The 144,179-nt window shown below is 40.9% G+C and overlaps 5 protein-coding genes across 6 annotated transcripts; 2 read left to right on the forward strand and 3 right to left on the reverse strand.

Moving 5' to 3' along the window:
- The first annotated feature begins 19,511 nt into the window (after positions 1 to 19,511).
- myh7bb (myosin, heavy chain 7B, cardiac muscle, beta b) lies at positions 19,512 to 38,782 on the forward strand. Its single transcript, XM_072696833.1, has 42 exons — positions 19,512 to 19,611; positions 20,119 to 20,222; positions 21,692 to 21,835; positions 22,793 to 22,949; positions 23,040 to 23,067; positions 23,293 to 23,389; positions 23,876 to 23,968; positions 24,069 to 24,132; positions 25,135 to 25,233; positions 25,351 to 25,454; positions 25,595 to 25,733; positions 25,827 to 25,945; positions 26,956 to 27,105; positions 27,241 to 27,411; positions 27,973 to 28,152; positions 28,243 to 28,375; positions 28,537 to 28,613; positions 29,070 to 29,157; positions 29,290 to 29,407; positions 29,660 to 29,783; positions 29,886 to 30,022; positions 32,303 to 32,558; positions 32,691 to 32,933; positions 33,044 to 33,220; positions 33,391 to 33,536; positions 33,638 to 33,728; positions 33,835 to 34,224; positions 34,317 to 34,443; positions 34,533 to 34,651; positions 34,739 to 34,935; positions 35,114 to 35,297; positions 35,417 to 35,582; positions 35,683 to 35,807; positions 35,910 to 36,025; positions 36,158 to 36,350; positions 36,502 to 36,705; positions 36,805 to 36,930; positions 37,024 to 37,194; positions 37,644 to 37,748; positions 37,834 to 37,929; positions 38,094 to 38,231; positions 38,325 to 38,782. The coding sequence occupies exons 1-42, from the start codon at positions 19,512 to 19,514 to the stop codon at positions 38,334 to 38,336; spliced, it is 5,808 nt and encodes a 1,935-aa protein (XP_072552934.1). The 3' UTR covers positions 38,337 to 38,782.
- A 2,364-nt stretch (positions 38,783 to 41,146) lies between these two features.
- Positions 41,147 to 50,459, reverse strand: trpc4apb (transient receptor potential cation channel, subfamily C, member 4 associated protein b). The gene is made up of 19 exons (XM_072696834.1): positions 50,317 to 50,459; positions 48,937 to 49,065; positions 48,720 to 48,836; positions 46,541 to 46,598; positions 46,333 to 46,388; positions 46,105 to 46,233; positions 45,781 to 45,982; positions 45,232 to 45,420; positions 44,783 to 44,925; positions 44,491 to 44,619; positions 44,346 to 44,404; positions 44,106 to 44,207; positions 43,926 to 44,009; positions 43,747 to 43,837; positions 43,506 to 43,646; positions 42,643 to 42,754; positions 42,420 to 42,532; positions 42,100 to 42,306; positions 41,147 to 41,995 (listed from the first exon to the last, which is right to left on the reverse strand). Exons 1-19 carry the CDS (start codon positions 50,437 to 50,439, stop codon positions 41,858 to 41,860), a joined length of 2,322 nt encoding a protein of 773 aa, XP_072552935.1. The 5' UTR covers positions 50,440 to 50,459; the 3' UTR covers positions 41,147 to 41,857.
- A 10-nt stretch (positions 50,460 to 50,469) lies between these two features.
- emp3b (epithelial membrane protein 3b (MAM blood group)) lies at positions 50,470 to 63,661 on the forward strand. 2 transcript variants are annotated; one of them, XM_072696836.1, is made up of 6 exons: positions 50,470 to 50,566; positions 58,116 to 58,185; positions 60,566 to 60,681; positions 61,525 to 61,627; positions 62,115 to 62,255; positions 63,486 to 63,661. In XM_072696836.1, exons 3-6 carry the CDS (start codon positions 60,604 to 60,606, stop codon positions 63,659 to 63,661), a joined length of 498 nt encoding a protein of 165 aa, XP_072552937.1. In that variant the 5' UTR covers positions 50,470 to 50,566; positions 58,116 to 58,185; positions 60,566 to 60,603. The 2 variants fall into 2 exon arrangements, with proteins under 2 accessions (XP_072552937.1, XP_072552936.1); XM_072696835.1 differs by lacking the exons at positions 50,470 to 50,566; positions 58,116 to 58,185 and having other exon boundaries at positions 60,522 to 60,681.
- Positions 63,662 to 65,396: 1,735 nt separating this feature from the next.
- nsfl1c (NSFL1 (p97) cofactor (p47)) lies at positions 65,397 to 72,573 on the reverse strand. The gene is made up of 9 exons (XM_072696531.1): positions 72,444 to 72,573; positions 70,158 to 70,255; positions 69,935 to 70,006; positions 69,398 to 69,563; positions 68,598 to 68,693; positions 68,398 to 68,507; positions 67,356 to 67,493; positions 66,584 to 66,754; positions 65,397 to 66,390 (listed from the first exon to the last, which is right to left on the reverse strand). The coding sequence occupies exons 1-9, from the start codon at positions 72,543 to 72,545 to the stop codon at positions 66,228 to 66,230; spliced, it is 1,116 nt and encodes a 371-aa protein (XP_072552632.1). The 5' UTR covers positions 72,546 to 72,573; the 3' UTR covers positions 65,397 to 66,227.
- Positions 72,574 to 129,880: 57,307 nt separating this feature from the next.
- Positions 129,881 to 143,546, reverse strand: LOC140577053 (protein FAM110A). Its single transcript, XM_072696832.1, has 2 exons — positions 143,449 to 143,546; positions 129,881 to 133,707 (listed from the first exon to the last, which is right to left on the reverse strand). Exon 2 carries the CDS (start codon positions 133,190 to 133,192, stop codon positions 131,834 to 131,836), a length of 1,359 nt encoding a protein of 452 aa, XP_072552933.1. The 5' UTR covers positions 133,193 to 133,707; positions 143,449 to 143,546; the 3' UTR covers positions 129,881 to 131,833.
- Between the last annotated feature and the right edge of the window lie 633 nt (positions 143,547 to 144,179).

Genomic DNA, 144,179 nt, shown 5'->3' on the forward strand with positions numbered 1-144,179 from the left:
TGTTTCCTCACTACTAAATATTCCACAGTCAACTGTCAGTGGTATTATAACAAAGCGGAAGCGTTTGGGAACAACAGCAACGCGAGTCAATTGCTACAGACCTCCAAACTTCATGTAGCTTCATGGAATGGGTTTTCAAGGCTGAGAAGTTGCATCCAAGCCTTACATCACCAAGCGTAATGCAAAGCATCGAATCCAGTGGTGTAAAGCACGCTGCCACTGGACTCTAGAGCGATGGATGGCGCTTCTCTGTCTGGCAATCCAATGGACGAGTCTGGGTTTTGCAAGTGCCAGGAGAATGGTACTTGTCTGACTGCATTGTGTCAAGTGTAAAGTTTGGTGGAGGGGGGATTATCGTGTGGGGTTGTTTTTCAGAAGTTGGATTCAGCCCCTTAGTTCCAGTGAAAGGAACTCTTAATGCTTCAGCAAACCAAGAGATTTTGGTTAATTTTATGCTCTCAACTTGAACAGCTTGGGGATGGCCCCTTCCTGTTCCAACATGACTGTGCACCAGTGCACAAAGGAAGGTCCATAAAGAACTTGACTGGCATGACCTCAATACGATAGGCATCTAACACCTTTGGGATGAATTAAAGCGAAGACTGTGAGCCAGGCCTTCTCAAAGAAAAAAATGGATTAAAAATGAGATGTCACTCCAGTTCATATGCATGCGAAGGCAGGCGAGCGAATACTTTTGGCAATATAGTGTATTTATTGAGATGACAATCATGTGTTGGCTGATTGACTACATCTGTGCTGAGTGTTAAATTATGCTTTTAAATCAAGATTTTTAAACTAGTACTTTAACCTCTGGTACCCTGTAGAACATAAACAGACCCTTACTGCATCACTTAGGTAACGATGTGGCAGACATGCTTCTAGAATAGATTTACAACCTCCCCAAAATCCAGACCTGTGCCTAAATCCAGTCCAGTATTTAACCTTACATTAAAAACAGTCATTCATAGTCAAGAGTTATAATGCTTTTGAGAACTACATTGCAAAAAGCTACAACATAAACCAGTTACAATACAACAGAAGCAGGCCCCTACTGAACATCTAATGTAACTGTAGGGCAGACATAATTCTCCCCAAGTACCGCTAATCATTTGGGGTTAGCATGATCAGAAATTATGTAAAATTAGTTTATTAATAAAATTAGTTTCTCTTTTTAATAAGTGTTAAATGCAGGATGACTAATCATTCATCATTTTCACACTGGTATGTACTCACCACAGTCAGCCAAGCTTTTCCGAAGTCCTGCTTTCTCTTGTTGTAACTGGTCTCGCTGGCTTCTCATGTCATTGTAGCTGGTCTGTAAGTTTCCCTTTTCATCACTTACTTGCTTAATTTGGTTTTGTAACTGGTCTCTCTCTGTTGTCATGAGCTTGTAACTGGTCTGTAACTGGTCTCTCTCTGTTGTAACAAGGTTGTAACTGGTTTGTAACTGCTTTTTCTCTGCAGTGAACTTGACACACAGCACGGTGATGGTGGCCAACAGAAGAAGGCACAACAGCCCCAGACACAACGCAGCCGTTCTGTAGTATCTGCTCTCCGTCTCAGTTTTGAGTACTGAAAGCAGAAATTCATACGATTTAGCTTTTCTCTAAAGGTAAAAGATGTTGAAATGCTTAACTCTACCCCACAAAATCCATAACCCTACAGGAATGTGTTGTACAATAATGTTCACATGCACTGCAATGTTCACAGTCTCTTTATTTTCACAAAGTAATTGGACAGAGGATTTGTAGTTTTATGGCCAGGTGTCAGGTCTGCGTCACCACGCCCGCCCCGGTTCCGGTCCGTAGTCTACAGGCTCCTCGGGACTTTTAAGTTGATGTTCAGTTGATGTCTTTGTTCACAGACTTTAAGTTCATGGACTTTAAGTTCGTTAAGGTTCACGTTCACGTCACATGCTTGGGACTTTTATGTCATGTTTTAAGTTGTGTTCACGTGTGTCTTATTTGTGTTCATTGGTTCTTTGATTTGGTTCACCTGAGGCTGTGGTATTTAGGGAGCTGACGTGAACACCCCGTTGCCGAGAATTTGCCGTTCTGAGCCAACCTGGAGTGTTGGTGTCTGTCCAAGGAGTCAAGTATTTTGGTTAGTGTTTCACGAGGACGTCTGCGAGAGTCCTGCTGGGCTATCCATGTTCATAAGAGTACTACTGCTCTGGTTTGTTCTGAGTCGCCTCTGGGGTATGGCGGCTGATCCCTAGGCTTTGTGATCACGTCTCGTAAGTTTTGTTGTGCCTGACGAGCACTGTTTAAGGTTCTCCCTTGCTTTTTTACTGGCGCTGTCAGTATTCTTAGTTTCTGGTTATATCTCCCTGTTTTTGTTATCCCGTTCACGCCTAGCTTCCTGGCTATCCACCAGCCTCAGGTGGCTTTCTTGTTTTGGCCCAGTTTACTTTGTCACATGTTTGTTTTCTGTTTCTAGTTTAACTGTATTACCCTGTTTTATTTATTAAAGTTCTTGCATTGCACCGTCCCTGCGAGTGTTCACCAGTCATTGTCAGAGCTAGCCAGTCATGACACCAGGTTTGCCTGTTTGCTCATTATTTCTTGACAAGTTAAGAATATTAAAAGTTTCATTGATTCCAAATGTTACATTTGCATTTGGTAAATGTTCATAGGACTTCTCAATATGCTGTCCAAAGAGGTGTTGATGCAAGTCAAGGAAGCCATCATTAGTATAGGGACATAATTTAGGAATGGCTACATCAAACACCAAAAAGCTTGGAAAACCACGGAAGACAACTAAAGAAGATAATCATATAAACCCTTCGCAACAACTAACCTCCCTCTCCTCTTGCTCCCCCAACTCTGTAACCAAGAGACATCTTCATGAGAGTAACTATAACAAGCTGCGTATGTTTTACAATATGATTTTTTGGACAGATTAAGGCAAGATCAGCTTCAGTATGGAGAAGGAAAGAAAGCGTCCATGATCTGATGCAAAACCACATCATCTGTCAAACATAGAGGCATTGTTAAGTTATTGTCTTCCTAACTTTACCCCCCAGACGGTGCCCCTGGTTATGACATAAGAACGAATAGTTTCGGTACATAAAAGCACACAAAAATCCGATGTGGACTTGATACTGATGATTCTATAAAAAAGCAACCAGATTTGAAAAATGTGGAATAAGGATCATATCAGGTAAATGAGGTAAAGAACCCTTTAAATCTACAATCTGAACCTTTCTAAAGTTCGCAAAACCTCTGCATGTAATATAGAACATAAAGGTTCTATGCCATTTAAGGTTTTCTTCAGCAAACAGTTTAGTGTAAAGAGTGTCAGAATGCATGTCTATATACTGCACCTGGGTTCTTGGGTTGTTGGAGACCTTCGGCCCTGTGAGTCTTCAAGGTATCTTCGTTCGCGCACATGTCTTCATATGAGTTGTCACTGTCGCCTGAATCAGATCTGTGGTCTGCAGTATCTGCATATATATTTTCACTCATCTCCATCCTGCTCTTTTCTGCTAACTTTACTTTAAAAAGTCCTCTGAATGGATTTCAGATAATGTCCACACTACTTTCAGTAGCAGTGGACAGGGGCACAGAGTGACCGTGTGGTTGTTTTATTTTTACTTTGGGCACTTAACATCCTGTCCCATCAAGTGAAGACCTGAGGCCTGAGTTGTGTCGATGCATGAGGATTCTCTAATGAAAAAAGGCTAGGACTCTTTTGCTCACCTAGGCTGTAATCCTATAGCTGTTTTACCATCATTTATGGGCACGTGGACAGTTTAACATAAAAATGCATTTGTGCTTTGAACATTGCCTCTGCCAGGGATTTTGGGCCCCATGAAAATACATTTAAATACACTTAGGGTCACTGTCAGTCACAGGCATCTAGAATGGTCCTAACCCGCCTCCCACCCAAACGGCATCTCTGGCCTTCAGGGTCAAGGCAAGATTTGTTCAGTTATACCCTAAGGAACAGGAAGACTCTTACTGCAGTTTCATTTTTAACAATATGCTGAGGGTGATGTTCTCAGTTCCCTTACGGTAAAGCTGCTCCCTGGGCTATTAAATGTACTTTTTTAAACTGATAATAAACATGGCACTGTATGAAACATCTCTGTCAGGGTAGTCTTTTAAAGCTACCTCTCATTATTTAAACAATTTCTTGTTGATATTCACTTAAACAAAGATATATCAGAAATATATCAAATATTTATACATCATAAACTGTTTTAAAAGTCTAAAATTAAAGCACAATAATTACGCAATATTTTGACTGCCTACTCAATAGTCATCCTTGGCTCGGGGACAAAAGGTGTTCATTAAAGACGTTGCTGGTAACTGGTCCACAGCTGTGTGTCAATTGCTTGGTACCAGTCAGGCATCAATCAATCCATTCCAATCAAGTCCATTTTCTGTACACCTTCTTTACGGCGGCTCTAGAACATCCCACAGTTTCTGAGATGCTACCACCCTTTTCCTGGCACCCTTCATGCCCTTTTAGACATCCGTCAAATCACTTCATTTTCCCATGCCGATCATTTTTCACTTTACTACAACTGACTGGTGTGCTCGCCTATCTGTATGATGCAAAACCCTGTCATGCGGCTTCTGTGACGCCAAGGCAAGACAAGACAACAAGACAACTAAACACACTATTTGTGACATTTTGTGACCCATCTGTGCAGTGAACACACGTACACCAGTGAAACACACACAGTGACAGTGAGCCCAGAGTAGTGGGCAGCCATTGCTGCAGCACCAGAGAGGGTGAAGGACCTTGCTCAAGGGCCCAAAAGTGGCAGCTTGCCGAGCCCGGGTACCGAACCCACAGCCCTTTCATCAATAGCCTGGTGCTCTAACCACTGAGCCACCACTGCCCACAGCTGCCAAACAAATATATTAACAACTGATATTATCAAACAACTGCTGCAATAATAATATTCTGATATTATTAAATAACTGCTGAAACAATAACTAATAAACATTCTCTTGCTACTGTTTCTTGTAGCTTTGGGTCTGCCTGGTTCAGGTCATGAATTTCAATGGAAAACAAATTAAGGGGAAAAGGAGCAACTATGCAAACTTACCAAAATATAGTTACATTACAAATGTTGTGTGTTTTTCTATGTTTGTTCTGCTTTCTGTTATGTTTCCTTGTTGGTCTATTTGTCAATGTCAAAGTCTGATTTACATATCATTAGCACATTTGGCTAAATGTTTGCTGCTAAAGGAACACTGTCTGACAGACAAAGGACAACTTTCTCTGACTGATAAAAGACAACTTTGCCACTGATTAGCACTGACTAACACCTAAAAAAGCTAGTGTAAACACACCCAAGACGCATTCAAATCTGATATAAATCTGATAACCTGACCTTCTATGCCAGGGGTGTCCAATCTTATCCGCAAAGGGCTCACATGGCTGCGGGTATTCATTCTAAAACATCAGCAGGACACCTGATTACACTTGTTTAATCAATTGGTGACTCTTTAAACAACTGCTCACGTGCACTTCTGTTTGGCTGGAATGAAAACCTGAGGTCACACCGGCCTTTTGTGCATAAGATTGGATACCCTGTTCTATGGCCTGGCTCAAAGAACCTGTTGTAGCACTTTTACTGATATGTTACTTTGGACAAGGATATTGTTTTCCTTTCCCCTTTAATAATCATTTGAAATTGCCGTTTGGTGAATGCACATTTACTGCCTGCCATGGTAGGATGCACCAGTAAGCTTAAGCTTCTCCACAGGGAGGCACTGTTAGCACTCTGTGGCAACTCTGTGTGAGTCATTGAAAAGGAAGTAAGGTCACTATGAACCACTTCAAATGGGGAATTTCATAAATGCACACTTGATCACTCAATTATATCAACACATGGTAGACTAGTGCTTGTTGTTTTTTAGGCTGTAATATTATCCCCCTAGTAATCTCCCTAATTTTTTATGTACCTGTATACTTTATGTACTGCAACCGATTACAGATACTGTTTTTTTGTGATTAGGTAATACCGTCACATGTATTATGTTACTACCCAGCCCTGGTTGTAGGTGTGCATGTGGAGGAAGGTGACTAAAGGAGCATTTTAGTATAGAATTATACTATTAACTATTTTATGCCAGCTTCAAATGTGGCTCAGCCAATCTGACATAAAACTGATGAAAGATGTAATTTGTCATGATTAAAAAAAAAGAACTGAAAAAAGTCATCAAGTAATATTTTATGATATGATATATATAATGATCACACTGATTTCACAGTTGTTTACCAAATCTTATACAGATGAAGGTAAGTTGTATGAATATGTGCCAGTGTGTATTCATGAAATAGGATTTGAACTAATTAATTAATAATTTTATATAATATATAATTATATTAGATATTATATCTAAATATATACATACTTATTAACATAATTAAAATGAACCAATAGAACTGGTTTGTTCAGGTCTGGTTTACCAAGCATCTTTCGTGGTGAAACCATAAAGCAGTTGCTTGCAACTGTCGTATCTCCAAAGCAAGTGTCTGGCTAGGCAGTGTGTTTGTGAGCAGCATATAACACTCCAGTGTGTGCTGCCTGCTATCCATCTAAGGGGTGTAGGAGAGAGTGAAAGAGAGTGAGAGAGGGAGAGAGGGGGGGAAGCAGGAAACAGATGGAAGCTCAAGTGTTTGGCCATGTGCCCTCAAGCACTTGTCACGATTCTTGAGCAGCCTTACAGCGGGCTCGGAGGCTTGCAGCAGCACTAAGCTATGGGCTTTCCACCTTCTGGGAGGAAGAGAGCTAGGAGAGCGTTTCACAGCCACGCCCTGCTCTTTAAGAAAAATCGTTTATCTTCACGGCTCTTGCGCCAGCTGGACATAGCAGCACACGCGAGCTTGGCACTAAGGATCATGGAAACATTAACCTCATATCCAGCACAGGCCGTGTTTACTGTGAGCTCATGTATGTGCTTACATCATCACCTTTCCCTGAGCCCGGTGTATACAAATATCTGATGCTTTCCCTGAGGAGGCCATGGATAGCCATGGCTAGTCATGGAGTTGAAGCAGCGTAGCCCTTTTAACCCCATGACTTTTACTACATTGTAAGGATAATTTGCTATAATTAATTATACCCTACCAAACCAAACAGCATCCAAAATAGCAGCTGTGAAAGGTGCCTTGGACCGGACAGTCTAGGCCACAGGACAAAAATCTGATCAAACTAAACCATGGTTCGATTTATCTGCAGTGTGAAAACACTTTTTTGAATGGTTTGGACTTGCAGGCCAAATATAGGCAGGCTGTCAACACCCAATTAACAACAGAAGAAGAAAAGGAACCAGAAAAGAAGTAAAAATGAGCAGTGGGAGCACATGGGTGCGGTTATATCTACTGGCCAGCAATTGTCGACCAATGTGAACTAGTTTTGAGTACTGCGCTTTAAGTTGATGCTGCCAGTAATACCATAAAATCAGCAGTTTAATGGCAACCAAATAAATCTGTTTATTCCTTTTTTCCAGGAACGGCGACCTGCCATTGTGAATTGTGACTTGCTGCCTGTGCTGTCTTATAAGTCAGTCAAGGCACTGTTCAGTACCTGAAGGTACCTACAAGCAAACGGCACGGACGATCTCTCACCAGAATTAAAACATTCAGAGAAAATATTTGTAATTATCATTTGTACAGATTGCTGCTTGCTTCCGCCATGTTGCTTTTTCCATTGAGATGAGCCAGAGCTAATCCAGAGGTTCATGGGGTACGTGAAGGATACATCTACACTGTCTTCACAACGCGGCAAGTCAAGGGTACTGTTTGAAAGGTAGAATTGGAAAGTACCTTCCTGCCTTCCAATACTGCTTGAGTAGGCAGCATTTATTATGCATCTGCCAATGTCAAGTATAGGGAGAAACAGCACACATAGGATGTAAGTATATCAGGCAATGTTCTTTAGTGCACTCACCAAAACAAATGAATGAAAATAAAATGAAGAATAAAATAGTTACAAAAACATATCAAATAATCAAATAATAATCATATCAAATAATAAAAAGTGGTCCTAAGCTCTTATACTGCTAGCAGAAAGATAAGTTCAGATAATTACTTGAGCTGGTAAATCAGTTCTTCATATACAAGGAAAATCTGTTGTTGAGCGTCAAAGAACCCTTTTTTCTAAAAGTGTACATTAAAGTACGCTGGCTGATCCTCTTACTGAACATAAACAAACTGAGGAGCAAAAGGAATTGCTTCAGGAATAGTGCTGATTGTGAAACGTGTTGAACATATCAGCGAGAACATACCACAGATGGTGTCACATACTCTGAGACACAACAAGTCTATAGAAAGCAGCAGCAGCAGCCCTAAAACAGGCATTCAGTCTAAAATGCACTGGTGTTCAGAAGTTTGGGATCACCTGTCATATTGATACATTCTTTTGTTTTATATACAAAGCGTGTGCCGCAACGACTGAAATGTAATACACTTTACACTAAATAGTGATTCTAGATGTTTTCAATTAATGTTTGAAATATTTTAGATGTATCAACAATTCCTCAGATGATAAAGTGGCCCTGTCACCCAAAAGTAACTTGGAGTAAAATCATTTTACAGTGACTTCTATTGAGAAGTTAGGATTTTTTTTCCTTCTGTAAAAGTGTGAAGATGCATGTTTTTTTGTGCGACAAATACTTTTCTTTTTCATGTCTGATCATAAATCAAAGCTTTTGACCATATTTCTATGCCAACGCAATGACGGGTTTCAGCTAGGTTAAATTGTAACTATGTTTAGCATTAATTATTATTATTATTATCATCATCATCATCACAGTCATATCAGAACCTCATAGCTTTATTTCATTTTCATTTTTACATCATTTGAAAATGGAATTGTCTCAACATTTCATGATGAAAGAAGCAATAGATATAGCACTAAATATCAGTCTATATGTGACTGAAATGGTTGTATTATTTTTGTCCTATTAAATATTTCTATTTATTAATTATATATTTTATTTATTTTATACATTTAAGTCTCTTTTTAATTAGTGTGTCCTCCTTTATTGAGCCTTATTTGATTGAGATTATTTGAAAAAAATATGTGACAAAAATGTTTGTAGTGTGCTTAATTTTCCCTTTCTGAATAGTAATAAAAAATAATATTATTAATAATAATATTTGTATTTACTTTTCAGTACAGTCACAGTAACTACCCAATAGACCATTTATTAGGATTAGATCTGTTCTTGAAACAACAAAACACTTTATTAATGTGTACATAACTCAAATCATATCTGAGAACAGTTGAATAACTTTGTAAAAACTTTAACATACTGGAAAAGTCCTGAAATTCTCCAGACCTTCCTCCACAAAATGCCCTGCTGAACCACCTGTGCACATTTATCCTTCTACCAAGTTAAAGTATGTAATTAATACTTCTCAGTCCCAGTTAAAGTTACTACATTTCTGTGAAATATGAATGAACATGTTTTAAAATGTGGTTATTAGGGATTATTCATTTGAGTCCTGTAGTATTTCACATAATATGGACAAAGGTACTGGGACACCTGCTCATTCCTTATTTCTTCTGAATTCAATGGGATTAAAAAATAAAATATTGTCTGGCTTTTTTTGGAACAACTGTCTCGCTACACAGCAGGCTATTTTTGACAGGGTTTTGGGTTTGATACCTGGGCTTGGCAAGCAGCTGTCATTGGGCCCGTGGACAAGGCCCTTTACCTTCCCTGCTCCCTGGGCTGTCCACCGCTCCAGGCATGTGCGCTCTCGTACCCCGCCCCATCCCCAACTCCTCCCAAAAGTATTGGATGGAGCACCACCATTGCAGAGAACACAGTTCCACTGCTCCACAGCTCAATGCTAGGGGTCTTTATTCCTCTCTAGCCAATGCCTGGTATTAGGCCTGGTGCCAATAGGCTCATTTTTTCCGTCCAGAGAGTCGTATTCTATTGGCAGTAGGAACTTGACAAGCTGTGTGTGTGCATTTGCACATCTGTGTCAGCAATGGGTGCAACTAGCTGAATGCATTCATTAGAAGGGGTGTCCACAAACGTTTGGACACAGAGTGTGTATTGAGGTGCATATGTGTGAGTGTGTGTGGGCGGGGGGCAGCAGTTGTTGCGGGGGACAGGTGCTGGCTGTGTCTCCAGAGGCTTTCCGAATGAGCCGCTCTGAGGCCCTCTCTTTGTGGCAGCATTCCGGGCCTCTTTGAAGCGCTGCCTTCTCCTGGAGCGGCTCACTGCAAACACACACTTTACACTAAAATATTTGTGGCACACTCTCCACACATGCCACTGACCCACTTCACTCCTTGTATCTTTTGTCCTCCCAGCCATGATCAAGGTCCCCCCAGCGCCATACTTTCTGCGTGTGTATTGAGGGGGAGCCATACATTTGTACAAAGGCATGTGAACATTTGTGTGTTTGAAAGAAGGAGACTGTGTTACTGTGTCAGAATTTTAAGTGTATGTTGTGACTATGGATCGGTTTATATAGCGCTTAACTTAAAACAAATGATATCGCCAGATGACGAGGGACAGTTTTACAGAGATACAGTGGAGTGGATAAACATGATAATAGCATGGTAGTATAATAGTGTGACCCGTTTGAACCATAAATGTCAAAACGCCACAGAAACCAGGCTTAAGTTTTGCTCATTTAGCTGAACACCCCTAATTGTAATAATCAAGATTTTTTATTGGATAGTAGTGCTATCTAACACTAGCCAGTCTAGATAAATCATGGACATTTGAGGCTTTCCATAATTCAATTTTCAATTTACTTATTCATACACAGGCCAACAGAAAGTAACAGTGCAGAGCTTTTTTGATTAGAGTTCACTCAATTTAGTTCACTCAGTAAAACGATCTCCTAACTCACCAATACATGTTATATTATTACATATACATATTTATATTGTATATATATTAGTAATTTTCCCGCATTTTTGCATCATTTTGCGTCTTGCTATCCGTTTACTGCTGTGACACTGTGAATTTCCCCATTGTGGGACTAATAAAGGACTATCTTATCTTATGTTAAACCTCAAGACCATTAGTAAATGAACTGCCGCTGAAATCTATTAAATATTTTGTAAGATGTTTAGTCTGTGTCCCAGCCTCCTCCATTTATTTACTGTTTATTACCATCTACAGGTTAGAACGTCCCTAATACATGATGTCTTGACGATGGAGGGTTGTGGTGTTGATGGGATTCGAACACACAATCCCCTGTCTCTTCTTAAGCAGGCTGGTGCACCCCTCCAAAGCTATGACACCATAATAATAAATAATCAGAGAAGTAAATTTACTCAATTTACTGAAGACTGTGCTTATAGGTTGTTTAATTTTACAGCTCTGGAGAGGCACAATGGTCTAAAAGTGTGAAGAGCTCATAAGTTCCAATCCCAGCAGGGCTCAGCACGGTACACTCTGTAATCAGTGTAACGTTGGCCTGACTACATTACTGCTGGCCTGCGCACAGTGGGTGGTCTGCAGCTCAGCTGAGAAGTGACAAGGGGGCATTTTAAAATGTCAATGTTAATCTGTTCTCATATTTCAGTCAGAAAACAGGGTATGTAGTGCATATTATTTTGTGTAAATGTGAATTCTGTGTATTGAGGCAAGTTTTAATTTTGCGCTCTGTCTAAGTCTGTGTTCAAGACAGACTACTGAAGAGAGGCTACACTGCTGTTTCCAAATAGTTTACTGAAGAATTCTTTCATATTCTTCCTGATCTGTTAGCCTCTTGAATTCATCAGCCAAACATCTCTCATACGCTACAGATTAGACAGAGTCAATGAACCCAAGCAAGAAAAGGAAGATTCACAGCAGTGGGCTGTAGTGAGCTGTGACTTTCCGAATGTTGATGCTTTTATTGATAGCTGTTCTATCCTGCCCTCTGCTTACTAAACCCTGCCTTCATACACCCCTTATAACATGCATTGTACGAATGTGCTGACAGGGTGGCAGACTCGCTGATATTGAGGGTGGATATGGAAGTGCCTCTTTTGCTGGCACAGAGCTACCACTGTTAATTTCCCTTTATAAGAACTGACTGAATCCTTGTTAGACCATTTGTGGTATTCATAGTCAGACTGAAATAAAAATAAAGGCCTGAATTAAACATGTAACCACTGCAACAGCTGCAGTAAACATGATACTCACCTCCTACAGCGGTGTCACAGTAGTCTCTAGATTGAGCTTTTCCAGTTTAAAGACTAAAATCTTTTTTAATGGCTGCACCAAATGAAATGGCTTGGCTAAATCAGTGACAGAAAAGTCAGGATTGTAAAAAGAAAGGCCTATTAAGCATTCTATGGACATCAGAATTACTAAACAGTACCTTTGTCACTTGAGCCCAAGTGATGTGTGCTCAATAATCTGCAGTTGTACATAGTTCAGTTCAACATTCAACAAGAAGCTTTTAAAGTTTCACGTTGCTCTTCAGTAAACATTAGCGGGTGTAAATAAAAAAGAAGTCTCTCAAAGATTTATAAAATCCACCAAAAGCCCCTTGTTTTTGATACCTGTGCTTACAGATTACATTCAATTTCTGTTCTCCAATCAGGAGGTTCAAAGTTTTATTTGTCACATTGAGTTATACATGGAACAACTAGCAGTGAAACGCTTTGATAAGTGTCCGTTCACATGAAACAACAGGGTACAGTATAATGGAAGAATATATAAAATAAGATAAGCAAATAATTGACTTCGTACTATTTCAACTGCAATAAGAAAAATAACTGCAACAACGGCTTTCAGAACATTTTAATGGGTGCTAAATTTGGTACATTTAAATTAGATTATGAGCTTTGACTTTGTTAGTCAGGCATTCCATTAATGAACAAAAATAAAGGCATATCTATAGCTTCAGGGCTTCACAGCTGCATCTAGGAGAGAGCTGTGGTGTTCAGAATTACATGAAATGTTGACATTTCATCATTATTAATTGGTTAAGGTGTAAACAAAGACATTCAGAGAAGTTTAGTGTGAAATACAACTTACCAAGTAAAAATTATTTTTGACTTAATATTGTTTGTGATGGGAATCAAACTTTGGGAGAGTTTATTAATTTTAAAAGTCTACATCACAGAAGGGCACATGCAGTGTGTTGTAAAATAAAACATTATATATATATATATATATATATATATATATATATATATATATATATATATATATATATACACATAATCATTTTACCATCAACAATATTTCACATAAAAACAGTGGTCAAAACTAATGATTTTGGGTAGTAAATAAACTACTAAATATGACTGCATAAACATCACAATCATTGGTTCCTATCACCACTACTGTAAAGAAATTAGAGCTGATCTGTGTCCCTACAATGACATTAAACATCACAACCATGAACAACAGTCCACTCCCTGACTACACAAATTCTTACACTTTTAAGTTTATTCTCACTAGCTGATGTTTACTTCACCTTGAGTTCACATCTGTCTCCTTCACGTACTCTCCTGTGCCACATACACATACCATTCATAATACGTCCCATTTAAGTGAGTTTAGTTTTTGTACTTCTTTTCTCCAAGTCACAGGTTAAGGCTACTCTTCACATATGGTTGTCACACACAGCACTAACAGATAATAGTAGTTTTGATTAGCTTTGCTTATATATATATATATATATATATATATATATATATAAAAATGCAGGACATATGAAGCTGAACCTGAGCATGGAGGTCATGGGTTCAAGCCCAGCTGATCAGTCAGCTGATGCTTTTGCACTAGGGTTACTTCAGCTAAACGTAAGTCACTTATGAAAATACCTGCCTTGAGGAATCAGCCTTCTTGTGTTGACTCATGGTCTCGTTAACCCTGTCCATCTTCTCTGGGCTTACAGTGTGGCAGCACAGGGATTGTCGTGGCATGGTTGTGCTATTCTGGAGCCTGTCTACTTTCTAAGTTTACAGGCTTTTATGTGAGCTAGTGTCTATTGTTCTGCTTCAGGCGTCAGGGTTTGGGGGTCAGGGGGGGTGGGAGAGGTGGACATGTCGCTGTCAAAACGTTGACAAAAATAGACAAACAGCTGTAGGTGCTCATATCTGGGTTATGTGTTGGAGTGTGTGTATGTGTGTGCAGCGGGAAAAGACGTTGCAGGACAGGAGATCAGCGCTATCATAATGCAGACGGACCCAGGGCTGGAGCCGAGAGGTGGGGGCGATGGCACTGGCATGTCCCTTGTGTGAGACACTCGCTAAAAGACTGATTAGCTCACATTATTGCTAACCCTGGGGTGGGCTGGCCTGTAAGCTGCAGATTAGAGCTGCTAGTGATAGCCAAAGTTACACACACTCAGGCTCGCTCTCTTTCCCTCACTGACACACACTGTGCAGTGATTGATCGGGGTGCGTGTGGGGCTGCCATGGGCTTTAAACAGAGATCAGGGGGAGAAATTAAACTAAAACTTTAATTCAGATAAACAAACCGGGGAGGGGAATCAAAAGCCTGTGGGGCTGGGTGTTGCCCTGCAGGAGTCAAATGCTACTGGCAACTGCCAGGCGCATACATCACGTACGAGATCGACAGAAAAGCTTCTAGGTTCACAGTTCTTTTATTGGCTTCAGTAAAGGATTAGGTAGTGTGCATGCGTTTGGGGGTCTCTTTTTGAACATGCTTTGTTTGCATATATGAAGGAGCCATGCCGTAAGAAGGCTTGTGCCAGCTTTTCGGCCTCGGTGGCATTAGCTCAGTGTGTGATAATCTAAAGCAACTGCACAGCTCTGCCAACAGAGCTCCGAACCCAAGTTCCAGGAAGTCTTGGTGAGGTGGGTAATTCCAGCACCTCTTCCAATGGTTCCTGGGATTATATCTGGGCTGATTTAAAGACCCCTTCTGGTAAAAGACAAAAAACAAAACAACATCTCTAGCTTACTGTACACACCAAGCAGTGTGAGCTGCAATATTTTGACAAGGGAAATCATCTTAAATGTAGTCGACCGACAGTCGTATGCACGCTACAGTGAAATGACCTTTCTTTGAGTGAAAATAGCTCCACATCCTCTACAGTGTACACACTTCTGCACATTTTATTGCCTATTCACTTGCTTATCTTAACATAATGAAAAAATAAATAAAAAATGAACATGAGGCATGTCAAAAAATTTAATAAATAAATTTAAAAATATATTTAATAATAAATAAATATAGAAAACTGTGATGTTTAAATTTGTTTGGTTGTCTGTATGTAATATGTAATATGTCCTAAGATTATTTTAGACCACGCCCATCATATGGCTGAACAATAAGAAGAGACTGTATGACTTAAGGAGGAGAGTACTCTCAGACTTCTGTTTTGAGCTTGAAGGCACCCCTGGATCCCTGTTGATAGCTGGAGTCAGGACTGGGAGATAGCACTGAGTTATAAGGAGGAGATAGCGGGGTGTGACAATTTTGACAAGGAAGGTAGAAATGGAAACCTGTAGGATGTTAAAAGATTAGAACTGAAGTTAACCTTCAGTTATTTAAAAATGCATCCGTTAATCAATAATCTATTTTAGAAACAAGTTAAATCTTACATTTATTCTGCAAATAATCTAATAATGAGAATATCTGATATTTTGTCTAGATTGAAAAAGTTTTCACTCAAGATATACTTTTTACAGTGTTACAGTGTATTAATCATAAGAAGCTCACATGTTTGGCATGTTCATAAGCATTAAATCTACAATGCTCTATAAGGGAACATCTGTAGTGTGCTACAAACTACTAAAGACACTATTGGCAAAAAGGCACATTATTTACAATCCACAGGTAGCTCTGATAATACCCACGATCAACGAAAACGGTGAAAATCTAACCCATGCTGTCTCTCTGATGTTAAAACCTAAAGCCACCATTTTTGTGAGCAGCCTAAAAACAATTCCCCTTATCTAATCTAAAGTACCCAATTAACTACCCATTAAAATGCTTCTAGTCGTCCTTGTTGTTACTTCATTAAAAAACAATGTCAAAATCCAGCGCGATGAAGAGCATTATTGACAGTAGAGGAACTAGAGGAATGCATTTCTGTGAGCGTATCAAAAGCATTGTAAACTGTAAGTGATCTGAAACAGAAGCGCTGTCTGCCTCTTTAACCACAGAGCCATGCCAGACAGCATGTCTACCTCTAAACATGTCTATCTGTGCACGGAATGGCTGCCATTGGGAACGGGTGTTCTCTTCTATTTTGGGCCTCCATAGTGGGCTCTGGTCTTTGCTAGAGGACTCTTATCTCAGCTCCGGCTCTCAAGGTCGAGAGCCTCTGAAAACACCACCCCCCTCCACCCCAGCCCATAAGGAGGTTCGGGTTTTATTAGTGATTAAGTGTAAACACTGCTTGTCATATATCACTTTAGTGGGGTATTACTGTGGAATTGTCACAACGCGCTCTGAGCAGTAAACAAATTTCTGCCACAAAGAAAACGCAAAACAAAGTCCTGGGGCTTGCCCTCGCCCCTATATGCCAAGTATCCTTACATAGGATTTTTCAAAAGAATCTTTTAGTGCAGCTTGTTCTATGTTTTAGATTTGCTGTGTCATTTGATATTGTTTTTACTTACATTGTTTCTTTTGAAATATTGATTTTCTAAATTTAAAAAATGAAAACCCTTTAGATGTAATATTTTTATAATAATTGTAAATTTAAAAAATACATCTGCATTGTTTTTTTTCCTTTTCTTTTAAGCTACACAATTTAGTTTTTTCTTTTTATTACATTTTTGTATTTTTAAACATTATTGTAATTTTATTTTCTTACTAAAATGTATATTTTTTTATTTACTTGTTTTTTTAAATGTTTTATCTTTTAACCATTACTTTCTATTTTTTTTTGTATAAAACATTTTGAGCTGTTATGTATGACAAGTCATATATGAACAATTCGTCTTCTATTATTAATATTATTACTATATTATTATTGTTGGTTTTGTTATTTGTACTTATATTTACTTTTTTATAGTGTTTGAAAAACAAAAAGGTGCAGTAATAGTAACACTTAAAAATAAATCTAAATAAGTCCAGTCCTAGATGCCACAGATCTTTGTAGTCAAGATAATAAACCGATATAATCAGCAAATAGAACAATATGTACTCCAGAGGTCAACGTTGCAACCCTGATCAACCTCTCTTGATCCACTTAAATAACTGCTTTCAGCAGTCCCTAATTACAGCTAAATGGGGTGTGTTACATTTGGGTTGGAGTTGAAACCTGCAGGAAGGTAGCTCTGCAGGAGGAGTGTTGGAGACCACTGACATATACTGTATATGGTTTCATATATCCTGTACACAAACCATACACTGTATATCCAGGCCTGCCTATTAGCAAGTCGTAATCCATAAATATAAATAATGTGTGCTCTTCACCTTTAGAGATGAACATGTGCTGACACGGCATGCATTTCTCACCGCCCGCCTGCTTCACCACCCGTTTCAATCTCCATTTATATTCAGCACATTCACACGCCTCTAATGTCACGTTACCACCATTTACAGATGTTTCGAGCCACTTGTCTCCTAAAAAGACCCATGACAATTCCACTGTCGAGCACTGAGCTGCGTGTTGATGCAGAAAACACGTTCATTTATTCGATATATTATGAAACTCAACACTGCAATCAGAGAAACAGAAACTCACCTAAGTGGTTTTGCACTATGGTGCGTGAAAGTCAGGGGTGTGTGGAGGAGCCTAAACCCATACTCAAATAAAAATAGGGCAACATTACTAATATAAAAACTCTAGGAAATGTTAAAATAAAAAAGTATCACAGCAAAACAATACATAGTGAGTAACTTATAGAACTGCTGTGAAAAGTCTTAGAACATCAGGCATCCATTCATCAGCCTGGACACTGAAGCTTGTTCTATTCTTCTATTTGTGGTCAACAATCAATGTTAATGGATACAGTTCAGCAAGACAATGTGGAGAGCTAATATATACCTGAGTAGAGGCTAAAGAGTGTGAACATACTAACGTTTACAAACTACAGGCTGTATTAACCAACTCAGACGGGACTATACAGCATTAGGTGGAACACACTGTGACATGCACGACTGTCTGTTCACATTAAATAAAAAGAAACCTAAGTTTATGTAAGTTTGATAGGGTTTTGGTACTCATACCAAACCGTGACGTCCGAACTGTGGTACAAATTAAACCACATCGACTTTTGTTTATTGTTACACTGCTACAATATATAGACTTTAAATATATGACATACCTTATATAAGGATATTTGGAATTTCAACATATATTTGTCACATATTGTGATATATATTTATATGATAAATATGGCACATGTATACGAACATATACAGATACATATGTGTACGAAATTTGTAACAACATTTACAACTGTCACACAAAAAAAGTCTTAACAGAAGAAGGGACAAAAAAAATCAACTTTTAATAGAAGTAAATGTAAAAATATTTACAGTCATTTTGGAGCATTTGTATTAGATTAGTCATTTTAAATTTGGACAAAATGTAAGGAACAACTGCCAAACTTTCACAAGTGAAATGGGACAGCAATGACATATGTTATATATATAATATATATAATTTATATTTATGTATGTTTACTACATACATATATATTTACCTACCAATCTTATATATTGTATTATGCATATGTGTTCAATATGTGATACTTACATATTTGTACACAATAATATATATATATATATATAAGTTTATATAAATCCACTTAAAGAAAGCCAGTGTAGTGATCACAACACTAGTAAATCTAACAGAAAGCACACATACACAATTACAAACATAGTGTAAATGTTACAAGCAAGTTATATAAGTTATATATTTTTAAGGTCGGCAATCTTCAGCTAACTTCTACACTAACTATGAACTATTTCATATTAACTTCATCAACCTTCTCATTTGTAATTTGATGATAAACGATTGTTTTAAACATAACCAAAAGGCTTCTATACAGATGAAGTTTACAGTTATCCAAATGAAAACATGTCAGCTGCTAAATGTTCAGTGTGTGATGAGAGCAGTTCACCAAGTTCCACCTTGTAATTGTGCTCGGAGATCTTCACCAACAGCAGTGGAGTTTTAAAAATAACCCGCTTACAGAAGAGCCCCGCGGAGATAAAAATGCCGTTTGCCTTTTCTGACAGTGCAGAGCTGGTGCGAGCTTACGACCAATGAGCGAGTGCACACACAGGGACACACTGGGATTTCTGACATATCTCCCCAGCTCTGACCTTGAGCGAGACAATAAAAGGGGATCGGTCCCTGCTCCTTGGGCCAACCCGTTGAGAGCTTTCAGAGGTTAGTACCCCAGTGCATGTGTGCTCCACTGCTAATGTGTTTGTAACCCTTTTTGAAGATTTTCAGCTTGAGGAGTTTGATTCTTATGTCTGATGTTTCATATCTCAGCTGTTATTTTAAGTTATTTCAAGCTTTGTAACTTTTTTTAAGTTTGTTTTTGCTTTTGATGAAATGCGATTGGAATATTTGAACTTCTGTACCCTTGCAGGTGTTTGAGAGTTGGTCCGGGGCCCGGAGTGTTAACCATGTCCCGCTTTATGGAAATGAGGGAGTTTGGAGAAGCGGCCTCGTTTCTTCGCAAAACCAACCTGGAGCAACTGGCAGCTCAGGCCCATGCTTTTGACGGTACTTTCTGGCAACTGCATCTGAACGTGTGACACCATTCGGATTTCACCACAGTTTTAATGAAGAGAAACCCACTTACAGTGTTTCCTCTTAAGTGCTCGGACCAGGAATGAACGAGTACCAGAGCTGGCTTGCACTGTTTTTTAACGGGAGAAGGCCAAACCATTCTTTACTTCCATTGCAAGTTAATGTAGCAAGATTTATGTCCAAGTAATTCTGAAGAGCTTCTTTCAGTCCTTTTAGGCCATCTGGAATTGTTCACATATTATAAAGGGCAGCTGCTGAGTTCATACTAAACAGAAATTTAATTTTAAACAAAGGGATATATAACTGATTATAAATGATCTTTTTCTCTGCAAAATATCTGACGCATTATCTCTCCCCTTCAATGGCAAAGTCTCAGGCGATAGCAGAACATTTGTCAGAGAGCACCTGCCATTGTTAACTGAGACCACCATGCATGGTCAGTGTTATTTGACTGCTGTCCTTGTTCACAACTGTGTGCAGGCAAAAAACGAGTCTGGATCCCAGATGAGAAGGAGGCTTATGTCGATGTGGAGGTCAAAGAACTAGATGGGGACAAAGTAATTGTGGAAACCAGAGATGGACAGGTTAGTAAAAAAATCTATCAGTACCTTTGTAGCAATATAACCCTGAACGTAGCCTAATCAGTGGTGGCCTCAGACTTATTTTGAGCCCTATACAAAACTTGACTAGGGGGTCATCTCATCTAAACCTCACTGCAAACCTTTACTCCTTAATTCACCTTACAGTCAATCTTTATAGTTTACACTATATGGACCAATAGTATTGGGACACCTGCTTTTGTATGGTTTCTTTTGAAATCAAGAAGTCTGCACTTGTTATTGGAGTTACTGCCTCTGCTGTCCAGGGAAAGCTTGCTACTAGTTTGTGAAGCATTGCTGTGAGGATTTGATTGCATTTAGAGGCAAAAGCGTCAGTAAGAGCTCCACTGCTCCACAGCTTAATGCTGGGGGAGCGTTTTATCCCTCTAGCCCACGGCTGGCTTTAGGCCTGGTGCCAATAGGTTCAAGCTCTATTGACAATACTCTAGACAAGCTGTGTGTGTACACTTGCACATCTGTGTCGGCAATGGCTGCAACTTAAAGTAGCTAAATGCATTAATTAGAAGGGGTGTGCACAAACATTTGGATATGTAATGTATATTATATTATTTTTATGGACAAATCTTAGCTTCTGGCAAAGTCATGAGCAATTCTAAGTCTTTCACGACTCATGATTAAATGAAATGTAGCTATAGGTCGTAACATTAGCCATTTAGCTAGCGCTAGCTAGCTTGCTAACTAGCTAACTAACGTTAGCAAACCAATAACGGTTTTTGCATAGATGTACAATTGACTGATATCCCTCACATTATTTTTTTCTATAATTTAAATAATTGTTCCCCTTGGATGAAAAAAATGTTAGTATGTAATGTATTTAATTAAATAATTAATTGAATGTAATGTTAGTTTAACTGAAGCGTCCCCTTAAGGGAGCGAATTGAACCAGTCTCTAAACATTGTTTTAGCTAGCTACTTACTTTATGTGCTGCTTAGTCTCCTATATCTGAAAAAAACAAATAAACATGTATCTATACTTTATCTATACATTATTTGAGGTGTTTTTATTTTCATATTTTCAGTGCCTACGTTCACTACATAGGGAGTGTGGCGCCATTTCACACACCCCCTTGATGCTACATTAGCTATAGCTAGCTAGCGAGCAAAGGGGACAGCAACAAGTGAGCGAGTGTTTTTTAAACTGTTTATCACTCGCTCACACTAAAATAAAGCGACAGAACAAAATAATGACTTATATGAGTGATTTAGCTAACACGAAGTTGCCTGAGTCTTGTCGTTTTCCGGCCCTGTACCTGTAACGGAGAACGGCGCTTCGCAGCCATCCTAAACCGTGCGCCGCTGCGACGCTCCGTGTGAACAACTGTAGCGTGAAGTTCACACGCTGCTTAACCCAGTCTGATGCTTTGCGTTTTTCCAGAAATGTAAACCAAGCTGGTCTGTCAGTGCCACTTACAGTATCAGTGTTTTTCACCCAGATTCTAACAGTGAAGGAGAATGACATCCAGCCCATGAACCCTCCGAAATTTGACATGATCGAGGACATGGCCATGCTGACCCACCTCAACGAGGCCTCCGTTCTCTTCAACCTGAAACGACGATACAGCTTCTGGATGATCTATGTGAGTCAGACTGACACCAGGCTGTGTGGCACAATACAAGTAAAAATAAATAAATAAATAAATAATAATAATAATAAAAAAAAAAAAAAAAAAAAAAAAATATATATATATATATATATATATATATATATATATATATATATATATATATATATATATACATATATATAGCCAGAATAGCAAGTGTTTAGCCCAAAACACCACAAGTTCTCAATACCACAAATTCTCATTTTAGATATTAACTATAAAAATTGTACTAGTAATAACATCTGATCTACAGATCTATGAAGCCAAGCTGACTAGTCGTATTGCCAGGATCACATATTCATATTGTGTTTGACTTGGCATAACAGTTACATTATTACTGGTGTACATGGAAAATCAATCTCTTTCATTTAATTTTTAATAGTCTAAAGATATCTACAATTATTATTTATTCCTCAAATTTAATTTTGGCTAGTTTTAATGTACATCTAAGATTCGTGCAGTTTCAGATCTCCTAAATGTAATTTAAGATATCTGTAAAAAAAATAAATAAATCTAAAAATAATATATTGATAGTTACTAGTCATTTTACAGTGTAGATATTATGAAGTATAATTTTTGTAATAATAATATCAAAAATGAATAAATCATTGTATAGATTTCGATTCTTTTCTAGTAAAAAAAAGTAATAATAAGAGATGTAAATCAACAGCAACATATGACTAGTCAAAATTACATTAAGGTGTCATTAAGATGTCGTCCTGTCAAAATGTCTTTATAGATCTGTAGCGCTGTTATTATTACTACCGGTTTACAAATAATACACAATACAAAGCAGCCAATGAGAACAGAGCTCATTTACATGGAGTTTGAATCTCTTTTCGCAGACAATTCTTATTATTGTTAACGTTAATAACTGAACAACAAGCCTGAGGTTTGAGGGCTTTACAAGTCTGTGTTTTCTCTTTACAGACCTACTCAGGGCTGTTCTGTGTGACCATGAACCCTTACAAATGGCTCCCGGTCTATGCTGCTGAAGTGGTGGCCGCCTATAAGGGCAAGAGGCGCTCAGACGCGCCGCCTCACATCTACTCCATTGCTGACAATGCTTACAATGACATGCTTAAAAGTAAGCCCCTGTTCACCTGCTCACATTACAGTGAATTTCACAACTTTCAAATGTGTGAATATATGTTTGTTTTTGTTTTTTTTAATACAGATCGTGAAAATCAGTCCATGCTCATCACGTAAGTCAGCCCTTTCTTAAATCTGTGCCTGACACTCACTTATAGTGTATAGTTTCTCCACACATCTGGTCACTGTGTGATCATTATCTAATCATGGAGAGGTATAAAAATGGGTGTTGCTGGTTCTCTTTTGTAGTTTTCTCCCCCAGTGCTCTGTTTTGTTGTCAGTTTGAAATCATGGTCTTGGTGTGTGTATATTTTCTGATCCATTTTGTCCACTCCTAGCGGAGAGTCCGGTGCTGGCAAAACTGTCAACACGAAACGAGTAATTCAGTATTTTGCCATTGTAGCTGCTCTCGGAGAAGCAGGTGGCAAGAAAGGAGTAAGAGCTGAAAGCTTGCCCTCTGTGTTTTTGTTTTTGTCCTGTTTTCTTTTTTATCACTCATCTTTTCCTCTATTTTTCCCCCAATTTTTCCCTTATTTTTGATTAGTTTTTTTTTCTTTAATTAAACAATTCTTGAATGTTTATCAATCCCCTTCCAGGAAACATTTTAACAGCTAGAGTGTTTCAAAGTTCATATTTCCCCAATTGTTTTCGTCAACCCCTTTTTTATACCACTGTTTTACCATTTATTCCAGACATACATACATTTTTCTTCTCTCTCTTTTTTTTGCGACCAACTCCCGTCTTCATCCACCCCCTACCTTCCATTGTGATGAATAATATTTCATGTCCATCAGTTTCCATCATTTTGTGGCGTCTGCCCCAGGATTTCTCCTTTCCCTCCCTCAGTTTTTAAAAATGACTGTTGTTTTGAGCTTGGACACATGCCCGCTCTTCTCACTGTCCACCTTACAACACACACAGGGTACGCTAGAGGACCAGATCATAGAGGCCAACCCAGCCATGGAGGCCTTTGGCAATGCTAAGACCATAAGGAATGACAACTCGTCCCGCTTTGTGAGTCAACAGAATATGAGGCATGCAGTGTTTAATCGGTGTAGCTGTGTTTACTCATGTCCTCTGCTTCACATATCTCTCTGTATTTCTCTCTGCTCAGGGCAAGTTCATAAGAATCCATTTTGGACCCAGTGGGAAACTGGCATCTGCTGACATTGACATCTGTAAGATCACATATATCTGTGTGTTGTTGTGTGTTGTACACGTTTGTCAGAAGCCCTGGGAATATGTTTACTCTTTTGTATTATTTCTTTGTTTGCATTTGTAAAATTGTATTTAGTATCTTAATGACAGATAATAATGAAAGTGTTGCTGATTGGATCATAAACGGCCACAGTAACCTTAGCTGTTCGGTGTAGGGTTTTTTTTTCTTAGTTTTTTTTTCACTTCATGATAGGAAGTGTTGCTGATTGGAGGAAGGGGGTATTGCTGACCTGGTAGAGCTTAAGATGTAGTGGGTAATTGGATTCTGGAGAAGGGAATAGACTGGGGCCTATGTGTAACCCCCGTTTTTAGGTGTGGGTTTTGTCATAAAGCAAAGTTGCATGTGTCTATCATTGTACTATGTATGAAATGTTTCCTCCACATTTTACCCATCTATGGTAGTGAACACACACACACTCACACACACTAGTGAACTAGAGCAGAGAGGGTGAAAGGCCTTGTTCAAGGGCCCAATAGTGGCAGTTTGCCAAGCCCAGGTATCGAACCCACAACCCTGTCATCAATAGCCCGGAGCTCTAACTGCTGGGCCACCACTGCCCCTACAGAAGATACAGAATCTTCCTGTATTTTGTGTATATCTTTCAGAAATTGGATAATTAATACAATAATGTATTATATTTTTACATTTGTCATAAATCATTTATTTATTTTAATAACTGTAGTTATTTACTAAAGTTATTTTTCAATGTTTTAGGAAAATAAGACAATTATATTAGTCAAGTCATAATTACAAAACAAGTGAATATTATGAAAAATGACTTTATTATTGTATTATTGTCGTATGACTGTAAAAGTCAATATTCTGAGACCAGAAATCAGTATTTGGAGGAAATCGAATTGTTCAAAAGCTAGAAATCAGAAAAATAAGTGTTTTGAGATGCTAAATCAAATTGTTGACATATGGCTGATAGACACTGAGATTGGATGCTTCTAATTTTTAGATCTTCTTGAAAAGTCCAGAGTGATATTTCAGCAGCCTGGAGAGAGGAGCTACCACATCTACTACCAAATCTTATCTCACAGGAAACCAGAGCTTCAAGGTGTGAAATGGTGTCCAGACTGTCACCTGATAATCTTTTCCTTTTATTTTCTTCTTCAGTCTAAATGTACATTAGTGTACATGTTGGCTACATCTGACCTTTTTCATTCAAACACAGACATGCTGCTGGTGTCGTCCAATCCGTTCGACTACCACTTCTGTTCTCAGGGTGTGACCACAGTGGATAATATGGACGATGGGGAAGAACTACTTGCCACAGATGTAAGTAAATCCATGAAAACAAAATTTCCTTTCCAAGTGAAAATGATCCATTACCATTTATTTCCTAATGCCACAGTTGCTTTGCTCTGAACCCTTGTTCTGTCCCTTTTTCTCTTTCCTCTTTCTTTTTTCCAACGTAGCACGCTATGGACACTCTTGGCTTCACGCCTGAGGAGAAATATGGCTGTTATAAGATTGTGGGTGCCATTATGCATTTTGGGAACATGAGGTTCAAAGTGAAGCAGAGAGAGGAACAGGCAGAAGCTGTTGGCACTGAAAGTATGACCAGTACTTCCATACGCACATAGTTAACACCACATCCAACCTCAGAATCATTCTTATGTGATGTTAAACTGTGTGTGTGTTGTTTAGGTGCAGATAAAGCATCATATCTGATGGGGATCAACTCAGCTGAGCTTTTAAAAGGGCTGCTTAACCCCAGGGTGAAGGTGGGCAATGAGTACATTGTCAGAGGGCAGACCGTAGAACAGGTGAGTTCTAAACTATTGACCAAAATTATCATAGGAACACAAGTGGGGGTAAAATGTATATGTGAAATGTATTGTGGACTTTCTGTATCGTAGTAAACAGGTTTAAGTCAAACAATCTTTTGCTCATCTTCCTATATGTATTCCTGTAGAAGCATCATCTGTGAGTTTTGATCATATTATATTCAGACAGATATTTCTCTGGATTCACTGATGAAGATTTTAACATTTTTAAATATTGTTATATATTGTATATATATCATATCATAACTCACTACCCTAACTATCTTAATCACCAGTTAGGTGCCAGCAAGCTAGCCAGGCAGAAGTAAAGCCTCTATATGGCAGTGTTAACTAAACCTGTCCAGATAAACTATGGCAGAAGCTAAAATGCAGTTAGGCTTTGGAAATAATGGGTCAGAGAATGATGTCTTCACTTTGTAATCTTTAACCTGTGACAATTTTCTACATTAACATTTAAAAGCATGGGAATAGTCTCGGAAATACTTTGGCAGTTTGTTAAAAGCAGAGCAGCAGCGGAGAAGGAACTAGGTAGTAGTAAAAGCCCAGTACATTACAAAGTAGAACAGCAGCAGAGTAACAACTAGGGGACTAGTAAGAGCGACTAAAGAATGCCAGTATAAAGAACAACCTTTAGTCAATAATAAGTTAGGTGCATACAGCTATGGACAGCCTCGCTGGAGACAGTCCCCTTCATCTGTTCAAATGAACCCTGCCGATGGGGTTAGTTGTGATGTTTGCTCTCTGTTTTTGGCTGAAAATAGTTAAATAGTTAAAGCTAGGGAACTATTAATATATGTTTTAAAAATGTACCAGAATTATTACTATTACCAGAATTGAATTATTATTACCTTATTTACCAGAAACCACAATGTGTTAGGTCGTGCCCCGCTGTCCCATACAGTTGTCATAAATTGATCTAGAGTAGGTGTTGGACATGTCTCCACAAGAGAAAACATTTGACCTGAATACCTATTTCCTTGGATTCACAGGTGACCTATTCTGTTGGGGCTCTTGCCAAAGCTACCTATGACCGCATGTTCAAATGGCTCGTCAGCAGGATCAATAAGACACTCTACACAGCCATCCCCCGCCAGTTCTTCATTGGAGTTCTAGACATAGCTGGCTTTGAGATCTTTGAGGTGACTGCTTTTGCAAGTTCAGAACATCTCCTGAAGACATGCTGCAGGCTTGAAGATGGCTGCTAAATAAAGAAATCTATCATTTCTTGCCCATTTGCTCATCATGTTACTTTTTCATTTCTCTTGTGCCAACAGTTTAACAATTTCGAGCAGATGTGCATCAATTTTACTAACGAAAAACTGCAGCAGTTTTTTAATCACCACATGTTCATCCTGGAGCAAGAGGAATATAAGAAGGAGGGCATTGAGTGGACTTTCATTGACTTTGGCTTGGACCTGCAGGCCTGCATCGACCTCATTGAGAAGGTGGGGTACTTTGTATGTGCATTTGTCCATTTGACAACCATTTACCACTTTTTTATAGCAAATCTAACCAAAATGTCCCCCATTTACGTCCAAGGTTAGCATTGTTGGCGATACTAGTTGATAGCAAAGCATTATATGGTAGTTTGTGCATCCAAACATCATGGAAATACATCCACAAATAGATGTTGGACAGTACTGTATGTATATCCCATTGCTGATAAATTGTATAATACTACTGCTGTAACTACTGTTGCTGTATGGTGCGGCCATCTTGGATTTTGAAATCCATTGCTTGGTGAGGCTCTCCCGACTTCCTGAGTAGGAACTTCCACTTGTGTGGGGCGTTCCAGTTGAAATTTTTTACTTGGAACTCGAACAGCCAACATCTGAGTTCAAATGGAATGCAGCCAGTCTGAATATTTCCTTACATATTTGAGTAAAATACCCCAATAATGAAAAATGTAATGATAAGAAACCATCCACAAACATCAAGCAGTGCATAGTCATGAACTGATTCATTGTGTTTGACATGAGTTTGGTCTTCTGCTCTGTTGATGGCAGCCGATGGGGATAATGTCTATAATGGAGGAGGAGTGCATGTTCCCCAAAGCCACAGACAGCAGCTTTAAAGCAAAGCTCTACGACAACCACCTTGGCAAGTCTCCCAATTTCCAGAAGCCCAAACCTGACAAGAAGCGCAAGTACGAAACCCACTTTGAGCTGGTTCACTACGCTGGTGTGGTGAGTGTGTAACTACTCCCTATAAGCTCTTGAATAAGCCCATATAAAATAAATACTGAATAGATATTTACTCTCAAACTGTCGTCACAGGTGCCATACAACATCAGCGGATGGCTGGAGAAGAACAAAGACCCTCTGAATGAGACTGTCGTGGGCATCTTTCAGAAATCTTCCAACAAGTTAATGGCAAGCCTCTTTGAGCACTTCATCAGCCTAGATTCAGGTAAATATACACATCCTGTCCAGATCAGAACAACACACACTATCTTAAATCCATCACACAACTGTTTGCATTTATTTAAAAAAATGAATATGTATCCTATGAATTTTAGGTTTTAGGGGGACATAATTGGGGATTTATGTTTTTTTTTGGTATTCTGACAGGAGCAGAGCCAAAGCCTGGAGGCAAGGAGAAGAGGAAGAAGGGCGCATCATTCCAAACTGTGTCCCAGCTTCATAAGGTAGGTTGAAAAGGAGAGTTAAAATGAATAAGGGGTTTGCAAAATATATCTAAGCTATTACTGTGGTAGTACGCATTTGTTTTGAGCAGAATAAATACAAGTAAACGATTATGATTGCTGAGATCAACAGACAATGTAAGACATGAGTGGCAGTGTAAATATAATGAATCAAAATGATGGCGTCCAAATAAGAGCCTGACCTTTAGTTGTATGGGACCACAGACCCCACACCGACGTTGGAGAGCGAGGCAGTTAAGACTTGCAGTGATGTTTAGGTAACTTCACCCATAAACATCACTTTAAGTCTGTGCTGGCTCCACTCTCATCTGCAACACCAGGAAGGTTCTGCCTTCGGAACAGCAGAACTGCAGCTAAGGCCTAAGCTCTTCTTGAGGTCTTGAAGTGTTCATCTTGTGTTTCATTTAAACACGAAGATAACCTTCTGTCTTTTTGCAGGAGAATCTCAACAAGCTGATGACAAACCTGAGGAGCACTCAGCCTCACTTTGTGCGCTGTATCATCCCTAATGAGACCAAGACTCCAGGTAAGCAGAGGAATTAAAGCTCTGATGAATTAGAGTTCTGAAAACCGAAGGCCGACATCCAGGCCTGGTCACTTTTAGGCCCAGCACAGCCCAATATCTTTTTTTCCTATATCTCCCTGATGTTACTTGTAGGTATGATGGAGCCGTTCCTGGTCCTGCACCAGCTGCGTTGTAATGGAGTTCTGGAAGGCATCCGCATCTGCAGGAAGGGATTTCCCAATCGTATCCTGTATGCAGAGTTTAAACAGCGGTGAGGTTTCCACAATGCTTATACCTTTACACTCCATATTTAACGAGGGGTTGGCCATTTTAAAGGAAAGGGTTGAAATTTCTGTATAAATAATTCTTCTTACTCCCAGTGATGTATGGATATTGCATATTACAATAACAAAGCATAGCAGAGCACATCTTCCCATATCATTTCATGTCTTATCCGATGAGATCATTTACTTGGTTCTTTAAGTGAAAGATTGATTGGAACCTGGCTCTGTTGCTTCTCCAGGTACCGGATCTTGAATCCTTCTGCCATTCCAGAGGACACATATGTGGACAGCAAAAAGGCTGCAGAGAAGTTGTTAGGCTCACTGGACATCGACCATACCCAGTACAAATTTGGCCATACCAAGGTAAGATAAACTTCATCTCTATATGCGTCTTGTCGGTATTCTCTCAGCAGGCTCAGATTGCTGTTGTATCGTGCCTGAACTACCAATCTATGAAATTCCCAGGTTTTTTTCAAAGCGGGGCTACTTGGCCAGCTGGAAGACATGAGGGACGAGCGACTGGCAAAGATCATCACCATGTTGCAGGCCTTCTGTAGGGGCAAACTAATGAGGATGGTGCGGAGGAAAATGATGGAAGAGAAGTAAGACGTTTTAGCTTTTAAACTCACTAAACATATCCATCAAACACACACACACACACACAGACACTGTATATATAAAGTATTTTATATATAACGAAAAAAAATTAGAACATCATTTAAAAACCTTTGTCTTGTGCATTCTGGTGATTAATTTTAAAATTGTTGGAGACTTTCTTACGCATCTGTGTAATGTTTGTGAATGAAACGAAAATGAAATGAAAAAGGTTTTCATGGGCTGTTTTATTTTTAAATATATATCTATCACAAACTTAAAACAGCCCAAACATATTTGAACATAATTGAACAATATCAGTTGTATCTGATACATATATATAAATTGTATAAGATGTATCCTATTATTCTGCTATTCCTAGAATAAGCTATTTCTAGTGTTACACTACTGCATGTGTGGGTGTGGGACTGTGAGGTTATAGATCTATGTGGGGAATGCATGGAGTAAGTCTGGCCTGTGGTGTGGCGTGTGGCTGGCGTGTGTCTGCACACAAACAGACGGGCTTGTGTGTGTGTGTGGCCCCTGTGGAAAAAGCCTTTCCACTCCAAATAGCATTGACAAAAGCAGGTGTAGAGGTGGGTCATGTGTCCCTCAGTGAGCCTCCCTACCAGTTGTTCAGTATCCCCCCTCCATCCCCTATTATAAATAACCTCCCTCTACCCACCTGCTCCCTCTCTAGCCCCTTTGTTAGGAATGGTTGTGGTCTAGAGCAGACACATCACTGAAATGCCAGCCCAGGTGACCGAGGATTAACTCCTCTTGTTTCACCAGTGAAGTGGGTTGCAGATAATCAATGACCTCTGTCCAACCTCTGACTGTTCCACAGTGCGCTGCCATGCCAGCAATGCGGAATTGATTTACTTTCCGGGCATGTTCAGTGTCACCACAGGCTTACTGATATAGAACACAAGACACAATGGCGTGTGGCAGCCTGGCCCTATTTGGTGCTGGCCCTTGCTGAGCTAATTTAGAACAATGAGGCCAGAGAGTTTGGGTTACACCATCAAAATGGAGGCTGTTCCTCTCACCCGTAAGCTAGAAGGCAAAACAACAACATGTGCCATAAGATCTTCAATATGCTGTAAAAAATATAGTTTCAGTGAATAGAAATATTCCTGGCTATGTTCTTTGGAACTTTTTCAACACATTCCTAGTTCAGCCAACCAAAAGATTAATCCCCCAATTTAGAAAAATGGTCAGTAGTGGTAATGTATATGTGACTAAAATTTGTTATGCACAAAAACTAGATGAATACAGAACTTAAAAGTGTTGCAGCCATAAAACACATTTTATATTTTTCCCTTATTATTTTTTTAAACCACTTTAATTTGCAAATAAATCATTTGCCCTTGCTGTTTTGTGACAATATAAGGACAAAAAGAAATGACAGACAGAAATGGTCCAAAATTGCTTTGAAATAAAATGCTGGTACTTCAACTCACTTCAACATTATTCCTGAATTTAAATTGTTATACACTTTTAAAAGATAAATTAAACTTTATTGATTTATTTTTCCACTTTTGTAACATATCAAATTTTCAGTCTGGAAATAGTATCACCTTAGGCAGTAGCAGAAAGTTGCTCAGGTCTAACCATGAATACCCAGTACCTGTGATTTTAACTGATAACCACTTTAACCACAAGGATAACCACAAGCTGGCTGCCCAAAACTTCTCATTTGATATAAAAACAAGGTTCTAACAGTGACAATATTCAAATACTTTCATATTAAGATGTACTGATCTGATCTTTGTGTGTACAAATAATACAGCCACACAGTTTAGATAAGATGTGCTGCTAACAACTACTTCAAGTAAAATTCCTTTATGTTTAGTAACAGTTCCTATAATGCAACATTCTGCACTGATTTAATTAGTTTAGTAGAGACTTTTCATAAAATTACTATTTTATTACTATTTTATATTGTATATAAAATTACTATTTTATATTGTGTTTAATATCTTTTAATGCAGTCTGACTCACCTCCCTGACCATTCAGCTCCCAGTTCCGTAGCCTCCACTCAGTACTAAACGCGCTCCTCAACAAAAACTAAGAAAGGTATGCGGTTCTTCTGTTGTCTTTGAGTGGCGCTCTGAACACCCAGGTTAAAACAAAGACTCTGAACTGGATTGGGATTAAAACAGCCAATATCTATTACATTATGCCTGGATTGGGACATCCCTATTAGCAGCTAAACAGAGGGATCCAGGTCCATTGCATACAGAGCAGTGTTAGAAAACCCATTCTCCTCCTTCTCCTTTTACAGGGAGGCTATAATGGTGATTCAGTGGAATATCCGGTCATTTTATGCCGTGAAGAACTGGCCATGGATGTGCCTCTTCTTCAAGATCAAGCCTCTCCTGAAAAGTGCAGCCACAGAAAAGGAGCTGGCCACGCTCAAGGAGGAATTCCAGAAGCTGAAGGAGGCACTGGAGAGGTCAGAGGCCAAGCGAAAGGAGCTGGAGGAGAGACAGATTTCCCTGGCGCAGGAGAAAAATGACCTCTCGCTGCAACTTCAAGCTGTAGGTGTCCGGAATCCTAAAACTCAATATTAACATGTAATAAAAGTGTCACAGATAAAGGTTGAGGTTAAAAAAACATCTACTGAAAGCTAAATATGCTAGAAGAATATGACAGTCATATTTGACTTGCAGGAGCAAGACAATCTGGCAGATGCAGAGGACCGATGTAATCTGCTGATCAAGGCGAAGATCCAGATGGAGGCAAAAGTGAAGGAGCTTATGGAAAGACTGGAAGATGAAGAGGAGATGAGTTCCAGCCTGCTCACCAAAAAACGCAAGCTAGAGGATGAGTGCGTGGAGCTGAAGAAAGATCTTGATGACCTGGAGATGACTTTGGCCAAGGTGGAAAAGGAAAAACATGCCACCGAGAACAAGGTGAGAGCAGCAGAGATAGAAGGGTCTGAGCCTCCTTTAGCTCCTCTCACCTGTGCATTGTTCACATTATTTCATTATTATTATTATTATTGTTTCTGTCTGGTGTTCAGGTGAAGAACCTGGTAGAGGAGATGGCAGCTCTGGATGAGACCATCCTCAGGCTGACTAAAGAGAAGAAAGCTCTGCAGGACGCCCATCAGCAAGCTCTAGAGGACCTGCAGGCAGAGGAGGATAAGGTCAACATGCTGGCCAAGTGCAAGATCAAACTGGAGCAGCAGGTTGATGATGTAAGTGTGGAGTGAATTTAACAGAGACATTGGGATAAGCCAGGCTATTAGACCATCACACACTACATCTGTTGCATACAGCTTCACTCTGGGAAGAGCAAGAAGATAAGTTTGTAGATAATTGTATTGTGAGACCTGTATGAACCAGGAAATTTCATTCTCATCCACAGCTGGAGGGCACTGTGGAGCAGGAGAAGAAAGTGCGGATGGACCTTGAGCGAGTCAAGCGCAAGCTGGAAGGAGATTTGAAGCTTTCGATTGAGTCTGCCATGGACCTTGAGAATGACAAACAGCAGTTAGAAGACAGGCTAAAAAAGTAGGACATCAATGTCCAACACAGCCATACCATTTTCAGGAGGAACTGCATTAATGCCAGTGGTAGTTTTGCTCATGTTTGTTCTCATTTCCCCTGTACAGAAAAGATCTTGAAATGAGTCAGGCCACCTCCAAGATAGAAGATGAACAAGCATTGGTGCTTCAACTGCAGAAGAAAACAAAGGAATTGCAGGTCAATAGACTATACCAGTCACCTAAAATGCTGTCTCCTCACATTCCAAATACTAATACCAAATACATGCTCGGCATGACTGATGAGAGAGACGGTTTGATTACAGACTCGTATTGAGGAACTGGAGGAAGAGCTGGAAGCAGAGCGGGCCGCTCGAGCCAAGGCAGAGAGGCAACGTTCGGATGTGACCAAGGAGCTGGAAGAGCTGAGTGAGCGGCTGGAGGAGTCAGGGGGAGCCACTGCAGCTCAAATTGAAATGAACAAGAAGCGGGAGGCAGACTTTCTGAAGCTGCGGCGAGACTTAGAAGAAGCCTGCCTTCATCACGAGGCCACAGTAGCTATGCTAAGGAAGAAGCATGCAGACAGCATGACGGAACTGACCGAGCAGTTAGACAACCTGCAGAGGGTCAAACAGAAATTGGAGAAGGAGAAGGTGGAGGCTAGGATGGAGGTGGAGGATATAGCTTCTAATCTGGAACACCTCTCAAGGGCCAAGGTGAGAGCAGCATGAGATCACTGATATTTAATGATTCAGGATAGCACTTTTAATAATACCGTGGTAAATCACTGTAAACAAATGTACCATAGGTTACAACAGAGAAGATGTGTAGGATGTTTGAGGACCAGTTAAATGAGTCCAAGACCAAAGTGGAGGAACTTCAAAGGCAACTAATGGACGTCACCTCTCAAAAAGCCCGCGCCCAGACAGAGAGTGGTTAGTAGTATTTCATCTGAAGAGCCCTTCTTGCTGTTGATTCCAGTGCTTCACAGCCTTTTGACCACATGCATCCTGTCATTACACAGCGGAGATCAGTCGCCGACTGGAGGAGCGTGAGATCTTGGTTTTGCAGCTACAGCGCACCAAGACCTCCCTCGTGCAGAATGGGGAGGACCTGAAGAAACGGCTGGAGGAGGAGTGCAGGGTGAGAGAGATTTTCAGGCAGATGCTTTGAAAATGCATAAACTGAATTCAGAAGATTCACAGCTAACGTACACGTTGCTTCTCTTAGGCGAAGAATGCTTTAGCCCACGCGCTGCAGACTTCCAGGCATGACTGTGACTTACTAAGGGAGCAGTTTGAGGAGGAGCAGGAAGCAAAATCTGAGCTGCAGCGGGTGCTATCCAAAGCCAATGCCGAGATTGCTCAATGGAGGACGAAATATGAGACTGATGCCATTCAAAGGACAGAGGAGCTGGAGGAGGCCAAGTGGGTGTTCTTGTCAAATTAATTAATTAATTTAATTAAAGTTATACTGGGTGGAGGATAAGATAAAAATAGGCCAATGCATAGTGACAGAGTGCTTATTCCAGCAGTTGCTTATGCATGGCAGTTTTCCAAGGCTCTGCTGTTTGTTTACCCAACTCCTTGTTTACTCTCCACTCAGGAAGAAGCTAGTGACTCGGCTGCAGAGTTCAGAAGAGGCAATAGAAGCCTCAAATGCTAAATGTGCTTCACTGGAGAAGACTAAGCACCGTTTGCAGACTGAGATTGAGGACTTGATGATGGACCTAGAACGCTCCAATGCTGTTGCTTCTGCACTAGACAAAAAACAGCGCACTTTTGACAAGGTTCTTACGTTTCCATTTCAACATTTGGCTTAAAGATTTTATTGTTCTGGAGAGACATCAACTTCAACATACTCAGTGGCAATGAACATTATCCATTTTCATTTGTTTTCATTGTCTAGGTGTTGTCTGAATGGAAGCAGAAATTTGAGGAGACACAGACAGAGCTAGAGAGCTCTCAGAGAGAGTCTCGCAGTCTGAGCACTGAGCTCTTCAAGCTCAAGAACTCCTATGAGGAGGCACTTGAGCACCTGGAGACTGTGAACCGGGAGAACAAGAACCTGCAAGGTATGCCAAGCTCCATAACCAGTGCAAAATGAAGCTTAAGGAAACTGAGCTCATCCAGCCCAAAGACTTCCATGAACAATCAGACCTCTTGTGCTTGCAGAGGAAATCACTGACCTGACTGAGCAGATTAGTCACGGAGGCAAAACCATCCATGAGCTGGAGCAGATGAAAAAGGCCTTGGACCAAGAGAAGAGTAACATCCAGGCAGCTCTAGAAGAAGCTGAGGCAGGTTACATAGTCACACCAATTCCATCACTCAGTCAAATTTCATCATCTGTTCACAAAGCCATGTACGTGTTGACCGTGGTCTTCCTTCTCTGGCTTCAGGGCACTCTGGAACACGAGGAGAGTAAGACCCTACGTGTCCAAATGGAGCTTGGCCAGGTCAAGGCTGAGGTTGATAGAAAGCTAGCAGACAGGGATGAAGAGATAGACAATCTCAGGTAAGGCAGATCTTACTAGTAAATTGCACAAATATCGTCACTCAAAATCCAAATGATCAGCAACAGACTCGTGGTATTTCACCAGTACTGCTAGTCAAGTCAGAACCTTGTTTCTTTATTAAACTCATGCAGGCGGAACCATCAGCGGGTCCTGGAATCCATGCAGACCTCTCTGGATGCTGAGGCCAGAGCGAGAAATGAGGCTGTCAGGGTAAAGAAGAAGATGGAAGGAGACCTAAATGAGATGGAGATCCAGCTTAACCATGCTAACAAACAGGCAGCTGAATCCCAGAAAATGGTGCGCCACTTGCAGGTTCAGATAAAGGTGAGAGAAAGGAACGTGTAGGCTCTGACAGATCCAACATGGCAACAATTCAAAAGAGCAACATGAACACATGAGGTGCAGCTAAGACGAAGATGATCACAAGATCTCATGGTCAGTGGTTTGATCCTTGTTTGTTGTATGTGGTACCCAGGACTTGCAACTGGAACTCGATGAGTCAATACATCGGTGCGAGGATCTGAAGGAGCAAGTTGCAGTTACGGACCGCAGAAGCAGTCTTCTTGCAGCGGAGGTGCAGGAGCTCCGCACAGTCCTCGAACAAACTGACAGGATGCGAAAAGCTGCTGAGCATGAGCTGCTAGAGTCTACTGAGAGAGTGAACTTGTTGCATGCACAGGTGAGAAAGTCCTACATTGTTTAAGCAATGAAGTCGATAGTGGTCTGTTCTTGGCTCTTTGGTGGGGACCACCTCTAATGGGCTTGCTCTTCTTTCTAGAATACTGGTGTACTGAACCAGAAAAAGAAGCTGGAAGGTGATCTCTCCATGCTGGCCGGCGAAGTTGATGAGGCCCTGCAAGAGTGCCGAAATGCTGAGGAGAAAGCCAAGAAGGCCATCACTGATGTAAGTACCCATAGGAGTATCATCAAATCTTACTAACAACCCTAGGGGGAAGATTGATTTGAAGAAAATGATCTAAACCTGACTCTCAAACAGGCAGCCATGATGGCAGAGGAACTGAAGAAAGAGCAGGACACCAGCACCCACCTGGAGAGGATGAAGAACAACATGGAGCAGACCATCAAAGATCTGCAGATGCGTTTGGATGAAGCAGAGCAAATTGCTTTGAAGGGAGGCAAGAAGCAGATCCAGAAGTTAGAAACACGGGTGAGCATCATCCCAAGATCTGATCAAATTTTGGAGCTCTGAGTGGCTCAGTGGTCTAATGCACTTCCACTATGGCCTGAGGGTCACAAGTTCGAATCCCGAGCCACGCCACTTAGCCATTAGCAGCCGGAGTGCAAGAGAGAACAATTGCCCGTGGTCTCTCCCCTCATAACTCACAGAGTCTGTAAGCTGGTGCGGTGGAGCTGGGCTTTCCTCTGTGTTGGCTGCCTGGTGATGCCACATTGGCAGCAGTTCTATAAGAGGCAGTAGCTGGCATCACATGTATTGAAGTCCTTACCCTACTAGTGTCAGGAGCATTGCTAGTGCTAGGGGGGTTATTTGGCACCACCAAAATGGGAGAAAAAGGAAAGTAATTAAACAAGCAAAAACAAGCAAACAAACAAACAAAAACCTAACATACCAATGAAATGTCAAATGCCAAACCTCAGGTCAGAGAGCTGGAAGGAGAGCTGGACTGTGAGCAGAAGAAGAGCGGGGAATTCCAGAAAGGAATACGCAAATACGAGAGAAGGATCAAAGAGCTCACGTATCAGGTAGTACACACAAGTCTGCATGGATGACAGTAACCTTAGCAGTCTTCTATCCAGCCTTTCTGAGAGTGTTGTGTTCGCTCTGCAGACAGAAGAGGACAGGAAGAATCTGCTGAGGATGCAGGACCTGATAGATAAGCTACAAGCTAAAGTGAAGAGCTACAAGAGGCAATTTGAGGATGCAGTACGTATCTTTGTCTCAAAGTTCGAGATGCACCACAGCTAGATCTCATTATCACAGCCTTGTCACTGCTAATGTGTATTGCACCCCACGTTACCACTGCCCACTGAAAATGACTGCTAAGCTGCTGAGGCTGATAGTGTTGTCTGTACCACTGTGTGTGGCAGGAGGAGCAGGCTAACTCCAACATGACCCGCTTCAGAAAGATCCAGCACGAGCTGGACGATGCCGAGGAGAGAGTGGACATGGCCGAGTCACAGATCAACAAACTGCGTGTCCGCACGAGAGAGACACATATCGTCAAGGTAACACACGCACCTGCAGCGACGGCTGGCGTTTCTTAAGGGCGGATGATGAGAGCAGGTGGTACATTTTCATAAACTCATTTGTGTTTGCAGATCACGGAGTGACAAAAGAGCAACGAATGCTGCTGAACTTACAGAAGAGGACTTCACAGAGTGATGTAGCACGTGTGAATCTATTTCTGATGAGGTGTTGGTTTACACAATGCAATGGACAAAGATACTTAATGTAATGCATACTGATTATCACACTGTAGTGCAGTGTAGTGTACTGGTTTAGACCAGTGGTCTCCAACCCTCCTCCTGGAGGTCTGCATTCTTGCAGGTTTCACCTCCACCTCAACTCCTTTAGCTATTCAAGGACTTCTTAAGTTAGTTGGATCTAAAGGGAAGGCAGTTCTCCAGAAGCAGGGTTGCAGACCACTGAAATATAGAGTAGAGCATGCATACTCTGATATGATTATGATTTTTTTTTTAAAGGCTGTGGAACCTTTGCTTAAGTGTGACTGTGGAGGTTTGCAATAAAGTCTAATAAAATATGTGCGCTGTTGATGTGTGGAACAGCTTTAAAAAGAAAATGGGGATTTGTGGCTTTTTCCATTCATACTTGACATTTTACTGCAGTTATGTTTATAACCATCTGCTCACCCTTGCACATTAAATGAGCTGATAAAATTTACACACACAGTGATGTAGTGTGCCTGAAACACATTTTTCATATTTGGACAGGAAAAATGTATCACTTTGCCTCTGTACACCACCACCAAAGCATGAGACATGAAGCAATTAAGATATGATTCAAGTGTAGGCTTTTAGCTTTGATTCCAAAGGTTTAACAAAAAGATCCTATTAACTATTTGTGAATTACCTGTACATGTAATTTGTATTGATTTTATTTATTAACAGCCCTGCGTTAAAAAAATGGCACAGGCTCAAAAATAACTGAAGGTCTTTTGACAGAGACCTGTCAAAAGTCATTTGACAGCACCTGAGCAGAAAGCATAGCTTTATACACTTCCAAATACATCCTGCTGCAGTCACATCATCAATAAATACAGGTGATAAACACCACTTCTCCATTGGCAGTCATACATGCCTCTGCAATGAAACTGCCATCACCATGTTTGACAGATGATCATCTCCCAGCTAATAAATTCACAAAATAATGAGGGCACAGACCACATCGGGTCATGAAACTGCCAATTGTCCAACTACTGTTGAACCTGTGAAAACAGAAGGACAGCAAAAGCAAAATGCTGTCAGCTCATAACAGCTAACGCTACATGTGTTAAAATTTCTCTGAATTAAAGCTGAAAGTATACAATACACCTGACATCATGATTGCTTCATTCTTACTGGGTCAGAGCATCTCCAAAACATTAGGCAGGTCTGAAGCAGGTTTTCTGGTATGCAGTGGTCAGTACCTACAAAAAGTTGTCCAAGAAGATACAACCAGTGAATGGTCAGTCAGGTTATGGGCACCGAAGGCCTATTGATGCGATACACGGCGGCCTTACCTCACAACCTACAAGACTGCTAATGTCTTGCTGCCATATACCACAGAACACCTTCAGAGGTCTTGCGGAGACCACACCTGGAATGGTCAGATTGGTTGTGGCAGCACAAGAGCGCCCCACTCAATATTAGGCAGGTGGGGTTAGCGTTACAGCTGATCGATGTACCAACGGTTAAAGCAAGATTGGCTTTTCTTGCTCCTGGGCTCTTCCTACAGACTGGATGTGTAATCCGCCACTATCCACCACTAAAGGACATGCTTTAGACACACATTTCTTGACAAGTTCAGGGATACAGAACCGGCACTAAAAGAGAAAGAAGCAAGTGGACTGAGGCGGTAGGGTATTACAGGGTTTAACATAAACAAAACTATCTCAGTTTAGCACGCAGTCCTGGTTAACATGGATTCTCTCACAAAAATGTATGCAGCACATCAGTGTCCGTATATTAACTCAAGTTGTTAGCTGCATCCTCCACTTATCATGTATTGTCCTTTTCTCCACATTATTTAAAAGAAAACACAAACTAACACTTCCACTTTCTAGTTTCTGGATTTTTACTGTTCTAACTCTCTAACTCTTAACTCTCTTCTTTCCACCAGTTCAGATACTGAGTGCATTATAAACATCATAACATGTTGGATCATTGACTTTTGGTGACATTTGGTCAAATCTGGTGAAAACATCTCAGAAAAAAAGTTGCAATTGGTATCCCCAATATCATCTTCACTATGAAGGTGCCTTTGATTCAGGTCACAACCAGCCCTTCCTCTCCCTGGCATTAGAGGTCTTCAGATCTTGAACCTGGAAGCAGTCATCAGAACAGCTTTGTATCATCTTAACAACACAGTCAGAACTGGACTGAACTTCCAAAAAGAGCACTTAACTTCACCATGTGATTCAAAACAAACAAATAAAATTGCCTCCTCTTACTCGGTCAGACCTTTCTTGATTTTATCTCAAACTGAAAAGGCGTTATAAATGTGGTATAATGTTTAATATAGCTAGGCACTAAAACCGTAAACTTTAAATAAATTGCAAATAAATAAAATAATTATTTAATTTTGTTTTGGCAGGCTTGGTCCTGAGCCAAGCCTGGAGTAGCAGTGACAGAAAAGCTATACTTCCTATTACAAGTCAATGGAGCATGATTTCGAAGTCGTTCTAATTTGACCTTAAAGAGTCTATAGTAAGGCAGCACAATATTATGTTTAGTCATCTGTATTATAACATGCATATGCAATAGTCACTGAGTGCATTATGAACATCATGGCATGTTGGATCATTGACTTTTGGTAACATTTGGTCAAATCTGGTGAAAAAACATCTCAGAAAGAAAAACTGTTGCAATTGGTTTCCCCAATATCGTGCAGCGATACAAAAAAAATAAGACAAAACTCAAACTGCATTGTGAACGATATTGTTTATGTAATCATAAGACATAATTGTGATAAAACGTTACATCTTTATTTTCATTTACTGTCCTGTGCCACTGGGTTGTAAAGTTAGAATTTGAATTTAAGTGTGAGCTACACAATATTTTTTTAAATATAGAGGCAGTACTTAAACTAAGCGAACCACCAACATCAACAATTGCATTGGCCCAGAATTTGATAGCTTTTTTGTGCTGGAGGAGTGGGCTCTTTTCATGGGCATCTCCAGATTTGTGTGTTTTTTTTGTTGTTGTTTTTTTCTTTTATTTTAATCAGATCACAACACACTCGCATATCTAAAAAGTAGAGAGCCCTTAGACTACAGCCGAAAGAAGTGTGCCTATGTAGGCCTGGAACAAAAACATCCAGCGTCTACTGCAAACCACGCTCACGCACAGACACACACATGCTCACATACAGGGGTGAGCATGCACACTCACGCATACACCTAAGATTTAGAGGTACCGGTTCCCTATAACCAGCACACAGCACATTCAAACGCACTTGTAAAAACATAAGCGCACTCATACCACTTTCTCTTTCACTCACACACACACACACGCACACACACACACTATAGAGCAGTCCTGTGACGGGAGACCTGGATGTAAATCGGTGGACGTCTTGAGCCCTGCCAGTAGCTCAATTAGAACCTCCCTTCCACAGTCTCTCACAGTCTGAATCACACCTCCAGAAAGTCTCTGTCCAGGTCCCTGTAGGCCTCATCTATGTATGTGGCAATGGCACAAAGGGAGCTCCGATCTGAACTTAGCAACACCGTCACCGTTTCCTTCCAGTAGGTAAAAGGAATACAGGAACTCTATACAAGGTAACAGAAAGACAGAGACATTAACAAACCATTTTTGTCTTTAGTGAGAGCTTATGCATACATGCTTGTTAACGTTAGACCACTGGCGCTCTTACGTTCTCCAGACAGGTGCTGTCCTTGTCTTTGTTGAGGTAGTGGTGCTGCCAGAAGCGAAGAAGGTGGTGGAAGTTGTTAAGTAAGCAGCCAGGGTATTTCTCTACATATTCCTTTTCTTTAAGAGCGCCCAAGTAAAACGGCAGCTTGCCCCTCCACCGCGCCAGCATCAGCACCACCAAACTTGTGTTCAGGCAGCTCACATTCTCCTGGGATCATCAAAGACAAACGTCCAAATTAGAGGAATCCTTACAGAGTTAGTTTAATGATTTGGCTTCCGTAACTGAGAACATCAAAAATGGACAACAAAGTACTGTCTTGCCTGAGTTAGAGTCTGAACGTTGATGATGTTGATCAGCCTGAAGAGAAAAGAGAGTCGATTCTCTACTTGAGCCATGTAGGATAAAAGACGACACTCCGACAGCACCTCCACCACTGAAAAGGAAAAAAAACAAAAAGCAAAAAAAATAAAAAATACAAAATTTCACAAACCAGCTCAAAAGATGTTGATTTGCTTTTAACCATCTCACTTTTCTCACAAGTACCTTTAATGTCATCTGTTTGGCCCTCAAAGCGATCCAAGGACAGAACAATGCAGCGCACCAGCATGTTGGAATCTACGAGTGAGCTGTTGATTTGGCTCAGGAACATCTGAAACTGAAATCATGTACAAAGGACATAAGAAATCACACTGAGATCATTTGACTGAGCAAGCTTTAAAATGCCTTCATTCAGAGAATTTTAGAAGTGATTCATCTGTATTCATTTTTGGTCATTTTTGCCGTGCTGTGTACAGAGCCTTGTTGACTTTTTGATCTGCAACAAGAGTGCTTACTAATGGCAATCCCAAAAAAGTACCATTCACCCATCATGCCACCCCTTGCGACACTTTCTACATAAAACATTTTAATGAAGAAGAAGAAGAAAAAAAACAAACAAACAAACAAAAAAAACACCCAGCTAGTAGGGTAAAGATGTTTACTATTTTTGGCGAGCATGCCCGTTAGTCTGGCAAAACCTCAATGACTACTATTTTTTACAGTACAGTACATTTTTTAAGTACAGCAAGTTCTGTTTTTTGGGGAGAAAAAAAAACCCTAATTTGTGAGAATTACGATTGGGAGCAAATTTCAAATGTCAAAGTTATACATGTTTACAAGTTTGGATTGCTTAAGACATTAAATGAACTGTAAGACAAATAAATAGTATTGCTCATCTATGCAACCAGTGCAGCTTAACTTTTAACTTTTAGTTAAACCATAAAAACAAAGTCACCTCAGCTAACAAATAGTGCTAGAAATTCTGCGCTACATTTGGTCAGCTCTGATGTGTACAGTACCTGCAAGTGTATTTTTAAATGCGTGTCGCTAAAATACAAAGTAGTTTGACCTCTTTGACAAACACCAACCTTCTCATCCGTGTTTACATATTTGTTAAATCTCTTGAAGGCATCAATGTTGAACTTCATGAGCTCTCCCAACAGATCGAAATAGCTCTGAAGGACATCACGTGACTTACAGCCACTGTCAATGATGCAAAAGAGGATGTGCTGTAGGAAGACACACAGGCAAGTGCAGATTTAGAAAATGTGGCACTAATTACGACAAACATGCATAAAATATGGTAGAATAGATCAGGCCATCACATACTTCCAACAAGCCCCTCTTTAGTAGAAATATCTGGTCTGCATAGGATGTAGCTCCTCTGAGAAAACTTTCTACTGCTCTAGCTTGCCAGAACCTACAGGGCAGAGAAACTGTGGCATCAGGAAATATACAGAAAACTTCTCTTTTACTTCTGTTTACGGAAGAGCATGTTGCAGCCTTACCTGAACGATGAATCAACAGGTTCTTTCTTCATGACAGATATAAGCCTTGTCAGGAGACCCTTCTTACCATCACACACAAGATTCCTGCATAAGGTGAATGAGGCAGAACAGGGAGCGTGTAAAAAAAAGAACGCTCAAACAATCTGCATGTTGAGATTCTTTTCCACCCTTTCTTAGTACCTGTCTGTGTTGACCAGTGCCTCAACTTCAGGGATGTTTGCTTTCAGAGAAATGGCACTGAGCTCATTCAGCTCTTGTCCATTCAGGAGCAGATACTTGTTCCTGTCGTCAAAGAAAGTTACATTACACAAATACACTGAAGCTTCACAGAGAACAAGAATAATTAATTAGACAACAAAGCACAGGCAGCTGAGAAAGAACAGGCTAGCTTTCTTTGTTCCTATTCATAATTGTACTCACTCGTGATGGTCACTGAAGCTCTGAAGCAGCCTTAGAAACTGGATCTTGAATGAGATCTCCTGTACACAAAACAAAATGCATTATAGGTGCGGCCCCCATGTAAGGGTACAGACATAGCTTTAATGGTTGATAGGCTTGGTCTTACTGGGCTGCAGTCACAGTTCTGATTCTGTCTGTGCAAGGTGTGGCTGGATGGTTGTCTCCTCCATATCAGCTTGTCAAACAAGTTATTCAGGCCTGGAATTAAGCGGTACTCTGCCAGCATCCTGTGAACCTGTTTGACAAGAGAGTTACTTCTACTGCTACTGTACAACACAATCATGTTATATATTAAAGGCCTTAAGGCGATGCACATTTTCTGAAACAGTGCCACTATTATCGCCATAGACCTACTAATTGTTGTAGAAATAAAAACATGATCTCAGCACTGACTTTACCTGATTTCTCTGCCGGCCCATGAGCAGAACACAGAGCACATAGAGAACCTCCACTTTGTACATGATCTCGTGCACAATCTTCATGGACTGAGGCAATGTATGCCTAAGAGGACTTGAAGAAAGTGAGCCTTCATCAGATGACTCTGGAAAACAGGTGGTTCAGGAGAGAACCATGAGCTTTGTGCAAGTGCATGAGACATTAAAAACATAGCATATTTACACCAAGTTACAATTTAGAACAGGGATGCCCGACTTCTGCCCTGGTGGGCCACAGCACTGCATTTACCACATTTAATGCATCCCATTCAACTGGCAAGCCTTTGTTCACTGAATGTAATTTTAAAAAAAAAGAAAAAAGAAACAACGATGGCAGCAGTACTGCGGCCCTTCAATGCCTATATTTAACATGCCTGCTCTAGACGTTTTTACTTCTGGATGGCCTCACTCACCTGTGCTGCTCTGTTCCGCCTCCTCGATGGCCATTTGCATGAGAGCATCCAGCACCAACGCATTGTCCAGCCAGCTATGCCAGTCCTCCAGCTCCTGCAGCAGAGCCGAGGTGCCAGATGCCTCAGACACCTTCCGTGTGGCCAGCTTACACAGCCGCTCAATGAAGCCTGGGATATTCAGCAGAGCCACTACAGAGAGAGCAGAGGTGTAATTATTTACTTTGAGTAGTTTACTTTGCTTTTTTGTTTTCAAGTATTTATTTATTTATTAATCAATTCAAGTGTTGCTGAGGGTTGTGACGCAACCATAAGCAAATACATTTGTGTACTCATTGAGCAATTTACTAAAAAGACTAAAGTAATACTAGGTAGAGCCTCACATCTTTTTTTCCTCCATTCTGATGCCTGATGAACAACAGGAAGATGCTGGCCTAGATTTGCATGATTTTACACACTGAAATAACTGCATAAATAAATCTTTACTGCTACAAGCAGTGTAAAACATAGCTTTACAGATTAGTTATAAGTAAAACAGACATCCACTCTGACCTTGGTTACTCTCAGCACGCGAAGGAGAGGAGTTGATTTTCTGTTGTGCATTGCGGGCCAAGAGGGTGTGCTTGTCGTCCACTCCCATATCTGGTTCCGATATGGTGACAGACAGGATACGACAGAAGTTGGCCAGCTGCTGCTGATTGAAGCTTTGGACCAGACTGGCCAGGTTAGGAATGTCCTCTAGTCGGATCACCTCCTGAATTAAGATAAATAAATGAACACATTAACTATTGCAATTCCATGAACAACAGAATCAATGGATCACAAAGCAAAGCTTCTGAGAAAAGGGGGAAAAAAAACTACAAAAAAAGAAAGTACCTTCCTAACCCCCATGATGTCCTCAATAAGTGTGGCAGTCTGCAAGAAAGTCTTTTTGTTGGACATAAGAGTGAAAAGGAACATGACAAAGTCATCCCTTGCTGCAAGGCTTTTTGTAACGCCCTCTGTCTGCAAGATAGAGACAGAAGAACTATCATGAAACGCACTGAAATCCAAGGATAGATTAAGATCTTATTCTCTTTGACTAACTGATATAACGATACATACACATATACAGCAGTTGTAAAGGACACTTAAACAGTCCTTGATGAGGTCATCACTCACTATAAATGAAACAAACACAATGTTTAAAAACCAGCAACGTAAAAAAACAATGCATTTCAACTGGGGGAAAATTATACATATTTTAAAAAGCAGTCAGCCACACAAGCTTGTTTTAATGCACTCTAAAAACAGCGTTAAGTGCAATACTTACTTATAGGTACATTCCCCTGTATTGACAGAGTAGGACGCATCAGAATCTCTACAAACAACTGAAAAAAGGAGGGGAAAGTGATGTCATTTGTACTGGAAACAAAGTAAACAATTTCTATACAAAAATGTAGGCATAAATACAGACTATATAGACTTACGCGAGCAGTAAATCTTAAGCAAACTGTTATGCAATAAAAGTACAGCGGTATGCAAAGGTTGAGACTCCCTTGTTAAAATTTCTGTTAAGAAAATAACCCAATTTCCAAAATGTTCAAGATCAAGATTTCTTTAATCTTTTAAGTCCACTTTGTCTTATCTTTTATAGTTTCAATATAACAAAAAAAAGCCAGAAGCAAAGGTTTGGGTATCCTGCATAGTCAGTACTTAGTAACTCCCCATATGGCAAGTATCACAGCTTGTAGATGTGTGTGTTTTCATAATGTGCTGATGTTTAATTGGATTGATTTACCTACTACCAGTAATATGCTCCTCTGCCATTGGTTCAACCCAAAGCATGATCAATCCACCTGCTTAACAACTGAATTTATTTTTTTTATTTTTTTATTTTTTAAATGAAATCCTTTTTTCCTCCAAAAATAACCTTGTTCATTGCAGCGAATATACCAATTTAACTTCGGCCCACAGGACTCATTTCCAAAAAAGCATTAGGTTTATTTAGAAGTTATTTGAAATCTTATGACACTGAATTTTGTGATTAATAAAGAAAGGTTGTTTTCTTCTTTCATGAAGGTCATATTTGTGCAGGTGTCACTGCACAGTTGACCACCACCATCTGTACTTTTAAGAATACCTACCGAATTACATCTGCACTACCAAGGACTGATACTTGTTAAATGAATTCGTGCCAAATTTCGTTTCAAGTGAAACTGAAGCGCCGTAAGCATGTGGTTTAAATTTTTTTATTATTATTTATTTATTTTACACAATCATCTCTGCAAACTCAAAATGCAATGCTGGCCATAGCAACACTTCTAACGTTAGCAATTCTGGTCAAACACAAAACAGCTGACAGCAACAGTAGCAGCATGCCTGCAGCCAACGGCAAAAGAGTTAAATGTCCATAAACAGGAACATTTAATTGAGGAATTTTACCGACATCTTTAGGTAAGTTAAGTATCTTCCAGTAATCCAATTTGGGGAAAAAAAACACAAAAATATGCACTTATTCAAACAAATGAACTGTATTTACTTTGAGCTGGGACTTTTGCTTTGTCTCTCTGAATTTGTGTTGAGTGGTATGACGGTTCATTTGGTGAACTGCTTTAAAGTTGAGATTTAGATGCATCAAAAACAGCACAAATGCTTAGCACCATGTTGTTAGCGACAGGAGCCTGGCAGTCTGATTTAAAGTAAACACGTCCACTACCGCAAGATAACTCACAGAGGATCATGGAGGAGACCATGCATGCATGCGGAAAACACTTTATGATCACGCTACACTAATGGTACAAACATAAATGCTTTCTGAGGTAAAACCGCACAATAACTATTCTTGCTGCTACAACACCTAAAAGTTGAGAAGGATATCACTCATGCTTCCTCACAAAACAGCATGCTCATGGAGACAGACTGGAGGTTGTAGTGATTGTTTTGGTTTTTTATTACATTTTCTGTATCTCTCTGCGTATTAAAGCAAAAACAGTACCATCCAAATGTGAACTTGATTGCGACCATTTTGATTGCATTCTTGATTGCAACCTGTTACCTGTCATGTCTTAATTACATTACAAACGGAGGATATGACAACCTAAAAAAATCTTATATAATATTTTCCTGCTTTGTAGGAATTAAATATTTTCAATATTTCAAAATACTTACGTTCATAGTGCTAGGCAGCTGCTTATATCAGCCCATGCCTGCAGACTGAACCATCACCCAGTCTTTCCTAACGATGACTGAAGCCATTGCCCTAACAAAATAACTTGGGTCTGAGACTTTGAAAAAGTTACCTGAGAGCTCAAATTTGAATGTTGCTCCTCAAACATTGGCCAAAAAATAAAAATAAATAAATAAAAAAAACCCATAACGCACAAATTTTGCTTAGAGATCAGATCGTGGTCTTTTCACAGAAAAGATTCACAGAACCATTCACAGAAACAGTCATTCTGACCATGTGTCCACATTTTTGTATGCTCAAGTATACTATAGAAATCACTCACATCAACTCCACCAAAAAGGTCAAAGGTGTAGGTGTTGGGTGATACAGACTCTTGAGGCGTCTTACGGTCTTCTGTGACAAAGGACATCGCCTCCATGGACAGTAGCGACGACAGCTCCTGCATTGCAACACAAAACTTTACTTTCACATGTAAAGAGAAACAGCGGGAGCTAAATCGGCACAAAACCAACACCATGTCAAAAGTTTACACTGAATACCTTAACCACGCTGTGGGTCTTGGAAAGGTCGCTGTTTATGTGGCTGCTTTCATGCAGTCTCCTCAGCAGCAGTGGTATTCCCTGCCATCGGGCCTTCTTATCTCTCTCTTCAAGAAGGTCCACTGGAAACTAGCAATTGTCCACAGGGATAAAATTCAAATAAACGAGCAATTCAAAGAATGCTGCACACATATTTTCCAGACCCAGGGAAGCTAAATAACATGCCAAATACAGATCAGACAAAATGAGGGGTCGACTGGTGCTCCTAGAGCACTGACCATAATCACGGAGCGCAATTCGTCTGGTTAACTGGCTTTAGTACAAACATCTGTACTAGTATTTTTGTTAATGACAGCTACTGTTTATTACAGTGACCCTAAAGCACCAATGTAGCAAAATGACAGTGACAGAAGCTGTTCCCTCAATTTAATAAATCGTTCCATACGTTTGGTGCTCTTTAGTTATACCGAGGAAACCACTGACTAAATTAAGGGATTGTTTAAATGCAGGCTCTAAATATTATTATTTTGAACTCCGTAGTACCTACCTTATCAGATGATGTAGCTAGCAAACATGGTGTGACACATCGTGCACTGCAAAATCTGGCAATATTTATGCCATTTCGCTCGCCTTTAATATAGCTAGCTAGCTAACTAATTCATTTGTAATCGTTTCACTTAGCTAGCTATTTCATTTCTTAAAGGATCCTAAAGGATCTTATTGTTTATAATAAAAGGTTTAAATATAGCTAGCTAGTAGCCAGCTATAAGCTAGCTAGTGCTAGTTAGTCTCGGTAGTAATGGGACACCTAGCTTTACTTTCAAGGTGTGATGTTAGATAACCAAGCTATAGCTAAAAACAGTACCAAATGTTACCTAACGCTAGTCAGCCTATCTTTAGCAGCAAACTTGACTGTTTCTGTACTTAGAACATCCCAGACTAGCGACTTTAAACACAATTAGGACAACATATGCAGATACAATATCGTACTGGTGCACAAAATCTGATGTCAGTCCAGGCAGAGTCAGGAAAAACAGGGTAGCGAAAATACGCCAAGTTTGCTAATTAGCTAGCTAGCTGGTTTAGCTCAGCTCAGTTAGCTAGCTAGCTACCTGACAACGGAGCTCTAACCATACCTAACACGACAAGCTCCGCATATTTAAACCCATGCTTTATTTCCTTTAGTGTTATATAAGCGTTTGCAGAAACCTGTGCGAGTGTACACACCGGCTAAAATGCAGTTTGACGTGTGTAAAAACAAGCGCAGCTAGGCTAGGCTAACTACACTGCAGTTGTCGGGGCTCGTCGGGCCTACTGGACTGTAAACTGCAGCACAGAAGCAGCGCTGCAACAGCACGCAGTATTCAGAGGGGGGCTTACCTCGGTACCTCGGGTCATCCCCAAGCCTGTTATCTGGCCATATTTGATCTTACTTAATATGTTTTTGCTTCGGTTTCTTCGTCTTGTTTGAGTTCGATACAGACGCTGCCCATTAGCCGCCATTGTTTTTCCTCTGACGTCGATCTGCTTTTCTGTTTCTTCATAAGATCTGAACCGAATCGACCGAGACGGAGAAACACCGGCGCCTGCTGGACTGGAGCCCGACGAGCCTGTACTTACAGAAACGGAGGTAAATAAGAGAAGCTGCCCATTTCAACAGAGCCATTTTAAAACAGCCAACATACGTAAAATTGAAAAATTGTTAATGTATTACCTAATTTAACAATCCGTTCAATTTATTCAGTTGTTCACTCTTTTTTTAATTTAATAAATCGATTAGTTTTTTTTAAAGTCATTATCCATGTGCTAGGTACATGAATCATGTAGACCAGAACTAAAAGTAAAAGTAAAAATAGTGTTACTCTATTTTTCTGCCTGAGGTAATGTGCACTGTACACCTTATTTACATATGGGATGCTGTTTATAACACCAGACATGTCTACCTAAGCATGCACACCTGAAATTCCTGTACTCTTCCATTTACACACAAACAACACATCGTTGGACTACATTTTATTCCATTTTGTAAGTATAACAATCTACTCATGCTTTAGTAGAGCTCAGCAACACTGAGATAAATAACTGATCAGCACAGTGATTTATCAGTCTACTTAGGCTTTAGTAGGGCACAGTAACACTGAGATAAATAACTGATCAGCACAGTGATTTATCAGTCTACTTAGGCTTTAGTAGAGCTCAGTAACACTGAGATAAATAACTGATCAGCACAGTGATTTATCAGTCTACTTAGGCTTTAGTAGAGCTCAGTAACACTGAGATAAATAACCGATCAGCACAGTGATTTATCAGTCTACTTAGGCTTTAGTAGGGCACAGTAACACTGAGATAAATAACTGATCAGCACAGTGATTTATCAGTCTACTCAGGCTTTAGCAGAGCTCAGTAACACTGAGATAAATAACGGATCAGCACAGTGATTTATCAGTCTACTCATGCTTTAGTAGAGCTCAGTAACACTGAGATAAATAACTGATCAGCAGTGATTTATCAGTCTACTCATGCTTTAGTAGAGCTCAGTAACACTGAGATAAATAACTGATCAGCAGTGATTTATCAGTCTACTCAGGCTTTAGTAGAGCTCAGTAACACTGAGATAAATAACTGATCAGCACAGTGATTTATCAGTCTACTCATGCTTTAGTAGAGTTCAGTAACACTGAGATTAATAACTGATCAGCTCAGTGATTTATCAGTCTACTCATGCTTTAGTAGAGTTCAGTAACACTGAGATTAATAACTGATCAGCTCAGTGATTTATCAGTCTACTCAGGCTTTAGTAGAGCTCAGTAACACTGAGGTAAATAACTGATCAGCACAGTGATTTATCAGTCTACTCATGCTTTAGTAGAGTTCAGTAACACTGAGATTAATAACTGATCAGCTCAGTGATTTATCAGTCTACTCAGGCTTTAGTAGAGCTCAGTAACACTGAGGTAAATAACTGACCGGCACAGTGATTTATCAGTCTACTCAGGCTTTAGTAGAGCTCAGTAACACTGAGATAAATAACCGATCAGTACAGTGATTTATCAGTCTACTCATGCTTTAGTAAAGCTCAGTAATACTGATATAAATAACTAATCAGCACAGTGATTTATCAGTCTACTCATGCTTTAGTAAAGCTCAGTAACACTGAGATAAATAACCGATCAGCACAGTGATTTATCAGTCTACTCAGGCTTTAGCAGAGCTCAGTAACACTGAGATAAATAACGGATCAGCACAGTGATTTATCAGTCTACTCATGCTTTAGTAGAGCTCAGTAACACTGAGATAAATAACTGATCAGCAGTGATTTATCAGTCTACTCAGGCTTTAGTAGAGCTCAGTAACACTGAGATAAATAACTGATCAACACAGTGATTTATCAGTCTACTCAGGCTTTAGTAGAGCTCAGTAACACTGAGATAAATAACTGATCAGCAGTGATTTATCAGTCTACTCAGGCTTTAGTAGAGCTCAGTAACACTGAGATAAATAACTGATCAACACAGTGATTTATCAGTCTACTCATGCTTTAGTAGAGCTCAGTAACACTGAGATAAATAACTGATCAGCAGTGATTTATCAGTCTACTCAGGCTTTAGTAGAGCTCAGTAACACTGATATAAATAACTGATCAGCACAGTAATTTATCAGTCTACTCATGCTTTAGTAAAGCTCAGTAACACTGAGATAAATAACTGATCAGCAGTGATTTATCAGTCTACTCAGGCTTTAGTAGAGTTCAGTAACACAGATAAATAATTGATCAGCACAGTGATTTATCAGTCTGCTCATGCTTTAGTAGAGCTCAGTAACACTGAGATAAATAACTGATCAGCAGTGATTTATCAGTCTGCTCATGCTTTAGTACAGCTCAGTAACACTGAGATAAATAACTGATCAGTACAGTGATTTATCAGTCTACTTAGGCTTTAGTAGAGTTCAGTAACACTGAGATAAATAACTGATCAGCACAGTGATTTATCAGTCTGCTCATGCTTTAGTAGAGTTACATTTACATTTCATTTACATTTACGGCATTTAGCAGACGCTCTTATCCAGAGCGACTTACAAAGTGCTTTGCTATTTACCCAAGAAAACCTTCGCTAGTTAGAATAGGCTAATAATTCAAAAGATACCTCTAAGCTTAGACATTGCTAAACACAATACAATAAGGCGACCATAGAACTAATCATCCAAGTACTCTCTGAAGAGGTGGGTCTTCAGTCTGCGTTTGAAGACAGCGAGCGACTCGGCCGTTCGGACACCCAGGGGCAGCTCGTTCCACCACTTTGGTGCCAGGACAGAAAAAAGCCTGGACGCTTGTCTTCCACGGATTTTGAGGGATGGCGGGTCGAGCCGAGCCGTACTTGAAGCTCGAAGGGCTCTTGGTGCGGATCGGCTTTTGACCATTGCCATCAGGTACGGAGGGGCTGGTCCGTTCTTGGCTTTGTAGGCCAGCGTCAGGGTTTTAAATCTGATGCGGGCAGCTACAGGAAGCCAGTGGAGAGAACGCAGCAGCGGAGTGACATGGCTGAATTTTGGGACATTGAAGACGACCCGTGCCGTTGCATTCTGGATGAGTTGCAGGGGCCTGATGGTGCGCAGAGGGAGACCAGCCAGAAGAGAGTTGCAGTAGTCAAGTCTGGAAGTGACGAGAGACTGAACAAGGACCTGGGTGGCCTCTCTAGAGAGGAAGGGTCGAATTCTTCGGATGTTGTACAGGAGGAATTGGCAGGACCGAGTTACGTTTGCAACATGAATTGAGAACGATAACTGATCATCCATCACTACACCAAGGCTTCGGGCTTCAGTAGAAGGAGTGACCAGTGAGTTCTCAAAGGTGATGGCAAGATCGTTTCTTGGTCCAGCAGTTCCCGGGATGTACAGCAGCTCCGTCTTGCAGGGGTTGAGTTTGAGATGGTGAGCCGCCATCCAAGAAGAGACGTCGGCGAGGCATGCTGAGATACGGGCAGAAACCTGTGTGCCAGACGGTGGGAAAGAGAGCATGAGTTGAGTGTCATCGGCGTAGCAGTGGTAAGAGAATCCATGAGAGGATATCACTTTACCAAGAGAGTGAGTGTACAGTGAGAAAAGAAGAGGACCAAGAACTGAGCCTTGTGGAACGCCAGTGGAGAGACTACAAGGAGCGGACATGTCGCCCTGCCACGTTACCTGGTATGAGCGTCCCTGCAGGTATGATGCAAACCATTGCCATGCAGAGTCGGTAATTCCAAGACCAGCAAGAATAGACAGGAGGATCTTGTGGTCCACTGTGTCAAAAGCTGCGGAGAGGTCAAGAAGGATCAGAACCGAGGACAGTCTGGCAGCTTTAGCTGCATGGAGCTTCTCTGTAACTGCAATGAGAGCAGTTTCAGTAGAGTGTGCAGCTTTGAAGCCAGACTGGTTAGGGTCCTGAAGATTGTTCAGAGTGAGAAAGAGAGACAGTTGGTTGTAGACAGAACGTTCGAGAATCTTTGAGAGAAAAGAGAGAAGAGAGATAGGTCTGTAGTTGCCGATGTCCAAGCTGTCTAGAGTTGGTTTCTTTAGGATGGGCACGACTCTGGCAGACTTGAAGGCCGATGGTACCTGACCTGATGACAAAGAGCTGTTTATGATAGAGGAGATAAAGGGAAGGAGGTTTGGAGCGATTGTTTGGAACAGAGGAGAAGGAACAGGGTCTAGTGGACAGGTGGTAGGATTATTGGAGGTGAGAAGATGTAGGAGGTCATCTGTGGAAAGAGGAGAGAAGCAGGTCAGAGAAGAGGGAGGAGGAGGGCAGTGCCTAGGGAGCAGGGTAGAGGCGGGGGGGAAAGATCGGCAGATCTTGTCAACCTTTTCTTCAAAGAAGGAGACAAAATCATCTGCAGACAGGGTAGTGGGAGGTGGGGGAGTAGGAGGGTTGAGGAGAGAGGAGAAGATGGTGAATAGTTTGCGTGGGTCAGATGTAGAGGATTCCAATTTTCCCCTGTAGTAGGATGCTTTAGCGGCAGCAACTTCCGTTCTAAACCTGGAGAGAAGAGACTGATAGGAGTGGAGGTCGGAGTCGTGTTGTGACTTCCGCCACTTCCTTTCAGCCAGTCTTAGCTCTCTACGGTTGTTGCGGAGAACATCTGACAGCCACGGGGAAGGTGGAGAAGAATTTGCTGACCTAGGGGAGAAAGGGCAGAGAAGGTCAACAGAGGTGGAGATAGAAGAGAGGAGAGTGTCTGTAGCAGTTTCAAGTGGGAGAGAGGAGAAAGATTCAAGATGGGGAAGAGTGGTCAGGACAGTAGAGGCAAGAGCTGAGGGGGAAACAGAGAGAAGATTGCGGTGAAGAGTGGAAGAGCTTGCAGAGGTGCTGGTTGAAGGAGCAGAGAGGGGGAGTGAGAAGGAGAGAAAGTGGTGATCAGAGAAGTCCAAAGGAGTCACAGCCACGTCCAGAGCAGGGACAGGTCTGCTGAAGATCAGGTCCAGAGTGTTTCCTGCTCTGTGTGTTGGTGCAGACTGGTTGAACGCGAGATCAAAAGAGGATAGGATTGGGAGAAGGCATGAAGACTGGAGTTTCTCTGATGGAAGGTTGAAGTCGCCGAGTAGAATAAGTGGGGTGTCAACAGGGAGTCCACTCAAGAGAACATCCAGTTCATCAACGAAGCTGCCCAAAGGACCAGGAGGACGGTAGAGAACAATGATGTGAAGTCTAGTGGGAGAAGAGACAGTAACAGCATGGAATTCAAAAGAGGAAATGTCAAGATTAGAGAAAGAGAGCGGGGTGAAGCGCCACAGAGGAGAGAGAAGTAAACCGGTGCCGCCGCCCCTGCCAGTCCTTCGTGGAGAGTGGGAAAAGGCAAAGGCAGACGACAAGGCAGCTGGAGTTGCAGAGTTGTCTGGGGTGATCCACGTCTCAGTCAGTGCCAGGAAGTTTAGAGACCGAGCAGAAGCAAAAGCTGAAATGAAATCTGCCTTCTGCACTGCAGACTGGCAATTCCATAGTCCCCCAGTTACCATCACATTGGTATTAGAACAAGGTGGGTAAATGAGGTTACCAGAATTGCGGCGTCTGCACCGGTATCTGCACCTCCGGCTGCGGTCAGAGGTGAGGACAGGAATTGCAAAGCACATCTTCAAGTATAACAGAATAGAGTTGAGTAAAAAAGGTTTTGCAGCAGATATTCTAGCTAGGAGTCATGACGTCTAACAAACCGCTACAGACGTGCACGTCTGTAGCGGCTCCACACCTAATTTATCAAGATTGGAGGCACTTGGCTCCTCCTCTGCAATTCACACTTCTAGCTGGCCTGAAACTACACCTCAATCAGCACCTCAATCAACTAGTGAGCACCAAGCTTCTATGTTAACCTTAAGACAAGAGTGTTAGCTGAATCTAGTTAGAAGTATATTTAAAACCAGCCTACCTTACAAGCTAAAGATGACCCCAAGTAAAAAGCAAGCACACACAGAGTTCAGTAACACTGAGATAAATAACTGATCAGCACAGTGATTTATCAGTCTACTCAGGCTTTAGTAGAGCTCAGTAACACTGAGATAAATAACCGATCAGCACAGTGATTTATCAGTCTACTCATGCTTTAGTAAAGCTCAGTAATACTGATATAAATAACTGATCAGCACAGTGATTTATCAGTCTACTCATGCTTTAGTAAAGCTCAGTAATACTGAGATAAATAACTGATCAGCACAGTGATTTATCAGTCTACTCATGCTTTAGTAAAGCTCAGTAATACTGAGATAAATAACTGATCAGCACAGTGATTTATCAGTCTACTCAGGCTTTAGCAGAGCTCAGTAACACTGAGATAAATAACTGATCAGCACAGTGATTTATCAGTCTACTCATGCTTTAGTAGAGCTCAGTAACACTGAGATAAATAACCGATCAGCACAGTGATTTATCAGTCTACTTAGGCTTTAGTAGAGCTCAGTAACACTGAGGTAAATAACTGATCAGCACAGTGATTTATTAGTCTACTCATGCTTTAGTAAAGCTCAGTAATACTAATATAAATAACTAATCAGCACAGTGATTTATCAGTCTACTCATTCTTTAGTAGAGCTCAGTAACACTGAGGTAAATAACTGATCAGCACAGTGATTTATCAGTCTGCTCATGCTTTAGTAAAGCTCAGTAACACTGATATAAATAACTGATCAGCACAGTGATTTATCAGTCTACTCATGCTTTAGTAAAGCTCAGTAATACTGATATAAATAACCGATCAGCACAGTGATTTATCAGTCTACTCATGCTTTAGTAGAGCTCAGTAACACTGAGATAAATAACTGATCAGCACAGTGATTTATCAGTCTACTCAGGCTTTAGTAGAGCTCAGTAACACTGAGATAAATAACCGATCAGCACAGTGATTTATCAGTCTACTTAGGCTTTAGTAGAGCTCAGTAACACTGAGGTAAATAACCGATCAGCACAGTGATTTATTAGTCTACTCATGCTTTAGTAAAGCTCAGTAATACTGATATAAATAACTAATCAGCACAGTGATTTATCAGTCTACTTAGGCTTTAGTAGAGTTCAGTAACACTGAGATAAATAACTGATCAGCACAGTGATTTATCAGTCTACTCATTCTTTAGTAGAGCTCAGTAACACTGAGATAAATAACTAATCAGCACAGTGATTTATCAGTCTACTTAGGCTTTAGTAGAGTTCAGTAACACTGAGATAAATAACTGATCAGCACAGTGATTTATCAGTCTACTCATTCTTTAGTAGAGTTCAGTAACACTGAGATAAATAACTGATCAGCACAGTGATTTATCAGTCTACTTAGGCTTTAGTAGAGTTCAGTAACACTGAGATAAATAACTGATCAGCACAGTGATTTATCAGTCTGCTCATGCTTTAGTAGAGCTCAGTAACACTAAAGCAGCAGGTTTTATGTACAGAAGCTACACAGTGTGCTCTGATTTTAAAATAATTAAAAATGGTTAAAGAAGACTACTAAGACTACGTTTTACCCAGCGGGTATTCTAAAATACTACCAAAAACTACAGTCTGAATATTGTTTTTTAAATTCCATGTATTTTCAAACTTCCCTAAATTTCTGCACACTGTACTGGATGCAATGTAAGTAAATGTATGGTGGCTTTATGTGAAAATACTTCTAGAGAGTTTTAGAGAATTTTACTATTTTATTTTATTTTATTTTTTACAGTACTGGTCAAGGAAACCATTTGTCCAAATGGCACGAAAAGCTACATCACAGAAGACAAATACACAAAATGGTAAGGATACACTGCCTGATGCCAGAGACATTGATTATGATAGATTTGCAATAGGATTTTGGCCTATGATGCATTTATGAAAATATATACATGGCAGTGAGATCAATTCAGGGTGTTGTAAGATGCTCTTTTCAGATTTATCACAAAACAAACATATACATTTCACAAGACACCTGTAGTCTGGTAGTTTTGCTTTGTAAATTAAATGACTGTATTTGTGTTATAGACATCACAAGCCAGTTTCACTACAGTACACTCCTTAATCACTCTGAATGACTTGCATCCCAACTGTTAAATTACGCATAAGTATGGTCAAAATCAGCAGAATTCCCCTTTAGGTTTTAAATACTTGTTTTCATTCCCCAAACCCTGCTCACAGATGAATGCAATTCTGAACAGAAATTCTGGGCCCTTCAGTAATTACTCTGAATTTTAGAGTAAAGCACACACAACTTTCCAGTGCCTGCCAGTACAAATAAACAATCAGTGTAGTTAATGTAATTTTCCTCATTAAGGTGTTTACTCCCTCCCTATTCAATTATAACAATTTTATACAGTAAAACCCACCCCTTTGGCTATGGGCTTCATTCACAAGGCAAAGATCCCAGAGCGATATCACGGGTCAAGGAGATCTGGTGGGGTCAAAAGCGACGTGTTTGTAGATGCTCTCATGTGTTTTCATCGAGATGGGTGGGCCTAGTGCAGACGTGGGGGGAGGTGGAGCGCAGAAGAGAGCAAAGGGAGTGTTGTTCACGCAAAAGGAAACAGCCATTTAGAAGGTCAAGAAAAAAAAACAAGCCTTCCTCAAGAAGACAGCCCTTCCACCTACTGGAAACCTAGAAATAAAAGGGAAAAGGAGGAGTGAAGTATGAGTGGAGAAGACTGAGGGATTCACAGGGCAGAGGAGTACAGCTGAAGCACCCGATATTCAATTGTTTATTGATTAGAATAATTTAAGGTGAGTTTCTTTTCATCCATATGTTATAGATTCATATCTTATGAATTCTCATGAATCTGTCAGAGCTTCGGAGACCTGGATGTATCATAATGCTGTACTAATACTATTGTGAAAGAATACTAAACAAGACTTTTAGCCTAATGAAAAGTTCTGTGACATTATGGGTGGGTAATATGCTGATACGTTACAGTAACCACCCCTGTAGACAAAGTTTGGATGTTGATGTTTGATTCATGAACTTATCAAAACTAATCTAATCATTGTGCTTAACATTTTCATAGAATGTTGATGTTTTTGCCTTATCACCGACCCCTTGTAATATGTTTACTGGGATGAATATGAATAAAGTTTTTGCATTAGGAAAATCACATTTGATATATTTATATATTAATATATTAATTTCATCATCATTACCTCTGCTTTTACTGACCTATTTGTGATCTTTAAAACTGTCGTCATAAGCTTGGTTAAACTTGTGGAGGATTTCTGGCTAAAGCCTCCTTATTGGTATCTGATGTACCAGCTGAAGCGGTCGTGTGCGCAATAATGTGATTTTGATTAACTGTGCTGATTAAATCCCACCCTCTGATTATAATGGGAGGCAGCACACCCCAGAATCTCCAGAGACTGCAAGGCATTTAGAGGAGTGCCTTCAGTGCCCGCCGCCGGATTGGAGCCAGCTGCAGTTTCCCAGCTTTGCAGGAGGTCTGTTAGTGGCCCACTTTCTGCTCCTGGTTGTGGAACAGCTCAGTTGAAGATGACAAATTGTTAGGGGTTGGGGTACACTGACAAAAATGCTATATTGACATTGAAACCTCATGTTAAATTTTAAATGGATGCATTGAATTCAACAATGTCTAAACATTTTACTTATTTTAAGTGGCTTATTTTTTTATTAAGTGAAATTAACTTCCTGTACTGGCAGACAGTTTAGCTTCTATCAAGAAGTAATCCAAGATCCTTTAGTCACATTTTATTTTGAGAGATTTTGAGAGTCCCTTATAGATGATCTACAAATGCCTTCATTGTTAACTCAGTTGATTAGTGTTAGGAGTAGGAATTTAAAATTTGAGATTTTTTGGGGTTGAAGTTAGAGTTTATTTTAAATTCATCTTAAAGTAGGTTGAATTTAAGGCTTGATTTATTCGAATACAAGTTAAAAACAAACTCACTGCCAACTATTGTGGACTTTTAAAAGAAGGTTTTAGAGGTAATTTCACTTGAAGGTCACTTTATAGAATCATATGATTCTTAATAAACAATAGTAGACATATTGTCTATGCTATTTTGCAGTGTACATGTGAAAACAGCACTTACAACCTGTAAACATAAGCATTACACCTGCTTTTGGCAGCAGAATGACATGTCGTAGGGCTTTTCTAGTAGACGTACAGCTGTAAATACATACATGTTCTGCTGCAGGTTTGTTTTCCAGGGAGTCCAAGTGACTGTCCAGCACTATGGCCTACCTGCTGATGTTTGTGACCCTGCTTCATCTCGTCACACTGGCTGTCCTTTTCATTGCCACTATGGAGAAGGTTCTCTTAACATATCTTAAAGCACCTCATATATAAACCTCTTATAGATGGTTTATGATAGCAAAACAGTTTCACTCTTGCTATTCTTTGAGTCACTTAGCACTTTTTGAGCACCATAGAGTACCTTTTTTATTTCTATAGTGTATAAAAACATTGGACAACAATGGCAGAAATGTATGGGACAGAGACATGTTGCATTTCGTATGGGCTTAAGACAGTGGTCTCCAACCCTTCTCCTCGATTCTAGAAGAGCTTCCTTCCTCTAGGATCCAACCCTGAACCACTGCACCTGATCTATCACTGGCTGCACATGTCTGTGATTGTCTGAATAGGGAGTGTTGGATTTGGCTTGGAGGTGAAATCTGCAGGAAAGTAAATTATCAGAAGGAGGGTTGGGGAACGCTGGACTAAGGCCTGAACTTCTACTCAAGTAAACGTATTGTTACTTTATGGAAATTATGTAGACTCATGTAGAGCTAAAAGGAGCTTCCCCAAACACAGATTGAGTATAAGTACAAACATAGAAGCTCAGTACAGAGTAACTTATCGAACATCCTGCATCTATCAGCCGCTTTATGGGCTCTATTCATGTCTTTTTCAGGATCATTTTGCCTAAAATAATACAATTGTGAGGCATAAGCAACCAAAAAGAAGAGAATAAACTTACTTTATTTATTAAGAAGAGAAAGTAGAATCAGCTGAAAATATTCAGATAATTACAAATCCAGTGTTACTTAAGTACATGTCACTGGATAAACGTATACACCTCATCATAAGACTTACTATAGTATCAGGATCATCCTTGCTTACAGTCTTCTCTCTCTTCCACTCTACCTGACTCAGTCCTGGTGGGTGTGGAGTAGCACCGAGAGCTCGGATCTCTGGTACAACTGCAGATTTGACAATGAGAAAGAGGCATGGTCTTGTGAATCCTCAAAGGAAACAGGTAAGGGTGCTGTAATGCAGTTCTTTGAGGAAAGGGCTTTCTGTAGTATGAAAGTCTTTTGTTACATATTCCTGTATCAACAGTTTCTAACCGTGCTGCTCCTCCAGAACCTTGAAGTACAGCTTTATTTGTTTTAAATAATTTCTAATAAGCTGAACAACTGTATGTAAATTTACATGTGTTAATATTGGTTGTATTGGCTGGGAATGTGAGTCAATCAAATGAAAAACAACTGTTGATTGAGCAGAAATACAATTTCCTATACAAGTCACCTTAGAACATCCATGCAGTTTATCTAGTAGACTTTTCTTTCAGTGTTCATTTGTTGTGTTCCTTTGAGGCGTGTTTATTTTAGCACACTGACAGGTATCGAGCTCATTCGCTCAGTAGCATGTCGATTTGGATTGCCTTTAACCAAGAACACAAGGGCTTATTTATTTTTGTCTGCAGGGTGTCTCAATGTTGTTGTTTTCGGTTTATTTTCTAGAGTGGCTTCAAGCTGTCCAGGTTCTGATGGTCCTCTCGGTGGTCTTTTCATGCATCTCATTCCTCATTTTCCTCGGGCAGCTCTTCACCATGTCTAAAGGAGGGCTCTTTTACCTCACTGGTGTCTGCCAAGCATTCGCAGGTAAGACTGAATTGAGTTTAGAAATGTTGTCTTTTGTTCTACTCGAGTGTGCATCATACATGCAGTGGCATTTGAACTCGTGGAACCCTTTGGTACTCCACCCAAATTACTTGTGCTTTTAACTGACCAATTTCATTTAAGTGTGCGTCCTTTACTGAGACACGATCCAGCACATTAGAAACTGCATTTTGTTTGCGTTATTGAACATATTGAATCATTAACATCAAATGTGGTAGGAGCAAAAGCAATGGACAGTAATGGACATTAATGGCACAGTATGCTTAAGTCAGATTGTGAATTGTGTTTTTTCATACGTCCGCAATCCAGCCTACAGCAGTTTAGCTCTATTGCCTATTAACACTGACAGTATAACAGGTGTTTCAGAATGAGACACAATACCGGGCAGCCAATCAGAAAATGATTTACCAGTGGGGAACCATAGCGGCCTTCAAGGCTTTCGTTGTAGGCCTAATAAATTAGCTTCACTTCGTTTTTAAGGTTTATAATATTGCATGGTGGTTCAAAGTGGTTCTTCACAGGCACCGCACAAAGGACCCTCTGATGCACCTGTGTTTTTAAGAATGTATGAAAGGTCAGATGTCAGCATTGCGTCTTAAAAGGGTACTTGAAAAATTGTTCGCTTTTGTCATGTGGTAACTATGGTGATTGCTGTGTTGACAAACATCTAGTGTACACTTTAAGCACAAAAAAAGGAACTGTGGGTGGAAAAATAAATGGCCAAAGCAGAGAGCCAGCCTTTAATTTTAATGTGCTAATGGATTCTGGCCTTCTTTTTTCCCCTCATCCAAAAAAAGGCAAAATTTTACTGGCTGACTAGCGGGGGTTAGCAGAAATTAGATCATACACAATGTGTTTTTCCATTTCATTGTTGTATGAGCTCAAGGTTCATCCTTATTACCAAGTAAACGCAAGTGCAAACAGCAACTACAGCAATTAATTTATATGTCTTTAAATGTCCTCCTAACCCCTTTGTTTTTTCTTCCTTTATGTTTCCTTTAATCTCTTTCCCATGTTGACATGTCCTGTTCCTACTGCTCTGTCCTGGTGCTGCCCGACCCAGCTCTCTCTGGCTTGCCCAAAAGAGGCTCGGATCCGGCTCTCTGTAATGCTGTTATTGCGAGATTTGTTGTAAAAGGCGCTATATATATATATATATATATATGAATTCATGGCTCTGCAGTGGTAACTCTCTCCCCATCTGCCTTTTAGGTTCCACAACCTTCACAGCAGCACTCATCTTCACACTGCACAACAAAGAAATCCTTGAGGACTCCAGAGAATTGAACATGGGACACTTTGGTTTCTGCTTCATTTTGGCATGGGTGTGTGTGCCTTTGCTAATATGGAGTGGAATCATGTACATCCATTTGCGCAAAAGGGAGTAGCTGAAGCCTGTTGTTAGAGTCTGGAGAGAAAAGGTTTCATAAAACAGTTTCGCTGTATATATTCATACTGTATATGACTATCCATACAGCCAGTATTCAAGGCCAATATTTGCATCATCCCCGGCAGACACTACTTCTATAGAAGGAAATTACCTCCCTGTCATATAAAAACATTAGGATGACGTTACATTTGTTGCATTTCTTTTTATAGACTTTGATATTAATCCTAATAATCATTAGTAAAGAGATTCTGTATTTTTATGAATAAATCTTCATGAAAATGATTCGGAGGCATTTAATTATTTGAACTTGAGTCTCTACATTGCCACTGGGAAAATACTTATTCAAAGCATCAACAGATCTCTTTCTACAAAACACACACAGCTTGCCTTGCTCACTTCATAGCAGCTTAAATATCTTTCCTTGCAGAATGCTTCTAGTTTTACCATGTTTTTGAACCTGTCTTGCATGCACAGAGCAATCTACCCACAGATGATTTTCACAAGGTTCAAGCTAGAGGGCCTATGAAGGCCATTCCAAAAGCTTCAGCTTATCATCATCAACGTCATCTTGACTGTTCAGCTTCAGTTTCTTTAATTGACTACATCCCATCAGCTTCCAGAATTCACTGATACATTTAATAGAATTCAGTCTACCATCTACTCAGTACCATTTGGTTCCAGTACCATTGGCTGCCCACACAACTCTGACACATACTAGAGCCACCCTAGGGCTTTAGAGTTCATCAAATGCTGCTCCCTTTTTTTTACCAAACAAATCATTTGTGACTGGATTTCAATTTCTTTAACAAACAGATCTTACGAGTTATCTAGAGGTTGCTTTTTTTTGCATTATGACAAAGTTGAATCGATCCATAATCATCTGTTTTTTATTCTGCAGTCACTGACATTTATATTTTGACTTCAGATATTCTGATCAGGGCACAGGTAAGGTTTCCTACTGACCCTTTCATGCAGATTATGTTTATGGAAGCAATGCTGCACAGTAAAATGATGTTCTCTAGCTGAAACTTCCAGATGATCGGTTGCCTTGCCTTGCCTTGCCTTTCTGGCCAGTTCACTTTTTCTTATGTTTTATCAGCCAGTGGAAACTGTGAGCTAGAATTGCTTTGCTATATTTACAGCTGCTTAGAGGAGCCAATGGTTGTTAGCCTGACGTTTGAATAGTCATAAAAGCTACTAAAATAATGAGTTACTTTTTTAATACAAGACTATGGAATTTGTCCAGCAGCCCCTACTTCACATACAGTTCTATGCAACTTATGTACAGTTCTGAACAGTATTATAAATATACTGGAGAACTGAGCACAACCCTGATTCGGATGTTCCTGAACATCAAAAACTGACTGAGCACTGAAAACACATCCACTGACAGCGCAATGGATCAAGCTGTACAATCAGCCGTTAGGCTACAGTAAGCATAGAAATGTACTTAAGCGGACTGATGTCGGTGACCTTGTGGGGCATGACAAACTCATGACTCGCGGTTCTGTGCTAATAACTTCCATCACGTTGTCTAATATGCATGATATTGCTGAGAGCACAGACCTCACGGACAAACCACTGAAAAGCATGTGAAAGCAACCCAGTCCTGACTTTTCTCATAAGCATTCTTTTTCTTTCATATGGCTGCTTACTTAACGGTTCCACGCCTAGAGACGAACAAAGCCACATGTAAAACACGGTAGAGGTGTGTCAAAAAGAACGCTCTCTACAACAATAGACAGAGGGATTTTAATCACAGGTTTACCACAGCTCCACACAACCACGCAGTGTCTCCAATTGTACAAGAAGTCACTGCATAGAGTACAAGGTGGCTGCCAGTGCATTAACCAGCAGCAGAGTCCAAATATGAAAGTGGTCATCTTACAACCAGCTATTTAGTTATCTTGCTAGCATATATTCAGGCAACAAAATCAATATGGTGTGACAGCTATTACTTAAAGTAAACCATTGTAAAGTTAAAATACGCAACCCTCAGTTTTCAGGGGTAAATTACAAACAAAAGAGTTTAACCTTTTTGCACCTTTAACGTTTGCAGCTGAATGCGGAGGTCCATCAGACTGGGTGCTGGGATGTAAGGCTACTGGCATTGGTGCAGAAAGAATTCGGGGAGAGAGTGGAGTTTCTAGTGAGAGAGTGAGATCACAAAGAGAAACGAGGAAGATGAAAAGGTACACAGAGCAGCTGGGCTGTCTGACAAACAGTGAGGTAAAAGCATGTCAAAACTCTTTAGAAAGCTCTTTATTTTCAATCTGGATAAATGGTTGCCTAGTATGTTCAAACAGCAAAATCGCCTTTTTACTTCATTCCTCTCTCCTTCCCTTAGAACATCTCACACAATCTAGTTAACTCCACACCCCCACTCCATTTTATTAAACCAGGAGGTACCCACCAACACAAACTGCTGAAGAAGAAAAAAGAAAAGAAAAAAAAAATATCACTAAAGAGGGAAAAAAAAATAATTAAGTCCTTTAGTCCATGCGTTTCCTGTTGGAAGGAAACTCAACAGTGCTATGATAAAACCCGGCCACTAGAGGGCGCCATCACTTTAGCCGCTGAACAATGACCGCATTCAACAGGTTGGCCTCTTTCAGTGTCTGGCTCTCATCCGTTAACTCCTTGTTGGGGAAAGTCGTCATGAGAACAAACTCTGCAGCAGCCATGGCCGGGCGAGCACTCACCACAAACTGACGCACATCTGACACCCTGAGGGGAAAAAGATAAAAAATAAAAATAAAAATAATCAGGATACCGTGAAGGGGAACAGGAGGGTCTCTCTAAGCGTCTATTAAGCAATGAAGCTTTAAGCGGATAGATTTAGATGTCTAGAACAACGAAGACTCTAAAAAACGTATGTAAATTAATGCTAGTAATTTGTGCTATGAACATGGCTCTTCACCTGTGGGTGTGGTTGAACTTCTGCACGAGTCTGCCTCCATCAGCCAGTCTGATCTGGATCTGGGTGACGGGCTGCGAATCGTCCACACTGATGGAGGCGCTGGCCTGGGCCTCGGAAGCGGCCTGCTCCTGCGCGCCCATCCTTGGGGCAGATACCAACTCTGGCGTGGCACTGAGAGACATAAAGAGAGGACAGTCGGTTGGAGAAAAGCAAAAAGAATATTCATGCCCCAGTGTGGTCAAATTGTGTAACTGCACCATTAAATAAAAATAATATATAAATAAATAAAATAAATAAGTCAGTCAGCCCTGCTAATTGACATCAGCATTGGAAATGCATTATTTAGGTGGCTTGTTTCTGCTGATCCACATAATTTTAGGTCTCTGTTTTTCTATGCTGTATGCACATAGTATACTCCAAGGTAGAATATGCATGTGTTTAATCAAAGTTTTGGCATGTGCTCCTACTTACAAAAATCCATCCATAAAAGTTCATAAAATGGCCAATTAGACCATAAAAACTGGATCAGACATGAGAATTCATAAACATGCTCCCTCAACAGTTAATGATATTATAATATATATATATATCCTGCATTTCCATTACATTTGTTTTTCATTGTTATTATAAAAAACGAATTATTGTAAAATACATGCTAAGCAACATAATTCTGAGTTTGGCTCAACAAAGGTTCACATTCCAAACTGCCGATCAGACTACTGACCTTTATAGTGAAAGCTCAAGTGAAATGAGTGCACAGACACTTGCTCACCTGCCAAGTTTCTGTCCCTCTCCACCAAAAGCCTTGAAAGCTAGCTTGGGTCGGCTAAAATCCTCATCGCGATGGTCCTCCATATCCAGATTCACCTGCCCACCACGAGAGCGCTGCCTCAGCTCCAGAGGAATCTCCCTAAAAGAGCAGTTTAGAGTAATTTAAAATGTGTGCTAGTCAGCAGCAGCTGTGTGCAGAAGAAAGGAGAAACAGTACCAGCATTATATGAGCATTATATGGCATATAAATGGATACAAAAGGGCCCAATATCATTAAATGTTTTATGCTGTACATGATCATTGCTAGTTTCATACACTCATGTGTCCCTTATAAAAACAACTTCTCAAACACCCCCCCCGCCCCCCACCCCCCTTATATATATATATATATATATATATATATATATATATATATATATATATATATATATATATATATATATATATATATATATATCCATCCACCATCAGTTTAGCCCACCCATTTCTATTCAAGTTATAAGGGATGTTGGAGGATAGTTTATCCTGCTTTTGCTGGGGTAACTATCGCTACTGTCCAGGGAAGGCTTTCGACAAGAGTTTGGAACACTGTTGAAAGGATCTGATTAAGTACTGGATGGAGCATCATTCCTGAGAACACTTCTCCAAAGCACTACATCTTAATGATGGGGGACTGTATACCCCTTGTCTAGCATGGTGCCTTTAGCTTTATGTTTATATGTTCCAGAAAGTCCCATTCTATTGGCAGTCCTTCAATTAACACTACGTTTGCACATCTGTGTCAGCAATAGGTGCAACTTAAAGCAAACATTTGGACATAGTGTCACTGTCTTACAGGACAAGAATGAGTAACATGTAAAAAAGAAGAAGAGTGTTTGGCACATGAAACAAACACAAACATAAGTGCACTTCTTGGGGAAAACACAAAATATCAAATTTATGAAACCATAGAATATGTCGTATTCACAAATTCAGTACTAAACAAGCCTTACTATAACCCTTCTTTCCTGTCAGTCAATAACTGAACCTCATAGTGAACTTACCCCCTGCGGATGGACTCCAGAAACAGGGCATTCCCAGGATCACTATAGTTTCTAAGATCGCCATCGTCAAGGCTGAATCCAGTCTTCCACAGCTTCAGCACCACATGCACCTGTGTTACAGCAACAATCACTCTGGGAACATAAGAGGTTGCACAAATCCCAACTGACTTATTCCAAATTGTTCTTAGACCTTGACTTACATCTTGTGAACTATTAGATGTTCTCCTTTCTCCAGCTACATAGGCAGACTCTTCCTCTGGTGCTGCACCCAGTCGATAACCACCTCCTACAAAAGGCTGTAGAGAGGGAGTGTGGGTGTTAAACAAAAAAAGGAAAGAAAACAAATTGGTGAACCAGAAAGATTACGAAATGAACAGAAATCGAGGGTATTAAGTAAAGCAGCTACAACTTGCATTAGCTGCAATATAATTGTTTTTGCAATACTGACACGAAGGCCTCTTTTTCACTGCAGGGTCAAATGGTTACTAAGGCCACGGCTACTGTTCCACACCTGTGTGCACTGTTAGACCAGTTGTGGTTTCTAATCAGGACCAGGAAGTGAGCGGCTTTTCGTAATAATTAATAAACTGAAGCTGAAATTAATCTTTTAACACAGTGGAATCTGCATGCATGAATCAAACCACGCCAAGGAGGCCATTTTATAGAGGCAGTACGACAAAATATTTTGGAAACCATTTAAACAAGTCAGTTTGACACTAATTCAATGAGGGTTGATGAGATTGTGTGAATAATAGCTATATTTGTGTGGAACCTCCATGCTCAGAACTGTTCTGCGCTGCACTGGAAAGGAGGCCAATGAGATGGCTGCAATATGGAAATGAGCACTGATATTCCAGAGGAGTTTCTGAAGGTGTCTGGATGAACCAAGACATTCACACGCCACAATAAACAAGAATAATACTGTATTACAATCAGAATACGCAGTTGTGCAGTGATATTTACTTTGTCCTAATTACGCAACCCTAAACTCTCAAAATACCTTAGCCCTGCTGGACTCTCCAGGTCCTCGACCAGCTTTGTCTACTGGAACAGCCCCATGCTCTTTAGCACCCTTGAACAAGTCCTCAACCACCTCGTTTGGGCTCTTCTTCTTGGGAGGACCAACAATCTGCTGCCCACTGCGTTCTGAACCTCCAGCAAAGAACCTGTGGGAAGACAGGCCCGACATTAGGTCGATAAGTCGATACCTGTTTTGGCCGAGTATGGAGCAGCAGTGGCCAGGTTTCAACATTGTGATACAGAGTGTGTCAATAAACGGTTCCCATAGGGTTTCCCCCTAGCAGAATGTGCGGACATGGGCTGTATGAAACAGGACCAATCTAACCAATCTGGCCAGTCAGCAGTTTACCGGAGTAACTGCTAAACTTAATAACTGTTCTGATTAATCTTCCTATTTGTAGTTTTCACTAAAACTGTTAAAACACTATGATTTGAGCTGCTCAATGTTACAACAGTAAAAAAAGAAAAGAGAAAAAACAACAAGGTTCCCTTTAATGGTGCGTAGCCAAATACTGACCTCTGCCCTTCGTCGTCACTCTCATCTTCATCCTCATGCCTCAAGTCTCTGAAGGAAGTCACTCTGTGTTCACTAAATGAGCAAAAAGTAATAAAAAAAAAAAAACAATCAGCCTACAAATGACTATCCAGTCATCACACATGTATCCATCATCAGGTAGCAGACAAAAAGTAAAAGACTAGACACATATATACAATTCAATTTGCCACTGTGGTCCGTTTACCTTGGTCCTGACGATCGAGAGACTGAGCCACTTTCTGACTGAGGGAGAGTAACAATATCATCTTCTCCTCCATCCTCAAAGAAACTGGCAAGAGCAAGCTAAAAATAAAAACAGCAGAACAGTGACACATGAATGCAGCAGATGTAGAACCAGCAGAGATGCCATCTTAGTATTGATGAGTGTCTGTACCAGGCCTAAATCATCAGAAAATGCTGGATCAGATATTTGAGGGGGATAACTGTTGGGCCCTTTACCCTCTCTGCTCCCCGGGCGCTGGAGTTGGCTGCCCACCGCTCTGGATGTCTGTGTACTCACTGCCCCTAGTTCACTAGTGTGTGTGTGTGTGTGTGTTCACTACCAAAGATGGATTAAATGCAGAGAACACATTTCGCTGTACATAGTACAGTGACAAATATGTGAACCTTTATCTTTTTTTAAAGGGTGCAACATTCTTGTAAAGAAATCTAGCCTGAAACAGCACCCAATCACAATGTTGACTGTGTATGTCTTTGTAAGGGGTAGTAGAGTGTTCGGTAGATAGAGCATGATAACCTAGAAGACAGACTTCAATAAAACAGCTCATTTTAAAAGATTACAATTATTAAACAACAACAAAAAAAATCTCTAATGATCTGATATTCAACGGATTCAATATTGATATCAGAAAAATGGTATGTTGTCATTTCTAACAACTGCCTTCCAAAGTGAAGCTGAAGTGCAAAATGTATTGTATGTACAGTTTCATTTTGTTTTGGCTTTCTGGTCACTGTTTTTTATCATATTTTCCCTTTTTCACTTCTAGCCATTTGGTATTTTTGTTTGCTTCACCGATTATATATTGTCATGGTCACAGCAAAGAAGACCCATCTCATCGAAGAAGACTTGGGCGACGTGTAGTGCAGTGTAGAGTGGTCTCCATAGTGAGTTTTGTGTTTAGTAGTATCTAAGCTTAGAGGTATCATCTGGATCCTAGCCTATACAAACTAGCCAAGGATACTTTTGTAAGTTGCTCTGGATAAGAGTGTCTGCTAAATGCCTTCAATGTAAAAACCTTGTATCTCCTTTTTTTTTTTTTTTTTTTTTTACATATTTTGGCAGTTGTTCTTTAGATTGTGCAATGATTTCATGATGAATGGACAAATAGAAATGCTTCAAAATAATATGAGAATCCTACATTTTTGTGGGCCAGTGACAAATAGATAAGATAATCCAGTGGGACTATGGGAAACACTCATTTACAACAAGTAAATTCACAGCCACGTTTTGTAAAGTTATTTATCAGCGAAAGAATTGTGGATTGATAAATTCTATAACTATACTAAAACTTAATCAAAACTAATAAGTAAACATAATATTTTGATAAATACAGTGGAACATTGGGTTTTCTTTGTCAGTCAGACAAAGGCATCTCATTGTCCATATCATCATACACGATCCCTCCCCCTCAGCTTTACTCTCGCTTTTCATAACATGATTTTGTTCTCTGCGTCATTCTTTATCCATAAACATCACTTTTTTTCAGTACTTCCAGCACAAAAGTATTAAAAGTTGTTTTAATTAAAAAAATAACATTAGTATTATTTTAACAATAACAATGCGCAATGGCAAGTGTTGATCATGCTAGTGTGATCAGCACTGATGAGGGGAAAGTAAAACTACAGTCAGGTCGAGCTGCTGTAAACAGAGCCCAGACCTGGCTGAGCTACGATGCTCAGACTGAGGCTCCGTGTTCGCATTTTCGCTCCACCTTAAATGTTGCAGCAGGTCTTTTCTCGTGTCTGTGCGCCACAATATAATCCCTGCACTGTTTAAGATGGGCACGAACATTAGAATAAGAAGCAATCATCGTCGCCTAACAGGTCACATTCAAACACGAAAACGAATGGAAAAGCTACCAAGTGAATCTGGACATTCAAGCGCTGCAATGCCTCACGAGCCATCCAGCCAACTGCCGCTACAGTGCCCGAGATTAAGCTAAACCTAGCTACCTACGCCAAACTAGCTAAGTGCTAAAGACTTGTCTCCGCAGTCAAAACGCACTCGTTTGAACCAGGTCGTGATTGTCCTGCTTCGTCTCCTCGGCCAGGTCAACAATAATGACACAGAGCCCAAACTGAAGCTGCTCTCCCGATACAGTGACTTGCACATTTTCGCTAGCCTGTGCTGGCTAGTCCAGCCCGGTTAGCCAGAGAGTTCACAGTGACAGTCAAGATTACAGCCGGCTATTCGCGCTTATTACCAGCACTCAGACATAACACCTTCAAGAAATGCCGGTGTCCTCCTTACCTGCAAATCCCAACCAGCCGACTCGAGGAAAAACCGGGCCCTCTCCTCATCCGCATCAGTTACAGCAACAAACTCACTCACCGCCTCTTCCCGCTGCGCCATTTTGATATGTGAGTGTGAGGTCCGGCTTCTGAATGGAAACAGCGGCTCGACAACTTTGGTTCCTTCAGCAGCAGAAATAACCCTGACGGCGAGTCACTGCGCTACAGCTGCGGAGCACAGCACCTCAGTAGTGCTGGACGATACGGACAGAGTCAAATATCACGATATTCTACAAATACATCTCGTTATTAGATTACGGTATCATGTGCTTTGAAGTGAATGTTGGCAGTAAGTTCACCTCGTTCACCTGACTTGGTCACATTCATGTGGTTTGTATGGGAAAACATGGAGGCTGTCAAGGTGTGTATTTTTTTAATAAATATATATTTTTTTAATAAAAAACAACTTGCACTCATTTCGTTAATTTAAAAGTGTTCATATAAGAATTAAAATACAAACAAAATTATTATTTAATATGTTACTGCTGATGAATTGATCGGCCTTGTTGGAAATACTGTTTACGTCAGTTTTTACATTTCTTTAAAAATATTTGTAATATATTTTTTTATAAAGCCCACTCCATTTAAAACCAACATTACCCATTAAATAAACAATTTCTCTTGTCAGAACATACACCCACTAAACACAGAGATCCGTAGGATATCCCAAAATGTCATTGAGTTGTCCACAAACACTGCAGAATTCAGCACAAAATAAAGAAATATTAGTCACTTAAGCGCTGAGTGTAATAACACAAAAAACAAACATTCAAATCATATTTCAAAAACATATCATAGCTATCCTATAAAAAACATGTATCTCCTTTTTTTAGTTTTCTCAATGGGTTGAACCCGGTAGCTGCTGTGTACACTGTGTACACTGTGTAAATGATTCTGCATGAATAGACCAATAGAAATGCTCGAAATTCTTATTTTACATCAACATCTATTCAGAGTTGTGTGACCATTTTGGAGTTGCATGTTTTTCATTGGACAGCAGTGATATATGGAAAATGGTAACACTTGTTAATCTTGTTAACCTGTGTACCATCTAGAATTCCAAGTTTTTAATTAGTAAACACCAGTTCACTGGCTGTTCGAGTGCAATTTTCAAATACATGCCATGTTTTTCCCATGTTCCCATTCTGCCATGTTCCCATCACTCAATGGCTGGATCATATGGGCTGTCAGCTTTTTTTTTAAATAAGGTAAAGGTGAAGGTAAAGGTGCACGTATTTGTCACTGTACAGTGTACACTGTACAGCGAAATGTGTCCTCCGCATTTAACCCATCTGGTAGTGAACACACACTCACACACACACATGTGTTAGGGGCAGTGAGTACACGCACACACCCAGAGCGGTGGGCAGCCAACTCCAGCGCCCGGGGAGCAGAGAGGGTAAAGGGCCTATATAATATAACAATAATATAGCATTTTGACATCCAGTGAAATCAGGGCATCAGCAAATACAAATGAGCAAATGGTGAGAGACTGGCAGTCAGTCTGCATTCTGTTTTTTTTTTTTACAGCAATAAAAGATCACAGATACACTCCAAGACAGACAAAGACAATTATAAAACACTATACCCTCTTTATTATTTCACAGAGGAGAAATTCAGGCATTACAGCAGTATAACATACTTAGATAATATGGTAAAAGAAAAAAATAGTAAAGGTAAAGTACAGTATAAACAGTATGGAGTAGAAGTGTGTATAGTGAGATGTAGTAGTACAACAATATACAGTATAGTACAGCACTAAAGCATATTAGCCTACAAATACAGTAAGATCTAACACTATAATACAAATAATAATATAAATAACAATAAAATAATACCAGTAAAATAACAACCATTCATAGTATATGAAGTATTAATAGTAGTGTACTATAGACAATAAAATAGTGAGTAGTTAATATCATAATAATAATAATAATAATAATAATAATAATAATTAGTAGTAGTAGTAGTAGTTTTCTATTATGGTATACTACTTACTTACCTGTAAAAGGTAATTCCCTGAGATCTGGTTGGGACTGTACAGTGTTATGTACAGTGTTTTGTACACTGCACAGCCCAAGCTGCACACGAATCAGACATCTTTTTTCCCAGTACAATATTTGGAGAATAATGAGAAGTTGCCTGGACCAATATGGCTGCGATGTTGATGCATGATCCAGCAGCCAACACAGCGTCTATGTGTATATGTCTATCTATGTGTATATGTCTATCTAGGTGCATATGTCTATCTAGGTGTATATGTCTATATGTATATGGGGTTGAACAACATGGTTTGAACATAATTCCCACATGCTCAATATTTTAGGTGTAAATGTAAACGAAGTATAACAGTGTAAACAATACTGATGATGATGTGTAATACATGGCTGTACCACCAGATGGCGGAATGAGTTTGAGAGTGGTGGACTGATATTTACACGCAAATCCATGTGGAGGAAAATCCTGCTGACGAGATCAGATCATATGAGCTCACACACTTTACAGCTAAACACCATCAATATAGAGAAAAAGATATGTATTCCCTTTTTTCAGTGTTTACAGTGTAAAAATGTGGGTCATGTCATTTAAAGTTGTATTTGTCTCTCTAGAAATATATATATATATAAATATATATAAATATACATACATATATATATATATATATATATATATATATATATATATATATATATATATATATATATATATAATATTTTACAATGACTTACACTAAAAGTTAAGAGGGTATTTTGTAGATGTTTTTTCTTGGACAGCGACTATATATATATATATATATATATATATATATATATATATATATATATATATATATATATATAGTATGCAGTCCGCCTAGTAAAGGAATAGGATGCCATTGTTGCAACAAGTGATCTTTTTTCATGATCTTTTTTCTCTCATAGATATTCCACCATCAACTGTGAGTGGTGTTATTGAAAAGTGGAAGCATGTACGAACCACAACAACTCAGCTATGAAGTGCCAAACCACGTAAAGTTATGAGTCCTGGGGTAAATAGTGTATAAAAGTGGCCAACGCTCTGCTGACTCAATAACTGCAGTGCCAAACCTCCTCTGACATTAACATCAGCACAGAAACTGTGAACTGGGATCATCATGGCAAGGGTTTCCATGCCTGAGCTGCTGCATGAAAGCCATAAATCACCAAGCTAAACTGCAAGCTTTAAATGGAGTGGTGTGAGGCACACTGCCAATGGACTAGTGGAATGGAGTAGTGGAAACATGTTCTGTGGATGATTTTGAGTGACAAATCATACTTCTTTATCTGACAGTCTAATGGAGGAGTCAATGGGTTTGGCAAATACCGGGAGAAAGTTACCTGCCTGACTGCACTGTAAAGTTTGGTGGAGGAGGGATAATGCTGTGGGATTGTTTTCAGGGCCCTTACTTCCAGTAAATCTTAATGCTTCAGTGCACCACAACATTTTAGATAACTGTATGCTTCCAACATTGTGTAAACAGCTTATGGAGAGCTCTTTTCTGTTCCAGCATGACTCTGCCCACAAAACCAAGGTTCATAAAGGCATGGTGGGACAAGTTTGGTGTAGAGGAACTTGACTGGCCTGCGCAGAGCTCTTACCTCAACCCCATTAAACAAAATTGGGATGAACTAGAAGGGAGATTGCATGCCAGGCCCTCTCGTCTACTTATCTTTGCTTAGAAAATGAACAAAACATGTTGTTTGAACTGAGGTTTAAACAAACACACACACACACACATGCAAAGAAAAGGACAGTGCAGTTTAATGGCCCCTCAGAAGAAGATTAATATAAGAGTGCATTAAGGGTCTTCTTTTCTTTGTCCTTAGTCAGAACCTGAACAATAAGACAATGGCCTGTTCAGACACGCACAATGCAAACCCAGCTAGCTCACTGAAGGAACCTTAAGTGTTTTGTTGAATGCTTTATGTTTAAGAATTGGTGAAACATTAATTTACCACGGCAAGGACGAATAGCTGCTAAAACCGGTTTCCTTCCGTGGGCAAACTCTGCACTGAAATGTTTTCAGAAATTAAAATGAGATTTTTTTTAGTTTGATCCATTATTTATGCGTTTAAGCATGAATGCTAAAGTGGCTTTTAATGATCGGGCCGCTGTTGCCGTCTTGCTTTTTAATGATTTCGTCAAAAGTCCTGTTCCATACGAGGAGGGCTTTTTTCTGACCTGCTGGAGGGGTTTATTGAATAGTCATGGTAATAAAAAGTGACAGGGCAGAGAGCAGTGATGACAGAGTGGGGCAGTAGTAGTTAACATAGTTAGTTATGGGGGACGAGGTGACCTTTAACACAGCGGCCGGCCTCAATACATCAGCCTGCCAGTGCTATCCTACAGCTTCTTAATACAGACACACTGTGAGGGAAAGACACACAGACACTTTAATTTGGGGGCTGTAGAGCCTGATAAGAGGCATTTGTCTTATGCTCAAACAATGAACAAAACCATCAGAGAGATCCCTCCTTGTGATCTTCACACTCCACCCCCCCCCCCCCCCCCACCCCCCCACACACACACAGAACTGTCTGGTGGTGAAATAAAAAGCCGTTGCGCCTTTTATGACTCCAGACAGTTTGACGAGAGAACGTCCTACTTCGCACCTCTCATGGCATGCATCTCACTCTCGCTCGCTCCCATTATGTTTATGCCTTGACCTTTTCACCCCTGCTGGGTATCACTAGGATTAAAAAGCATCAATTAAAGTAATGTTTCCCAAAACCATATTTATAAAAAACTCATAAAAAATATATATATCATCACTATCAAGCAAAACCTGTATATTTCCAGACTGGCAACATTAATAGCATTAAGAGCTAATACGTTCTATTGGTCCATCCATCATGGCATTTTGGCCCAATGTAAAAAAAATGATGCCAGCAAGTAAAATGGTTTTTGCATGATAGTGACAATATACCGTGTGGAATTTAGTATTATTAACAATGCTTAGACTATTCTTGGACTTGTTACTTAATATTACAAGTATTAAAATCCTGAGCCCGGCAATGCTGCATCAGCGACAGTCTGAAAAGAGACAGTAACTGGCTTCACATTTATATTGATCAAGACATCTTCCCTTCTTCTTACCCTTCCCCACCGTCCTTACCCTCCTAGTGTCAGGAGCACTGCTAGTGCTGGGAAAGCTACGGAGCTGGGTTAAAACCTCTATAAGGAAATGAAAAAAAAATGTTTTAGGAACATCAAGAAATTCTCCATCCAAATGAAATGTATTTGAATAAAACACTCCAAACTTTTGAATGATGTGTGTACATTATTGCACATTAACCTCGTAGCTCTAGTGCCAACCCAAACATTGGGCACCAAATTCATCTTGGCTGATGGATGTCACCTGAAAACTGAGTACATCTGTTATTTGGCTGAACTGTGAAACCAAGTACATGTTAAAGACAAATATACTGTTATTAAAATGATTTTGTGGTTTTGTCTCTCAGTCAAACTGTAACAAGAACACAGGCAAACAGGATCAGAACATGCAGCTGTGGACAGCTTCTAGCTAAGGCCGGAATTCTTTACACTGGAAATCCTGCGGAGATTCACTTCAACATGTAAAGCGCTGAAACAGGGCCTCTCGTTATGTGAAGCCAAAGAGACAAGCCAGCAGGCCCTGATGTGTCGAGAGAGAGAGAGAGAGAGAGAGAGAGAGACAAAGAGAGAAACTATGGTAGAGAAAGACAGCAGACCGAGAGAGACACAGAAAGATGGAAAGATGGATACAGGACGAGAAATGGACAAAAAGAGACAAAGAAAGAGAGACAGATGGACAGAGAGATAAACATAGGGTAAAGTGACAGACAGAGAAAGAGAGCAGGCAGAGAGAGAGAGAGAGCAGGCAGAGAGAGACACAGAAAGATGAAACGATAGATGGACAGAGAAAGAGACAGAAACCTAGACAGAAAGATAGACAGATGGATAGAGAGATAGAAACAGGGAGATAAAAGAGACAGATAGAGACACAGAAAGATGAAACGATAGATGGACAGAGAAGGAGACAAAGAAAGATGGACAGAGAGAGAGACAGAATGATAAAGAGACAGAGAAAGAGAACAGGCAGAGAGAGACACAGAATAAGGAAAAGATAGATGGACAGAGAGACAGAGATGGACAGACAGAAAGAGTAAGAGACAGAAACAAGGAAAGGGAGAGAAAGACAGATGGACAGAGAGACGGAAAGATTGAAAGACAAGGAGGGACAGACATAGGTAGCAAGCAAACAGAGAAAGTGAGAGTGAGAGAGAGAGACAGACATAGATGAACAGAAAGGAAGAGCAGACAGACACAGAGAGAAAGAGAGAGAGGAACCAGCCTTCACACCCTCGTCCCGGCCGCTGGAGCACGGCCACAAAAAACACAAGAAGCACAGAGGCCTGTGGAAACCTGCATGTAGGACAGGAAAAGCAGCCAGACAGAGGATCCTGCGCCCAAAATACGGAAGCTTCTCTGCCAGCCTGTCCGAATGAGGAAGCCAGGGAGGCTCACAGTACAGCTGAAACAACAACACACACACGCTTGACCACGTTACAGTGGTCGCTTGATTTATGCTGGTGTTTTTGACCTGATTAAGGATATCTATGGCAGCTCAAAGACACTGCACTGTAATCACGGTGGTAAAACCATCCGTCTATAGTTGTCAGGTTTCCCTGAAAATACTAAAAGGTGCCAAGAAATGCATTTACGGTGTATTTTAAGTGGAAAAATGCTCAGATGTCCTTTAACAACCATTTTACCACCCTGTTATTTTATCTCCAGCTGAGGTGATCCAGTCCAGTCTTTTTTGAAGATGTAAAAGCCCTTCGATTAGTGTGAGCGTTCAGCCTAGAGTGGATGCCAGCTTGCCAAGTTTGCGCTCCCATTCTGTGGAAATTGACACAGGAAAAGGTACGGTCACAAGACCTGGTTGATGTAGCAACCCGCACCACATTCTATTCATTTCAACAGTCGGCTCTGCTGCTGGACCTTGAAAAGACATGACACTGTATTTCCACTACACAGTAGTACAACAAACATCTACCTCTGAATCTACTGTAAGCAACCACTTTGGGGGGTTTCATATTTTCTGGGGACAGTTAAAAAGGTAGCAAAGTGGAAGTGATTGTAAATGGCTGTAGTTTGTGTAGTTACAAAGCTGAGCGTGTCCAAAACTGCTTACCAGGTGATACAGGTGGTTTTGCATGTATGGTAGTAGTTTGTGATTGTAAATAACATGCAGTAGAAAGGGAATTTACAAAAAAACAATTAAACTAAAGAAATATGCATTTATACGGGTAAAAATATGGTGGTTTTACCACTGTGGTAGTAACCACTGTGAGTATGCGTGAAGTAGAGGTTACCTAGAGTTACTGCAGTGCATTTAGGGTGAACACATACTAACATGAGGAAAATGTTAGTAACTACAGGATAACATTGTGTCTGGCTCTCCTAACACTGCTGAATTGACTGGCCCAGTCACAAACCTGTAACCTGAACTAAACCTTTCCAGGCTGTTACCATTGGAAAATTATTGGAACGGCTATCAGCATTCTCATTGGGGTTAAAATCACCCTGATATCAAGATTACTAGCCCTCTTGCTGCAAAAATGACAGCAATTCCTGTGCATCAACCAGTCAAAGTTATGATTTTATCTTCATCACAAAAGAAAAATGAACAAGATGAGCCAATGAAATCATGGGGCAAAATGAAAAAAGTAAATGACATAGTCAGCGCCACGTAATGCACAGAGATTATATAGAATAACCAACTTCAGAATCATTGTGATGCCCTAATGTCTTGTAAACAGGGGAAGTGGCATCTCTATCATTGCCACTCAGGGTTCAGCATGCTGCTAACTGCACTGTGTAACTGTGAAGCAGGCAGGACAACGCTTGTAAGAACTGTGTAAAGCTGCGTAACCCAAGTCCACAACTGCATCGGTCCACATGCTTCTTTCACATTCAGTGACGGTTCTGTATCTTTCAGCTTGTCCAGAAATGCCTGTGTAAATCATGTTCTTTAGGGGGCGGCTCAAAGCATGAATTTCACTTCCAGATGGAAGGGGGAGTTCAGGAGCAATAAATACCCATTCTTACATAATGATGCTTTAACCCATCTACGGCAGTAAGACAACCAGAGCAGAGGGCATGCTCCTCACACCCCCACCCCCACCCCCTCACAACCTTCCCATCTCAAAGCCACTTCTCTAAATTCAAAGGCTACAGCCTCTGTGCAGGAAATAGGAAAAATGGATAGTGCTGTATTAACACCTACATCACTATATACTGATTAATTACTGCATATTACACCTAGTAACTATTTGGGGTAAAGGTTAAATTGTACATTAGATTTCTGGCTGTGTTTTTTAATGGGATGTGTACAGTGAGAAAATACATATTAGCTATGGGGATTTTTGTGATGCATTAGAAGTATTATTTTTTACTTAGACTTGAACAGTTGGATAAACGAGTGCGAGGAAAGCAGAGAACAGGGTGGAAAAAAAACGATTAAGAAGGAAGACAAAGAGGAAGATGTAGGTGTGGAAGGCCCAACCCTCTGACACAACCCTCTCCATCACACAGCTGACAGACCTACTCTCTTTCTCACACACACACACACACGTGCATACACAGACTCAGATCTCAAGGACAGGCAAACATACACACAGCAGAATGGGGGTAAATGAGATTGCATGTTAGAAGGGTCCACATTTTTCAGAGCCATAAACATCCCTCCCGTTTGTATAACTCCCCCCATGGCAGTCTCATTTAGATAGCGAGGTTGTGGTTTGGCCTGTCTAAACAGGAAGTTGTAAAACGTGCAGCGGGACACAGATGGCAAGCGGTGGAACGGCGAAGCAGAGGGAATGAAGATGTCATTAGTGTGCATCCATATCTACTGATAAGCTGTCATATACACCTCCCCCTGACCTGCTGGAGCTGGGCCTTTATGGCTCAGAAGGTCAAGGCTCAAGCAGCACCTGAAAGGTCTGCGATGCTTTTGGAGTTTATTGTCCACGAGTTCTTGTTCACCCAAACTAAATCATATAGACAGTTTCCTTACTCTCTGAGCCTCTCTTTCATCTACCAGTAGGCGTGAGGACACGCACACACCTCTATGAGAGAGAGTGAGTGAGGGAGTGACAGCAAGAGGGAGAGAGGAGCCAAGAACCCCAGCAATAATCCAATCACAGTGCATATTGAGGGTGTTTACACCTGAATTTTCATGCAGACAAGTGAAATCGAACACAATCCGATAACCAAAAATGTTAATGTCAGGTGTTTCTGTTTTTAGGACTAGTTTATTTTTTATTTTTTTTTATTCATTATACCCACATAATATACATATATATGCACACATATATAATCACATGTAGTATGTATTAGAGCTGGGCAATAAGGGACGATATTTCATCATATTGTGATGAATTTAGTTATAGTGATAACAGTATGCTTTTCGAAGCATAACAAGCAAACCGTTCATGCTTAATAAGCATTGATCAGCTGCAGGTTTCATTACTAACAGTGTAATTAGACTGGTTTATTTAGTTGAAGAGAAGCAGATGTTGAATAAAATTCACTTAGTATGGGACAGTATCTGAGTAGTAGTTTATACGAATCTGTCGTCACTGGTGTTTTTAATCTGTGATTATATGTATTGTGATAAATATTGTATATTATGAAAAAAAGTCTTTTAATGTCATGATATAGTATTTTTACCATATCACCCAGCCCTATTATGTATTATATATCACTGTCACACAAAATTTCTGTACCTCAACATACATAGTCAAGGCCATTAATACTGACACCCCTGCACCTATTCACCTATTTGTTGCAGTTAAAGATGCTCTGGTATTCACATGTTTACGTCTTTTGTTTGCATGTCTGTTATCATTTCACACAGGACTCCATTGGCACCTTGTGTAGCATGGAAAAAAGAAAGAAGAGCAATGAACTGTCCAAGGAAGTGAGAACCAAAACTGTGGAAAAGCAAGGCAACAAGTCCATCTCCAGGGATCTTAATATTTCTGTGTCTACAGTACGCAAAATCATTAAGACTATCCATTACCATCTGAAGAAAATGGGAAGCTATGGTAGGAAAACCCAGGAGGACCCCAATGTTGAGACAGCACTTACTACAAACAATCCTTCTGTGAGAAAGCTCTGTGGACAGATGAGACCAAAATAGGGCTTTTTGGTAAAACACATCTTTGTACCATTTACCGAAAACATGTCTTCACAAAGAACACATTCCCTTTGGTGAAACATGGGGGAGATTCAAAGACATTTTGGGGTTGTTTTGCTGCTTCTGGCACTGGATGCTTTGACTGTATGCATGGCATTATGAAATCTGCAAATCTGAAACTAGTGTCAGAAAGCTGGGCCTCTGTCAGAGGTCATGGGACTTCCAGCAGGACAATAACCCATAGCTCAAAAGCACAACTCAAAAAGCACCCAGAAATGGTTTAAAACAAAACGCTGGAGATTTGTGAGGTGGCCTGCAATGAGTACCTCAAACACTTCGAGATCTCCTCTCAGGTGTATGTATATATATATACCTTAATCAGCCATAACACCACCTGCCTAATACTGAGTAGGTTCCCCCTTTGCTGCCACAACAGATCTGCCTATTTAAAGCATTGACTTCACAAGACCTCTGAAGGCATCCTGTAGTATCTGGGCTCCTTGGATTGCATCAATGAGACCTATGTGATGACACTTAGCCCAGGATTACGCCAGCTACAGAGCAAGAGGGTCGGCCCGGAGTTCACAAACTTTATCGCTCTTAGGCACAGTTCTTGTACAGCAAAAAGGGCCAAGGAGATTTCCTCTTAATAACGCAGAACCTGCCATGGATGCACAGTGCTGTAAATATGGCCGAAAACACTAATAACCTCAGAACTTATAGCTAATCTAAAAAATAGAGCTCCTTTTAAAGTTAGCTATGAGGTTTATAAGGATCTGAGAAACGGATATTATAGGGTTGTACTGTTTAAGATTGTGGTTTGACTCCCTGTTGATACAGTAATGCTAGAATTGTTGGCTGGCTTGCAAAAAACACTCTTAATTACAAAGAATCTTACATTTTGGTGTCCTGTAAAACCTGGTTACACTGCCCCTTTTGAAAACATGCTGTGCATTAAATTAAGATTAGTTCACGCTTATGTTGCTGTTTTTCCCTGTGAGCCCCTTGCCCACTACAGTCTTTGCATGGGCCTGCTAGCTATGCTGTGCTAGCATTAATAATGTGAGCTCTGTGAGGACATGAACGTGAGGCCCAAGACAGGAAACATGGTCTCTATAATAACTGGACATTCATAAGAGAACAAACACAAATATTATGTTAAGAAGCTCTGAATGAGCACCACAAATTAAGATAAGGCCTCAACCACCAGCTCTTATCTGAACCGAGATCTGTGCTCATCATCGTGTATTCAGGAGGACCATGTTCCCCACGTATCTGCAGCCCCCCCTGGGGCTTAGCGGGGCTGGTGTGTGGCTCTTGAGGACTGTATCAGAGCCTGATGGGTAGACTGGATTTGGATCAACAGGAAGAGGCCTGCTTACCCTGGCTTTATCTCGCCTCTCCTCTCCCGCCTCTCATCTTATCTCTGCCACTACTGTTCTCCTTTCCGCTACAATCACAGTGATGACAGTTCAGCAGCACTGTTAGCGCTATCCCCGCTCTCATTCTCCCTTTCCGCTGGGATTCCCTCTCTCCTTTTCTCCTCAATCGTCTCACGTTTTCCGTCTTGTTTCCTTGCTAGGCTTTTAGATGCGCCCCTCCCAACCCCCCTCGCTCTGGCCTGTGTGCGTGTGTGTCCCTGTCATTTTTCACCCTGACACTTTAATCAGACAGTTCAACCAAACGCCATCTCATCCTTCCCTCCGTCCCGTCCACTCTGTATCACTCCTCCCTCCATAAATCAGTTTCCTTCTCTCTAACTGGGGCCACCTTTCCTCCTGTTGACCTACACATAAAATGATCTAGAGCCCTTCCTTCCTGTGCTTGATTATATTTAAACATCCAGCATGTTTTCTTTGCTTTTGGTTCTTTAGCGATACTTTAGGACTGTATTTGTAATTATTTATTCTTTAAAGAACTTTAAAGAACCATTTACAAGGGGTTCCATCATAGAGTGGATCAATTTAAGCATTTAAAGCCTTTAACCCTTCTATTGTGATAAATTGTGTGTTCCCAGTAAAAATGACCACGCCATGATTATAAATCTGTAATATGACATATATTATCATGTTTTGATAAATCTTTAATTAGCTGAAGGTCCTTGTGAACATTACAAGTTTTGAACTTGTACAAGTTTTGAACTATTTGCTATTCATGGCCTCACTGACCTGAGCTATGTACACTTTGACTATACAAATTCTCAGATGACAGTTTTGTGCTGTGTATCACTACTTTGTGTTAAAATGAAATATATATTAGTTTTTTTTTTCTGGTACAAAATAACATCTTTTGTGCTGCTGGTCAGAATTGACTGGTATAAGTTTATTAATAAGTAAATGACCAAAATTAAGCCATTAATGTTATAAAATGAATGTTTAACCCCATTAAATAAACAACAGGAAGAGTAGAAAAGTGCATTTCCTGAAGGAAAATGGCAGAATGATTGTACAGTGGTTCTCACTTCCAGGCAGTAGTGGTTGTTATGGAGTTGATTACTGGTTGCTAGGCAGTTGATTCAGTGTCCCAGATGGTTTCTTAGGTGTGTCAGCCTAATTGCGTAGGTGTTGTTAAGTAGTTGATGTGGTACACCATGTGGTTGGTTTTAGTATTACTAGTGTGTTTGTAGTATCTGCACACAAGAAGGGTGCACAGACCTTTGCACCCCATTCATTCCTATGAGGACAAATCTGTAATTGTCCCAAATCTCACAATCAGGCTCAAATCTCAAAAATCTCAATCTCAAAAAATCAGTGTCAAAATCTCCCAAACTGACCAAAACAAGATATTCTTCTTAGACTAGTGTCCTGTTGTATTACCTCCCCTGCTTCCAGCCTGGATTCACACAAGCTTGTGAGGGTGTGGGAGAGGAACAGTCCCCATCCAATGTATGCACTATTTTATATTTAATTATTACACTACTACTACATTAGATTTTACACACTTATTATTGTGTCACCTACTCATTTCTAATGACCGTCTATTTTGACCAAGGGTGTACAAAAGTTAAATAAAACACCTAAAATATAATAAAAATGATCAAAATGAACACAATAGAAAAGGCAAGTTGTCAAGGTTCTGTATCGAGCCAGGGTTTTTACTATAGAATATTTGAAGAAGGTGTAGATAAAGACCTTATAAAGACTTAGAATTTTTAACAATCTCTCAGGGTTCAGTCCAGTTATGAGATTTAGAGGTTTACAGATTTCACAGAAAATAGCAAAACTGTTGTATTGTAGATTTAAGATTTCAAATCATAACAAAGTCATTACCTTAAGATATTTTATCTTAAAGCCAGTGAATGTTAAAATTCTGGGATACTCCTGCCTTATATATATCCATTATAGACTAATTACAGTCTTTTTATTTCTGAGAACTCTCAGATTAGGGCTGTCAATAGAGAGACTTCTTTTTCAATACAATATTAAAGTCTTCAGCCCATTCCAATGTCATTTCCATTTCCAAGGTTCATATTAATTTCTTGACTTCACTTAAGATGAGAATAGAATACCTGGGGGTAATCTGATCAAATCCTGCATGAAATTTATTTTCAGCTAATAGTAGCTCATACGACTCAAATGCTATTGTGAGCATTAGGAAACTTTTTAAAGTCCTAAATAATCTCTATATTAAGTACATCACCCACCCACATTTAAAGGTTCCTCAAACTCACACATCTCCAAAATACAAATTTGTCTCTTTATGGAATCCAAAGTGGGTCTTCTAAGGCATTGCACCAAGAACCATTTAAAGAACCATGTTTTTAAAACTGGCAATGAATCACTGCAGGTTTACTGAGCAGATACACTTCAAATCTTTCAAATGAAGTGATCAGGTTTAATACAGTAATTCTGAAAGTCCTAAACTAGATACTGTGTGAAGATCATTGACACTCGATATCAGTCTTTCACATTCTCCTCAAATGCTTGTAGAAAGATCAGAGAACCTCGCTTCCTAGTATCTACTTGGGTTGTAGTGGACCCATAAAACATAGGTAGAAGAGCTAGGGCCCGCGGGACAACAACAGGGGATTGATCTCTCCCTCGACAGACTGGGAGTCGTAAATCTGCAACTGCGAGAGCAGAGCTAACAGCCACCCTGTCTGCTTTACAGTGAGCTTTACCCAGCAGGAGACCACCTGCCACCAACATCTCCTCTTTGTTCCTGAAGGACAATCTGGCCTTTCACTGCCGTCGTAGTAACTTTAATTAAACAAACGGACCGAGAGTGGATACTGCTTCTGCTCCGAGACTTCTGTTAATTACTGCAGAGACGCAGGGAGGGAAGAGCTGTTTACTGGATAAACACATTTACAATGGCACCATAGAGGGGCAGTGAAAGGCAAGAGTCAGTCGGCCTCTGTATCAGTAGACACCATGAATATGCACAGATAACAGATAACACACAGGCTCTTCAGAGACAGTCACTAAGATTGCAGGTTCAGCTAGGGCATCTATGCAGTGCATTTGTTTGAACTGTGAACAATTGCTTGCTGGTCACTGGTTAATTAGGGCCACCATGATTACCTCATTAAACCCAATTAAATCCAATTAAACCTAATTATACAGATTTTTTGAAATTCATGATTTTTTTATTAATCTGATGACTGTATAGCTGATATAATGCGTAGTTAAATTCTCTAACTGGTCTTTTGTACTTCAATGAACCATGACTGATAGATATATCCATTAACCCCATAACACTTAACAAGGATTATTACACACTAAGGTGTATTATTTTGTAACTACAGGGACGTCTGCACAAAGTGGTGGGGCTATTCTTTAATAATAGAAGTCTGTAATAACACTTTCAGCCTGCCGGTGGGTCATAGGCTTTTTAAAAGGGGTTAATATCATATATCAGTGCTGTCCAAAATAATTATCTCAGAATGAAATAAAACTTGGTTTGAGCTCTCAAATAACTTTTTACTGAAGTCTCAGACTAGATTAGCTAGTTTAGGGCTGAAGGGATTTTTTCAAAGCTTTATAAATCCATCAGCAGCCATGGGCTCCTTTAAGCAACTTCCTAATACTGCTGTAGCAGAAAATGCTAATAATTTATTTGCAAAGTGTTTTCATGTAGCTGTTTCCTCAGGCCTGTAATTAACAAGCACACAAGAACAGTAGGGGTCAAGTTGACCAAGAAAGCGTTCCAAGAAGAGACAATTTTGCAGACTCTGTGCAGCACCACCTGCATAAATGTTCCCTTCATGGAAGATTCATCAGAAATAAAAACGTTTCCTGTGTTTTTACCACAACATCAGATGTTTTCAAAGGATTATCTAAAAAGAAAGCCTGATGCATTTTGGAATCAAGTCCTGTGGACTGAAGAAGTTAAAATGCAGAATTCCATAAAAAGAACATCCCTCCAACTGTTAAGCACAGAGGTGGATGGATTATACTATGGCCTTGTGTTGCAGCCAGTGGTATAGAGGTGGTATTCGCTGGTAGAAGCAAGAATGGATTCAGTTGAATACCAGCAAAAAAAAAGCTGAAAATGAAAAGAGAATGGCATCTAAAGTAGAATAATGGTCCTACACACACTTCAAAATCCACACTGGACTACCTCTGCTGAGCAAACTTCCCCTGGGTGTCCGAACGGCAGAGTCGCTCGCTGTCTTCAAACGCTGACTAAAGACCCACCTTTTTCAAGGAGCACTTGGGCGAAGTGCAGTGTTGAGTATTCTGGTCTCCACACTGACTTTTGTGTTTAGTAGTGTCTAAGCTTAGAGGTATCTTATCTTAGCAGGATCCTAGTCTATACAAAGTAGTTGAGGATATTGTTCTTTAGTGAAGCAGCACTTTTGTATGTCACATTGTAAATGTTAATGTCTTAGCTGCTACAGAAAGTGCTCGCAAGCAGTAATACTTACCAAAGGGTGTACTAACAAGTACTGACAATGCAGGATAGCCACTCCAGGCCTTTATTTTTTGTTATTTTGAAAAATGATTTGTAAAAGATGGAAATGAAATTGAAATGAAACTAAAATTTTCCTTTTGAAATCACATCATCTTTTACACACTTACTCACAATAAAAATAATTGAGACTAGGTGTGCCAAAATCTATATTTCTTTAATATAGTTGAAGTTAGGCCATTTAGTATTTAGTTTTACAATTAGTATATTGGAATCTCTGGTAAATTCTTCATGTTTTGTTATTGTTCAATTAAAACTATCCAATAATTTGCACCAAATAAATAAATAAATAAATAAAATATTTATATAGTAATTACCCACACTATCGTTAATGACAACATTCAGTGTAATTAGAAGGCATCTGTTAGCCTTTATGCAATTACAAGCACAATAGCACCAATAAAAGTAAGTAAGTGCTATACAAACGAGTCGACATGGCTGGAAAACCATAGAAACAAATCACAGAGCCTTATGTCTTAATTTTAAGGCCTGTTGCGTCACTAGGCCCTCTCCCCTGTCCTATATATCTTCATATTAGTGGTGATTCTGTGTGACATTCCGCTCACAGGCTCCCGGGCAATTGCTTCTTTGCCTTTTAAACGCTCTTTAATGGTCGAGGAGCGGTGGGGTCTCCGTGGCAACAGCGGTGGGCCTCATCTGGCCGTCGTATGGCCTGCGCCTGCAAACAAATGCTGTAGATCTCAGCTGACATTTGCCTGTTTCGTGGCCTTAATGCTTGCATGTAAGCATGTGTGTGTATGTGTGTGTGTGTGTGTTTGCATGTTAAATGATGTGTGTGAGGGAGTTGTGGGGCTTAATGGCATTGATGGGGTTAACCTCTGCGTAGTATGGGTGATGTTAGACTTAGCAGAAGTGTCCTAATTAAACAAAGACATGAATAAGAGTTCATTTAGTATTCACACTGAGGTTTTACCAAGCCTGACCAAAGCCAACAGAACACCAAGTGTGTGTCGTCCTCTAGCTCCTCTGTTAAGTTTTGTAAGTAGTGACACGAATTGATTTGCTGGGGGTGCAAGACTGGACCTGGCCAGAAGGAGGCAATTTTTACTCCTGTAACGTGACTTGGCGATTTGTGTGGCTCATTTCAGCCAATCCAAGTTCTGATTTTATGATGTGCCTAATGTAAGACATTGACATATAGACCTAGATGTGGCATTGGTCGCCCATTGCTGCGACACATCAACACGCTGGCCATATTGGTTCAAGCAAGACTGGCTTTTAAACAGAGTTTTGATCCAGTTATTTTCGAATCTCGATAGAGAGGAGTGTTTATCAGCAGGGTTAAGCTAACGTGGAGGATAATAATTAGCCATCATTAGGAAATAGGAAAAATCCTACATTTGTCAAGCATAAATTTGCATTATTTGCCTTGTTTAATATGTGTAGAAAAATACCTTTATAATTTCATGTACATAAAATGAGTAGAGAATTTGTTATATTGTGGAAACTTAGCTTTTTTTGTCTACATCCCAATCATTTCAGCTTATATAGCTGAAATAAAATTTATAATATTGAAACTGACCATCATTATGAGAAATGTAACAAAATCAGCAAATACAATTAGATAGTTAGAGACTTGAAGTCAGTCTGCTTTATGTATTTTTACAGCAGTGAAAAGATACAGATATACATTTTACAGACTTTAACAGAAAAAGACAATATAAGATAAAGATAAAACAAGATACCCTTTCTATTAATTCCTAGAGGGGAAATTCTGGCATTATAGCAGTATAACATATTTACAGAAAAATAATTATATATACAGTGAGTCCAAGAAGTATTTGATCCCTTGCTGATTTTCTTCGTTGGCCCACTAATAAAGACATGATCATTCTATACTTTTAATGGTAGATGTATTCTTACATGGAGAGACAGAATATTAAAAAGAAAATCCAGAAAATAAATCTAAGGAATATATATTAATTGATTTGTATTTCATGGAGTGAAATAAGTATTTGATCCCTTAGTATTCATTAGCAGTTCTGGCTTTTACAGACCAGTTAGACACTCCCAATCAACTTGTTACCTGACCTGAAGCCACCTGTTCTCACTAATCACTTGTGTGAAAAACACCTGTCCACAGAATCAGACAGATCACACAGATTTCAAGTCTCCAACATGGGTAAAACCAAAGAGCTGTCACAGGACCTCAGAGTCAGAATTGTTGACCTTCACAAAGCTGGAATGGGCTACAAAAAGATTAGTAAGGTGTTGGATGTGAAAGTAACAACTATTGGTGCAATTATCAGAAAGTTTAAAGAGTATAACATGACAATCAACAGACCTCGGCCCGGTGCTCCAAAGAAGATTTCGCCTCGTGGGGTGGCAATGATGCTGAGAACAGTCAGAAATCGTCCTGCAACCACTCGGCAGGAGTTAGCAAATGACCTGAAGGCAGCTGGGACCACAGTTTGCAAGGAAACAATTGGCAACACTTTGCGCAACAATGGATTCACATCCTGCAGTGCCCGAAAGGTACCCCTGCTGAAGAGAGCACATGTGGAGGCGCGCCTCAAGTATGCCAATGATCATTTGAAAGATGAACCAAGTTATTGGGAGAAGGTTTCGTGGTCAGACGAGACCAAAATTGAACTTTTTGGCCTCAACTCCACCCGCCATGTGTGGAGGAAGAAAAATGCTGCCTATGACCCCAAGAACACTGTGCCCACCGTCAAGCATGGAGGTGGAAGCATAATGTTTTGGGGGTGTTTCTCTGCCAAGGGTACAGGGCTACTTCACCGCATCACTGGGAAGATGGATGGAGCCATGTACCGCACAATCCTGAGGGACAACCTCCTCCCCTCTGCCAGGGATCTGAAAATGGGCCGTGGTTGGGTCTTCCAACATGATAACGACCCTAAACATACAGCAAAGGCAACAAAGGATTGGCTCAAGAAAAATCACATTAAGGTCATGGAGTGGCCCAGCCAGTCGCCAGACCTCAATCCGATCGAAAATCTATGGAGGGAGCTGAAGGTCAGAGTTGCCAAGCGACAGCCCACCAACCTTCATGATTTAGAGAGGATCTGCAAAGAAGAGTGGGCCAAAATTCCCCCTGGTGTGTGTGCTAAACTTGTGGTTAACTACAACAAACGTCTCACCGCTGTGCTTGCAAACAAAGGCTTTGCCACTAAGTATTGAGTGTGTTTGGCAAGAGGGATCAAATACTTATTTTCCTCATTGAAATACAAATTAATTAAAATATATTCTTTAAAATTATATTCTGGATTTTTGTCTTGATATTCTGTCTCTCCATGTTAGAATATATCTACCATTAAAAGTGCAGAAGGATAGTGTCTTTATTAGTGGGCAAACAAAGAAAATCAGCAAGGGATCAAATACTTCTTGGACTCACTGTATATATATATATATATATATATATATATATATATATATATATATATATATATATATATATATATATATATATATATATATATATATATAATAAAACAGTAAGTGGGATATAGTGAGCAATATTGTACAGAAGTAAAGCATATTATTAGCCTACAAATATAATGAGATGTAGTCTAATAAATAACAATATACTCTAAGAAAAAATAGAATAATACTACTAATAGATTAATGATAGTAAATATAGTAGTATTAATTATAGTAGTATTAATAATAATATATTATAGTAGTATTCTACTATATAGCTCTAAGCATTATATAACAGTGGCCAAATACAACCAACAGTCCAGCCTTACTTGTGGAAGGTAATTCCCTGAGATCTCGTTGGGACTGTACAGCTGCAAACTAATCAGGCCTCTTTTTTCCAGTACAATATTTTGAGATTTATAAGAAGCCTCGACCAATATGGCGGTGACGTTCTGGAATAATCCAGCAGCCACTGTGGCTTCCATGTTTATCTGTCTATGATGTGAGCTACCTGAGTGCTGGATGGATATTTAGTCAGATACATGGAATTAAGAAAAACATTTTATCTGATATCATCTGATATTTGAAATGAATACTATTATCCCAAGGTGAACCTTCATGCTGTCGTCCATGTGTCCCACTTGGGCATAGCAGTCACGTGAGCCCGCTTTTTCCCCTGTAAGCTAGTCATCTCCAAAACCTACTAGAACAACCCATAAGAACATAGAGCACAGTATATTCCAATAGGCTCATAAGGTTATGTTTTGTCATGTAATCATAAACGTGCTGTTAACTGAAGTTAGCCTATTTAACATTAAATAGGTTAGCCGGTTAGCTCTCTGGTGTCAAGCTAAACTGTGTGATGTGCACTGTAGTTTTGTGCGATTTCTGACTACAAACACAGGTCCAGTGTTGCCAACTTTTGGCATTGGTGATTTTGTCGCTTGATTTAGCGACTTTTCAGATCCCATCCAGCGAGTTATTTTCAAAAAAGAGAGTAGCAACAAAAATCTAGGCCCAATCTTCAGCTACTTCCCATAGAAGAGAATCGTCAAAACTGCCCATGAGCGAGAGGCATGGATCTGTCTCTCTGTGCCTCTTCTCTGCAGCACATTCAGTCTGCATGGCCGCTTACACAGGTGTGAATGAACTGCACTTGTGCAAACAGGGATGCCAAAGACTAATCTGCTGATGGCTCCTCTTTTATGTATAGTTCATTCCTGTTCCTGAACTTCTGAATTGAGATCGGATCATGTATTCAGACAAGTCTGTACAGTCTACTTTATCCAAACACTAAAATACAGACATAGTTTGTGTGCATGTCCTTTTTTCTAGTGGCAGCATGTTACCTGGTCTTTGCATGCAGTTATTTGTCTGTTTGGCTGCTAAATAGTAACGTACATCCTTTTTTTCCCTTTTTTCAAATTGCTGTGAGTATATTTGTGGCACTCATGTCTGATAAATTATTGCATAGAAATGCATATAGCTCATTAACTCCAGTCTGTTCAAATATATTAAAGTTTTTGCACATAGTTTATCTGCATTTTGTAATTCTGTGAAGTTGATTCGCAGAATTAATCAATATGTACACACTGTTTAAAATATGTACTTTGTTTTGTACATATGCTCATAGTTTCTTTGGTTTATCCTGTACAGAGAGTGAGAGACGCAAGAAGGTGTAAGTGGTTCGATACCATCTGACACTTGGCAAATAAATATGCAAATTAGCATATTACGCCATCTAGCTATATTTGGCGACTTTTCAAAGGCTTTAACTACTTTCCTCTGCAAAACGTTGGCCACACTGCACCGAATATCTAGTTTGCCATTGTCCGTCTACCATCATAATGTGAACACAGCTTAAGTCTTTTGGTGCTTAAATGTAAACTAATGTGAGTTAAAACTTACAAGTTCTCAAAAGGTTCTTTACTAAAAATGTAATAAATGCTTAGATGGTTCCTTTGTACAATGTACAGTCCTTTGCGCTGTTTCTCTTTCATGTGGCATTTTGAAAGAGGTTCTATATACACAGTTTATACAAAATTGCTACACTGTTAAAAGTAAAAGATCCTTGAGGAACTTGTGGAGGTGCTTTGAAGAACCTTCAAGGAACCCTTTACTTCTAAAAACCTTTTCTTGAAGGTTTCTCAAAGCACATTAAGAGGTTCCACCACAGTTTCAAATTGAAGAACCTGCAAAAGTCCCTCCAGGATCTTATACTTGAACAGAAATGCCATAGAATACCCTATATATGTTTCCTTAAAAAATAATTTCTGTTATTGGAACAAAAAATTGTTAATTATTGAAAGAATCCTTTGTAGCACCTTTATTTTTAGGAATGTAGCACCAAAAGGTGTTCGACTATTTTAAGAGTCGGAGAACCCCCTTTCAGTACAGCTTATAGTGTAGTGCACCCATGAGCCCTGGTGTAAAAATGGTGACCTGAATTGAAAAGAGTTGACTGCTTCTGTCCTGCCATGTCACTGAAAACTGCATCAGTCTGTGAACTTCTACGCAACACTTGACCCATTAGTGTCGGAGAGCAGCTGTGTGAATGAAAGGGCTTGTTGTGAAGATATGCGATCGCCCGTGAGAGAGAGTGTGGATGGCTTTGTCAACATTTGGGCCACACAGCTGCCCTTTAGCTCGGAGTTCAGGAGCACAGGATGAGCAGAGTTTGGACATGTGAGCGTGGACAAATTAAGGAAGCAGCAGAAAGCAGCTGTTCAGTATGAATGATCATTTCTATAACGTTACCACAACTGCTCAATCACACACAATATACCAACAGTCCAGAGGAACAGACAGAATGCAGAGAACGTCTGGAACGTCTGGAAAGAACAGACATATTAGCATATGCAATATGTGATGCCTCAGCTTTATACACACACAATGTGAAATTTACGCCGTGCGGTGGCTCGCAACTATACTAGTAAACACTGGTTCCATTTTGTTCTACTCTCCTTTGCGTAGTACTGAGCAGACTCGCAATGCGTCTACGCTGTTCACAAATTACCAGTGCATTGTGGGAAATTATAGCGTCCTCAAATCAAGCTGGAATTCTACTGTATGCTTCAGACTCTGGCTGATGTACTCAGTAGTGCCCTAAAATGTAAATAGTCCATTCATACTGTTCTAGATTGTTCACCCTATTCAGTGTACTAGATTGTTTGCACGGGTCAGGAATGTTCTCTGTCATTCATACTGTTCTAGAATGTTCTATCCTTTTGCACTGTTCTAGAATGTTTACCCCATTCAGTGTACTAGAATGTTCTCTCCATTTGCACTGTTCTAGAATGATCTCTGTCATTTGCACTGTTCTAGAATGATCTCTGTCATTCATACTGTTCTAGACTGTTCTCTCCATTTGCACTGTTCTATAACGTTCTCTGTCATTCACACTGTTCTCGAATGTCCTCTTCATTTGCACTGTTCTAGAATGTTCTCTCCATTTGCATTGTTCTATAATGTTCTCTGTCATTCACACTGTTCTAGAATATTCACCCTATTCAGTGTACTTGATTGTTCTCTCCATTTGCACTGTTCTAGAATGTTCTCTCCATTTGCATTGTTCTATAATGTTCTCTGTCATTCACACTGTTCTAGAATATTCACCCTATTCAGTGTACTTGATTGTTCTCTCCATTTGCACTGTTCTAGACTGTTCTCTCCATTTGCAATATTCTATAACGTTCTCTGTCATTTACACTGTTCTCAAATGTCCTCTTCATTTGCACTGTTCTAGAATGTTCTCTCCATTTGCATTGTTCTGTAATGTTCTCTGTCATTCACACTGTTCTAGAATATTCACCCTATTCAATGTACTTGATTGTTCTCTCCATTTGCACTGTTCTAGACTGTTCTCTCCATTTGCAATATTCTATAACGTTCTCTGTCATTTACACTGTTTTCAAATGTCCTCTTCATTTGCACTGTTCTAGAATGTTCTCTCCATTTGCATTGTTCTGTAATGTTCTCTGTCATTCACACTGTTCTAGAACGTTTACCCCGTTCAGTGTACTAGATTGTTCTCTTCATCTGCTGTAATTTCAGTCTAGTACAGCTAATTTACTGATGTAACTCTTAGCTACTCATCACCAATACTCCTACACACACACAGCTGTTCTGCTGCATTGCTACAGTCCAGCAGTCCAGCGAGCCACGCCAAGTGGTCAGTGGGAAACTGAACCACGCCAGAGGTTCAGATACGCCTCTGTCCTTCGGTCACACAGGACCGGGACACTCTGGCTGATTTGTCTGCATGTCTATTAGTAATTTTCCATACCTTATCTTTCTCTCTCTCTCTCTCTCTGTCTCTCTCTCTTTTTATCATCACTAGCCCATATCATCAGACAGAAAATGCCTCTGAGTGGCATCTTGTCCTAGATCCATGCTGAATGCTGATAATGCACAGCGAGCGTTCGAGAGAGACAAAGAGACAACTTTTTATGAAATATTTAGAAGACACTGGGAAGGGCTCATCCCAACATGTGTTAAATTTTTCATGGGGCTTTTTTTGTAGAGTACCAGCTAAACGTGCTTCATCTGTGAGATCCACCCTCGTTTTCCTCGTTCTCTCAAGCTAATCTTTATGGGGCAGTGGTGGCTCAGCGGTTAGAGCGCCGGGATATCGATAACAGGGTTGTGGGTTCGATTCCCGGGCTCGGCAAGCTGCCACTGTTGGGCTGCCACCTTGAGCAAGGCCCTTTACCCTCTCTGCTCCCTGGGCGCTGGAGTTGGCTGCCCACCGCTCTGTGTGTGTGTGTGTGTGTGTGTGTGTGTGTGTGTGAGTTCACTACCAGATGGGTTAAATGCGGAGGACACATTTCGCTGTACAGTGACAAATACGTGCACCTTTATCCTTATCCTTTTATCAAAATCCCAATCCAAGTTTAAACATCCGTGCTGTTACTGCTAGACTTTAAGCCCACGTAAACCCCTCAGTTCTACAGATCTCCACTGAAGCCCGAGCACATCCAGCCAACAAACACCAACAGCACAAACACTGTGAAACAGAGGCCTTTTTTAACAGTGTGAATGTTTGAGAAAATTCTAAAACAGTCTCAATCAGGGAGAAGAGTCTAGAACCATGTAAACAGGGGCCTTTTTGAATAGCGTGAATGGAGGAGAGCATTCTAGAACAATGAACATGTTTGAGAAAATTCTAAAACAGTGCCAATCAGGTAGAAAAGTCTAGAACCGTGTGAACGGGGGCCTTTTTGAACAGTATTCTAGAACAGTGCCAATCAGGTAGAAGAATCTAGAACCGTGTGAATGTTTGAGAAAATTCTAAAACAGTCTCAATCAGGGAGAAGAGTCTAGAACCACGTAAACAGGGGCCTTTTTGAATAGCGTGAATGGAGGAGAGCATTCTAGAACAATGAACATGTTTGAGAACATTCTAAAACAGTGCCAATCAGGTAGAAAAGTCTAGAACCGTGTGAATGTTTGAGAACATTCTAGAACAGTGCCAATCAGGTAGAAAAGTCTAGAACCGTGTGAATGTTTGAGAACATTCTAGAACAGTGCCAATCAGGTAGAAAAGTCTAGAACCGTGTGAATGTTTGAGAACATTCTAGAACAGTGCCAATCAGGTAGAAAAGTCTAGAATGTATGACTTATGAGTGAGGGAGAAGCAGGACAAGTGGTCAGCAACACACCATTTACGCTGTGTTTTTGCATGCTATTCACTAGACATTACCAGTGTATTGTGGGAGGTAGTGCCCTCAAACTTCCGTAAAAACTTGCAAGCCATAGAGTCACTATGAGCGAGCCAATGCTATAAGAAAACTTCTTTAAAGGAAATATCTTTCAACCAGTATTTCTCATTTCTCAAGGGAATGTAAGTTTGTAAGTCTGTGTACGAGCCTGTGGTTCATTTGAGTAAAGCAATGTCATTAGTTAGGAGAACGCAGAGAAAACAACCTTTTCTGTTATGAAAGCTAAGAGATTCCCGCACTGGCTAGCATCTCGCTGAGTAAGGGGGAGAGGGAGGGCCATCCTACCCTCTCAGAGAGAGTATGGTCAATTATGCTCTCAGATACTGAACTCATGATCTTCCAGGCTTAGACAGCTGCACCACTCAACTAGGAGCCCCCATGCCTTACATTTTTTCAGAACTGAGTAACTGTTTCAGCATGATGCGTCCAAAAGCCAATCGAATTGAGAAACATTGTGAAAATGTCGAGAAAATAAGACATTTTATGGATTATTTCGAGGTTCTGAGTCAAGATGTTAACATACTTATACCAGAAACAGAAACTCAGCACATGGGGAACTTCTTCAAAGCTGTACCCAGGCAGCTCTCATGAAGCTTCTTTGGAAAATGTTTATGCAAAACTGCCTTGAGGCAAAGGAAAGCAACTCTGAAGAAAATCTAATGTCACTGCTTATTTCCACATGCATTATTCCATAGGTGTAATATATTTGGCATTATATCAAATGTAGGAAATAATCAAGCCAATAATAAGCTTTCGACTGTATGATGTAGATTCGTTCCTTGTTGATACGCATAATGAACAAAGGGTATTACATCACAACGGTGGTGGAAAAGCATGAAGACACATTTCCATGCATTGTAAAGCCCAAAGCTAATTTTATACTTTCAGTAGGTAGGGAAAGGTGCTGATTCAGCAGCACACTCCCTTTTCTGCCGTTGCACCAGCATTGCGAGAGCTGCGTGTGTTTAGCGCGTGAGATGAGCACACTGCGTGTAAGTCACTAAGAGGATGTGGGGATGTGGAGATTGGAGGTGGGAGGTGAGGAGACTGAGGGGGGCTTTCATTATCAGTGCCCCAGAAACACAGCACCCTCAGCAGGGAGGAACCAGTCTGGAGCAGGGAGTGGAGAAAGAGGAAGGTTGGGCTTGGCTTCACACTTGTCCCAACATGAAACATGAACCACAGAACACAGTTACCCACCTGCGTCATGGCCTGGCTTTATTTTTTAGCAACGCTGTCACCATTAGTCACCGCAAAACTTATAATTTTATTTTATAGTACTGTCATACACTAATATAACTGCCAGTAGTCAGATGTAAAATATTTGATATTGTTTCTCATTAGGCTCCTCTATTTCCTCAACTTAAGTAAACAGCATGATGAACAGCAAGTACTCTGTCATGTATGAAGGCCTCTGACCTTCATGATGGCCTCACACAACTGTCATGCTCAACAAACATCTTGATTAATTACTTCCCACACATTGTTTACTGCTAACCACAGACCTCCAGTAACGGTTTGGCCTTTGTTTTCCACGCATTTCTACAATGATATTTAATTTAGCGATTGTTTTTAGCATGTCAGGTGAGCTTCCTCACTCCTCCACCCAAGCCGTCACATTTTCTTAAAAATGTCTCCATTAAAAAAAACACTGGCTGTGACTGAAATCATTAGTTTTGCACTATTTAGTTTTGCACTATATCTCTCTCGGCGTTAGGAGGGTGAGGACAAGCAAAATACCAACTCTGATAGATGTGACGTTTTCGAACTGCCCCCAATGTAGCATCACTAGCCAGAAGAAAGCACCAGGTCCCCGGTTCTGATGCATTAACCACTAGACACCTGTGTCAGCATCACAATTGAAGTGATCAGGGGAGCACCATCTACCCACCCATAGCCAGTTGTGCTGATGGCGAAGCAGCATCACCCAGGATTCGAACTCGCCATCCTTGGGCCGTGGTGTTATCGCCTTGGTCTGCTGAGCAACCCTGAGCCCAGAAACTGAATCCCAAAGTTAGTAAAGCATTGAGCTGTTCATGGAATAATCTTTTATTGTTATGTTGCTTAGCAACCTAAGCCTACTGTTAACAAACTACATGGGAGAATGGACAGCTGTACACATGCATTTGTTGACAAGCTGAGAGACATAGAACCATTAGTAAAAATGAAAGAAGCATGTGGACTGAGACGGTAGAGTGAAATTACAGAATTTTACACTAATATGACTAATATGAGTTCGAGCAGTTCTGTCATGCACACTCCACCAAAGTTACACAGTGCAGGAGCAGCGTTCCAGAGGTGCTATTCTCTGTATTACAAGTCAGTGGAGCATCATTATGATTTTGAAGCTGTTATTTTAAGGTAAAATTGGAAACCGGCCATTGGTGGCCAAATATGAGCACCTTCATTGGTATTACACTTGTGATATTACACTTGGTATCAGTATAAAAATCCAAACACTGGTAGTGTCACTATACACCGAACGCGAGCCTTAGGTCGCAATGTCTAGTCTATGAGCAGTGACAAACTACCAAAAAAATCAGGCAGCAGATTTAAAGCAGCATTATGTGAGAATTGGTATTTCTTGCTCCTTTGCTCCCCCCTACAGTTGGAAAAAGTAGTTTGCGGACATGCTTACATGCATTTCTGGGCAAGTGTTTTACACACTTTTACACAACATTGACTTATGCAGTTCTTCTGCAGTTTTTTCTGGCTGCTTTCCAGAGTTACATTCCAGAGTAAGCATACTTTCTGACATGCCCGATTACAGGTACAGTGAGTCCAAGAAGTATTTGATCCCTTGCTGATTTTCTTCGTTGGCCCACTAATAAAGACATGATCATTCTATACTTTTAATGGTAGATGTATTCTTACATGGAGAGACAGAATATTAAAAAGAAAATCCAGAAAATAAATCTAAGGAATATATATTAATTGATTTGTATTTCATGGAGTGAAATAAGTATTTGATCCCTTAGTATTCATTAGCAGTTCTGGCTTTTACAGACCAGTTAGACACTCCCAATCAACTTGTTACCTGACCTGAAGCCACCTGTTCTCACTAATCACTTGTGTGAAAAACACCTGTCCACAGAATCAGACAGATCACACAGATTTCAAGTCTCCAACATGGGTAAAACCAAAGAGCTGTCACAGGACCTCAGAGTCAGAATTGTTGACCTTCACAAAGCTGGAATGGGCTACAAAAAGATTAGTAAGGTGTTGGATGTGAAAGTAACAACTATTGGTGCAATTATCAGAAAGTTTAAAGAGTATAACATGACAATCAACAGACCTCGGCCCGGTGCTCCAAAGAAGATTTCGCCTCGTGGGGTGGCAATGATGCTGAGAACAGTCAGAAATCGTCCTGCAACCACTCGGCAGGAGTTAGCAAATGACCTGAAGGCAGCTGGGACCACAGTTTGCAAGGAAACAATTGGCAACACTTTGCGCAACAATGGATTCACATCCTGCAGTGCCCGAAAGGTACCCCTGCTGAAGAGAGCACATGTGGAGGCGCGCCTCAAGTATGCCAATGATCATTTGAAAGATGAACCAAGTTATTGGGAGAAGGTTTTGTGGTCAGACGAGACCAAAATTGAACTTTTTGGCCTCAACTCCACCCGCCATGTGTGGAGGAAGAAAAATGCTGCCTATGACCCCAAGAACACTGTGCCCACCGTCAAGCATGGAGGTGGAAGCATAATGTTTTGGGGGTGTTTCTCTGCCAAGGGTACAGGGCTACTTCACCGCATCACTGGGAAGATGGATGGAGCCATGTACCGCACAATCCTGAGGGACAACCTCCTCCCCTCTGCCAGGGATCTGAAAATGGGCCGTGGTTGGGTCTTCCAACATGATAACGACCCTAAACATACAGCAAAGGCAACAAAGGATTGGCTCAAGAAAAATCACATTAAGGTCATGGAGTGGCCCAGCCAGTCGCCAGACCTCAATCCGATCGAAAATCTATGGAGGGAGCTGAAGGTCAGAGTTGCCAAGCGACAGCCCACCAACCTTCATGATTTAGAGAGGATCTGCAAAGAAGAGTGGGCCAAAATTCCCCCTGGTGTGTGTGCTAAACTTGTGGTTAACTACAACAAACGTCTCACCGCTGTGCTTGCAAACAAAGGCTTTGCCACTAAGTATTGAGTGTGTTTGGCAAGAGGGATCAAATACTTATTTTCCTCATTGAAATACAAATTAATTAAAATATATTCTTTAAAATTATATTCTGGATTTTTGTCTTGATATTCTGTCTCTCCATGTTAGAATATATCTACCATTAAAAGTGCAGAAGGATAGTGTCTTTATTAGTGGGCAAACAAAGAAAATCAGCAAGGGATCAAATACTTCTTGGACTCACTGTAAGTGGAGCAGTACAGTGATTTTAAAGCTGTAATTTAATTAAAAATGATACAAAATGTTTCTTTAACGCACTATGTGTTATGTGTAGGTTCACAGTGAGTGAATGTTATGAAAAAATGATGCACTGCAATACTGTAACCGGTTCTGTTTGGCGACGGTTGTGTGTGTGTATGTGTGTGTGGAATGATGTGGGTGCTGTTACCTGGCCCCACCTATCAGAAATACATCCCCTTTGGGCCCAAAGTAAAACGATCCAGAGATTACATCAACCAGTCGTCATCTTGATGAAGGCTTTCGGATGAGGCTGCAGGCAGGCCATGTGCGTCACAGGGCAGGAGTGTGTGATTGTGTTTGTGTGAACCAGTGAGGACTAGACTACTGCAGGCTCCAGAGGTGTAGCATTAAACATGACAGAACAAAAAGCTCCCAGTAATGAAAAAGACCCTCTGTGATTATTATGCCACAAAAGATGAGTAATGCAGCAATCATCTTCACACATACACACACATACACACATGCTCCGTCCTGGTGAAATTCCACACCTCTCCTCTCCGCATGCCTCGGGTTACGTGGCTGTTCTCTGAGAGTGCTGTCTCTCTTTCTCTCTGTGAGCACAGCCTGTCCACAACAACAAAAACACAGACCATACAACCAACTCCAGACACGACTCAGTCCAACTTTACCCTCACACTGAGAAGGACGGGTGGGCTTCAGTTGAGGCCTGATTACTTGAGCCACTATAGAGTTCTTGATGTTAATGCTTTGGGGGTCCCTTAAATCTATACTAATAGTAGAAGTATTGATGGTAATACTGAGTAACTTTAGTATATCCAGCATCTGTCAGCACAGGCTAGGATGAGCTATAACAGAATATAAGCAATAACGAAAGGGTTAGCACTCATAAGGCATCATACGACCAATGACAACTGACCCAAACATTTTTCAAGGCTTGATCCAATCAGTATCAGTAAACATCAGCACAGTAAAATAGAAATACATTTGCATAAAAACATTTGAATAAATAAATACATACATATTTGCATACAAACCTGTCCCAAAAACAAACAAGAACATTTTAACCTTATGTGAACCTTGAGAATTAAACTAGCAGTGCTAGGGAGATGTAAAATGATCAAAATTACAATGACATGCTAAACTACTGATATCCATGAGGATCAGGAAGCTCCTCACTCTCCCCTATATTAATATTTAAGCCCTCAGTTCATGTCCAAATTAGTAGGTGCAGCAGTCTGGCGACCTGTTGCTCTTAAGCAAATCGGGTGCATAGCAGAGCCAAGAGCACATTCAAGGCAAGAAAGTAAACACTGCAAGATGCTTATCCAGGGCCCAGAGTGGCCCAGTGGAATAAGGCCCTGTCACAATGACCAGAGGATCGCTAGTTTGAATCCCAGTCATGCTGGTAACCATCAGCAGCCGGGCACCAAGCGAGCACAATTGGCCTTGCTCTTTCCAAGGTGGGAGACCCTATAGGCAGGGCTAGTGCTGAATTCTGTTTTGAACGCTCTGCCACGGAGCTGCAGGACACTAAACTGAACGGTCAACTGTAAATCCCACCGACAGAGACCACTGATGGGTCCACTGAGCAGAAAGAATGACCAATTGAGATGCCCTGTGTGTCACTCTTTCTCTTGCTATGTCTGTCACTCACAGAATGCCATTGTAATTGTTGTAATTTGTGGGCGTCAGGGAGCCGCTGTAAACATGCGGGAGAATCCCGCGGGTGGTGTCAGAGTTGGGATGTCTGATGTCGGCTGTGCCGCAGAATGTTTCTATTGTGTACTTTGAGTTGTTATTTGAGGTACATATATAATAACAGCATGTGAATTTGGGTGAAAGCTTTAAGCCACTTCAGAGGCTCCAAAGGCTCCAAAGGCTCCTGCACACCCGAAAACCGCAGTGGTTCTTGCTTCAGTTGGCTAGCATTAGCTTTTAGCTGCTCCGGAGTCTCCCAGAACAGATATCTGCCCTGGTCTTTGAATCATTTAGCTCACATTAGCTTTTAGCTGCTCCAAAGGCTCCCACACAGCAGATAACCACAGTGATCCTTGCTTCAATTGGCTAGCATTAGCTTTTAGCTCCCATGCACCAGTTACCAGTGGTCAGCATTAGCGTTTAGCCTGTTTAGCCTTGTTTCTGTATTGTCACATAGTAGCTGCTGTCTTTAGCCTCTAAATGCCTTTGCTGGTAGGCCTAGTGTGCGTCAATTTTGAGGGCGTAAACAGTTTTTGGCACGCTCCATTTTACTTGCGTGAGTTTTGCTTTTGAAAGAGGACACAATGGTGTTTGAGGGTCACAATATAGCTATTTTCACACATGTATACAGCCAAAGATTTTCCATGTCAGACGTATTCTCACTACAGGAAATGTCCTGCATGGTTTAGGCAAGGGGCAGCGTGGTTTAGCGTGTGCACCGTGCGTGAGGCATGGCAGGGCATAAAAAGTTCGGAAATAGAAGTGTTTTGTTTACAGCACATCGAAAATGGCGAACAATGCTACCGAGTCCACACCCACTGTGAATTCCCTGGAAAATGACCTGCTCTTTTCGCTAATGGACTCACTCAGACATTATCCATTATCCAGTACTAGGGGTTTCCAAGGATCATGTCTGGTACACATGCAGCTTCTCCAGGTAATGTTCTGGGTTACTGTGTGCAGGGTCTCTGTATGGGTGGGGAGGTTGTTGGGCTGATTTTAAGGGCCTGTGACAGACAGGGGTCCTAAGCAACATATTAGTTGAGTAATTTGAGTTGTGGGGCTCTGTGTAATATCTTTTAATATCCTTATATTAAAATCCCTGACAGCACCCCTTAATGTGCGTAACTGGAAAGGGCTTATGCTCCTTCTACGTCCTTAACTACGCCAGTGTTACTACAGTTTCCAATCTAGGGCCCCTACAAGGTCTATACATGTGCCATGTTATGATGCTGCCATTCATTAAAATGTTGCCGTTGGTGTAATCAGTTACTACCCACCTGTTTGTGATCTGCTCCACTTGTATGCAAAGATTTAGCCACCACTGTTCAAACTGCATGCTTTGTTGAAGTTAACAGATCCTCTACAGGAGTGATCTCCAGTCCTGCTCCTGGAGAAATACTGTACGTTCCTATTACAATATATGTATATGTTACATTACTCCTGACTGTAAATCATGTAAGCAAACAAAAAGTCACTGTGTTTACTAAAATATTAATTGGATCAAAACTATTCTTTCACCCAGATTATTCACAATACTTTGCTGCATTTTTGATTTTCTGGCGAACTAAAATAATGCATATTCACAGACAATCGAGAGAACTGTAAAAGGGGATTCATATAAAAGAGGAAGAAGCCAAACACAGGCTTTATCAAACCCAGTGTGACCTTCCCCCTTTAAACAATGATGAGGAACTCTCATGTATAACGCCTGCTGACCTCCACACACACACACTGAAGACTCAACACGCTCTGTTATGACGTCGGATAGGTGGGGGTTGAGAGGGAGACCGGTGACAGGCGGAAAACTGACCTTAAACACACGCACGCACACACACACACAGTCAGTGTGCAAGGCTGGCACACACAGTGTTATTTCAGACTTTTCCTGCTTTCTTAGCCGTCTCCAGTAACCAGCATCCTTCACCTCCAAACCGAAGTGTTGCCCACCGTTGACTGTCCATTGACGGTACTTGAAGCAGTCTTTAGTGCATATAACAAAAAATTAAAAAGCTAACATATACCTCGACCATAATCACAAAAATCACTTAAGGCCACATCAGATATTCACCCCCATTTACTGGGAACCCCTCAGTGTACGATGTTTAAAGCAGCAGGATAGGACTGGTCATTATAATCCGTTGGACAAACAAGCAGCTTTTGATAGACTCAAGTTTTTCTTTAATCTGCACCCCAATTCTCTCTGATCCATCCAGTAATCTCCTTGTAGCCGTGCATAACAACAGGGTGAATCTGCAGCTGGGGTGTTGTTTGTGTCCCAGTGATATTATATTTGGAATTTTGTATGCAAAAGTAAAGGTAAAATACAGGTAAATTGTAAACACGAGTTGAGTGTTCTTTAAATCAGCTTCAGATAAAAAAAAAAAACCTGCATAAACATTATGCAACATTCCAGCTCTTTACAATACAACTCAAAATAACTGCACTTTACCTTGACATATAATTAATTAATTAATTAAATTAAATTGAATACAATGAATATACTTGAGAAATTGAATCATTTTTAAATTCATGTTTAGATTCATTTAAAGTCTTGCTAGAAATATTCTTTCATAAACGATTCATTGTAGCTTATGATTTGAGTTATGTCCCTAAACATTTACTCCACCTTGTTAATGAACGCGTTCACTAATATTTGTAATATTACAGAAGATCACAGGACAGTTTCTTCATTTTCAATGGCATTGTGAGACTGACTTACAAAGTCACTATGAATGTACAACTCTGTTACATAAATAAATACATAATAAATAATTAATTTTAAGAAATCATTCAAAGGTCTAATGCACTACCTCTATGGCCTGGGGTCGTGAGTTCGAATCCCGAGCCATGCCGCTTCGCCATCAGTGGCCGGAGTGTGAGAGAGCACAATTTGCTGTGCTCTCTCCGAGTGGGAAGATGGCGCTCTCTCCCCTAATCACTCATAAGAAATGTTGGCCGGCACAGCCGTCTGTTGGCCGGTGCGGTGTGGCTAGGGACATGACACTTTTCTCTTAGCATGATATCTGCCAGATGATGCTGCATCAGCGGCAGTTGGAAAAGCAACAGAGGCTAACTTTGCATGTATCCCGCACTTCCCAAAGTCCTTACCATCCTAGTGTCAGAAGCATTGCTAAAGCTAGGGGGAGTTATGAACGAATGGGGTATTAGGCAATACCAAATTGGGAGAAAAGGGGAAAAATTGGACAAACAAATAAAGAAATAATTCTTAAATATCCTCCTGTATTACAATAAAGTCAAGTCAACCACATTTTTATGCTAAACATCTCAACCCTGTTTTCTTTAACCCTGTTACTCATTTAAGCCACCATCAGCAACTAAGCCTTGTTCCTGGGTTGGGTCGACTCACTGTAAATGCTTAAATGCATATTTTCTTAGATTTAAAACTGATAAATGATAATAAATAAATAAAGTCAGGTCCATGTGTCTTAAACGTCTGTGAGCTAGTTTTTGATATTAGCAGTGTTTTCACTTTTTTTAGATGACCCAGTAGGTAATACCCGGATGAAGCATGAAACTTTGTACTGTTTGCACTCACCCACAGGCTGACACATACATTATTATATCAGGTAATCCAAGAAAGTGCATGCCTACTCAAATCAGTGGGACAAAAAGTGTTCCTGTCTGCACAAGTTGCTGTGCAAGTTGCGGACCAACAAAAGCAGCATGTGCAGCCAGTCCCAGCAGCTAGCTGAGCAGACAAACAAAATAGTTTTTGCCTAAAATCAATTAATCAACAGATGTTACAGTTGTCACAACAGCAGCCATCAGGGATTTCTGAAGGCAGTAACTGATCAAGACTGATCAAGTGGGGTTGGACGAACGTCGATCTCCAGGAGAGTTGGATATAATTGTTAAATTATATTAGGAAAAATACCACTATCTTCTTTTCTGATACTGATATCAAAATAATGATAGTCAATATTGATCTGATTGGTCTTTCTTGTCTTTGTCTATTGAACTTTGGTGGAGCTGCATAAGACCTCTCGGCCCCTCAGTCTGCATGTTTCTGGTTCTGTCATCTCTCAGCTTGTCCGCAAATGCATGTTTCTAGCTGTGGGAGCTCAGAGCGTGATTTGTATTTATGACAGTGCTGTGAACTTCAATTGCGCTCCCCAGCTGTAGGGGGAGCCCCGGAGCAAAGATTAGTAATTCTCACACAATGTTGCTTTAGACAAGACAAGACAACCATTTTCACCATTAGTGTTGGACACAGATGGAATTTGGCCTCCATCTTTAACCCATCCATGCAGCGAACACACACATACACACTAGTGAGCAAACACACACAATGACAGTGAGCACACATGCCCGGAGCAATCGCTGCAGCACCCGAAGAGCAGGAAGGGTTAAAGGCCTACAGTGGCAGTGTGCTGAACCCAGGTATCGAACCCACAACGAGCATCTAAAAGTAGGCCATCATTCCCTAAAATACTCAAACACTCTACTGCCCCACAGGACGACATCCACAGCTACTAAACACTAAAGTAGGACTCAATAAATGTATTGTTATTAAAATTGATGATACTCTTCTTATAACATTACAAAATTCAGAACTAGTTGAACCTGCATCATCAGTATCAGTGCAACACGATGCAAATGGAAGAATTTTAACGAGGCACACAGACACCCCAGTATGCAAACTCAAGTGTAAAAAACTAATTTCCAACAGCATGAAAGCAGATGGTGTGGTCAGATACACACACACGCACACACGCTTCATGCAGTACTCAGAAGTGCAGAAGTGCAGAAGTGCGAAAAGTACAGCACGAGGATACCGAGGTTTATACGTCAGCCTAGTAATGCACACTCAAACTGACACACGCCTGGGGAACAGGGCCCAGGCCATGCGTTCGTGCACTCTCACTCGTGCAACTCATGAATATGTGCAGCCATGGAGCTTTCAGAGTCAGCTACACAAATTTAAAGGGACAGTAAAGGTGTGCGTTTGCTAAGCAAATCTGATCAAAGGCCTCGCCTCCTCCACCAGTTCCTGTTTCTGACAGCCACATTGCTAAATATGGCTCCAGAGGTTGAACTGCAAAAACAGAAATTCAAGGGGGGGCTTGTAAGATGATGGTTATGAAGGGTAGGTATCCTTCTTCAGTTTTCTTACTACAGGAAGAAAAAGCATTTTTAGACATCTCTCATATTAGATTGTGATTAGATTGCCTAGAGAACTATAATTACATGCTTTACATCATAATATCTAACAGATGTGTAAAAACGCATTCTCCTTGATAAGCCCAGGTGTCCACCACTGGAACTCTGTGATAGCACCTGTAATGCTGGTGGAGATGAAACCGAAAACTCACGCTCTTTCAGTTCAGAAGCTTGAACTGTTCAGACAAATGCTGGATATCGATCACATTATAAAGAAAGTGTAAACAGCCTTAATAAAAATCAGATATCGGAAATGGTGAGGGAATCAGATTTGGCCCACTTTACCTGCTGTGTGTCTTCAAAGACAGAGCGGTTGCCATATGTGCGGCCTAATTTAGTTTGAACAGAGATCTGTTCATCACCCCATCACCCTAAATATTTATGAGCTCTGTTACCTTGCTATCCGTCCACTGAAAAGCTCCCTCACTGCTCAGCGAATGTCGAGTCGCATATGTATCGGATTAATACCATGTATTAAGTGTCCCAAATCAGAATTGAAAATGTGTTTTTGCCATTCACACCTCCACACAGACAAGACTCATGAATCATGCTTGTACTTGTTGCTGTCTTGCAGAAACTTTGTATCATCATTTTTGCTGTTTTTCACTTTTTGACATAATGTGAATCTGCTAGTTGTTATTTTTATTGTATTTAAATTTCACAATGAATTAACCAATAGAAATGCCCATGACATCCATTGAAAGAGGGTTTTTTTCTTCTGTAAAGTTGTAAAGTCTGTAAAGTACTAGTCTTATGCATTATTCAGTTTTGGTTGGTAATAAGGGGTACTAAGCAAGCTGCCCCCCCCCCCCCCAACATTAACCCTAAGAAGTGACATCACATTCAGCCTTTTTAATGGGTGCAACCAGTTACATCCAAACAAACAATATTCAACACCTTCTGGAGGGCCTACATATGTTACTGGCTCTGAATATGAGCAGTTGCCTCACTAGGTTTGAAATGGAAAACAGTGACTGCAGTGTGGTTAGCTTAGCACAAACGTTAGAAGCATTGGAAACCCTCAGAAGGGGCTAACAGAAAAAAACATTAACATACAGGCATTATTTCTTTCATTCGATTTGTGGCCTCAACTGAAGTTTGTCAATGGTAAGTAGCATATATGAACATGAAAATATTCATGTGATATAACAACATCAATCCAAAGAGGATGGGAAAAAGGAAATTACAGTTTGGGGGGGGGGGGGTGCTGAGTTCTGAGTTCTAAAAGGCTCTATAGAAAAACATTCATATACAGAAGAGGTAACTTTGGCTCAATTGCCCATGAGGAAAGCCCACCTGCTGGACCGACAGCAGACCTAAATGCTCAAACAGCATGCACCAGTCTGACTCATTATGAAGGTTTTTACATTTTTTTTTTAGGCCAGGAGTCTCTTCTTCTTTTCTGTGAAAAAAAAAATCTCTCTGCCTGCTGGAGCGACCCAGTTTGGAGGCATTGCCTTTGAGACATTAACGTTTCCTTTTGAAGATGTGTCAGCCCGCGCAGCATGACACCCCCATTACAGCGCGAAAGAGAGAGGAAAGAGAGGAAGAGAGATGTTTGATGAAGGCTAGAGAGGAACAACAAAATGTGCAGGAATATATCTGTGTTACAAGATGCAGCCAGACGTGGAGAACCTGCAGTTTCTAGCAAAACTCAGTTCAGTGTTTTAGGAATACAAACGTTTATGAAGCGTTTCAGCTCTTAGGACTGTAGGATTCTAAAGGAGAGCGGTTAGAATAGATTAGCAAAAGCAGCAACTGTTAGTGAAGCCACTAACAGTGACGGAGCTTCCAAGAACGCATCAAAATATGATGCTTCTTTAAGTGATATTAACTCTGTGAGACGGAGACAAATTGAGGATGACTGTTTTGATGGTGGTGATGACAGTCAGTTGTGGTGATGATGGTAATTATTGTTGCTGTCACACAAAAAACATGGCAACTTTACAAGAGAGGGAAGAAAGCCTTCTTAATTTTCAATGGCAGCTGATTATATTCTATTTTGGAGCATTTCTATTGGCCCAATTGTTATAAAATGTTGACACAATATAAAGAACAAATTGCCAGATCCACATTTTGTCAAAAAGTGAACAACGGCAACAATAAAGATAAAAGGTTTTTGCATAAGGAACATAATGTAAGTGAAATTACACATCTTTCTGTTGACGCTGAGTATGAAGAATTTTGTGTATGTATGAACATTTTTGTAGACGTTGGCACATTTTGTGGGACAAAGAGAGTGTTAAATGGAATGGGGGACCCTCAGGACATTTTCTGGAAATTTAAAAAGACAGAAATGTAAAAGTAACGTCTGTTTATTATTATTATTATTCAACAGAATCATGCTTGTACTTGTTGTCTTGCAAAATCCTTGTATGACCATTTTTGCAGTTTTTCACTTTTTGACATATTGTATATATATATATAATAAAATATATATAATTATATTATATATTTTATTATATATATAATATATAATAAAATATATATAATAAATATATAATAAAATATATATATAAAATATATATAACTAATGTGCCACAAGCAGGAAGTTAATATCACCAACCATTCCCATTTAATTTAGGTGTATCCATATAAATGGCCCACCCTGTGTGTATATATTTACACACAGGGTGGGCCATTTATACACCTAAACAAAATGGGAATGGTTGGTGATATTAACTTCCTGCTTGTGGCACATTAGTATATGGGAGGGGGAAAACTTTTCAAGATGGGTGGTGACCATGGTGGCCATTTTGAAGTCAGCCATTTTGGATCCAACTTTAGTTTTTTCAATGGAAAGAGGGTCATGTGACACATCTAACTTATTGAGAATTTCACAAGAAAAACAATGGTGTGCTTTAACGGTGGTGTGTGTGGTTTTAACGTAACTTTATTATTTTGTTATTTAGAGTTATTTACAAGCTTCTCTTTGTTTACAGCCATTGATATGTCGCAGAGGTTAACACGTGAGGAGCGGATAGAAATTGTGTTGATGTCTGGTGAACGCAGTACCCGGGTCATTGCAGCAGATTTCAATGCAAGACACCCTACGGGACCACCCATCTCCCATGCTACAGTTAGCAAACTGCTTGCCAAGTTTCGTGAAACTGGTTCAGTGTTGGATTTGCCAAAATGTGGACGCATGAAAACTGTCACTAATGAAGAAACATCAGTGGCTGTCCTAGCTTCATTCAGCAAGAGCCCACAGCGTAGCACTCGCCGCATGTCACTGGAGAGTGGCATCAGTTGAACATCCCTTCGGCGGATATTAGCTACTCACAAATGGCACCCTTACAAACTCCAGCTGCTCCAGCATCTCAACGAGGATGACCCAGATCGGCGCACTGAATTTGCAGAATGGGCAAAACAAAAATTGGAACAGGACCCTCAGTTTACACAGAACATTTTTTTCAGTGATGAGGCAAACTTTTATGTGAATGGTGAAGTTAACAAGCAAAACCACCGCTATTGGTCTGACACTAACCCACATTGGATAGATCCCTTCAAGACTGTTGGAACACAAAAATTGATGGTATGGTGTGGTATATGGGGTACAAAGATAGTGGGGCCATTCTTCTTCAATGGAAACCTCAAGGCCACTGGATATTTGAAATTGCTACATGAAGATGTGTTTCCCTCTTTATGCACTGAAGCTGGCACGTTCCCAGAGTATTTCCAACAAGATGGTGCACCACCACATTATGGGTGTTAGGTCCGAGCATTCCTAGATGAACAGTTTCCTGGAAAGTGGATTGGTCATCGTGGGCCAGTTGAATGGCCCCCAAGGTCTCCCGATCTGACCCCCTTAGACTTTTATCTTTGGGGTCGTCTGAAGGCAATTGTCTATGCTGTGAAGATACGAGATGTGCAGCACCTGAAACTACGGATACTGGAAGCCTGTGCTAGCATTTCTTCTGCAGTGTTGCTATCAGTGTGTGAAGAGTGGGAGAAGAGGGTTGCATTGACAATCCAACACAATGGGCAGCACTTTGAACACATTTTATAAGTGTTCAGAAACTTGTAAATAACTCATGAAAGAATAAAGTTACGTTAACTCAACAGGGAGCAGGTAACATGTCTTGAAGTCCCTTCAACACGGACAAAAGCCTGGTTTGTCTTGGTTGAGAACATTTGTGTGACCTACACATCCACATGGAGTTCAGCGGCGAATGCGGTCAGTGTGGAAAGCAGTGGTGTTCAGGCAGTGTAGCCTATCAGAGTTGGATCCGCTAGGAAGTGGAAGCAGCATTTACTGAGCTTCATTTCAGGGGAGAAAAAATTCGGTCCATGTAAACATGAGCAACATTAGCGAGAGTCCTGAACCACAACTAGCAAAGAGATACGACATCATATGACACATTAAACTACTCATCAACACCTGGCGTTGAGGGGTCTGTTCCTTAAGGTTTTTAACTAGACCTTGCTGATAACAATCTGAATGAATACTAAATGAGTTCACATTGATCTTCGAGTTTAACATTTTAAATCTGTTGATTTCTCAATTCCACAATAAGAAAATCTTCAAACTGCCATTGATGCAACATCACCGGGCAACCAACACCCCAGAGGAAAGCATTGTGTACCTGGCTCTGATGCATCAGCCAGCAGACAACAGTGCCAGCCAGCATCGCACTGAATGTGCCATCTACCCACCCCGGAGAGAGCAAGGCCAATTGTGCTCTGTTGGTGCCCCAGCTGCTAAAGGCCAGCAGCATGATGGGGATCTGAACTAGTGAAATAAACCTATTTCAGCATGCACTTTTACATGAAAAACAAGGATGGGATGAAGCTTTTGGTTATTAGTGTTAATAGTTGGTGTTATCTTCTCTTCAAGTAATAAAAAGTACATAACTGTAATTTAAAACAGAAACAATTTTGTGGCAAAACAAATCTTCTTTATGGTGGCATTACATTTCTACTACTGTGCCCAGCTCCCTGAAATATGAAACATATGCAACTAGCCTTAGTGTAATAAATAACGAGACAGAATATAAATACTACAATAGCTTTTGTAAACTGACTTTCATTTAAAATCAGGATTTCTTTAAAGTTGCTATTTTGGATGTACAAGGTTTCTGCATGACAGCAATGATACAAGGCTAAATCGTAGACAGTATGAATTACGGCACAAGAACCAACTGCTTATGAAAATAAAGTTTCTTAGCTTTTTATATGTGTGATGAAATATTTCCTGTGTGTGTGAGAGAGAGAGAGACAGAGAGGGTGGGGGGGATGAGGGTAGTGGGATTGGGCTGCTTCAGTGGCAGCCGCATTCCGGCTCTTTTTCCACGCATTAGCGGGAGCAGAAAGTGGGCTAGATTTTGCATGTTTAATTAGAGAAGGGATTTACCCGCTGAAAGGATCCTCAGCCGTCTGAATAGAGGAGGAGGAGAGAGGAGTGCAGGAAGAGAAGGAGGTGTTTGTGATGATGCTGTTGTTTGTGCACCATCTCTCTCTCTCTCTCTCTCTCTCTCTGTGTCTTCTTCATCTCTGCCTCCTCATTTTCAGCTTTTCAACTGTGTCTAATATCTCTGGATGTTCCCCTCTGGACGTTTCTCTCTCCCCTCTCTTTATCTCCCTCTGTTTTTCTCTCTCTCTCTCATTCTCTCTCGCTCTCCCCTTTTCTTCTTCCATGACTTTCCATTTTTCCTCCCTCCCTCTCTCATATCCCCTACCCAGACTGTTACTGTCTCTCCTTCTGCGTGTGTGTGTTTGTTTGGCGCTGATCATCTGTTCCCACACTGCGCAGACACACAGACCATACTGTAAATTGGAAGGACACAATGGACAGCTGCCTGCTGTTCAGGCCAGAAAGTCCAGCTCGGTCCAGTCACGCTGTCGGGACATACACACACACTACTGCCACAGAAGTCGTAAAAAACTCCCCAGAAGCTGTGAAGTGGGGCGGTGTGCAGTTCTCACTCTGCTGTGCACTTCTGCAGGACTATGTCCCCTTTTACACACGGGCACCTGTTCCAGTCACATCTACAGTCCGATCTACACTGCTGTAAATACCCTGTAGAACTCAGAAATGGAATAATTGTCAGAATCTTTAGGGTGCAAGTCTGGACGGACCCCTGTCACCAGTCCATCACAGGGCACCATACATAGACATTCACTCACACCTAGGGACAATTTAGCACAGCCAATTCACCTAGCAAGTGTGTTGTAGGACGTAGGGGGAAACTCACATGGACACGGGAGGAGCAATCATCTACATAAAATTTTTACATCTGAAACCTGGGTCTGGGATGCCAGACTTCACTGCTTCCAGAGGAATCGTGGGCTTAACTTAACAAAACAATGAAGAAGGGAGCTGCCTACCTGATGACCCTTGTGAAGAGCTTGCGATGTAGTGGGTAAAGGGAATGGAATGGGCCCCTATGTGTAACCTTAACTGTTCATCTTCCTGTATTATTTCACTTCAAACAGCTAAATATTCAACAACGGAAGTGTTGTTGTTGCTGATCGGATCATAAATGGCCACAGCAACATGAAGAATGAGAGATATGATAGCGGAAGTGGGCTTAATTTAGTGGAGTACTGACCAAGGGAGATGCTGACCCGCTAGAGCTTGAGTTAGTGTTAGTGGGTGATTAGAGTATGGGGGAAGGGACTGGGCTGGGCCCTATGTATAACCCCAGTTGTTGCTTGGTGGATAATGTAATATTTGCACTTATAATCTAATATCTTATTAAACTACTCAGAATTATTATGATTTCAAATTGATGATATACAAAAAAATGTTTTATTACAGTACTGGTTTATGTTTTGTTAGCATGTTTATTTTATGAGATGTTATAAATATGATGATATAGGTCATTTATTATTATTATTGTTGTTGTTGTTGGTGTTGTTGTTGTTGTTAATAATAATAATAATAATAATACAAATAATAATAATAATAATAATAATAATAATAATAATGTGCATGTATTATCATTTACACTTGTACAGTACAATGAAATTCTTTTCTTTGCATATCCCAGCTTTGAAAGCAATGGTCAGCCATGCTACAGCACAGAGAGTGTTAAGGGCCTTGCCCAAGGCCCAACCGTGGCAGCTTAGTGGACCTGGGCATAAATCCCACAACTCTTTGATTGATAACCCAACGCTTTAACCACTAAAGCCAACAGAGTGATTGAGATTGGGTATGGCAAGGCACTGACAGCGCAGAGATGAAGAAGCTGTCAAGAGTGACCGGGAAGCCGATGACATGACAGTGTTTTAACACAGGCATGGCTAATTTACTGATTGAACTTACTCAATCATTTACGCGCGCACACACACACACACACACGCATCTACTTATTCTGTTCCTTTTATCTTATAAAACACCTGCCACCAGTTTGGACCAAGTATCATTACCACACATGATAGACTGTTCAAAGAGAACTTGTGTGTGTGTGTGTGTGTGAGGGTGTAGTACACGTGCTTGAGAATCCACGCAGTCCCATAACGTCTATATGGAGACACAAAAGAGGGAGATATGGAGGCAGGGGAGGATAAAAGGAAAAGAGAAAGAAAAAAGTTAAAGGCAAAGTAGGGCAGACAGAGAGAGAGTGAATTGAGCACAATAACAATGCCAAGATAATTACCAGAGAGAGATCACTGCAGCGAATAGAGGAACATAAAAAGCCGGCATCCACGTCAGCGTTTATCGCCAAACAAATTGGACTAAAAATAAACTTTCCCAACTCACAAGCAGGGCAGCGCTAGCTAGGCCACAAATGGTCTCTCACTTTTAGGCAGTCTAACTGACGTCCCAAGAAGAGAATCGACGAATGAGGGAAATAACGTCAATATTCGATTTCAACGTCTATGTGTCGCTGACTTTAAGAAGCCTGAGTGTCTACAGTACCCCAGTGAACACTCGAAATTCATACTAAAATCACAGACATTATCACTATGCTTAAATCTGCGCCCTGTTATGGTTCAATTGAAAGCTGAAGATGATTAACAGAGTCAATGCTAAATATGAACAAGCAAACAATCAACAGTAAGACATCACTGAAGCTCAAACACTCACAATCAGAATACAGGCTGAATGTTCAGACCCCTGTGCCTGTGTTCCCTTTGCTATTTAAAGCAGCATGGGCCTTTTTCCGGGTTCTCATTACTGTCGGTTTCTGTTAGCAGGTGTTGGTTTTGTTTCCGGTCGAGCCAAAACCAACGGCGCAGTCCAGCTTTAAGGCATTTTGGCTCGACTGCATGGCTGTTTAACTCAGAAAGGCTCATCACACACTAAGGTGTATTATTCAGTAACTACAGAGACCTCTGTACAAACTGATGGGGCTATTCTTTGGTTATAGAAGTCTGTAATAACACTTTTGGCCCACCGGCGGGACATAAGCTGTATAAGGGGTTAACTCTAAACAAAAACAGCCATACGTAGGTTTTTTAATACATTTCCAACCAAGCACATGCTTGCAGCCAAATAAATCCAGGCAATCCAAAGGGTAGAAGGTCCCAATGTTATGATATGTGCTACGTTTTGTGTTTTCCATGATAATTCTGTTCTCCTAGGGTGTATTATACAATCTCAGCCTACTGTTATTATTTGCTTACGTGTTACGAAAGTGTACATCCTAAATCAAATATCAATTAAAAAAAGGATCACCTTATTACATCAGTAACTGCAGTAACTGTAGGATAAGAGTGATTAGAGTCCTGATTGGAGGGCAGAGAATCACTGACGATTCTCTCAGCTGTCCTCACTGTTCACTGCAGTCTGTTGTATTAATTGAATGCGTAAAAGTAAAATGGTGCTCTCTCCTGCTCACAACGAAGTTCAAGTTAAGCATAACTGGGCGTGGTACCAAGCAGTAAAGGTGAATCAACTCCAAGACAGTTCAGTAACGCTCCTTAACACCCTTGCAAATAAACTCTGAAATACTACACTGCCAAAGAATTCCCCTGAAGTCTAGGTGTAGTCTAAATTAGAGAATAAACTTAAACAATCTGACACCTTCACACATTTTTGTCTAACTCCAGATTTTTGAACTCCAGAAATGTGCTGTGTAACAGGCTTTCTGGTGCTGAATGTCATGCTTGATATATTGTTAATCTTGGATGTTCAAATATCCAAAAGTAACAAGCACATTCTTGTTTCATTGGGTTGTGGGTTCGATACCCAGGCTGGGCAAGCTGCCACTGTTGGGACCTTGAGCAAGGCCCTTTACCCTCTCTGCTCCCCGGGCGCTGGAGTTGGCTGCCCACCGCTCTGGGTGTGTGTGCACTCACTGCCCCTAGTTCACTAGTGTGTGTGTGTGTTCACTACCACAGATGGGTTAAATGCGGAGGACACATTTTGCTGTACAGTGTACAGTGACAGATACGTGCGCCTTTACCTTCTTTACCTTTACATTGGTCCACTTCATTGCTTGAAATATGATGAAACGGCTCATAACATGACAACATGCAAAGTGCCTGGCAGGCTAACCGGATGCGATTTTACTTGCTTAGAATTGGTATTTCTTGCTCCCCCTACAGTCGGAAAAAGTGGAACTCATGCTTTGATCCATCCATAAACAACACGCTTTTTACTTGAATTTTACAAGCTGTGAGATACAGAAGTGGTATCTGAAGTGATAGAAGCATGTGGACTGTTGCTGTGAAGTAAAATTACAGGATTTACAGACTATGACTCGATGGTTACGCAGGTGTCTGACTCTGGTGTCAGCTTCACCAGAGTTACTTAGTGCAGTTAGGAGCGTTCCAAACCCAGAGTAGCAACAATAGCAGCACTATTAACCCTGTTACTGGTCAGTGGAGAATCAACATCATTTGAAGCTGTTATTTTAAGGTGAATGTTTTTTAATTACTTAATGTTGCTTTAAGTCCCATTCTAACTACAGTGGTGGTTCTCAGCATGGCACTGTAATTATGCCACTAGTATTTTTACATGTGACCTCCAGTCAAACAAAGTCTACATGTTAATGAGCTCTTGCACATTAATGCTCAGTGCTCGGCACCACATTCAGAATCACATTCCCAGCCATGGGTTCTAGTAAAAAGAACAGAAGTACTGCTTGTACTTCTTACCATCCAGGATCCTCCACACTGTTGAAAACAGCCGGCAAAGTACTTCCATACCGGATAGGCTCCACACAGGAAGATGATTTAGGGGTCAGGATTCAAATCTGCCGTCCCACTGCCACACATCCACCAGGGCCATCAGACATTGATTTGTTGAGTCTGGCCCCTCCGAGCGAAAAACACCCTGCCACAAAACTGACCTGCACACGCTGCTGTACGTCTGGGCCAGTTTGAGCAAATCGTTAATATTATATCCACGGTAGAGATTGTGAACTAACTTTAATTTTAAAAATCTACAAATCATTTGAGCAGAGGCGCACAAACATTTGTATATAATTATCAACAGGTTTCTCATCCAGAGGAAATTTTATTCTTTCATTTCAAAGTGACTTCATTTCCTTATTCATATTTAACTTAATACAGTCAGTATATTTAGGATCATCTGTTTTGAAGGAGTTAACACTGGAACTGAAGCCACACAACTTTACTTATTTAATGTGAAATTTAGCCTACTACCAAAAAAAATACTAATGTGAAAATGCCCTTAGTGGCCCTGGGTTCTGGCACCCTGGCCCACTCAACTCAAGGAGCCCTTTTTCGGGACTATAAAGAATCCTGTTTGCACATATCTATTAAAAGAAATGTAGAAATAAGGGGTGAACTGATTCGATTCTTAGTATTGGTATCAGTCTGATACTGGCCTCACTGAACTCACTGGATCGGATCGGAAAAAAAAAAAAAAAGTATAATCCGATCCATTACCCAAAATATCATGTGAGGCTTAATAATTCAGGATCAGTGTAACTTGCCAACAGATACACATATTATAGCTGGCAGTAATACTTACCCTATCTAACCATGTTTTTTATTAGTCTTTTTATGGTCTTTTTAATTTATGATCAAAATATGGTCAAATTTGTTCAAATACCTAAATTCTGTTAATACTCACATCTGAAATACAGCTGTTTTTAATTAGCCTAGAATCTCCTGAAAATAACATGCCGTGTGTGTTCTTTGGAATCTTATAGGAGAATGACATTATATCAAACTGTTAAAAAAAAAAGGGTTAAGAAAGGGGATAAGATGGTATCGGATTGCTCTCGGTATCGGCAGATACTCACTGTTGCAGTATCAGTATTGATATTGACATTGACATGAAAAAGTGGTATTGAGCCACCCCTAGTAGAAATAGGGACTAATTCCACCCAGATCGGCATTATAGAGAGATGTAGGCGAATAAAATGTGACTTTTTTTTGCACAGTACCCCAACACCACCTAAACACTCCTCTGGAGTTCTAAATTAATCCATCATCAAACATGGTTTAAATGATTGGTATTTTTAAGCAGTTATCTGCCCATATCACCATGTTTCTGATTTTATCACACATGACTGATTACACTTCGTGTTGTTCTAGCAAGTCAACAAGAAGATAACAGTGCAGGCAATGTACTAGATTACATCACGCACCGGTTTGGGAACAGAAGGGGGTTGCACTATCCTGTTTATAATGAGCAGTAAGAACAAATAGCCTGTGGCTAGTTCTGCTTTCTCTCCATAAAACTTCCCAGGTTTGTTAAAGTCTTGCTAATAGCAAACAGCTGTCACATATCCCTTGCCAATGGTTTTGTTTTGTATGTTTATAGAAAATCTGACATTGAACAGTGTGGTTCTATAGCATGGATGTTATTAGAGTTAACAGAAGAGCTTTGGGGCCAAAGTCCAAGAAAACAGAACCCTCATCCCATTGGCTCAAACCTCCCTCATCCCAACCAGGCTCTGAACACAAACCAAACACAAAAATGCTCTACACTTCCTGAGGAACTTCCCTAAGTCAGGATCTGTGGCTTGCTCTCAACATAAGAGGCTCAGAGTAGTGGACAGTTCTCAGTTCTCACAGACAATAAAGCTTAAGAAAAGACTTTTACTGCTCTGGGCAGTTGTCAGGCCTCCAGCTTCGGGAGTTTAGCTCCAAGCCCACAGATCTCATTCCCACCACTTTTGGAACCAAAGCCCCGCAGATCAGATCGTAGACCTCCTCCGCTCGCAGATCCTGCTGTTTCAGGGTCGTGTGTGTGGGTGTGAGGGTATTGACTGAAGTTCAACCCTCATACTGCGACTGCTGTGTGAATGTGTCGCTCTTCCACGCTCTTACAACACAAACGCAACATTACTCATAGCCCTCCTCCTTTCCTCTGTTCAGTGTGGAGGTAAAAGGCAGATGTTTAAAGTGATGCATCAGCCAAAATCACAGTTTTACGGTTTTCGTCTTATGCCGAATGAGGTTGATCAGCTAGATATTTTAGATAATCTTACAAAATATCTTAAGCTACACCGCAGGAGGTCCTCAGCCGATACTATAGCTTAAGTATAACTCAGCCAGGTTGCACTGTTTTCATGTAATTATTTATATCCAGGCTTTTCTACTTCAAAGGTATGCCTCCTACCCCTGGGAATGTGAATATAGAGACCATGGTGTACCTTTGAGGGTACATTTACATTGTTTGTATCTTGCGGGGCTATAATTTACCTGACAGTGTAATGTGTAATAAAAAATCATGGAATTTCTGAGGCTACCTAGATCGACCCATGCCTAAGTTGGCCCACCGGAAAGTTCCCTTAACTGCACCCCTTCACCCAGTGAACAAGCATGTTTCTACACTACGTTTGACTTTACAATTTATCTATCTTCCTACTGACCTGCGTATTCCATTGTGATTTTGGCTCTCAGGTTCTTCTCAAGTGCTGCACTTTGGCCCAGCAAAACAAAAGGTTCGGACGCCCCATGCTCCAGAGTTTACTTCTTTAGTTTTGCAGTTGAGCTATGAAGCTGATGTAGCCAACAAGTTGAGGAAAAAATGGGCTATTTGAGACTTCCCATATATACAGTGGCTATAAGTATTCACCCCTTAGATATTTTCCCATTTGATTGCTTTTATAAATTGAATTATGGTCAGTTTAGTTCAATATAGTCCATATAATTACTTTTATTAATTACAAGAATTAATAAAAAAACACATTTTTATTATTTTTATTTTTTATATAAAATGTTGTCCCTTTTTCTCATAATTTGCTACTGCCCCATTTGCAGTTCCCCTTACCACTAGCAATGCTCCCAACAATAGAAGGGTAATAGACTTAACACATGCCTCTTCTGTAACATGCAAAGTCAGCCACCGCCTCTTTTGCTGGGTTGGGCAGTCGACACACTCCGAGGAAAGCACTGGGTCCCCAGCTCCAACGCACCAGCTCACAGATGCCAACCAACATTGCTTAGGAGTGATAAGGGGCAAAAGCACCACCTACCCTCCCAGTGAGAAGCCGGACAGATGTGCTCTCTTGGGCTTCTGCCACTGATGGCAAAGCAGTATGACCCCAACCTTTTGTAGAACTTGCGACACCCTTGCCAAAAAGGAAGTGCATTAGACTGCTGAGTCATTCAAAGCATTATTCAAAGCAAATATTCACCCCCTCTAAAAAATTACTGGCGATTGGTGCTAGCAGTCTCACAGTTACTGGTCCAGTCACTGGTTAATCAGTAATTCTGACTACAAAAACACCATGAACACAAAAGGACACTTCAAGCTACGCCAAGAAAAGCTTGTCAAGAATATGGAGAATATGGACGTGGACACAAGTCACTGAACACCCCGTAAAAAATGTAATTAGTACCATTAAGAAATGTTTGGAAACAGGCATATGTGTAAATCCGACTAGAGCAGGCCGTCCTCACAAACTGAGTGACCGTGAAATAATTAGACCAGTGAGGGAGGTTACCAAGACACCTCTGACTACTCTAAAGCAAAAGCTTCAGCCGCTGAGATGACAATATATAAAGGTTTTGGATCGGAGGGAGCGGATGCTGGAGAGAAGTGATGGTAAAAGCTGATGAGATAGGGACTTAGCCTAGCATGGATACCTAGCACACTCACTTTTCTGTCTTTATCTTCCTTGCTCACTGAGTTTGAGTTCCCCTTCTGCAGACACTGGCCCAGAAACAACTAAGATCCCAACCACCTAGTAACCACTTAGCAACACCATAGCAACCACCTAGCAACACCATATAAGCCACCTAAGATACCATATCAACTACTTAGCAACATCATAACAATACCGGAGCAATCTAGGAACTTAATCTAGGAACCTATTAGCAACCAGCCTAGGAACACCATGTGCAACCATTCCATCAGGAAATGCACTTTTGTAGTTACAGTATATTATTTATTTACTTTTTTTGAGTTGCGATGTTGAAGAAATAACATCTAAAATATGTTTTGTAAATAATGAAAATCATAAATATTGCAAGCTAGTTAGTCTACTTACCCTAGAAAAATGACTTAATGTGATATCACAGACTGAGGCGATGTGGTGATTTCTGCAGCTTGCACGACACAAAACCAGAGGCTTTAAGATTCACGTTACTAGCCAGCTACATTAGCCCTGTAGGTCCAGTTCCAAAACTGAAGAAACAAACATCGGACACCAGAAAATGTCTTGGCTTATACACTGCGTTTGGAGTAACAGGAAAAATTGAATTAGATTTTAGCAAATTAGATGAATCTGTTGCCTTGATGTTAGAACTGGGTAAACATGGTAATCTAGGCCTGAACCATCATCCACCCCCCACCCCCACCCTGCATCTTCAAAACCCGTAAAATGATGATATCTATGTGCACGTGTGGATAGAAAGGCCACAGTTCTGCAGCTTAGTCAGTTTATGGAACCGTGCTCTCTGTAAACAGATCAGTGATGATAGGGTTATGGTTGCAGCCCAGCGGAAACCCATTACAGAGGAATATTTGTGAGAGTGCACATGCATTAAACAACATTCAGGGCACTTTCGCTCACACAAACACACACACACACACACACAACCCAATTCTGCCAGAAGACACAGCACCCAGTTTAGCACACACACAAACACGTAAACATACACAACCCATCTGCCCCCATGCGACTAATCAGCTTATCACTACATATCCCTCTGGCCGACAGTGGGTGAGTGTGTCAAGCTGTGACATACATTGACGGCGGCCGCCGCTTCATTTTCCACTGATCTCAGTGGTGCGGCTTACATAAGCACACACTCATCCTATTCATCCACCTCCTCCAAAAACCACACTACCCTATCATCCCACAAGCTACAGCTGGAATTTGCAAACAGTGCTAAAAGTTAATGATCATATTATTTAAATAAGGACCTCAGCTTTCTACTTATACTTATTATATATACTTACATATACTCCCAGTCAGCGACCACTGTATAATGTTCTCTCAGCAAATTGTAGGCGACCTGTGGTTAGACACAATGTCACAGTCACTGTATAGCTCACTGAGCACTGGTTAGTCTCTGTCCGCAAGACTGCTGTTGGCCAGATATTAGATGAGTGGTGGACCACTCTCAACACAAGAGTGATACCAACATGGCAGTGGATTTTAGTGTAAATGTGTCTGGCGCTATCAGCAGCACTGTTAAGGCACTGTTTGCAGTCTCTGGTAAGAAAGGGCATCCTATGAAATGATTATAGGATGGCTAAAGCAAAAGCAGGCCTACATGATAAATTGAATATATGTAGTGGCTGGTGAGTGTAGCTCATATATTTGTAACAAAAACATTACAAATAAAAAAATATTATATATATATATTCAAATTTGTTTAAAAAATGGAAATTAGAAAAATATAAGTTTTCTATAAATGGGTCTGTTGAGCAATAACAGCTTTCAAAAACAGATGACAGACGAACATTCTTTAGTATCAACACACAATATATACCTTAAATAAAAAAACGAAATGGAGTTTATTAGAACAAAAAGTCTACACCTGCACAGTAGATGTGTGCACTGCCGTGACATCCTGCATGTATGGAGTAGCAGTAGGATGCAGATGATGTGACAGTAAATTATGTATCAGTGGTTCCACTGCTCATGGCTACAGCACTCTGCTCACCCACTGCACAAGTGATGGGCTGAATTTACTTCATTCAAATGTGTGCATCATTTCTACATCCACGTTTTCGTTTTCATTTATTCAGGTAATTAGCAATGATTTCTCTTTGACCTGTGACCTGTGAACTCTGAAGTGGCCATGCCATGCCAAGTGGCCATCGGAGGCTCATTCTTATGAATTCGCAGATAAAGCAAAGAAAGAACATTGTTAACTCTTGAAGTTGTTTTTGTTACCCAAATAAATGAAAAGTAAAATGTATGTAAAAACGAGATACTACTACTACTTCCCCTACTAACAATACAATAAAAATAACATTTTAATCTGTGCATTTTTAGATAGCCTCTAATGAGCAAAAGCTTGAACTTTGTACAAATTCAAGAACATATTTAATTCACAGTTTGGTTGGTTATGATTGTACAACACTAATGTTTCCACAAATGTGCAATTAGTGTAGTAATAAACAACACGATTGTTGTTGCAACTATGCTGCGGCCTCTGTAGCAACTCATTTCTTCTCACTCTGCTCTAAGAAAGTCTTAAAATATATCCCTTACCATAGTGTTTGTTGTTGACATGATATGTACCTATGTGCCTCTATATCTGCCTGCAGCGCTGAGTGGTGGCTCAGGTGTTAGAGCTCTGGGCCATTGAGGATGGGGTTGTGGGTTTGATACCCAGGCACAGCAAGCTGCCAATGTTGGGGCCCTTGAGCAGGACCCTTCTCCCTCTCTGCTTCCCCCCGGGCGCTGCAGCAATGGCTGCCCACTGCTTCTGGCATGTGTGCTCACGGTCATTGTGTGTGTCCAACATGAACATGGTTTCTGTTCAAGCTCAGCCTGGCTATGTTATGCACAAAATAATAAATGGATTTGTACTGTTCCTCCGGTCACTTGATAAACTGACACCAGGCACCAGGCAACTTTTCACCCCATGATTAGCGCTCATGATCATTTTAATGATTCTATGCACTCACAACTCACAATTTCCACCTCTATCAATCATGAAAGTGTGACTTCAGCGGAAATTCCCTTAAAAATGCAGCGTCTTTCCCCAAGAACGTTACCGATGATGCATCTCCTGTGGAAATAATGCACGCAGTTAATTATTATCTGAGTGTGGGCTGCACTGACCTGAACACCTCACAGGAGATCAGTATGATAACACTACTAACACTCTCTCTTTTTCCTAAACCTTCATTTCTCAATATCCTTTAAGGCCCCAACACATTCCTGGATGACTAAACTCATTGGCATGCAGAGAATGACTCCTACTCCTTAATCACTCTCCTGCCATCCCTCTCTCTTCTCTCTGGTGTATCACTCACCCCTTTCTCATCCTCACTGACTCTTCCATTTCCCTCTCATCCCATCACCCCCTCCTCTCTTCCCGCTCTCTTACCATAATTCTCTGACGGCTGAAGGCAGGACGTAACTCAGATGTGGTCATGGCGACTGGCTCTTGCTGTCAAACACAGAACCTTTGCTGAATCACCGCAGCACAGCGCTAATCTGCTTACCTTCCAGCCAGGGATTCAAAACCATCAAGCTTTTGAGGTGCTGGCAAGTAGAAGAAGGGGGAAATACACTGCCACTCAAAAAAATAAAATTTGCAATGAGCAAGTACTGCAATTTTCATAATATTTATAATAGTTTATATAATAGTTTAATGCTGTACCCAGTGGACCTTTCATTGTGTTTTTTAGGCTAAAGCAGGGGTGGACTGCTGTTAAACAGGGCTGATGTATAAAGAATAAGTCTGTGCTTATGGTCAGAGTGAAAAATGTTAATAGGCCGCTTTACAATCCCATTTACAACCCTGGCTGTGTTCCAATTGTGTACTACGCACTAATACTATAAGGCATTGACTATATACACTAACCTTAATAATGAGAGTTTGGCAGGTTAGTACTACGTAGGTTAGCAGGTTAGTGAGGAAGCGCCACCCACTCGCATCGTTATCCACCTTTGTTTCAGACGTGAGTAGCTCCTCCCTTTCCATTGCGCATTGCATTGTGGGATAATAGTGTCTATCATACTCAGGCCGAGCCGTTTTTTGAGTGTGGTTATGTGGGGGATTCTCAATACAAAGCAAGCTGAGTTGGGACTGGTGTGTCTGGTAGTTCGACTCGCAAGTACAAACTCCCGAGGACGGGAGGACTCAGGCTTTTTGCAGTTGGAACAGCAGCGTGGAGCGTTATGCGTTCTGGGATATTTGGCACAAGTCATGTTCTGATGCTTCCTTGATAACACGTGCAGAACAAGAATGCATCCGGGCGTTCGGACGGTACTCGGCTAGATGTAAGCTTTTGATGATGTTTCACAAGTCTACAGGAACACAAGTACAGACAAGAACGCAGACTGAGAATCAGCCTGTGTCTTTATATATTTGAGTATACTCAACTTTGGCAATATATATATATATATATATATATATATATATATATATATACACACATACACACTGCATATATCATACTTAAACACTAGTGAGTATTAGTAATTCATACACAATTGAGACACACCCCCTATGTTTTGGCCTTATTTACAGCTTAGTGTATGGAAATTTGGGGGGCTTTAATGTAAAGGCAATACTGTTACACAACAGTCTTGGGGATTTAAAATAGGCCAGTTTAACAGTCCTGTTGTGTTTTTGCCGTTTTTTCTTTTTTATTGTGTTCGAGGTTCATGTTGTCTCACTTCTGTGTACCAAACTCTCATTATTCGACTATGCCAAAACAAAAAAAAAACAACAGTTTTCAGTTCTCGTGCACCTTTATCCTCTAAATCTCTTTAACCTCTAATCATAAAGGCACACATAACAGTCCTGTAGTCCTCCTTTCTGAGTGCCGGTGAGGACTGTGAGACTTTAGGGTGTCCCATTACTTATTAAGGCCTCCAAAAGGGGTGCTTGCGAGCGCACCCTGTGCACCCTCATTGCAGCCTATAGTGAGAACCTCAATGCATAATGCTATCCAGTTAGGAAACAAAACTTACTACAGATGTGTTTAGTGACCATCTGCAAATCTATGTGCGATGTTGAGGGTTTTTGTTAAGCCATGCATTTTTAAAAACACGAGACACCAAACCCCAGGCCAACAAAGAAAGCCGAAGCGGACCGAAGTAAGGCTACAGAGAGTGCTGGATCAATAATTCATGTCCGAATGAGATTGTACAGCACCTGCTTGAGCAGCTAAATGCAGCTGTGCTGGCAAAGGGCTTCACCAGCCGCTGGCCCTGGCACAGCGAGGCGGCCCAAAGTGCCAGCAAGAAACTCTCCTAACTCCAGCCAGAAAACGCTTCCAAATCCCTACTCGCCCAAAAAAAAAAAAAACTCTTGCAAAAGTCAAGGCAGGAAAAACAGGTTCACTTAGGGGATGCTGGGAATTGATGTCCAGATCTAGCAGGAAGTCAGGGATGTATCCAAAATATCTCTCTTTAAGACCTTAGCTCCCAAGAGTCAAAGTAAAAGCCTCTTGTATGAAGGCCGCAGCTCAGCTCTGTCATAGGTCGCACAGGATGAATTATGAACAGCTTACCTGCCATTGATATTCATTTTAAGCAAACCTAACACAGTATAGGCCTCTGTTATCGTACATGACGCCCATATTAGACACTCCACAACAGAAGTAAATAGGATTTTTAAAGATTGCTGCTCTGTGATAAGTGTTTCCAATCAGAGAGCCTGTGTTTTTGTTCTGTGTACGTTTTTCCATGAATGTCCCGGCATCCTTTTCATCAACAGATTCCAAATCAAAATATGAAGACAACTTTATCAAAGCTACAAACATTAAGAAGAACATTATGAATCAACTACTTTGCTAGTCCTATTTGTTTGGACCATGCTTTCAGCTTGTGATGATTTGGAACATTGGGACTATAAGAGACAGAGAGATGGGGGCAGAGGAGTTTGGGCTGGAGTTCAGGTGGCTTCTGCTTTATGATAGGAAACCAGTCCCCCCTCTGAAATATGGAGCCAGGAATGATAGATGACAAGGTTAAAGGGGGGAGTGACAGGGTGGTGGAAGGTTCAGCAGACTTGTCATAGACATGTGAATAAGGTAGAGATAGAGATAGGGGCTTCAGGCCTGTTCTCCCTCTCAAGTTGTGCTCCTTTATATCTCAAATTGTACTCCACTATATAACAGCAGCTACCTGTAAACTGTAATCCAACACTGCCAGAGCAACAGAACTGACCCCATTTGATTAAAGCTTGAGGTCACCATCATAACTGAAAGGATAATGTTACATTTGAGTACAAAACGTAGACCTGGAGTTCTTAATATGGACAGACAACAGAATGACGACACATGACCTCAGTGGTATATGTACAGTCTACATACACACTTGCTGCGTTCACATGCTATCAGAATTTCTATAAATACAAGCTACTGACTTGCTACTGAAAGTTGCACAAGTCAGAGAAAATGTTTGATACAAGAGTTCTTGAGTTCAGGCGACCATCAACTTTTCAAGATGGCGGTGAAGAAGACAGATCGGTTGATACATGAATTTCTTCATTTTTAACAGTGCAGACACTGTTAATGGTTCTTTTGTGCCCATTTTTAATTGAATCTGTAATCTATGAGCATTTAACCTGATATAGAACAATGCTACTTATTAGCTAGCTGCTTATCTGCTAGCGGCGCCATTTAGCCCGACAACAAAAGCACTTGAACAGGTTGTGCTCGTAATTCCGACTTCACAAGTGGGAAGCAGGATAACTTCAGACTAGCACGTGAACGCAGCAACTGCATTTACTAGAAAGCTGCAGCTAGCATTAGCCATCAAATGTCGAAATTGAGCTGTAATGAAAAGCCTGTAACCGGTTAAACAGAGGGACACGTAGGTGATGCTTCTGCAAAAATCTTTCTTTATTGACATCTTTAGAAGACATTTTGCATCCGAAATTTGTTGCCTTTGATGTGCTGAGCGTCAAAGCTCCAACAGACTCACTCCAGAACCCAAGTCTTACTTCATTGTCCATTGAACACGACTGAGCGCATTTCTTCATGTGATTTCTACATCGGTAACTTCAGCGTGCATCTGTGTGTCTGTTTCTCTGTTTTGAGTGTTTTTCCTATTGAAGGTTTGCAGGTTGCACATTCAAAATCAAACGGAGTTCAGCGCTTGCTGTGCCTGAACATTGAACTGTCAAAGACTAACTCAAAATTGCAGGTTGAAAAACAGCATTCTGTCTTGCGTCTCCGTCCACAAATGGACTCTGTCCCACGGTAACACCTATTCCTTTTCCAGCGCTTTCTGCAAAGTAACATTTCTGCTCCATGACCTCATGCATCCATCCATCAACCCATCCATCTCTGCAGTAAAGTGATGTGACTGCGCGCTCTACCCCCCACCCCACCCCTGAGAGTTTTGTCCCAACCTGACTCCTGCTCTCTCTCTCTCTCAGGTTCTTCCACATCCCTACCTCCTGCGTCCATCCCACACATGACGCAACCTTCTTCACCAATTACATAACTCCACACAGCGAGAAAAGCACTCCGCTGCACAACCGAATGCCCTACCAAAACAACAATAACAAAAGAAAAACAACAGAATCAGAATCCCACACAACTTCATTCCTAAATTAGATGCGGAACACGTACATGTTCACGAGTGCTGGAATGTGTGGCTGTGGGTGCGACTGAAAATGGCTTTCCACATAATATTGAGGCAAATTCACCTGTACAGAAACGTGTGCATGCTAACAGAAGCGGTCACATGCTGACATAGAATCCATATGAAGAAGTGTAGAAAGTGTATATTATAAGGAAGCTCTGGAGATCCTTCACAGTATCATAGAGTTTCGCGCCTCTCTGGCGCCACATATCACCACATATCCTCAGCGTCCCTTCGGCGTGTTCACAAGCTCAACACTGACAGCCCAAAGTTGTGTGCACAGTGAGCAGGGGTCTGTGCGTGCGAGTGCATGCATGTGTATGTGTTTGCATTAGGGCTGCACAGTATGTCATTTAGGGATGCTCAAATGAACCACATCAAATTAAGGCCAATGTTTTTTATGAATATATTACACATGGATGTTATATTAATGGGGAGCAACGGTGTTTACTTTTCATATTGTGCAGCCCTAGTGTGCGATAGTGAACATATCTTAGCCTCCAGGTATGTGCTGGCTGTGTCTTTATTCTGTATCCTGGTTGCAGCTTACTAAGCACAGGTCCCTGAGACCCTTCTACCAGCAAATGGGGGACTGTGGCCTTTTGGAATTCCCAACTTCACACTTTTTCACCTGGAAGCTAAACCATTACCTGATTCAAACTGTACTAAACTAAACAGTACCTGGCTGGTTATCATTACAAAGCCCTTACTTCTATTGGAAGCCACAGTTCCACATATCACTGCCATTTGATTTAAAGTACCTGAACAGCACCATTGCAGCAGGTCTACTGCTGTCATCATCACCATCATCATCATCATCATACGTTCGTTTTTATTATTGCTTTAAACGACTTTTATATCAAAGTCAATGTGCAGAGAGTCTAAAGCTTGCTCCAGTCTATGCTCTCCTTCTCGCTTTTTGAGGTAAATTGTCATTACAGCCCAAAAAAAAAAAACTAAATGGGCTACAACAAAACATTTGCACCAATTTAACACAAATAAGATGTATAAGAATCAATGTCCATGAACTTAACGTAAGGCAAAATCAGAATACTCCATACGGAACACAAATATACAGTACAAAAAGTTAGCATCACCAAGAGTCTCAAAAAAAACATAAATATATCATGTGTAAAAAGCAAATGAATCGTTAACATGGGGCACGTTCAATCAGGTCTCTTTCCCCTTTATTTTCCTTCTATCTGGATGATCCAGAGAACCCCACGGGGGGGGGGGGCACCTACACATTGGAGACATTTTGCGAGTCCCGTGCCTGTCGTATTCCGTAAAGCCACTTGATGACGCGTGCGTTCCTCTCGATGACCGAAATGCCATACGGAACGCGCTCGCTGGGCCTAGGGGGGGCATCATCTTCATAGTCATCCTCCTCCTCTTCCCCTCTGCCTTCATCTCCACACTCGGAGCTGGGCGTGCTGACACTGCGGAGCTTAGAGACGGAGACAATGTCGGAGGCGGCCCGGGCAAAGCGTTCCACTCCGCCTAGGCCCTCCAGCTCCTCGGGGTCCAGGCCGCAGTAGTTGAAGAAGCGTTCTAGGTCAGCGGTGGCCCGTGAGAGCCGGTCGCTCAAGTCCGACTTGGAACGATGCAGAGATGGGTGCTTGCGCCCCGAGCCTCGCGAACTTGCAGAGGAGAGTCGAGTGAAGGCAGGTGAGGCTGGAGGCGGGACACCTGAACGCAGGAGCAAGGGGCTGGAGGGAAGGCAGGGCGAGGGGGAGCGGGCTGGGAGTGAAGGAGGTTTAGAAGATGGAGGTGGTACCTGTGGCTGGGCGATCTGCGGCTGCACCGTCTGCCTAGGCTTGGGCTGCAGGGGAATCCTTTGGGGCTTTCTGACCTCGGCTTGCGGCCGCACGTCCACCCGTCGGACTGTCACAGAGTTCGGGCTTCCGTAGGTGCCCTGTACAGTGAGCCGAGGAACCCTGGCTGGTACAGGGGGTGGCCTGCGGCTGGGCTCTGGAACAGCCGGACAAGGAGGCTGAATGTGGCTGTTGAGGGGAGAGGAAGTGCAGGAGTTGACAGAATCAGATGTTGACAGAAGGTGTCCTTTAAAGCTGAAACCCTGTGGGGTCTCTGTTGCAGAGTGTCCACTCCCCGTGCTCTTTCCACCAGATGAAGGTGAGGAAGCCATGGGTGAGGGAGAGGAAGGGGCCGGGGATGAAGGCTGGGGCCCATCAGAGACATTAATGAGGTTGTTAAGGATCTCCAGGTTGAGTGGCGGCCCCCTCCGGGTACCCTGTCCTGGGCTTCCTCCATTGTCCACAGAGTCCAAGGGCCTGCGAGGAACCTTCCGGGCCGGCGGAGTGTTGATTCTGCACTGCAGCATCATGCTCGGAGAGAGAAGAGGCTTCCGAATAATTGGGGGCTTGACGGGCTCCTGCCTTGTGAGAGCTACTTGCTGGCTCTTCACATACTTGGCCTTGTCGGCCTCCAGGCGCTCCACGGCACTCAGCTTGCGCGCCCCAGGCTCAGGAGCCCTGCGGAAGTAGTCCGGGCCCTTGTTCAGAATGCGGAAGGGCATGGCAGAGGTAAAAGGACCCCCGGCCAGACGTCCGTCCGAAGGACGAAGGGTCTCCACTGGCATGACTGGTTTGGTTAGGGACTGTAGAGGTGCGATCAGTTCAATTCAGGGGTGAAACTGAGGCTAGTCACCAGTCCCCCTTTGAGCTTTCAAATGTCCAGAAAAGCGGCAGAAATGTCTTTTGTACTCACGCTTTATATTTTTTTCCAGTGGTTTTTAAGCTCCTCTCTCACCCCTGAGGGCCCCCTTTAACTTTCCAACCCTAGTGAGCGCTCTTGCTGCCGCTGCTCCTTCTTTTTTTGTTTCAGGTCCTCTTGTCTTTTATCCCCACTCTTCCTGGTGCTGCTCACTGAATGGAGACTTCTGGGAGGGGGTCACCAGAGGTTGCATTCCACATCAGTCCGACTGAGTGACCCACCAGGACGAGGGCAGCCCGTGAAGCCAGGGCTGAGACTCTGCTCCCTCAGTGCTGAAGTAGCCAAGTAACGGCGCAAAGTGACCTGGTCCTCTCCTCTTGCGCACGCCGGTAGTGTCCAAAAGAGTCCTCAAAAGCTTGTAATCCGTATATTGTTTGAGCTCTGAAAAAGAAAGAGAGGAAAAAGATACTGTCAGAAAAAAGGAGAAAAAAAAGAAAGAAGAAACCCCTCTCACTCCCTCATCTTCACGCTCAGAACGCAGACTAGAGCACTGTAGAGCAAATGGGGCAAGCGCTTGGTTTTAATGTGTTAGTCTGGCTCCTCCTACTACACTCTCAAAGCCTCCAGATGCTGTTTCTCCGAGCAGCCTATCAGAGAAGAGAGGGGCTCAGAGCATGGGAGAGAAGAAAGGAGGAGAGACGGAACAGCGCTCTGATTGGCTTATACCCGGCTCTCTAACCAATTGTACCCTTCCCCCCACTCACAACAAACACGCCCACTGAATTTTCATTCAAATGAAATTCTTTGAAAGACAACAAAAAAGAAAAAGAAGAAAAAAAGACAGAGCAAAGAGGGAACAGCTGCAATCTTTTGCGTTCAGTTGCATCAAACACAACAGGGCTTATTTGTGAGAGGAAAACACTGAAACCTCCTCCCCTCCTTCACATGTTCAGTATTCTCGAGTACATAAAAGGGCTTTGTGCACTGTCTATACAGAGCACATTACAGGCAGATTATCATGTTTTATACGCTAGCCCTAGAGGCTGGATCTAAGCCGAGGCTCATTTAAATCCTACAGAAAACGCTCATGAGCATCACCTCAGCTCGACTCAGACAGGCAAAAACCCTCTTAAGACTTCCACTGGACTATAAACAGACTCGCCGCTGCTCACTGGCTGCTCGAGACCCAGATTAGTCCTCTTGCTCCATCATGACTTCTGATTCTTTCAAGTGTTCTTTATATGTGGTTTCATGGGACCTGAGAGGCAATTCACATCCCCCCCCCCTTCCTCTGTATTCTATCTTTCATTACAGTTCTGAGGACTTGGATTACATCATATGAGATGCTCCAAGACTTGTTCCTTGCCCTTCTTCATCCTCCTCATCATAGTCGTGCACATATTGTCATTTTAATTAATCTTTTTATAGCCTGTCTGTGTCTCTGGAACTGTCCCCATTACACCCCCTCCCCCTTTTGTCTCTAATAAGACAGAGCTGACTCAATAGAAAGAGACAGATTTTATAAAACCATGCAAGGGCACGCAGTCCGGAACCCTAAATACAGCCTTAGGCATTAATTACTGGATCAAACGCAACAGCCTCCGAGCATTTAGTCAGAAGGAAAATGTAAGCTGAATACATATGGGAAATGCGCTGGGGTGATTTAATATGGAGTAATGGTCACTATGATTCACTAAGCTTTTAAAACGGCTTTCGGGAGCAGACGACCTTGTGGCCAGAGCACAGACGACAACGAAGACCATCACTCTCACAGAAAATATGTAGCTTGTCTGTCTTCTAGTTAGTAGTGCACATACAGTAGTCCACATAAATGCTTATGTGTGTTACTGAGTCCTTTAGAAAAGTGTGAGGACATCATAATAATACATAGAAATCCAGGGTAAATTCTCTGGTGCAAGTTAAGTCACATGCAGGCACACAAATGTTGAGCTGTCTGTCAATGGCAGGGCTTTTAATAGAAGGCACAGTTGCTTGGGATCTGGCCAGGGTGGAAATGTTGAAGAGGGATCAGACCCAAACAGGTCGTTTGTCACTCCAGTCTGCAGGAACCCAGTAGCCCTGTGCCCTTTGCCTGGCACATACAAACACACAAACTGTTTTAGGGTCACTATCACGGTGAAGGGCTTACACAACCAGCTCCAGGCTGGGTTCTGTTCTTGAACCATTAAAAAAAAAACACCATCTAGGACAGCACCATTTAACACATACGCCACTCTGCCTCTGCATTTATGAAGTAAAGAGGCATAACCCAAACATATACCACACACATAAACAGTTCATATTTCAGCCTGGGGTTTACGGTTACACAACAGCTGTCCCAGGCTATTTTCCTCCCTTTTCACATGCAACGCTGCTTAAAAGGTGTGGAAATGCAGACAATACAGCCGCTACCTCCCCCATCATCACATATTCCGTATTGTGCAATATGTACCTGAGTCACAGCGCCTCAGCCCACGAGCACAAGAGGTACAGGGTCAGGTCGGACACACGCAACAGAATGAGTCAAACACACGCCAAGTGGTCCGTGGCGTCGCAGGACAACTTTGGGTACGGAAGTGGTCTGTGAGGTCAAAGGACAATATTGGGCATGGACGGAGGTGTGAACTGATGCAGATAACAAGAGGGCTTCAGCACCATGCCATGTGGGCAAAGTGTATGGAAGGCATGAGGAGAGACAGGATTGAACACATATGCGCACTTAAAAGTGTAAACAGATGAAGGGCACATTAAATATATTTCTTACATTCATTTACATTCAAGTGCCCATTTTAAACAAGGAAGCTAATTATCAATTATAAAATGGTTACTCATCAAGTTGTTTTTCACATTTACAAAATAATAGAATATGAATATATTACAATAAAGTGATACAAAAATGTACATAAACCCAGCCCACTAGCTAAAGCTCTAGTCAAAGCTGGAGAAACGTTAAAATGCAACAGCAGTGGCAGAATATGCTGCTTTTGATACTGGGGGGCAGCACATCTCCAACAGATTCTGCTGTTTGTGGGAATATGGGGTTCTGAATGAACCTGGCCATGTGACCGCAGCTGTTACTGTGTCAATCTCCGCAGAGGCGAGCTTAAACTTAGCACGGGTCAAAGCGAAAGCCATAGAGGCAAAAGGGAATCTGTGCTAGGCTAAAAGCTAGTGATTTCTTCTCTCCAACGTCCACCTCCACACATAAACAAACTGGACTACCTCAGCTGAATACTACACTGGAACTAAACACCCCTAAAACACCTCCGGGTCATTTTGTACCCCCGATAAGACTGGAGAAAGCCAAACCCGGAAAAGCGAATGGGAGCTTAGTCTAAAAGCTAACCGGCTACAGTCTCTTCAGCTTGCTAACAGCACATTGTTTTTTAAGGACACAACGAGAGGGTTAAAACTGCTATAATCAATAAATTATGACTTGTTTAGAACCTAAAATACTGCTCAAATGTTTAGAGCCAATGTTATTAAAAATACTAATCAAACTGGCTGTAGATACACATTAAATTACGAACATAAAATATGATTCATGGGTTTCAAATAAAAAGCAGGGGATTAACTATAACTATAACAAAACTGTCAAGTTTTAAGACATCTCCAGAATGATCAAGAGTTAAGCCTTACATTTCAAATGTGTCAAATCTCATAACTTGACAGAAAACAAAAATTATAGCAGATGATTTATCATTTAATACATTTTCCCAAAAATACATAAAAAACTGAATGAAACATCTAAATAAAACACACTTTGGTGTCTACTTCATACTCTTTAACTCTACATCGTACAAGCAATTGTACATAAAACAAAAGAATTGGAATAAAACATGTGCTTCTAAACTTTGAACAGTCATGTATAGACCATACTGTATTTGCTTTTGAAAACTGCAACCTTCAACTGCTGGATTTTCCACACTCGGCACCACAAACAGTTATCTTCAACATGCTGAACAGAAAGAACTGGCTGGTATGTCCTGATAGTATTCAGCTGTGCACTGAACTTTTGCCCCTAAACTGAACGTAACAGCTTAAGGGTTAAAAGCATGGAACACATTTCACAGAATTTGGACAGTTCTTTTTTCTATTGTGTGCAGTGTGAGTATAATCTGCAGTATTCACTCACTTTAGGAGTGTTTAGGAAACCGTTTTATGACTGAATGTGGACTGGGAAAATGTGACGTTACTAGCATTAGTCTCTAAAACCACCACTAAAAGCAGCGAGAGACTGTGGGTTAAGCCCAGCCGTCTACAGCTGGAGTGAGAGAGAGGGGAGGAGGAGAAAAAAAAAAAAAAAAAAAAAACACCACACAAATTCCAGCTGAGAGAAACTACACGCTGTAATTACAGGGGAATTCTGTGAGCTGAAGCAATTTGGTGCTTTTACAATATCTATCAATTACAGCCTGGAGCAAGTCAGATGCACGTGAGAGAGTTGAGGAAACAGGACTACAAACCAGAAGTAACAGAAAGAACCAGAGATAGCGGGATAGAAGGAAAGTGAAAGAGAAAGGGAGGAAAATGGCAAGGCCCTGGCCTGGTTGTTTTTACAATTCGCAGAGGAATTCCTGGAGATAGTCAAGTAAATGGCGAGAAGTAAAAATAAAACCTCTCTGGTCAACAGAAGCTAGGCGTGGACCACTGATGAGAGGTTCCTGGAGGTAGAAGAGCAACAGAGGTTGGTTTGAAGTGAGGGTACAGACATGCACGCCCTGGTTTTATCTGTACCCAAAGGTCTTGCACTCCGACTGGAGGTCGGAGACTTGCCGCTGACCTCTTCCTGCTGGCCTAAACAAACGACCCCCCCCCAAGCTGAGAGAGATAAAGCACATTCAGGACAAGCTACCAGTGCTGAATTGTACCTGCTCCTCGGGCCTCACACATTACCCTTTATGGACTGTACCTTTTCTACAAGTGATGAAAAACACTTTGGAAAAGCACAGTGTCCAGAAATCATGTTGATGACGAGGGCTCGCTAATAAAAGCTCCAACGACATGGGGGAGATGCGGAATGTGTTAATTAAACTCAGGTGGAGTCTGCGCCTGCCTTGCAGGAGAGAGAGGGAGATAATGGGACTTCACATGCAAGCAGAAACTTTAAAAGGTCATCTCTGTCTCTCGCTATCAGTTCCAAGCACAACCAACACCAGCGATAAGAACTGTTTGTGATAAGGAGATCACCCATCTACACACAGTCCAACCCCAGGGCCTTTTTTTCACACTGAAGAGCTCATGATTACCCGTTATCTAGCAGCATTGTGAGGCTTCATAAGCCCTTTTGTGCCTCAGGTTTTGTACCGTGAAGATTATCAGATGGTTTAGGTGCAGCCCTACAGTAAATGCAGTGTGAAGGAAAGTACTTTACGGGGTTGGTTTGCATTTCCAGGACAGGGGACTCACTCTGTTCAAAGGTTCGGTGAACTCCCTGCCATAACATGCCTGGTGCTCATCGTTAAAGTTGGGTATCAAAAACTCTTTTGAAAGGTAAAAGAATGAGGATACTGTGCAAAGCAGTGAGCAGCTAGTTCTGGAGCTGATGTCCATTAATGTATGGCAGTACAGTACACAAAAGGTGTGAAGGTGCTACTAATGGTTCTTCGAGCAATGCCATAGAAGAACCACGTTTGTGTAAGATGTTTGAGTGTGAAGAACGTCAGTCAAGACTGGTCAAGAACCTGTTAGTTAGTTAGTTAGTTAAAGTTATTAACACCTTTAAAAAGTCTCACTCATCTCTCTTAATGTGGAAACCTTAAGTGTACACAGCAAAAATAAAGTCAAAATATCTAATTATATTTCTAATATTGAGATGTATGTGTAATGATGGGACCATATACAGTTAATTAGTTAGCTTGTTATAAGAATATTACAACATTAATCATCTTATTTCAAGTTTTTTTTTGTTTTAAGCATTATTATATGGCTATATGTTCTTTATGTTTATTCTTACTAAACTTTTGCAATGAGAAGCTTTAGATATTTCAACCAGATTTAAAAGTTTCATCTTATTGACTGAGTCTCCGTTTCATCTTATTGACTAAAAAGTGATAATGCCTGGATCTACTCCAATTTCACTGCGCAATACTGGAATACAATGTGGTAAGTTGTGACTACAATGGTCCCGCAACACAATCTAAAAAAAGCTTCGCTGACTCACTAAAACACCACCTCCTGTTTATCACCTCCATTGTACAACTGACCAGAAATCAAAGCCCCATCTTTGTAACTTCTGGTAGAAAGCGCTGACCACTAAACACAGCTTATAGACTTATATAGACTTATTTGGCAAAGTTAGGGTTGACAAGGAATTCTACCTTGGAAGGTATTCCAGCTTTTCTTGGCAGTGTTTGAGAGACAGTTCTCTGCCCCAGAGGACACACCAGTACACCACCACCACCTCCAATGACTGAACACACAAGCAGATAAACCTTCTCCTGGGCTCAATCCATTCCTACAGCAGTTTGGGGCAGGGTGTAAAGGGCTCTAAACGGCCCTTTTCACACAGTCCAATATGCAACACAGCACAATACAGCGGCTCCTTCCACCCACAGCAGGACAAAGTCAACTCTGAGCATTAAGCCATTAGAGCGTCAAAGAGTTGTTATAATGCAGACCCCCCCCCCCCACACACACACACCCCTCCTTCTCTCAGCAACCCACAGCCTGGGCATGGTCTAACCCAGCACTGACTGTCTGCATCTGAGCCCCTGGGACATTCTCAGTATTCATCTCTCCATTCATAATTACACCCACTACATGCATCCCACCATGAACAAGAGCATACCCCAACCCTCACTGCCATTTATCTGTACAGATGCCAAGAGAAGACAGTAGGATAACTGTGTGTGTGTTAGGGCTGTACAATTAATAATTTGCCAATCATCATCACAATATTAGCTTTAGAAATAGTGAGAAAATTTAACCAACCACTGTATGTTATACTGTGTGCTGTAAGCCTTCTTCGGATGTTTGCTTGAATCAAGGCTTTTACATGATCTACTTAATCCACATCAACTACTGAACATGTGACTGGGTGTGCAGAACAAAAAGGCATAGAAACATGAATAATTTCGTTTGAAAATTTTGTTTGATTTTTAAATATTGCAATGTGGACCGCAGCTACAATATATAGTAATGGGGGGTATAACATGTTTAATTTCTATATGTATTCAAAGAATGTTTGGTTCTATACAGTATTTATACAGTATTTTAACACGAGCTTTTATATTTTTAACATATTAGAGGATTCAACAACATGGTAAAATGACAATATCTGAAATATAAGCTGTGCTTTATAGTGTCCCGATCTAAAGCTTTAGCCACGAGCTAATATTAGTAACATTAGTAAACGAATATTGCGTTCCATTTGAACTGGGATGTCAGATTTACTGGGTTCCAAGTAGGAAATTTTAATTGGAACGCCTGTTGGAAAATTGTGAGCCTCCAAAAATCTTTTATTTTGAATTCTTTGTTGAGATTTGCCAATAAACACCGGTAAAGAATTGTCTAACCAGTCGTTTTAAACCCCAAAGCCTTTAGATAAAAGTTTTTTGGAAATGTTTTGAAATGGTGTACAATTATCAGAATATTTAACTGGAATGCGATGAACTCACGATCAGTTGTGTCATCATTCCCAGCTCCGACTTCCGAGGCAAATGGAATACGGCATAACATTAGGCCCAAGGTAAGACACTATCTACAAGCTAAAATGCTAGTTATTACATGATTAAGTATGCTGCAGTATATTCAGATATGCCTGCTATATTGTTAACTCCCTAGGAGTACTTTTGCATGTCCCATCATTCGCTGTTCCAAACACAACTGTCACCAAATATTGTGTGGGTCACTGGAATGACAGGGGGGGTAGATGCTGTGGTTTGTACACATGCATTCATCATGCCTTGATTGTAATAAGATAATCAAATACGAGCAGGTGGTTCAGCTGCCCTCAGATGGCCTGAATAAGACCCCTCTTGCAAAAAGCCCCTGACAGGCATTTGTCCATATTAGAGAAGAAAAATACATTACTCAGAGGCTCAGCCAAAGACCAAAACAAAAGAACCCAAAAGCCACATTCTCAATGAGTAATAGGAACACAAGCCTATGCTCCTCTCCTGACTGTGCGGATATGAGCCAGCCCAAAGCCCAAAGCCTCTCCCACAGACTGGCCTGCTTGCTCCTCCACGGCCACACATTCTTCTCATGTCTCCCATTCTGTCCTATCGCCGCCAAGCCCTATTTCTGAGAGCTGGAGATAAGTCTGATTTGAGGTCTTTGGGACCAAAATTCACCAGGGTCTCATTCTTCACTGGTGTGGTAATGTAACCTGAAGGTTCCCTGAGAGGACAATGCCAGTCAAACAGATGGATAAGAGCTGGGTGATCCATCAGAAGACGGTTAGAGAGTATGTGTTTCTCTGGATCAGGCTCCATTTTCTAAGCGGTCTATACAGGGCAGGTCACTGGGGGGTGCTTGAGGTCAGTATGAACTAAAGGTGGCTCCAGTGCGGGTCTATTCTTTATCACCTTAGCAACAACACCGCCTGCCCGCTGTCAGCAGGAGAAAAATTAGGCCGTGCCTTGCAAGATATTGATCAAACTGGACAGCAGACAAATGGTCTAATCAGCCTATCAATTATAACCACAGTGAGCTTGTCCATCTCGCTCATCTGTTGCAGCAACTGTACAACTCCAGCCAAGCATTGGGAATATGTATGAAATACCGGAAAGTCTACCGACGTACAAACAGAGACATAGGCTAATTACATTATGAGTACTGGATAATCTTAAAAAAGACAAGTACCCACATGCATGCTCACTCACACAGACATAATGACACATGGCCTGTTGTAGTCAGAGGGTAATCAGAGCCAGGGTGATGGTGCAAGCGCCCAATCGGCGTCACTGCAACCTCGGTTGGGCCTGCATGTTGTCTTTCCCCATTTCAACCACAACCACACTTTCCCACAGGCTCCCCAACAGACATACACAGACAACAGGAACAACTGCTAACAAACAACTACATACAAAGACACTAGCAAGCACCAACATCAAAGGCTTCCAACCAGGGATGCACAATAATATATGGGATGTTGAATTAAACCCATATCGGCAGGATTTGCTTAAAACAAAAGCATCAGCATCAGACAAATGATGATGATGATGATGATATTTATTGTATTCCAGAAAGACAGAGAGTTAGGTGCTGCTTTTACTGCATTTGTAACCCCCTACAAATAAAATACTGACTATTAGCATCAGGGTTTCCATTTCTGTGCATCCCAACCCAGCAGCAGTCACCCCGATCAGCGATTACCAGTGTTAGTCATCATCCAGTGACAGACCCTGGAAAGCCATTCTTAGTGGATCTTGAACAAGGAACGTCTCAGAAGCTAATGCCGTAGTGACAAAGAGGGCTTCGGGTTGCCTTCCTGTCCACGTGAGCTGGAGGATATGCTTTTAAAAAAACACCACAAACACCTCCACAGAGTTCCCTCTCCTGACTCATTCACTGGATATTGCTGACACTCATTTGGGACAAGCCTGACATAGCCATAGTATGCCTACAAAGTATTTTACACTCCTAAAAATAAAATGCTACAAAGGTTCGAGCAGTGCCATAGAAGAATCATTTTAAGCGCATATCAGCCATTTTTGAGATTTTTGAGTGTAAACGGCAACAGTTTCCAACATCTTTCCAACATGCCAACTTGCGTGTGAGAACCAATGGCCATGTAACAACACAAGATAGGAAAATTTCAAGGACAGATTATGGCCAAGGACAGAGGGCTTTTGTCACCTTTCACTTAGGAGTAGTGTTTAATGAGCGATAGCTTAAGCTCACTTATCAAATGGTAATGAAGCCCTCAATGATCCAACACAGACACTAATTAACATTCTGGAGACGACGCTGATGTGTAAAAAGAAACTGTGCTCTAAATGACAGCAGACTGTTCCTGACTAGAACACAATAGTAGGTTTGTTCTGCCTCTAGTGCAAAAGAAGTTTGAAGAGCAGAGACAAGGAATTCAGTAGAAAAAAAAATGTAGTATGCACAGCTGACTAATTCACACAACCTACACACAAAAAAACAACATTTAAGGATCAACGGAGGAAGAAAAACAATGCAGTTTTACACACTACCAGACATTTCCATGAAGTGGGTGAAGCGACTTACCAACAGAGGTGTGAAGAGCTGTCTACAGAGACAAAAAAGCCGTAAAACGAGCGTAGACGTCCTTTGGAGAGCATATGCCGGCTGAGAAAGTGGCGCTCTCCTGAAGAGGCAAAGCGCATGTGAGGGAGCCTGTGTGTGTGCCTGTGAGCCAACAACTCAAATACTCCTCCTCTCTCTCCCTGGCTCCACCCAGCCCGTCCAATCAGCACCGGCGTTCAAGTGAAGGCAGGAAAAACAACACTTCCTAGTAGGCACATGACAAAAGAGTTCATTAATGTACATGAAAATGTGTCAAATCTCTCCTATTCCTGTAACCATTCTTCAATCCAAACACTGGACTTCCACCGGCTCCTATTTTTACCTTTTGAGTAGTCTAAACATTCACTTCCCAAAACACTTCCCAAAATCTCTTAATAATCCACTGCAGCTCTTCCAGCACCTCCACCTTTTTCCCACTCCTGTGTTACTGTTAAGGAAGTGATTTAACAGAGTCGCTCTGCCTCATCAAAGAGCAGGGGGGGAAGAGTTACAGAAACAAATCACTAGCGCTGTTGCTATAAGGATATCCTGTCATTAGGCACGCTGCTTTCTCAGAGGAATTACCTGAGAAGACGACCGGACAGAGCAGAACACTATACATTTCCATTCGTAGAGACGGTTTCATAATAATGCCAATGCTACACAATGCCAAGCCTGAACACTTTGGGAAAGGAAGGGACTGAGGATGGTTG

This window comes from Salminus brasiliensis, chromosome 14 (genome assembly GCF_030463535.1).
Source record: "Salminus brasiliensis chromosome 14, fSalBra1.hap2, whole genome shotgun sequence".
Lineage (NCBI taxonomy): Eukaryota > Metazoa > Chordata > Actinopteri > Characiformes > Bryconidae > Salminus > Salminus brasiliensis.

What these genes read in the sequence shown, in the direction of transcription:
- myh7bb (XM_072696833.1), top strand. Translation starts at nt 19,512, where the DNA reads ATGTCCCGCTTTATGGAAATGAGGGAGTTTGGAGAAGCGGCCTCGTTT. An exon ending in AGAAAACAAAGGAATTGCAG is followed by an intron (nt 33,729 to 33,834) that starts GTCAATAGACTA and finishes GTTTGATTACAG; the next exon opens with ACTCGTATTGAGGAACTGGA. An exon ending in AACACCTCTCAAGGGCCAAG is followed by an intron (nt 34,225 to 34,316) that starts GTGAGAGCAGCA and finishes AATGTACCATAG; the next exon opens with GTTACAACAGAGAAGATGTG.
- trpc4apb (XM_072696834.1), bottom strand. Translation starts at nt 50,439, where the DNA reads ATGGCGGCTAATGGGCAGCGTCTGTATCGAACTCAAACAAGACGAAGA. An exon ending in TTTACAACTGCTGTATATGT is followed by an intron (nt 46,234 to 46,332) that starts GTATGTATCGTT and finishes TCTATCTTGCAG; the next exon opens with ACAGAGGGCGTTACAAAAAG. An exon ending in CCAAACAGATGACATTAAAG is followed by an intron (nt 42,533 to 42,642) that starts GTACTTGTGAGA and finishes TTTCCTTTTCAG; the next exon opens with TGGTGGAGGTGCTGTCGGAG.
- emp3b (XM_072696836.1), top strand. Translation starts at nt 60,604, where the DNA reads ATGGCCTACCTGCTGATGTTTGTGACCCTGCTTCATCTCGTCACACTG. An exon ending in TGAATCCTCAAAGGAAACAG is followed by an intron (nt 61,628 to 62,114) that starts GTAAGGGTGCTG and finishes TTTATTTTCTAG; the next exon opens with AGTGGCTTCAAGCTGTCCAG. An exon ending in TGTCTGCCAAGCATTCGCAG is followed by an intron (nt 62,256 to 63,485) that starts GTAAGACTGAAT and finishes TCTGCCTTTTAG; the next exon opens with GTTCCACAACCTTCACAGCA.
- nsfl1c (XM_072696531.1), bottom strand. Translation starts at nt 72,545, where the DNA reads ATGGCGCAGCGGGAAGAGGCGGTGAGTGAGTTTGTTGCTGTAACTGAT. An exon ending in TCTCGATCGTCAGGACCAAG is followed by an intron (nt 70,007 to 70,157) that starts GTAAACGGACCA and finishes TTGCTCATTTAG; the next exon opens with TGAACACAGAGTGACTTCCT. An exon ending in CTGGAGTCCATCCGCAGGGG is followed by an intron (nt 67,494 to 68,397) that starts GTAAGTTCACTA and finishes CTGCTCTTTTAG; the next exon opens with GGAGATTCCTCTGGAGCTGA.
- LOC140577053 (XM_072696832.1), bottom strand. Translation starts at nt 133,192, where the DNA reads ATGCCAGTGGAGACCCTTCGTCCTTCGGACGGACGTCTGGCCGGGGGT.